The sequence below is a fragment of the Quercus suber genome, unplaced genomic scaffold (assembly GCF_002906115.3).
Source record: "Quercus suber isolate HL8 unplaced genomic scaffold, Cork oak 2.0 scaffold_251, whole genome shotgun sequence".
In the NCBI taxonomy this organism is placed as follows: Eukaryota; Viridiplantae; Streptophyta; class Magnoliopsida; order Fagales; family Fagaceae; genus Quercus; species Quercus suber.
The window spans coordinates 81,740-225,918 of NW_027069707.1; the positions used below are offsets into that span (position 1 = coordinate 81,740).

The window sequence follows — 144,179 nt, forward strand, 5'->3', positions numbered from 1 at the left end:
TATTTGGTGAAGTAATCAATAGCGACCAGCAGAAACATAACTTGTTTCTTCCCTTGAGAGAATGGACCAACGATGTCAATCCCCTAGGTGGAAAATGGCCATAGTGAGAAAATGCTCGTCATTAGTTCTCCAAGAATGTACTATACATTTCTGACCTGTTGACACCTATCGCATTTTTTGACGAGTTCAGCGTCTTTTTGCATAGTTGGCCAAAAGTAGCCTGCCTTTATCGTCTTTCCCACCAAAGATCGAGGTCTTGAATGGTTACCACATACGCCTTTATGGATTTCTTGCAACACATACGTTGCTTCTTCAAGAGTCAGGCATTTTAGGTAAGGTAGCAAAAATCCTCTCTTATAAAGTTCACCATTCACGACAATGAATCTAATTGCTCCGACTATAACATTATTTGCTTTTGACGAGTCAGATAGGAGTTGGCTATCTTTGATGTGAGAAAGGATTAGGTCCATCCTAGTACTTGGTTGCTGGACTGAGAGGGTTTGCAATCTGTCTATACTAGGGATTTTTTAGACTTCCATGAACAACTTTGGCTTCACTAAGGCATTTTTAGTTGATGCCAATTTAGAGACCTCGTCAGCAATTGAGTTGTTTTCCTGTGGGATTTGCTCGAACTTGACCTCATCAAACTCATCAATAAGTTGGGTCATCAGCTTGAGGAGCCTCTTCATTCTTTCTTCCTTTTCTTCGTATTCGTTGGTTATTTGCCCAACAATCAGCTTAAAATCAGTTCTTAATTGCAAATTCTTAATCCCAAGGCTTTTGTAAATTCTCAGGCTAGTAAGGATCGCTTTATACTCTGCTTCGTTGTTCATCACCAGAAATTAGAGTTGAACTCCACATTTAAGGACATCATTCTTGGGCGACGTCATAATTACATCAATGCCTCCAAGCCATATGACAGACTAGCCATCTGCATAGATCGTCCAATACTCTGCTTCCTATTCTGTGTCTAGAAGAGTGAATTTAGTGATAAAATCTGCTAAGGCCTATGCTTTGATTACTATTCTTGGCCTATATTCAATATCAAATAGGCTTAGTTCAACAGCCCATTGGATCACATGCCCTACTACATCTAGTTTGCTCATTGTTTTTTGGATTGGTTGATCCATCATTACTATGATGGTGTGGGCCTAGAAGTATGGAAGAAGCTTCCTTGAAGTGACAATTAACAAGAAGGCCATCTTTTCTATTCATGGGTACTTCGCTTCGGCGCCCTGGAAAGCTTAACTTGTGTAGTACACGGGCTGTTGTACCTTGAATTCTTTACGAATCAATGCCAAGCTGATGGTTGTTTGTGACACAGCTAGATACAAGAATAGATCTTTTCCTACCATTGACGGGCTCAATAGTGAAGGCTTGGCCAAATACTCTTTAAGATTCCAGAAGGCTGCCTCACACTAGTTCATCCATTTAAAAGCCTGCTTAAGAGTTTTAAAGAAGGGAAGACACTTATCATTGGCCTTTAAGATGAACCTGTTTAATGCTGCCACTAGTCTTGTCAAGCTTTACACCTCCTTGACTGTCCTGGGAGAAGTCATGTCAAGTATGGCTCTGACCTTCTCTGCATATGCCTTAATTCCTCACTGAGACACCATGAAACCGAGGAATTTTCCAAACTAGACCCCAAAAACACAATTCACAAGGTTGAGTTTCATTCTATTCCTTCTCAAAGTATCAAACGTCTCTTGGAGGTCTCCAAGGTGGGTTTTAGCTTCCTTGCTTTTCACAAGCATGTCATCCACATAGACCTCCCTATTCCTACCTATTTTCTTGTGAAACATCTGGTTTACTAATCTTTGGTATATGGCACCTTCTTCAGTCCAAACGACATGACTTTGTGGCAATATAGTCCACTAGTGACAAATGCAATTTTATCCTGACATTTCTTCTTAATTAGGATCTAGTTATAACCTGAAAAGCATCCATGAAAGGTAGTAGTTCATGACCAGCTATTGAATCAACATGCTAGTCAATTCTGGGAAGGGGAAAACTATCTTTGGGGCATGCATTGTTTAAGTCTATGAAGTCCACTCCAAAACGCTGTTAGTGAAGGGTGAATCTGTCCTCTTGATCGTGCCATAAAGATTTACTACTGTTTTACCCTTCATGGCATTTCTGACTTCATCTAACTCCTTCCTCATGTTCTTCATCATTTGATCATTGCCACGAGTCAACTATGCGGTGTGTTTTGAAATTTTTCTTCTGTTATTTCCTAGGTTGTGGGCTTCATCATTATTGTCATTGTGGTTACACCATGACAGTGACGTACTCGTGCCCTCTGGACATACTTTCCATTTCAAGTCTTTATTCTGTGCACATTAGTTGTCAGTGCCTCAATTTATTAAGCCATCACCACCAAATTTGGTGGTGTAGTCGTGGTTGAATCCATCGTTCTACAGAACTTAGTTAGTAGAGAGTTCAACGGCTTATGGTCGAGTTCCCCATACACAGTGCCAAACTAATGAAGCATGATTTCACCTCATCAATATGATGGATGACCTGAGATCCTACATAAAAGAAAACACCAAGTAGATAATGACACCAGTTTGGGGCCTGTCGTGGAGCATCCAATGCTTAAATTAGCTAAAACTCTTTTAAGATAAATAATCTATAAAGTAATTTATTTGTGTTCCATATGAATCGTTTACCTATCTCTCCTGGCTTTATATAGCCTCCGTGTGAGTAAATGCTCAGTCTGTTAGCCTCTTTAATGTTATACCATTGTTGGAGGATTTATGGCTCAATAATGACCACTTAATCCCAGCCCTTTAACGTTTGTAACGAACATTTAAATGCATATCACTGGATTGTAGTAATGGCTCCGTGCTTATTTATCATTTAGTTATTGAATACTATCTGGAATTAATGTGCTTACGCTCATCCATAATCTTACTCGTCATTAACATGGACGATTTGCAAGTACAAACGACCATTTATGCGCTACTTATCAGAAACCATGTCAGTTTCTCTATCCACAATCCTGTCCACCAGCCAGTTAGAGTATTCCACTGTCGTCTTGTGAAAATGAACCTTAACAAAGGTTTGATCCACTCGGTTAGCAATCTCCAAACCTAGCAGCACGTTCCTTATAAAAGTAGGAGTTGTATCTATAGGAATAAAAGGTTTTCTTCGTCTACCACGAAGCATTCCTTGCTCATATGGGAATTGTCTCAAGAGTTTGTCAACCTTGTAGGAAGTAGCCTTCCTTAAGCCAACCAAGAAGATATAATCTAATCCAGGATATCGCAATAGAGGAGATGGACACTTCCACCAATAATAGTCCCAATGAATTAAAAGGCTAGATTTCTTTTCTAAAAATTTGACCCAACCTTTTTTAGTCCGACACTTGGTCTTGATAACAGGCCTGCTAAGGAAATTATTTGGACCATAATTAGAAATAGTAAGTGTGGCTATCATGTCCATTCTCTCCATCAACCATATTTAAAAAGTCAGGGGACTCCTAAGAAATTGTTGTGATTCTCCACTAAGGAGTACAGAGTCCAACACTAAAAGAGCTTCTGCCAAGATCAGAGAAGCAGGATTATCACCTTCTTTGATTTGATCTGCGATTCCTATGGCTCGGACATCCACAAAACTAGATCATCTTAAGCAAAGCAAGAATCCCCCCATGAAGCAAAGAGCCAAAGAAAAGTTCTTATGCATGTTATCAAAGATACCATGAGTACGTCGGTGAATAAACCTTGTAACAACTGTATAGAGATTCACCATGTACACACCACACGTGGTTTAGGAAGTACGCCTTGGTTGAATGGACCAGGATGGAGAAAAGGAGTCGCCACCTAGTTGTATGGTCTAGGAACCATGAATATAGCGCCCTTACATTGAAGGACTTGATCTTACTACCTAAGTATGGGTTTGGAGTTTAGGTACGGTCATAGGAAGGTGTTAGGCACCCAAGACCGCACGACATCGAATTCCACTCATTGTGTCTTACGTCTTAATCCTATTAAAGGCACATTCAATATTGCATCTTAAACACATACACACACTAGCATACATCTAACCATACAACATGGCATTTCATCTCAAACCCTAACATACATCTATCATGCAAACATATAAAACCTAGCACATATTTACCATACATATCAACCATCACAAACCATAGCATGTTCCTATCAAAAGCATCTCATCTCGTATGGCATCATATCATGGGCAAGGTAGAACATAGGCATGGCAACAAGCAAGCATACATCATATCCGAGGCAGCAAACAAATCATAGAGTAAGCAAACAAATATATTATTGCATCTCATTATTGAGGAAAAAGACAAACAAACAAACCTAATCTATGTTCATCATCTAGACAAGATCATGCACAAATCAATGCATGTTTATGTGAATGCATGTCTTATCTCACTTACCTTACTGCATCTCAACACCTATGCATCAATGGATGGACATGTGGATGCATGATCATGGCATCAAAGCAAGAAATGAAAGAAACCCTAGTATAGTATGTTAAAGGCCAACAAGTAGTTTAACAAAGGAATAGATACTCAAAAACATGTAAAAAGTTCAAAGCAAAGGCATATTATATAAAAGAAAAGAAGAAATAGAAGCAAAAAACTCGAATTAGGGTTTCTAGACATAAGTATGAGTGCACATACATAGGCCTATGTATGCAGGCCAGTTGTATGCATACAACGCATACTACAAGCCTGCATACGCACACAAAATCATGCGTACATAGACACGCCTAAAGAACCCTAACCTAGAAACTCAAAAACACCTAAAGAAGAGTAGAACTTAAAAACAACAAATTTAGCAATATAACATGCTTTAAAACAGAAAACAACTAAAACATAAACTAGGCAAACATATCCAAACACAAACAAATCAAGGAAACAAAACTAAAATGAGATTAAAAATAGAAATGAAGGAAAAGAGGTTAGAACATATACCTCACAACAAAAAAAACTCTTTGGATTGATTTTGACTGTACCCTTCAGTGAAATCTATTCACAACCAAACAAAAATGATTAGTAAACTTCAAAACTCGAGGATTAAGACCAGAAAAGATCCCAATCAAAATAAAATTGACTAAAGGATGTTATGTGAAAAACACCCTCTTTGATTCACTATTTCTAATGAATCTTAGGTTTTCCCTTAAAATTTTCTGTGCTTTTAAAAACGTGCCATGTATGGCCTTATATAGTGAGAAAATAAGGTTTTGGAATAGCTTCCAGATAATGTGGGATTCGTTTTAAACCTCAACATTAATGTAGGAAATCTTTCCTTTCATAGTTTCTGTAACCCTAGCTACGTGTAGAGGTTCGTGCCTACGTACGCATGTATCAGACCTACGTATGCAAGTCCTTACATGCTTACGCAGGCCAAGGGTTTCCTTATCCTTTTATTTTCAAAAAATAGATTTATTTTCTCATAAAAAGTTATATTTTCTATTTTAACATCTCTTAAGTCAATTTGTAATTTGATTAGCCCTAAACTAACCTTGGTCCTTAGAATTTCAGCATCATTGGGGAATGGGGACCCGAGTCGTAAGGGGTACAAAATGCAGTGTTTATAAGTAGGTGTGGCAATCATGTCCATTCTCTCTATCAACCATATTTGCAAAGTCAGGGGACACCCAAGAAATTGCTGTGATTCTCCACCAAGGAATACAAAGTCTAACCCTAAAAACATTTCTACCAAGATCAGAAAAGCAGGATTATCACCATCTTTGATTATCACCATGCTGTTATTTTCTTACTTTACTTCTTTCTTTCACAATTTTTATCTTGTTCTTGTTTTCTTTTCATAAACATGCTCTTGTTTCTTTTGATTTTTTATGAATGTGTATTTTTTTTCTTTCATTATTCACCTAGTCATGTTCTTAAATTGTTTTTGCATACTCTCCCTCTATCCTTTCTTTCAAATTCACATGCTTAGTTTAGGTTCTAATACATTAATTGATTAGCATGCACAAATCTAGGATTAAACTAATTTTTAAGGTTTTTAGATTTGCAAGAAATTTATTATAAAAGCTTCACTCTTTTTCTTTATAATAAAAATCAGATCTGTATTTTTCATTTAAACAAATACTTGAATTTTTATCCTAAGCAAAACTAGGTTTGTATTTTTCATTAAAATACTGATCTGAATTTTTTAATAAAATCTAGATCTGTATTTTTCATTAAAATACTGATCTGACTTTTTTTTTTTTTAACAAAAACAAAATCTGCATTTTTCATTAAAATATAGATCGGAATTTTTTAACAAAAATCTAATATGTATTTTTCATTGAAATACAAATCTTTTTATTTTTTTTTTAACAAAAGCCAAATCTGTATTTTTCATTAAAATTCATATTTGATTTTTTTTTTCTTTTAACAAAACTAGATCTGAATTTTTCATTAAAATACAGATTTGAATTTTTTCTTTTAACAAAACCAAATTTGTATTTTTCATTAAAATACATATCTGAACTTTTTTAACAAAACGAAATTTGTGCTTTCTCATAAAAATTAAAAATTTAATAAAAAATGTTTTCTTTCCATTTATAAAAATAAAAACTAGATTTGAATCTTTTAATAAAAAAATTCATTCTTTTCATCATAGAAACTCAGATATAGATTTTTCACCAAGTAATCTCATCAAACTTATTCCATTTTTTCATATAAAATAAAATTGCAAATGTAGGAATTTTAAATAGTGGATTAACCTTTTTATAATATTAACATGGCATTTGTTACACTTAACTAAATAAGGGTACTAAAATGATCATTTTAGAGTTTAGAAGACCGGACTTTGTTCGGATAGAATGGGTGCCTAACACCTTCCCATTCTGTAACCTAGCCCATGAACTTTAGGTTTTTGGTTCGTTGACACAATGCTTTATTTTATATTTTGATAGACTGTATCAAGAACCAAAGTTTTGTATTTTTTACATAGATTGTATGTAGGACTAGTGCCTTGTAAAGAACTTCTATCAAAATTGTGTTTGCTAGTGGGTTAAATTAAGTTTTATTCATCCATGATGGTTGTCCATTACCAAGTTACATCCAAATTGTTTTACAAAAAATGAAACCCTACAAAAGCATCATAGATATGAATAGGATCCATCCACAACCATCACGATCATCCAAAGTGAGCTGATTGTCCATGTCACTCAAAGACATGGATGACCAAATAACACTTAACAAATTTTGGAGGATTTTCTCTACAAATACCAAACCATTAGACCACGATCTATAATTCCAAAATGTGGGGACGATTTACCAAAATCCACTCCAATTTCTCCACTTACTACACACATCATCCATGATGGTAATGGATTCGAACAAGTAGACCCACTAAAAACTCTCTATAAAAAGGATCTAACCCCATCGGCCCAAGGTATGTTCTACTATTCACTGATCCTTATATTCTAGAAAGAAAACCAACTTGTTCGTTGAAGGGTCCATGGCTGGTTCACCATGGTCACCTTTGACAGCCTTTCTTTTTTTCAAGTCACCAAACCATCATCATAGCTTGGAGCATTCAACCTACAGATTCTCGTGCAACATCAGTTAACGCTGTCTCTGGGGAAGTAAGCAAAGTTTCTTAGTGTTAACCATCTTACTTTCCAAGACAAAATGGCTACATGGTTCGGATTAGGTTGATGGCCACAAGCCCAAAACACCAGGAGAGTGTAAATGCCTCCAGTCATCCAAATCATGTACTAGCACCGCCACCAACGTTCATCCAACAATAGCTGTAGTCCATGGCTGTTGCAATGGCAGACTTGATGCAACAAAACTAGGAGTTAACTAGAGAAGTCAATAGACAACGTCAATAATGACACACCGAGGAACACGGGCAAAATTCAAAGAATGGAGAGGTGAAGAATGGTGTTGAAGAAGGAGATCAGTCCAAAGGCACCGGCACTTGGAGGGTGCCCACCTGGAGAGAGAAATGGACCAAATGAAGAAAGCCATTGAGGAGATGAAGGACTCCATAAGGAGAGAAAACCATGTGGATGATCTCGTCCACAGAACTGGCTCTCCCTTTACTGCATCCATCACAAGTCATCCTCTACCCTCCAAGTTCAAAATGCCTACCTTGGACTCATATGATGGAATGCGAGATCCTTATGATTAAATTGCCATGCTCAACATGAACATGCATCTCCAAAGCGTTCCAGATGAAATCATGTGTAGAGTCTTCCCTACCACATTGAAAGGCCTAGTTAGGGTGTGCTTTGGTAAGCTACCACCAAACACCATAACTTTGTTCCAAAAGTTAAGTAAGTTGTTTGTCAACAACTTCGTCGGAGGCTAAAGGCATAAGTGTTCCAACTTACTAAACATAGAGCAAGGAGAAAACGTAAGTCTTTGGACCTTCATCAGTCATTTCAATAGAGAAGCCCCATTGGTAGACGAGATGGATGACAAAATTCTCTTAGCAGCTTTCTGCAATGGAGTTACTTCAGATTTGTTCATCCACAAATTGTATGACCAAAAGCCATAAACGATGGCTGAGTTGATACACTTAGCCTAAAGTTTCATGAATGCTGAGGATGTGATTATTACCAAGAAAAAGAAGAAGGTTTAATGAATGGAAGCTAGTTACGTGCACCATCCAGAGTAAGGGCCTCGTCCAAAGAAGGCCAAGACGGAAGAAAAAAGAGATCAAGACAGCAGGAAGGCAGGATTGTCCTCAAGATGATATTCCAACTACACTCCCATGGATGCCCCACATGACCAAGTGATGATGGAACAAAAGCAAGTACTACCATTTCCACTGAGATCATGGGCATGACACGGATAAGTGTTACGACTTGAAAAAACAAATTGAAGTCCTCGTTAAATAAGGAAAGTTGAAGAATTTCCTTAGACGAGACCACAAGGATGAAAGGCAACCATTGAAAGGCAAGGCGAAAGAACCAATGTGTCAACCACTTGGAGAAATAAGGGTTATTGTGGGATGAATGTCAACCAAGAGTTCATCCAAAGCCAAGAAGACTTACTTACAAGTAGTTCAGAATGTCCAACTCACTGGCCGTCCACCAAAAGCATCCAGAGTAGATGAGCTTGCTATTACTTTCATGGATGAAGATGCGAGGAGACTGCATCATCCTCATGATGATGCAATGGTTATCACTTTAACGATTATAAATTACACGACAAGACGAGTGCAAGTAGATAATGGGAGTTCAACGGTATCCTTTACCATCTAGCCTTCCAAAAATTGAGGGTTCGTAAGGAATTACTTCATCCATTTGATTGGGTTTGGAGGAATGAAGGTTCTCTTACCCACGACAAATCAATAAGGAAGTAAACTTCCTTGTTGTGGATTATTCATCCTCATATAATGTCATCATTGGATGACCAACTTTGAGCAGTTGGAGGGCTACAATGTCTACTTATAATTTCTCTGTTAAATTCCCAACGAAATATGACATTGGAGAAGTACAAAGAGACTAGCTGGTGGGTAGAGAATGTTACTTGGTTATGTTAGCAATGGACGAGTAGATGCAGACAATGAATATTGAAGAAAGAAGAACAGTTGTTAAGCAAATTGAAGTATTGGAAGATGTCCTTCTAAACAAGTCCAACCCAAAGAAGTTCACTAGAATCGGATCAAGCATGAAAGAGAAGATAAAGCAAGATCTTGTCCAATTCCTCAAGATGAGCACAGATGTTTTTGCTTAGAGCCACAAAGACATGCCTGGGATTGATTAAATTGTGATTACTCATCATCTAAATGTCTCACTGTCCTATAAGCCCATTCATAAAAAATAAAAAAATAAAAAAAAGGAGAGTGTTTGCCCTAAAATGAGACAGTGCCATAAAAGAAGAAGTCCAGAAGTTGGTAATGGCAGAGTTTTTCTGCGAAGTCTATTACCCTAATTGGCTAGCCAGTATAGTAATGGTCAAAAAGCAAATAATAAATGGAGGATGTTTGTGAATTTTACAGATTTGAACAAGGCATGCCCTAAGGATAGTTATCCCCTTCCACGCATTGACCAGCTGGTAGACTTAACAATTGGGCATTAATTGCTGAGCTTTATGGATGCATTATCAAGGTACAATCAGATCAAGATGGACGAGGAAGACCAGGAGAAAACATCCTTCATCACAAGCCAAGGTTTGTTTTGCTACAAAGTAATTTCTTTTGGTTTGAAAAATGCAAGGGCCACTAATTAGAGGCTAGTCAACCATATGTTTCGTCCACAAATTAGACAAAATGTTGAAATATATGTAGACGATACGCTAGTCAAAAGCGCAAATGAGACATAGCATTTGGACGACCTGCAAGAGACTTTTGACATGCTTAGATGGTACAATATAAAGCTGAACCCAAGCAAATGCACCTTTGGAGTTTCATTAGGAAAGTTCCTTGGTTTCATGGTTTCACAGAAGGGAATTAAAGCAAATTCTAACAAAATCCAAGAAATACTAAGGATGGAGCCACCAAAGAATGTCAAAGAAGTGCAAAGTCTTACTGGATGAGTAGCAACCCTTAACAGATTTGTCTTAAAAGCTACTGACAAGTGTTTACAATTTTTCATAGTGTTAAGGAAAACATTTGAACGGACAGATGAGTGTCAACCGGTATTTGAAGACCTAAAGGCTTATCTCACTTCAACTCTCTTGTTAAGCTTGTCCAAATTAGGTGAAGAGTTGTATCTATACTTGGTGGTATCCCCTTATGTAGTGAGCTCAACCTTAATTAAGGAAGAAGGAAATGTGTAGAAACCTATCTACTATAGTAGCAAGGCCTTAAGGGTAATAGCAGCAAGAAAGCTTAAGCCTTATTTCCAAGCTCATGTCATCAACGTCCTAACAGATCATCCACTTAAGAAGGCTATGAATAAGCTAGAAGCAACTGGATGACTGGTCCAATAGGCAGTGGAACTCAGTGAGTTTGACGTAAGATACCACCCTAGAGAAGCAATAAAAGCCCAAGCACTTGCGGACTTTATCGTAGAATTCACTCCAGCCCATGACAAGCAGAATGGAGGAGAAGCAAAATAGTGGATCATCCATGTATGTCTTCAGGGCGTGCATACATGCCTATATATTCCTTTAAGGCAGGCAGGCGTCGCCGCAATGGGTGGTCGAATGCCACGAGGCATCGACAGACTAGCGACTCCACAGGGGATACTTAGAGATTTTAACCTTTAGAGCTTTTGATAAAATCTTAATTTTTGGACATTGGCTTTCAAAAATGTTGAATTGGCATTAGCCTCTAGGGCTTTCCTTTTTGAAAAATGCTTTTACTATATCCTTAGTAAACTATTTTCAAAACTCAAAAATGGTTTTCAAAAAAAATTTCAAATGGATTTCCAAAAACTAGCTTTGAGGTATTTTTGTATTTGTGAAGCTTTCCTACTTTCCTAAGCATGCTTTATAGCTTTCCTTCACATACACAATCTAAGGTAGTAAGATATAATTTCTACTACACCTTTATCTGTTCATATATTTGTTGTGCTTGGAAAGTCTTTCCCCTTTCATTTCAAAATTCATGACATCACCCCTCATATTGGGTTAAACCCGAACTCAGCGTTGAAAGTGATTGCTGGATGTGTATACTTTAGATAGTTACCGATCGCTGACTTGTAGGCACTTTTGGGTCTATAGGTGGACAAAAGTAGCTAAAAAGGCCCACCTTTGATCTGTTCTATCCCGCAACTTCTATGAAGGGAAGGATTAGATGATCGAGGTACCCCCTAAGAATAGGACCAACTTATCAGTTAAGTCGTGTCTCATATAGTTGGCCTAGAGTAAGTCAAAACCCATGAGAACTAGGAAAAGCCAAGACAAGTGAACATCCAAGCCTAGGGTAGGATACCCTTGTTAGGATTGCTTTCAAAATGAGTTAAGGTGAAAGTGTCTAGTTTTCATTTGCAGGTTTACCCTTTTTGCTTGCGTTGAAGAGTCGTGCTCTAGTCCAGGTTCTATCCATCCTATTTACACAAGATATATGATTAACCCCTAGGGAAAGCAACCTTATTGCTTGCACATTAGATCATACCCAATCCTTAAGGATTTCCAACTCTACAAGGGCTTGCATGCATACACTAATGGCTCCATGATGTAAATGCAACAGATAAAATTTATGGCAAGTAGCCGGATCTTCGCATCAAGGAGGACATTGCCAAGAGTTCAAGATCTTCTCCAAGAAGGCGAGGCTTGACTAGAATGAAGCCTCTACATTCTGCAAATTTGAACTTCTTTGTATTGTAAAAGACCTAGTGTTAGAGCCATTGTATATAGTCCAGTTTTAGGGGCATTGTAAAAAGTCAAGGTTTTGTAAAAGCATTTTTTTCTTTCATTGTAATGAAAAGAGAAGGGTCCATCTCGCAATTTCTAGCATGATATGAAAGTTCTAGTTACTTGCCAAGCCTGTGCATTAATTCTGCATCACTATAGAAACTCACCATGATAAAACCCGCTCAAGGGTCCAAGCCAATATTTAAAAAATGATAGGTGCATTTTGAGTAAGCAAGAACCTAAACTTAGTTTTCATTTGTGTTTCCAATTTGTCAAAATATTCAAATGTATCCCCATCTCTTTCCCATCCCATTCTTTTTTTTTTTTTTCTTTCCAGGATTATAAAAAGAAAAGATTTCTCAAAGGAAACAATCCAAATTACCATCACATCGTGATCCCATTATCACTAGAACTTGTGCTAAAGAGATGTCTACTAGTGGTCTTTCACCCGTAGAGGAAAATGTCACTAAGATTGCTCTCCTAGAGGAGCAAATGGAGGAAATGATGCACATAATCCAACAACTAACTGAAGGAACTGGGAATAATACATCTGGCCTATCTGCTTCCAACCCTGATGGGTAGGCTCCCTTGCCTCCACCCAACAATGAGACAATGTCACCTAACCAAAACACTAATTAGAATGTGCCACCAACTAGCCTGCAAGGGACCGACATTGAAGTCGATCCTTCTAAGGACAAAACCTTAGAATTTGGTTTCAACCAGGATAAGAACCAAGTGGAGATATTGGAAGAGAAGGTCCGTATTTTGGAGAGCTTCGACCCTCGAGAAAGTGTCAATTTGGACAGTCTGACCAATTACCGTCAAGTCATTATGCCTCCCAAGTTCAAGTCGCCTGAATTTTTCAAATATGATGGCACTAGAGATTCTTGCGCCCATTTGCGCATATTTTGTAGGAAGATGACACCCTATGGAGACAATTAGCCTTTGCTCTATCAAATCTCCTCAGATATTTTGACTGGTTCTGCAACCACATGATTTTTGAGATTGGATAACGCCTCAAGCTACAGAGAGGTGGCCAATGGCTTTTTGGAGTATTACCGGTTCAATATCGAGATAGTTCCCGATCATATTGATCTTCAAAGGATAGAAAAGAAGAATGGGTAATCTTTCCGTGAGTATGCCCAAAGGTGGAGAGAAGAAGGCCGCTCAAGTGCAACCCCTCATAACTGAAGAGGAGATGATCAAATGGTTCCTTGATAACCTTAAGCCACCTTACTATGAGAAGATGATCAGTGTTCAAGTACCCCACTTTGCCAATTTAATACCCATAAGGGAGCATGTGGACGAAGGTATCATAAGTAAGAAGATCATTACCCTCTATTCTCTAATGAAACAACAGGTTAGGGAAAATGACGCCAAGGTCGAAGAAAGAGATATCCATATGGTGGCCAGAAATAGGGAGGTGCAAACAGCTAAGTTAGTACCCATTCGAAAGGCCAAAGGAAATTCACATCTCATAGAAAATATTGGGAAGAAGCCAAAAAAGTACCACCACTTCCCCATATCAGTTACCTAGTTATACTCATCTTTGTTAAAAGAGGGCTTAATCTCTCCAGTCATCCTTAAGCCAATCACCAATCTTCTAGAAGATTACGACCCTTCAAAGACTCATGAGTTTCATTATGACGATCCAGGGCATTCAATAGAGGAATTCGTTTATTAAGGCATAAGATCCAAGACCTTATTGAAACCAAAGCCATAATATTCAAAGGTGCTATGCATTTCAAAGTAGCCCCTACTACGACCTTTGATAATCAAGGTGAGGAAGTGAATGCAATAGTAAAAAAGGAAGACGACCGTCCTGATCTAGAAGATCTGCATGGATACATGGGTATTTAGGGCTCTAGTGGATTTAGGATACATATGCCTAAATGAATTGAAAGAGCATGGAAGTACGGGTGAAACTTGTAAATACCAATCCGGAGCACGAGGACACCTCTTAGGAGATTGCGACGAGTTCAACAAAGAGATCCCGAGCCTAATTGACCGAGGAATTATTTCCTGGGGAAAATCAGAAGAAGTTAAGTGATGTATGGCTTCTAACGAGCAACTTACGCTTGACGGGTTGAATCCAAGGATTGAGCATTTGGAAAGTCAGCACGATAGACTTCTTCACTTCATGCATCAATTGTATGACCTTCACATTGACACCTTAGCGAATGACATGACCTGTGGAGTTGATGTCTTGGATGCCTATGCTTCGCATAGAATCCCAGGACATGTCAATGAAAGCTCATCTATTGAAAAGAGAGCTAGGGAATCTCAAAGGTAAGAGAATCACATGTCTCCTACAACTCAAACTCCTCAAGGGATAAGCCAAACAAGGCAAGGCCAATCCAAGCAAAAAGATGTCGCTCCTGCGAGGCAAATGACACCAACCTAACAAGTCCAACATGCACTGGAAGAGTTTTTCCTCATTCCTATGCTGATTTCTCAACTATATCATATATTGTTAAAGGAGAGCCTGGTAGCCCCTATTGTTCTGAAACGTAAAATCAGTCCCCTTCCGGTAGAATTTGGCTCATTCAAGACATGTGAGTACCACTTTGGTAGCCTAGGGCATAGCCAAGAAAAGTGTAAGCTCCTTAGGAGGAAGATCCAAGGCCTAATCGACAATGACATCATTCAATTTGAAAATGTTGTGATCACCGATTCACCTCTAACGTGCTATGAGGGCCAGTTAATGTGTTAATCAGGAACAAGGGCTAAGAGAGCTCATTTACTACAGGCCTCCCTACGACTCCATATCCTCAGGGAGTACCTTATCCTTCACTGTTACTAAACAGAGGCAATCCAAGAAGCGTCATTTCTCAATCGAGTGGCATAAGTGCCTTGGACATTTTGTCAATTCCATTATCCATGCTACAGCCAATACTATTGAAGGCGAAGTTAGTAGAATTGATGGCACCTAAGATCAGGCCAAAATTTTCATCAGAGCTTTACAGACTTTATGATCATTGAGACTGTTATGGCGGATGGTTGGCCACTCCACTAACATGTGCAAGCTACTCAAGCAAAAGGTTCAAGATCTTATCAAAGGTGGCTGGTTAGAGCCCAAAGTGCATATATTGACTACAACTGGAGAACTAAATATTCAAAGCATCCTCACAAAGAAATCAAGATCCAGAATTCTCCTCGAAAGCTTGAGCTTGTGCGCCCAAACAATTGGATAGTCAAGCCACTTATCCTAACAAGATGCCCGACCTAAGGCAGCTCCAAATTTACCATATGCTGTAGAAGAAATCTCCAAAATCAAACATCGTTTTACTATCTTTATGCTTTTTTTTAATTCTCGCATTTCCTTTTTTCCTTTATGTCATTATGTTTAAGCACGAGACAATTTAACTTTGGTTTGTAATTAAGCTTCAGGACTCTCCAGAGCCCTAAGCACACCACCTGAGTGCTAGGCGCGAAAATTAACTATCATTTTAAAAAAATATTTTTGTTTTCTCCTTTGTTTCCTCAAGTAAAAATAGTGTTCATATTATTTGCTTATCTGGAAATTGGAGAACAAGAATGGTAGATTAGACCTAGCAATATTTGACCACAAAATAGCATGTGACAAGCTATACTTGACTATCAAAGAGGGATTTTTGTCGACCAAGAGCCAAGATGTTGAAGGTCCCATATTAAACACTCAAATCCATTCAGTTAGCACTATGGATGCTCTCAATATGATACTGGAGCAAATGTTTAGTGGTCTCATTCCTATAAGACCACTAAAAATCGGTCTCGCAACCCCCAAATTATCCATGAAGGCTAGATACCGCAAGTGTAGGAGCGGAATTCAGCCAAAAGTTGGAGTCGATCTGTATAGCTCATAAGCTCTTCTGTCAAAGCATCCCAAAAGGGTAAAAAGAACCCAACATCTCTCAAGCAAGATCAATCAGCTCGAACTTAGTTTTCTTCAGCTTGCCTCAATAGGTCTTTTACCTTCGGGTCTTCATCAAAAAAAGCTTTCTTTCACCTTCAGGTAGTCCAGGTGCTTCCTTCGAGTATTCCCCAGACAAAATCTTCTTTCCCCTTTTGGGTAGACTAGTTCGTTCCTTCGGGTTTCCCTCAGAAAATCTTCTTTCATCTTCGAGTATTCTAGGTGGTCCCTTCGATTTTCCCTCAGGCAAAATCTTCTTTTCCTTCGGGTTGTCCTTAAATTTCTTTTTTCCTTCAGGCAGTCTAGGTGGTTCCTTTAGGTCTTCCTAAACAAAATCCTCTCCTTCTCCAAGCATCCTGGGATGTCTTTGGGTTTCTTGATATGTGAATCCTCACATCCTTCAGTTAAAAATCTCACCAAATTGTGAAAGTGATTGAGAGACCATGAAAAATGCCACACTAGGACAGCTTTTTTCGCACGGTCTCTCCCTTTTGGAATGGACTTCTGAACAATAGTCTCAACAGCATCTTGAGCTTTAGCAAAAGCCGTAGTCATAATTTCTTTGCAAGACCATCAGAAGATCCTGTAACTTGTTTGAAGCATTCCCTTGAAATTCGGCTTCCAAATTGATAATGGAAAAGGGCAAACCAATTCTACATTCAGGGAGAAATGTGAGCTATCTCCAATTTTATCGGATCTTGCCTAGAGCAAAGTCTCTATCTAACTTTGTCCATTTCCCTTTTGGGAACTTTTCCAATAGTATTGTCCATGGTAATTCACCCGATAATTCTCAAACGCATGAAAAATAAGCTTCAGCTACTTCAGTGATGCAAGGTTAGAACCTGCTTATGATAAGTGCCAACATGTGAACCACAATGGAAGAGTAAAGGGATTAAAATTGGTCGTGAATGAGGACCAAAATACTTCCAACTTTGTTGGGTTTGGCATAGTCTTGATATGTCACTAACTCCACTCAATTTCCTTTTCACAAACATGCTTTAATCAAGCCAATGGGACGTCACTTGCATCGCATGCTTAAATGAATAGTGACAATAAAACATCAGAACATTTGTGATAATACAATCAGAGAGCTACTTACTTCCTTAGCATCTGGGCAATAGTGCCCCATTAAAATTTTAGGGAATTGCTTTAACATCCCTTCTTGTTGTTCTCTTATTGCCTTTCTTAGGTCCCTAATGTGGCATGTTGCCTTGAGAGGTCATCCCAATGATTGACATGAAAATGAAGTTTGTTACTTGTACATCACAAGAATCTTCACCACAAATTAGAGGAAATCTTCATCTGAAAGATGTATGCCAAATATGGAGTTTGCCATCTAAGGCTTCTTTGTGAGGTGAAGACCTTAATCCCTTATGTGGATCTTTGCAAGAGCTTCTAGATATTGGGAATTCCATTCATTAGGGACACTGGAACCCAAATTCAACCTTGTCACCTCATCCTAAACACTATCCCAACAAAACATTCTCTCATCTCAATTGGCATAGGTTTATTGTAGTTTGGTCCATTTTTCTCAAAATGTGTTTTTTCAAAATAAAATCAAGTATAAAGGTTCAAATCAAAAGATCAAATCATGAAATCTATGTTTTGAAATGCCTACTTCTTTGAAGATTGGCAAGTCAATGCCAAAACTCCTTTTGTGGAGAAAGAGTTGTTTGAATGAAGTGGTTATCTCTTGCCAGGGATGAGGGACACGTGATCCCTAAACACTCAAATCATGATATCCAATCACAACAACCTTACATTTATAAAATATTCACCACTTATGCAAAGTGTCATATTCAATTCTCTTGTTGACAATCACCCTTCAGGGAGGTCCTGCCCAAAATTGTTGTGGACCCTGAATTAGTGAATGACCATATGTTCAAGCCTTATTAACCAACTAATTGGATTTGAAATGATGGAGGCATTTATTTCCGCTATCCAAATAATTATATCGCTTGATAGCCCCTTTGAGCTAGAAAGAAAATATTTTTTCAAAAAACTATCCAAATTTATAATTTGGCACTTAAGCTCCTTAGGCTAACAAGTAAGCACTCAGGATGACTAAGAAAGTCATTCATTTCACTACCGTCCTACTTGTAGAGAAATATCCCTTGCTAGCCCAGTTGAGCCTGTTGAATTCTTTTCTTATTTAACCCAATCAAGGATTACCCCCCACACTAGAGTGGGTTAGATGGTTTCAAGAATCTCATGCTAGGTGACCTCCAATATTTGAGTCCATCAAATGAGTCCCTAGTTGAAAAAATGAGAAAGGAGCCTAAATCATACAAATAACAAAGTCACGGCCAATCAAGTCAAAAGAAGTCCCAAGCAAAGAGAGGGAAAAAGAAAAAATTCAGCCCAAAACAGTCAAGAGACATGGGCCAAAGAAAATCAAATGAAATCCCCAAAAAATATGAAAATGGGCAAGTTCAAAAGATGGACTCAAATTTAGGACATAAACAAGCATGAGAGACAACCAAAATGGTTCTTGAAGAAGTGTAATCATTGATTTTAGGAAACACTTCAAAGAATTTCATTGGAAAAAAATCCTCCTATAAGCCAAAGAAAGCCATATCCTTACATTACGGTCCTAAGAAAGTCCTTCCTAATTGGAAGTGATTACTTAGTCTACGGAGCTTGTGCCAAATAATCACCCACATGTGAAAGTTTTGAGCCTGATATCCTTCATTTCAAGCACCTAATTAAGCCTAAGGCCACATTATAACCTAACAAAAGACCTCGCTGATCATTGAGGATCGGTTGGTCGTGGGACATTGAACATTTGGTCAATCATTGATAACGAAAAATTATCCGCACATGCTAAGGCATCATGCCTCAAAAAGAGTAGGGTTCTCTCCCAACCCCTGGTTCAAAACCGAAAAGTTAAAAAAAAGAATTAAAAAAAAAAAGGCCAATCACATCATTCAAGTTCTCCCTTCATGAGATTAGAAAAGAGGGGACATCCATGCATTTGATAAGTATGAACACTTTGCTCAAAAATCCTTTCTTGTGAGCATGTTCCCTATTCAGGGTAAATGGTAGCCATCGAGCACATACACTTATAAACCACATAGGAAACATGGCCTTCTTGAGCCTCTCTTATGGTACATGCATTCAACTAGATTTTTAGGATCACGAACAAATTTTCAAAATTTTTGAACCTGGTTTTCAGAACCAATTGAAATAGAAGGGATAAATGATGACCCTCAAATATTTCAAATGACAATGATTTCAAATCCTCCAAACTTTTCAAGTCCAAAAAATCCTTGAGGGTAATTCATTTCTTCCTGAGGAATTTCCAATAAAATGGGTTCTTAAGATTGCAATAGCTTATGCAAGCCTCTTTCAAGTACTACCAGGCATCTTCAAAAATACCTAAACCCAAAAGATTCAATTACTCAACCCTAGTTTTTAAATTCCATTCAAACATCATTGCCCTAAACACTTTGCGAGTCTCTCGAACTCATCCTAACAGAGGATGCCTGAGTCATACTCCAAACATGGCCCCTAATGCCCTAAAGGTTGGCCCTAGTCTTAATCCTGATAATGAGGCAGTTTTATTTCTGATATTTTCAAACCATGGATGGTATTCCATTTATCTAGTGCAATTAAAGATATCTATAATAAGAAGGAGAAATCTCTCCTCGCGAGAGGCTGAATTGGTGCCAAGCATGCACAATTTAGCAAGACCGCACAAAACTCAACATCAAGGTAGTTTTTTGTGTAGTTGTGACCAAGAGTTTCAGCATTTCTAAGAGGGGATCTTCCCTAAGCATTGAATCCAGAATTCAACAAATAAGAAACCTAAAAAGCCCACAATGGGGCAATCCTTTGGCTCTTTTAAGCCTTGGTTGATGTCTCAATAATCCAGCACAACCAACAAATCCTTACCTTTGACTAGTCTTTAAACTGATATCAATTAATGAAATTCTTCACCTTCAGGTAGTCTTCGGACGCATTTCTCTTGTTGAAACACCTTCATCTTTGGGTAGTCTTCAGACACATTTGTCTTGTTGAAACACCTTTACCTACGAGTAGTCTTCAGACACATTTCTCTCGTTGAAACACCTTCACCTTCAGGTAGTCTTTGGACTCATTTCTCTCATTGAAACATATTTAGCTTTAAGTATCCCCTAAAAGGTCTCTCTCAAACACCTTTACCTACGAGTTGTCTACAAAACAATTTCTCTCATTAAAACACATTCAACTTTAAGTTTCCCTTAGAGAGTCTCTTTCAAACACTTTCACCTTTGGGTAGTCTCCAAACACATTTCTCTTAGTACAACCCTCCTCGCTTCCACAGTGTAGGAACTTCTCCACACTTCCATGGCATAGGGATCTTTTATGGTACTCGATGCACCCCCAACATGCTCAGTACAACCCTCACAATGTAGGAACCCTTTTCTGCACTTCCATGGTGTAGGAACATCTTCACGCTTCCTCGGCGTACATGATCTTTGATGGTACTCGATGTGCCCCAACATGCTCACTACAACCCTCCTCACTTCCATGGTGTAGGAACTTCTCCGTGCTTCCACAATGTAGGAACTTCTCCATGCTTCCATGACGTAGGAATCTTTTATGCTACTCGATGCACAACAACCAGCTTAGTAGAACCTTGCTTCCATGGTGTAGAAACTTCTCCACGCTTCCACGGTATAGGAATCCTTTATGGTACTCAATGCACAACAACTGGCTCAATACAACCCACCTCGCTTTCTCGGTGTAGGAACTTCTCCACGCTTCTGTGGCATAGGAATCTTTTATGGTACACAACAACATGCTCTCTACAACCCTCCTCACTTCCACGGTGTAGGAACCTCTTTCTCAAAATATCAAGGTTTTCAAAATACCTCTCTTAGGATTCAAATTCGGCAGTGGTTGTCTAATCATACCTCTCTTTTATCTCAAAATATCAAAATGCTTCAAAATATCTCTCTCAGGATTCAATTTGATCGTTTAGACTTGATTTTAATCTCAAATGTCAAGTGTTTCAAAATATCTCCCCCAAGATTCAGTTCGACGATGATCGTTTAGTCCTAAATTTCATCTCAAAATGCCAAGCTTTTCACAGTATCTCTCCTGGGATTCAATTTGACAGCGCAGGTTTAGTCCTACGTTTTCAGAACTACTCTCCTTCTTTAAGGTTTCCCTTTTAAGTCGAAGTTGCATCATCACCATGTTTTAAATCTCCCAAAATCTTCTATTTTATCATTCTTATCTCATGTCTACCTAGCTTTTCTCATAATTGTTGCATAGTTTTTAGTGTGTTTTCATAGCATCTAGCATCCGCATCTTCGTCTATGTTACCCAAAAAAAAAAAAAAAAAGACAAAACAAAAAAACAAAACAAAACAAAACAAAAAAAAAAAAAAAAAAAAAAAAAAAAAAAAAAAAAAAAAAAAAAAAAAAAAAAAAAAAAAAAAAAAAAAAAAAAAAAAAAAAAACAAACAAACAAAAAAGCAACAAACAACAAACAACAAAAAACAAAAAACAACAAAAACAAATCAAAATAAAAAGGATTTATAAATTCCAAAAATAATAATAAGATCTAGCATTATTTCTTAGTTGTATTGCAATTAACATACTTGCAAGAAGTTAAAAAAATAATAAATAAATAAAATAAAATAAAATAGGAGGAGAGTTTTCTTAGTGCCAAAGAATGTCAAATTAAGAAGAAAAGACCCAGAGATGATTAGATCCTCTTTAAAGGCTCAATCTTATCAGGGTAAGATTGGTTTCGGCCCATGATCAGCGCACTTCTCAACACAATTTTGGGGCAACAAAATGCAGAATTACGTTCTTTATCAACACCTATCATTCCAATCGAGATTTCAAATAAAGAAGGGACAGTTGTAGATACAATTTTTTGTCCACCCTCAATTTGCATACTAGGCTCCAAAAATTTCAAAAATATTAGCGTTTCTCCATAAGGCCACGGAAACATCAAGATTGACGTGGCGCAACCTGTTTGGGCATCAGAGCACTCGAAGCGCCTTTTCAGGTCAAATTAACTAAAATGCCCCTGGTCGACCATGGGTTGAGCTAAAGTCAAATATGGTCAAAATCATCCCAAAACAAAACTTTTCATATTTCTACATCAAACCAGAGCTATTCAAAGATTTTCATCAATTTTGACTAAGTTTCACCTCGAGTTGACTCCCAAGGGCCCTAAAAACTAAAATTTTTATCTGACTACTGGAAAAGGTTGAAACCAACTTCATTGTGAAAAGCATCAAATTCTCTTTCCAATGACTACTCATGGGTCGAAATCAAAGTTAAAACAGTTGAGATATCTTGAAAACCATGCTAGGCGCGTCAGCTCTCTTCCTGAGACCATAAATTTTGATCCAACAGTTGAATTTCATTTTCTTTAGTTTTCTAGAAACTAGACATTCAGAATTTTCCAGGAACACCAAGATAAGCTCAATCAGAGTCTGGCAAGGACTTCAAATACGCTCAAATTTAGAACCAAAAAGTTGGAAAATGACGAAATTGCTGACATCAACCCAGCTACCCTTAAAGGTGCACCAGGCACTTTTTTGCCTATAAAATGCCCAAAACATCCTCTTCTAGATGAAATTTTGATGGGGATGAATTTTGGGGTCTTGGAGCATCTTTTCTAAGCAGTTTTGTCCTCTTTTCTCTACATTTCTCTCCCAAAAACACCTAAAAACCTTTGATCTTCCATTTTTCTACACATCAAGAGGTAGTGTTTTTGCTCTCATCTTCCTCTCCTTGGTCCTTGTTTGTTAAATTTGGGGATGTAGATGTAGCTTTTTAGCTACAATCTATTGATGGAAAAATGCATGTGCACAGCAAAAAATTAACGAATCTACATCATTCGCAATTGATAACATGCACTATGTAAATTTCAAAATACAAGAATAAGAGAGTGTACCTTGGTGTAATGAATTTCAAAGCAAAGATTGTAAGCACTTGGGAATACTTTTAATCTTCACACCAATTCCACTAACACCCAAGATGTGTGGTCTCTCAATTAGTTTCAAAAGAAAATTCAAGAGTGTCCAACACCCACATACACCATTTCATGTAAGTTGTTAGTATTTTAAAAATTTGTATGTTTCTCTCCTTATAACTGATTATCTAATTGGACTAGCCTTTTGAGCATTTCCAATTGGGCTCTAGTATGTGGCTTGGAGTGGGATCAAAAGGGACCAATAAGACACCAGCTCCAATAGGCCTTGGGCTTTTCTATCAACCCTTGACAAGTCCAAAGTTACCATTAACTATATTTAATACCACTATATAAATATAGTTGCACTCTAGACTTTATTAATAAATTATATCCCAAGACTTTATTGTACATGCAACCCCTTCATTAAATATTCGTAGTAATACAAAGTCATAAATGTAAATTGCCACTTTGTAGTTACTACATCTTAATCCTTGAGTACCCAGTTTAATCATTTTAAGTTATTCATCATATATTTATGAAATCCAATTCTATAAATATATGCTTTAGCGATTTCTTACTAAAGTGGTTAGGCCTAACTCTCTGAATAACAAACCCATTAAACTTATCTCAAGAGAATATTTTGTATCTCCATTAAGAGACTATGAATTTCATCTTGAGAATATGTGTTCCATCAACACTAAATGAGGCTGCCCAATATACTGAGGTTTTGACCATTACTTTAAATCTCACTCCTGATATATCAAAGTAACCTACACTTTATAATTAGGTCCACTATTCTCTCAGGATTAAAAGTTCATGCAAATATAAGTCATGAGATTTATTACTCATTTGACAGTCTTTAGGAGAATAATAAATCTCACAGCGGTCTAGTTTAATATGTTTTAACTCTTACAACATATCAACACATTAACTAGAAGTCTCTACTTCTATGATCAAGACAAATCATCTTAGTTGATATGTTTTAGTCTTCGCAGATGAAATGCCCAATTTCATCACCGACTACGAACTAAAGTTATGAGTTTACAAAGAACTTGTGACTTATATCTTCTATGACTAAATCACATAAATCACATACTATGCATCTCATTGACTATATGATAATGTCCAAATATTCATGTTACCATTATTTCAGATAATAATAAAACAAATTTATTAATCATAATATTAAGTCATACATAATGTCACACTTAATATCATACATAGCATCATACAATAGGATTTAATGGCACTAATCCTTTCATCTACACCCATTTAATTTCCTAGCATGTTTATTGCTTCATCTTGCTTCTAACATGTTTTATAGTTTTCCTAGCATGCTTACTTGCTTTGTAACATGTTTAATTTCTTTGATGTTGTTGGCCTAGTCTTCTTGGGGTAGGATATGTCTAAATACCTTGTTTGTGCTTAGATCTGCATGCTTGATGTTTAATACCTTCTTTGTGCTTAAATCTATATGTTTCCATGCTTTTTGTCACGTTTGTGCTTAGATCTATATGTTTTCATACTTCATACATATCTGTGGTTAGATCTACATGTTTATGTGCTCCTTGCCATGTTTATGCTTAGATCTACATGTTTATGTGCTCATTGCTATGTTTATGCCTAGATCTGTATGTATATGTGCTCCTTGCCATGCCTTTGTTTCTAGATCTACATGTTGGATGCTATGCCTTGTGCTTTTTAGGATTTTTATCTCTTGCTATGCCTTTTTCTTGCGTTTTGGCCCTTAGGTAAGGTGTAGATCTAGATCTTGTGCTCTAGGCCTACATCCGTAAACCTAGGCCTACATCAAAGGATTTGGATCATTTCTTTTATGCTAGTGTTTTCTTGCTTGCTTCTATGCTTTATATCCATGTATGTTTGCCTAGATATAGGTTTTGCCATGCTTTGTGCCCTCCGTGGGCTTGTGCTTGTTGATCTTTGGGGCCACTTTCTTGCATGGTTGCATCCATCCCTTTTGTGGCTTATTGTGATGTAACTGCTTGTGAGATGCATCTCCATGATGTTGGTTTGCTTGATGCACACCTCTCTCTGCTCTATACGATGATATGCTCGCCTAGCTTTCTTTGTGCCCCGTCAGGCTTTCTTCACTTCTTTGCATCTTTGCACGTTCACCTACATGTTCATGCATGCATCCTTGTGTGTACTTGTGTCATCAAGCCTAATTCCTACAAATCTTGTGCGGGTTCACACCCGTCCTCGATACACGAGACCCCGAGTCCCTTTTAGGAATTTCGTTTGATGGCATGTATGTCATCCATACTCCAATTTCATGGAACTATGAACACTAAATCCAAACCTACATTTTTCCTCCTAGAACACCCCCTTTTGTTTGACAACATGCTTGTTTGCCCCCGTTTGGCTCTCTTTGATAGTTTGTCCTTTAGCATGCTTTCTTTCTAGTTATTTCTTTGCTTGTCTGCTGGCTTGTTTTTTTTTATTGTTGCATCTACTCGTTTGGAGCAAGGAAACCTGGAGCGAGGATACGACTTCCTAGGCATGTGCAAAAAGTGCAAGGATGCAAGCAAGAAGACGCAAGGGCAAAAAGGGCAATGTTCAGTAGATTCGGAGATTTGGCCTTCCTATGTGGTTATCTCTCTCTCTCTCTCTCTCTCTCTCTCTCTCTCTCTCAGCCTTTCTTTAAAGGCTTGTATTAGGATTGTTGTCCTTGTATCTAGTTGTAGGCTGCATTCCTAGGGTATGGCATATGTCTGTTTTACATTTCCTGAACCTTGTTAGGCCATACCCTATGGATTTAGGCATGTATCCTTTATATTTCCTGCACTTTACTTGGGCCACGTTCCTTAGGTGTGGCAATGTCTGATTTACATTTCTTGTACCTTGCTAGGCCATAACCTTAGAACGTTGGCAATGTCTACTTTACATTCCCACTATGTGTGATAGCATTATGCATGATGTATGTATATCTATATATGTGCTTTTTTGTGGGTGATCATGCACTTTGTATGATGGACTCTCGAGGCTAAGAGAGCGACCCTTTCTAGTCATGAGTGCTCTTAACCTTGTAGTGTAGGTATGCGCTCAAGGCAATTGTTATAGGTGCATATTCATGCTATATTGTGTGTGTGATCATTGCGGTGTGATTGTCTCGATCTATGTCACTTGAGTGACATTGGTTTCCCTGTGTATGCGACACACGTCAATATGTTTGATGCTTTGAAGGGCTCTAGCTTGTCTCAGCACGAGCATGTTGGCATGCGTTATACAAAGGCATGAAATCCTGCCAATGCGCCATAGCACACCAAACGCAAAACTTTGTCAAATTTTTACTGTGAAAATGGAGCACTTCTGTTGCTGTATTCTTGCAGTGAAAGCATGGTGAGAATAGCGTTTGGTGTGCTATGATGCACCTGAGGCGAAGTGCTACCAGATTTCCACCATGAAAATAAGACAAAATGCTACTGGATTTTCATCATAGAAATTTGGCAACTACTCCAAACACACTAAGGAAGCATTGATCAAGACCACAACGTTTTCGAAACCAAACCTTATAGCCCAATTTGTTTAAAGCCCTGAAAGTTAATGCCAATAGCTTGATTTTTAATTGCCAATGTCCTTTAATTAATATTTTACCAAAACAAAGGGCTGTCTACAGACAGGTGTTGTGGGGTGCCAAACACCTTTTCCACACATAACCTGACTTCCAAACTCAAGAATCAAGATATTTTATCCACCCGTATTAGATTAGGAAAAATGGCCTTTTTAGCCTAGGATTGGTAATAAAATTAAATGACACCTTAGAAAAAACCCAATGATTGGTGGCGACTTCACTTACCTTTGGTAATTTCATTAAAATTAACTCATCTCCAATCACACACCAGAGGTCTACCCTTTTTCATAGCACCCAATCTCTCAGGGCCACACATACATGCCTACGTATGCCTTTAGGGTGCGCAAGCGTCACCGCAATGGGTGGTCAACCACTGCGAGGCATCAACATATCTTTAGCCTTAAATAGTGGAAATCTTATCAAGGTATTGGTGCCTGGTTTCGAAGTTCCTCTTACCTCCCTATCCAGAGTCGGATTACCTTCACCCAGGTTTAATACATGCTGGTTTGAGATTAGGGAGCGTGTCAGGAACTTCGGAGAAAATGGATCCCAACATGTGGATATTCCACCTATCTTCCAAGGTGATTTGACTTTGAAACTCTTTTCCAAAGCCGAACCTTCAGCCATCAAAAGGAAAGGGAAAAAAATCAAGGTTCTCACTATAAAGAAACCAAGAGTATGTACCCTCATTCCCTAGTTGCTCTTTTGTAATAAGTTATTAATCAATGGCATGTGTGACTTTCTTTCCTTCTTTCTCCCTTTTGACCATTAACAACTAAAAGAAACTGCTCCTCAGACTCAAGCAAAAGCGAAAGCCACTGCTTTGGCACATGATACCCTCATACAAGAGGGATTTTTGAGGAGGAAACAAAATCAGATGCTGAAAGGGGGGATTCCAACTAGATGTATATTGATAATCCCAAGGAGAAAGAGGATTTTACTGAAGTCACTTCCAAGGATCAAAAAAGTGAAAGCACCAAGGTGGACCCCAATCCATTGTTCTCATTGCTTTCTCCCCCTTTGAAAGCAGTGTGTTCCAAACTACTAAAGTATCTTGAGATGATGGGGGATAGTGACAAATGGACACTAACCCTTAAAAGCTATATGTTGGAGTGAATTGGGTTTGTCATGTCCCAACTGTAGTCTAAAGGTAAAGAGGATAGTTTGACTCTTTCCTTTGATGAATTCCTTTCCACACTAGGTAATGCTAAGAGCAGAGGTTTCAATGTCAAATGGCTAAAGAGCCGTGTCATTGCATTGAGGGACCTAAAAAGGGCAGGGCCTTCTATTCATGCTTCTTTGTCCTTGCTTCAAGAGTTAAGGGTTAAGAGAACCTCTTGTATCAACAAAGTGAAGAAGACAAAGTCAGCCATAGAGGCACACAGCACTTCGATCACCCAGCTCCAGGAGTGCATAACCAAAGTTCAAGAGGATTTGTCATCCAAGCAGGAAGCTAGTTCCACCCTTCAGACTCAGCTAAAAGGCATTGAAGTAGAACAAGATTCTTTGAACAAGGAGATTAATTAGAAGGTGAGCTGGGTGCTTTGAGCCATACAGATTTTTCTCTTGAAAATATTAACATTTTTACAGACATTATTTAATTTTCAAGTTGTAATATTTTTTATGGTTGTAGGAGACCTAGTTATTGTAAACTTTATTATGTTTCTATTCAATTTGGATATTTAACTTTGCATGCATATCATGAACAGTATAACATTAAGTAACTGAATGGAAAGGCTCTTATTTATAGTAATATAAGTCTTATGGAGCAAAGTATCAAGTTACAAAATTTAATCATAATACTTTTTAAGGTGAGCTCTGCTAATAGGGCTATACACCTTTTTACCTACCTGATCTTTTAGCCAATAATGTGTGGTCTAGTGTGCTTCTTCCACAATCTAGGGTCCTTCCCATTTTGGTGAAAACCGGTGTCTACTGGCTCTAGACACACCTCATACATGATGGGTCATTTTCCAAACAAGTTCTCCCACGTGAAACTTTCTTTCCTTAACTACACCTTCATGTCTCGCCTTCATACTTGCCTAGTAAAGGTAGTTATGAATGGCAACATTGTCTCACTTTTCTTCAAGGATATCCAGTAAGTCTTCTCAAGTTACTCCTACTATCTCTGCTAGCTTCACTGCTGGCCTTACTAAATCTATTCGGATGATAGCCTCCAGGCCATAGACTAGGGAAAAGGGTGAGGCTCTTATAGCTTATGATTTGACTATTCTGTGGGCCCACAAAGTTGTAGGAAGTTCCTCTCTCCATCATTTTCCATTCTCCTTAATCATATTTCCCAATATCTTTAGTAACGTTTTGTTGGAGGCCTCAGCCTGTCCATTTCCTTTAGGATAATAAGGTGTAGATGTCGTATAAGTGATGGAGTACCACTCTGTTAAACGATGCACATCCTTATTTAGGAATGGTATGCCATTATTTAAGAATGGTGTGCCATTCTATTTGGTACCCCAAAATGACATACTATATTCTCCCTCTGAAAATTAGCTACTGAGCTACCCATTACTTTCTTCATGGCCACAGCTTCTACCCACTTGGTAAATAGCTTAGTGGCTACCAAGATCCAAATACATCCTTCAGAAGGGGGACTTATAAGACTAATGAAATCCAGCTTCCAGTTGTGAAAAGGATATGGAGCCATAGTTGGTTGGAGGCTTTGATGGATGATATATACCTCATCTCCCCACCTTTGGCATTCTTGACATCTATTGGCGAAATCCTGGGCATCTCTTTGCATGTTAGGCCAGTAATATCCATGGTGCAAAGCCATTTGCCATAGCTTTCTGCCACTAAGGTGTCCTGCTGGCTCTCCCTCATACAAGTCCAAGAGAATACCCTTTACTTCCTTGCTGGAAATGCACACCAACCATTTCCCTTGGAAGCTCCTCTTAAACAACTTCCCATCCACCACCTTGAATCTTGTTACATATCTCTTCAACTTTTCCTTTTTCAACCAATCAGCAGGTAGTACACCTTCTAAAAGGTATCTCAGGTATGGATCCTGCCAATATTCTTCTTGAATTTCACCATTTAGAACTTCTGCTTAATCTGGGGGTATCATAAAACAAGTCTTGCAATCTCTCTGCTCTTCTTTGGCGTCACTGGCCATCTCTAGCCAAAAGACCCCTAGCCTCTACAGTTGTCTATATATGCTAACATCAAGGTTCACCCCCACAAATATCATGGAATAACATATACAGTTGTGTTAGCCCTTCTTGTCTTGAGACACACTTCATCAATAACCCTTTTACTTCTTTTAAAAACAAGTCTCCATTGATCTTAAGGAAGTCTTTCATATTAGGTGATAAATTTGACCCAACATCCTTACCTTGAGTTATAGCTTTCAAGAAAGGTTCTCGCCAATCTTTTGGGAGGCACAATCTACCCTTGATCAGGCCAGGCTGCTTCTTTACTCGAAGTGCTAGAGGTGATGTGTTTCATGAGTTCCTATGTTTTGGCCCTGTAGGCGGCCAAGCTAGGATTCTTCAACCCATAGGTCCCTCTACCTACTCAATGACTAAGTCGGAATCCCACACCTCCTTGCTCTTAGGCCAAGAGGGCCCCCATTGATTACTCTATGCTGGCTATATACAATTAAAAAGGCTTGCCAGGTGACGAAGCAACCATGGTATGAGGATCAATCAGAATATACTATATCTTCTTAAATGCTCTCTCACATTGATCACACCACACAAAAGTTGTCCCTTTCTTGGTTTGCTCAACCAAAGGCTTTAAGATCATGGCCAACCCTAAGATAAACCTTCTCAAGTACGACACCTTCCCCACAAAGCTCCTTAACTCTTTCAAAGTCGGCATCTAATTCAATCCCTCTCTAATGAACAAAGAACCCTAAGAACTTTCCTTAGGACACCCCAAAGGTGCACTTTAAAGGGTTCATCCTCAGATTATACTCTCTGCATCTTTCAAAAACCTGTCTCAAATGTAATAAATGTTCAACGGGGTTTTTCACTTTTACCACCAATTCATCAACATAATCTTCTGCCTATTTGTGCAACATATCACGAAATATCAAGGTCATGGTCCTCTGGTAAGTAGCACTAGCATTATTCAACCCAAAGGGCATCATCTTATAGTAATAATTCCTAAAAGGTGTCTTGAAGGCGGTTTTTTGAGCATCTACTAGTTCTATGAAAATCTAGTTGTATCCACTATAACCATCCATAAAGGAAAAGTGCTCACAACCATTAACTGTATCCACTAGAATGTCGACATTGGGCAGTGGGAATTTATCTTTAGGACAAGCCTTGTCATGATCTTTAAAGTCCACACATATTCTTATCTACTACTTGCCTTTCGTCTTCACTAGAACAATGTTGTCTAACCATTCTGGCCACTTAATTTCCTCTATGAACCCTGCTTTAAGAAGTTTGTTCACTTCAACCTTGATCTTTTCTTCAATATCCAAGCAGTATTTCCTAGTTGGTTGCTTCACAGGCTTGGCTTTGGGATTGACATTCAACTTATATCTCACTAGCTTAGGATTCAAGCCTAATCTTTCTTTATAATTCTAAGCAAAAACATCTTTATATTCCTTCAACAAAGCTACCAACATTCTCCTTTCTCCCTTTGGTAGGCTTTTGCTTATCTTGACTGACCTTTCTCCCCCATCATTCATGTTAACCTCAATGAGTTCTTCGTGAACATTCTTGACAACATCGTTCATATATGCAGGGGCTTCACTTAAGGGTTCTTTAACTACATGCACCCCTTCTAGCTGTTGAGTAAGGCTAAATGGGTTAGGCTCGCCATTCTCCAGACCCCTTTCCTCTAACTATCAGAACACGTATACCACCTTGCCATTAGGCTTGGTGATCCTCCTTATCTTAAGAGGCCTTTCAGGTTCTGTGACTTCTCCAACATCTTCCTCCTCCTCTCCAATACAGTGACATTGAAAGGAAGGATCCTATTTTCTCCCTCAGGTTCAAACTCTTGGTGCAGGGCTACCTCTACATTGTCAAGTTCTACCCTATCATAAGGTATCCTAGTGGCCTCAATAGTCACAGGTTTGCCTCTCTAAATAGCCTTCACACATTGGTGATACATAGAATCTACAGCTTTGTGCACTTTAAGCCAAGGGTGGCCCACCCAAAATGATATGATATGAAGTATCACCATCCATTACATGCACAAGAGTACGTGCCTTGATAGGCCCTAACCTCAAATCCAAGGACACATGCCCTAAAGTGCATTGTTGTAATGCCCCTATCCCTAACACTTGAAGTGGCTCTCAAATGATTCTTTCTTGTGGAATACCCAAGGCATCCATTGCTGGGAGGGGCAAGATATTGGTTGAAGCACCGGTATCCATCAAGGCCCATTTAATTTGAAAGACTCCTAAGAAGGCGGTGACATATAAAGGTTTTTCTCCATCAATTGCTCAATTGGCTAAGTCCCTTGAGGAGAAAGTCACAGATTCCCTAGTTTCTCGATAAGCTACATGCAATAAACTTCCCTCAGAAGCAGCCACTCCCTGGCTTCTTTCCACCACTCGAGTCAAGGCCTATGCTGCCTCCCTCCTAACCAATGGTCTGAGGCCTATCCCTTCAAGAAATGAATGAACTTTGTCATCTTGTTGGATCCTTAACATCATTTCTTCATCCTACCAAGATGGGGGTGCAAAACTACTATTGGCCGCACTCCCAGCTTCTTCTTTCATAGGATCCTCACAACCTATGAAAAAAGTCATAGCTACCTTAAGTCTATGCATCCCATGATCTATACGCTTTCCATTTTTTATGACTAAATCACCCTTGGCCACTTTCTCATGGAAAATATTTCTTAAAGCGTAACAGTCCATAGTGTAGTGATCATTTCTTCTATGATACCTATAGTAAAGCACACCTCGCTTTTCTTTCTCTGTTGGCTTATGTTTATAGTCAGGTCAGACCACCACACCATCCTTCACCCAGGCATCTAGGAAGCAATATAGTTCATTTGCTGAGACAGAGAAGGGGGGATGAATATCGCTTTTCTCCCTCTTTCTGCCTTTGGTAACCTTATTTGTTTTTTCTACCATAGCTTCTTCTATCTTTTTACTCTCTCACTTCCAAGATTATTTAGGAGCACTTGTGGTCTGTGAAGTTGAGCTCTTGGAAGGCTTTCTCATTGACATGATGGTTCTTTTGGAAGCCTCCACCAGCCTTGTGAAAATTAGGATCTACAAGTTCTCCAAATAAGGGCGGTATTCATACAACATACTAGCAATGTAGATATCCACCAATCTTTCTTCCTCAACGAGATCGTAACATATTAAAGAAAGGTCTCTGAATCTATGAATGTAGTTTAGTAGCCCCTTAGAGATCCTCTACCTCTCCTACTGCAAATCTAGCAGAGTAAGCTTTTCATCCAAAGTAAAGAACTTTTTCATGAACTGAGTAGCCATATCATTCCAGCTTAAGACCGACCCCGGTAAAAGGCTGGTATACCAAGTAAAAGCCCGACCTTCCAAGGATTTAGAACACTCCCCGAGTCTCAACTCATGGTCATGAGAGTGAGCTGTCAAAGCATCTACATACCTCCCGATATGATCTCTGGCATTTCCAATCACACCATCATATTTAGGAAAGATAGGAGGCATGTAGTTAGTGGGATAAGGCTTTCTAACCATCTCTTCAAGATAAGGAGGTCTTGTATCAATGTAAGCAGAACTCTTCACCTTTCTAGCCAAAAGTAAAATGGCTGCAATATCCTCCCTAGTAAGGTATGGAGATGCTTGAGGCTCATTGGGCTGTTGTGGTGCCCTATGCTCTTGGTTTAGAGGTAGAACCACATTTGATCTCTTAGTCCCTCCCTGAGGAGGTTGGCCTCCTTATGGGGTATGAGGAGTGGATGTCATCTGGCACAACGATTGAAACTCTACCCATATAGTGGCTTGAGAACATTGAAGGTCCTTTATAGCTGCCACGAAATCTTAGTTGCTGGGTTGTTTGACCTCTTCAGGGGACTCTATACCCTCATTGTGCATAGAAACATTATCCATGCTTACTTTGACCTATTGCTCTTCACCTGAACCTATTTATGCCACTGCATTCTTCTTTCTCAGAGGCATTGAACATCCAAAGAGAAAGATAACCAGAGATATAACAAAGACAGAATAACCAGAATATAATAAAGGAAAAACAACTAGAGATTCTCCCCAATGGAGTCGCCAAAAATGTACGTGCAAGTTAGACTATCAAGCTTGTAAAGGAAAATAAGCTATGGATCTAACAGTACATTTAAGTGCAAAAGCTTAATGTCAAGGTAAATGTAAAGGCAAAGCAAAGAAAGTAAAGAAGATGTGTAACATACATAGAAAACCCTTGAGAAGGGATGGGCAATGATAGGCCAAGAATGTATTGACCCCTTGTGATATATTGATTGATTAATTAGTTAAGTTTATTAATTAATCAAATTAACATGCAAAGCGCATGGTAGCACAAACAAATCACCAATTATCTAAAGTATGTAGCGGAAAATAAATTGACACAGTGATTTTTTTACGAATGAGAAAAACCTATACTGCTAAAACCCCACCGGGTGATTTTAAGGTCACTACTCCCGAGAATCTACTATTATCAAAACAAGCAGTTACAAGTAAAGGAATCACAGCATCTTATACCAACCTACAGTTAAACCCTTATCCTAATACCCAATTGGATTTGTTCTATAGTGGCAATCTCTCCTTTCTATGCACGGCTCCTAGTACGTGACTAACCAATTGCGCGGATCCCAGCACTTTACTTGATCACCAACTTGAGAAGAATGTTGGCTGCAAAGTTCTTCAGTTCATCACATGATAAAAATAATGAAGTTGCTTGGCCATAAAACCCTATAGTATACAAACATAGCAGCTTCTTCAAGAGAAAGAAGAACTAGGACAAACTAAGTTTCCAGTCACACTTTTCTTCACACTTGTGAAATTATGCTCTTGTGCAACAATGCGTAACATTTTACAGCCTTCAAAATAATCATTATATATGTTTAGGGTTTTGATAAAAGAAAGCCTAAATATACATTCATGGATTTGATGAAAATCAACTCTGAAAAACTAAACTTCATAAATCTCGACAGATACCCTATCTGTCGAGCAGCTATCGAGCCTCGAGCTGAAACAGCTTTCTTAAACCTCAATAGATACTAGCTGTCGAGATTTAATGAACAACACTTTCTCACTTGGTTCTTCGACAAACTTGGTTCTTTGACAGACTTGCATGGCTTTAACACTTAAACTTGAAAACCTTATTTCTTGAAACATTAAACACATCCTAGATCTACCCAATCACAAGTAAAGTGTATTTTGTTAAAGGATTAGCCAATTGCATAAAATAGTGACATATGTTCTTAACATTGAATCACATATATCCTAACAGAAAACCTTTGAGAAGGGATGCAAAACCATGATTGAGTGAAGGACAAAATATCCTTCACTCCTTAAAGCTTTATATTATATGAAAGTTTAGGTTTTTACACAATGGTCGTCTTCTTCCGAAAGAAAGCCTCCCTTTTTACCTCACTTTCCTGCCTAAAATTCCACTTCTTTCTCTTTATCTTTCTAGGTTTTTACCCTCATTGTTCAGCAACATGTTCCTCTTATAGTATGAGTAATGTTGTTAGGTACATTAGGACATGTGTCAAGCCCCCATTTGCCCATTTAAACCCTAATACAGCTGTTGTAGTATACTATGACTAGAGGAGAGAGGAGAAAAGCCAATTTCAGGGTAATGGGATAAAGGGCGGCTTTGCTACAATGTGAGGGGCAAAGGCACAAGCAAGGAGGTTAGGAGTGATGCACGTGTCCTTAGCAATGGTTCAACACAAGTTCAACCAATAAGGGGTGTTTCATAGCTTCTAACCATAGGAGGTCGCTATCTCCCTTTTATGTTGGTACTGGGTGTCCATTCCAAGAGCATATTTCACTCTTCCCCAAGATAGTCACGCCATTGGCACAAGCTAAACGTGGTCTTCCTTCAGCCAATGTTCTTCCCCCCTTCCTCACAGTTGGCCCACGTGTAGGGTCCGATTCCAGCCATGTTAGCACCCAAGTTTGCCTTGGTTGGTGTTATGTACAAAGCTCTATTTTTTTATTCTATTTAAATTTCAATTTGATGTTTTTATTATTTTTTCTCTTCCCCACTCCTTGTCTTCCTTTTCCTCCCTCATCTACTCCTCTTCATGACCCTACTCATCTAACAGTACTAGTGCATATTTCATTCTCCATGGCCATTACTTGATGCTCACTTGGTGTTTTAGCACATCATGTTTGGTTAATCGGATGAGTTATAGCCATACTAGCCGAGCTCCCTAATCAAATCACAACATTGAAATCACCATCTAATTCCAGGTTTGGGTTCAGGTTGGTGTTAATGAGGTATTAAGTCAATTTTATTTTTATATTTTAGATCCTAGTAGTTGATTAGGCTATTAGTATTTTAATATTTGAAAGTAATATTATTTTTGTCATAATGCAATTAGAGTTTCTTACGCCAATTAGAACTAGAGTTTAACAATCCTTTATAAGTAAACTATTATAGTATTTTGAAATTAGTTGATATTTTGATGAATGATAAAAATAACCTTTGGTTTGGTGCTAACTCCAGTCCAGTCCAATTGTTCTGGTTGTCCCTATATCAGCTCTTATTTTGAGAAGGGCAGAACCAGCAACCAAATTGGAGTGAAAACTATTAAAGGGTGATGATAAACGACATGAAGCTTCTCCATCAAGAATATGACAGGGAGAACATCAAGTCGTTCCGTACAAAAAGATGAAACATTCATGAAGATTGAGATATATTTGAATATTCTCTTGTTTGTGTACCCCAGAAGTATATTTAAAGCATATATATTACAGGAACCCAACTGAATGATTTCATTATTACATTCTTTTTCTTTTTCTTTTTTTCTTTTTTTTTTCTTTTTTTGATAAACTATTACATTTTCATTTTTCACAACAAAATTAGACAAAATCTTGACAAACATACGATTCTCGCAAGCCCAAGTCTCCAAGACATCCTGAGAGGACAATTGCAAAAGGGACACTATCGCTGAGAATACAACTACTATGAAATAATAATAATAATAATAATAAATTAAAGAATTCAAGTTTCAAGTTTGAATTTCACTGCCAAATGCCTCAGATGACCGATTGGAAGGAATAGATGCAGCAGGCAGTTTGGTCACTGCAACCAAAATGTCGGCATAACCCAACACCCCAACTAAAACATCATCACTTTCATCCTCAATCACCCAAACATGAGTAGCCCTGTGAGACAGCATCTGAGCCATGACTGCAGCCAATGAACTAGTAACCTTACATGTCAAGGGAGCACTTCTGCCCCTATACATGCTCCTACTGACACCAAAACCGGGGCTAGTATTGTTGCTAAAGAACCCAATACTCCTACTACTGAATTTCCTCAATCTTGCCGACCCACCGCCTCCGTTACCTAACTTGTTATCACCGCCAACTGTTGAATTTACATCAAAATCAGGCAATGACCTTGAGGTCACATTATCTTCAACTCCCATCACAAACTGTCCAGCTGAAAGATTGGCTAAAGCCCATGCTGCTGCTAAGTAATCACATTTCCATAGTTTTGTGGCAGAAATATCCCCAATGATCTTATACTGACCATCTGGAATGCGCTCCACAACAGCAACTGCACTAGGGTCTTTGGGAAGTTTTTGAATTGCTTCAATGGCTGGCAGGGAGGCTTCAATAGAGTAGTAGTTTGGGTTAATGACTCCAAGAGAGGAGATGGAGGAGAGAGGGAGAGGAGCGAGAGCACCAAGGCAACCAATAAGGAAACGAATGACATCTTCTCTTGAGAGACAGCAAAACTTATCACGAACGGGGGTGGAAGATGAGGAGGGCCAATTGGTGTTTGCACTGAGGTTATTACAGCTACCAGTAGCAGTATCAATATTCTTGAGCCACTTACCATTGTAGAGAATAGAGAATCGCTTGCTCATGCCTTTCCATACTACACTTTTTGCAACAAGTAGACGCTTCACACCTTGCTTCATCATCTCCAGTGCATCAATCAATCTTGCATCAGAAATAAAAAGGGGGAAAAATCAAAATACGGGTAGAGAAGTTGCATCATTTGACACGTTAAAAAAAATTGGATCACAAACAGAAACTCAAAAGATGTGTTTTCTTGTTTCTCATTTAGTCAGTATCCAACTAAAAGGTAATGGGTTCCCATAGATGTCAAGATTAAAGAAAAGCATATGCTCCGGGTGTTATTTAAAAATAAAGGCTGGTTAAATACCCATGATGAATATCTCACCAAATTTTTCACATAACAAATTAGAAGCGTAATGACTCAAGGAAGCGCGGCCACATTTGCTTTATACCTCAAAAGGAAAAGTTAAGTTACAATTGACACAGCACATGCCCACACAACACACATTTATTCAATCTAATCCACATAATGTAGACACAATCTCTCCCACTTAAATTCTTGACGTTCTCAGCAAGTTCCACGTGTAGCATACCCCCAACCCACATGGAAGTACAAGGTTTGCTCTAATACTATTTGTAATGACCCAAGGAAGTGTTGGTCACATCTACGCTATACCTAAAAGAACTAGTTAAGTTACAATTGGGACTCCTCATAGTCACTTAAATAGCCTCCATTCAACTTAGTAAACACTCAATGTGGGACTCAGGCACTCAGCACACCCCCGCACAACACACACTTATTTAATCCAATCCACATAATCTAGGTCACAATAAGGGGGAACCTACATTCTTCCTAACTACCAGTAAATAATTACTTTTCCAACGTTCCCTGTTCATGAGGGCATGGGCTTTTGGTAATGTTTCTTTCAATTCTTTTGTAAACTTCATTGATTCTTTCAACAGATTGAAATTCCTCAGAAAAAACTTATGTACCCTGCCTGTGTACTAGGGATGTCTCTTTAATTAATAAATTAAGCAGAACTTGTAAAAACATAATAATAATTTCAGTACATCCTAGATTTCCACAAAATCTCCATTGTTTGGTAGATGCCAAACACGAAAGAACCTTTTTCCCAATGTTCTGTCACATCAAACCATTGGTATGATTACTACACATTCTCCATATAGCATCCAAGGATAGTAATGGTGTACCACTACATTAACAAAAAAATGAAAACAATCTCAAATTTAAACTAGAGGAATTCCTTTGTTCAATTAACCATGACTTGAACCAAATTTGAAAGAAGTAAATAACATCCAGAAACAAAGCAACTACATTGAAATTGGTAGTTCTGTGACAGGCGAACTCACCAATGAACATGTAAACTGGAGGGGAAAAAATCATGACTATTAGGGTGAAGATCAGAGTTACTAGAGCATGATCCTCAAAAGTCCAGGTCTAGGAATCACAGATACATCAGAAATGCTCATATATCTGGGTCTGCTACAGATACCATACAGCGGGGTTATGCATCCATGAATTTAAAAAATATTAAATTAAATTTTTAAGTCAGATATGTTGGGACACAGCTGGTATACGGTTGGGACATGGCTAAGGTAGAAATAAAATTCTCTTAATAAAAACTTAATGCTATTTTAAAACTATCTGGGGTAAAATCTCATAAAAAGGAATCTAAAGTTGTATTACATTTGAAGGAAAAAATAGCAAATTGATTAATGTTACTTTAGGGATTTAGGAATAAAGTACTTTAAGGAACTGTTGCTAAAAGTGCACTTCAAGTACTTAGGCAAAGTACAAGAAGCTCAGCGCTTTTTGCACATAAAGCAAGGTGCATTTGCAGGAACACGCCTTAGGCACACTTCTTTTTTTTTTGGTAGTTTTTTCAACAAGCTTAAAGCGCACTTTTTGGAGCTTTTTAAAGATAGGGTCCGGTTAATGTGTGCCCTTAGGGCACACATTAAGCTTTCTATTTTTGAAAATATTTTCTTGGAAATTGAAAAATCTGTCATTACTTTTTCAATTCTTGAGAAATTTTTTTCCAAAAATAGAAATTAATGTGTGCCCTAAAACATTAGTAAAATCCTTAAAAATAATACTAATAATAAACCAAATGTGATATGTAGCAGTCAGATCTTAATTTTAACGCTGTTGAGGAGCTGATTACTTGATTGTTATATATATCAATTAATAGTTAATTTCAAATTTATCATATTATACTTTAAAAATACATGCTTCTTTCATCAAACATGCCTGTGCTTTGTGCCTAGGCTCCAAGAGGCCTTCGTGCTTAAATACCCCCTACGCTAAACATTGGAGATAGTTACTTTATACTCTTACATATATGCTAATTTCATATCTATAATTGCTTGAATTTTTTTTTTTTTTTTTATAGGTAAAAGTTTATTGATATAAAAAAAGGAGAACACCCTAGTACACAGGGAGTGTACAAGGGGTCAAACAATCAAGAACAAAATTTACAAGCACCTAAGAAATCAAGTAATGATAAAAATGATTGGTTCTACAAAGCAACCAAATAATCCATTAAAGTTCTAAACAAAAATAGCTTCAAGTCTGATATGGATCTCCTTATCTTCAACGCACCGACTATTTCTCTCCCTCCAAAGGCACCACAATAAGCAATGGAGAACCATCAACCATATATACCCATTTCGATGACGGCCAAATCTGCTTGTCAACATGCTAGAAGCCCCACTACAGATTATGGCATAACCCAGCTCACTCCAAACAAACCAAACACCATAGCCCCACATATCCATTGCAACCGAACAATGAAGAAAAGGATGATCACCCGATTCACCATTACACTTGCACATGTAGCACCAATCCAATATCCAAACCTTCCGTTTTCATAAATTGTCAATCGTTAAGCATTTCCCTAAAGCTGCAGTCCAAACAAAGAAAGCTACTTGAGAAGGAATCTTCTGTTTCCAAATGTTTTTCCAAGGACAGCAATAGTCATTAGAGCCCACTAAGAGATTGTAATAATCCTTAACCCTAAAGCCCCTCTTTCCATCAAATTTCCAGCACAGCTTATCCTCACCAAACCCCCTCACCGAAGCACTATATATGGTATCCATGAAATCGGCCAGTGCCTCTAGTTCCTGAGCATGCACACCCCTAAAGAAACTTACATCCCAAAACAAGATTCCATTATCAAACTTCATAATCTCAACCACACTAACCTCCTGCTCTCAGCAAAATCTAAACAATTCAAGATAGCTGGCTGCAAGAGATGTTTCACCACACCAATGGTCTTGCCAAAATTTCACCCTAGACCCATCCCCAATATCATATAAAATGTGGCGAGAAAAAGAAGGCCAGCCCCGACTAATATTTTTCCACAAGCCAACACCATATGGACCATTAATAGGCCTAGTACACCAGCTACCCCATCCACAACCATATTTCACCGCCATCACTTGCCTCCAAAGGGCAACCCTCTCCATCCCAAATCTCCATAGCCACTTTCCAAACAAAGCTTCATTAAAAAGTCTTACCTTATCCCCAAACCACCCAAAGCAATGAGAGTTCAGACAGTAGCCTATTTAACCAAATGGAATTTTGGTTCATCACCAATGCCACCCCATAAGAAATTTGTCTAAAGTTTCTCAATTCAGTTAGTCACAAAAGCAGGAATAGGAAATAAAGACAGAAAATAAGTGGGTAAATTAGATAGAGTGCTTTTAATTAAAGTGACTCTACCTCCCTTGGATAAGTACAAACATTTCCATCTTGCTAATCTCCATTCTATCTTCTCTAGAATTGGATTCCATATTGTCTTATCCTTGAATTTAGCTCCCAAAAGAAGGCCTAAACATTTCATTGGAAGAATACCTTGTTTACAGCCAAGGACATTCAGCAATAAGTCAAAATTATGCACCATACCAACAGGAACCAACTTTGACTTGCTCAAGTTTATCTTTAGACCAGAAACTGCCTCAAACCAAATGAGAATCATACGGAGAAACAAAACCTGATCCACATCAGCATCACAAAAAATTGAAGTGTTTTCCACAAAAAGAAGATGAGACACCACCAGAGATCTTCCCTCTAAACGACCCACACCAAAGCCTAACATGTGACCATCATGGACAGCTTTATCCAGCATTCTCCCAAGGGCTTTCATAACCAAGACAAATAGCAAAGGGGACAATGGGTCATTTTGTCTCAACCCCCTGGAGCTCTCAAAAAACCCACAAGGAGAGCCATTTATCAAAATAAAGAAGTGAACTGTAGATATATAAAAGAAAATCCACTGCCTCCATTTAGCAAAAAACCCACTCCGTTCTAGTAATTACATAAGAAATCCCCAGTTGACGTGATCAAAAGCCTTCTCAACATCTAATTTGCAAAGTATCCCTAGCAAACCAATTTTCACTCAACTGTCAAGGCATTCATTAGCACTAAGCACAGAGTCAAGAATCTGACTATTCCTCACAAAAGCATTATGTGCAGGTGAACTTATATCTTCCATGACTGTGCAAAGTCTGGTGGCTAAGACCTTGGCAATGATTTTATTTATTTATTTTTTTTTTATAGGTAATAAGAGTATTATTAAACAATAGCTCCAACAATACACCAAGCTTTCCACAGAGCCTAGCATGACCCATTGGATCCCAAAGATCTTAAACATATATACCCACAGTGAGTGACCTACCGGACAATGGAGGAGGAGATATCCATAGTTTCCTCATTACAATGGCACATATAACACCAATTCACCAAAATACACCCCTTAAGCATAAGATTATCCAATGTAAGAATCTGCCCATGAACCTTTAAAAAAAAAAAAAAAAAAAAAAGCACAGTAAGACTCCAAAACCAAACGAAAAAGCCAAACACGAAGGAAAAAAAAAGGAAAAAGAAAAGAAAAGAAAGGGAGAGACGAGACAGAGAAAGTGAGAGACCCATCTTGCTACGATGCTACCCACGCTGTGACGCCGTGATGCCGCCGCCCACACCCACGCGAGAGAGACCCATCTTGCTACCCAGTACCAAGGCCGCCATCAGCTGTCGCATACCCAAACCGGAGACCCATCTTGCCGCCACTGCCGATTGCTCAGCTTCATTGCTCCACTACTCCAGCCTTCACAGTTCATAGGTATTTAATCTATCCTTTCCTTCAAAACCTAATATAATGTTTGTGAATCTCAGAATCTAAAAATCTATGCTTGTGGACTTGTGGTGTTTGTGTTTTACTAATGATTGATGAACTGATGTTGGTGATTCCGTGATTATGAATTGAATTTTTGCCTGATAGCCCTGATTGCCTGTAGTGTTTTCTTTTTTGGCTTTGTGACTCTGTGTTTGTGACTCTCTCTCTTGTATCATGTAGATAAGGAGATAGAGAGAGAGTAGAGTTTGTCTGTTTGTTCTTTGTCCTTTGTTAATTGGTAATTGGGCAACAATAAAGACAAGTGACAGAGAAGAAAAAAAAAAAAAAGGTTAAGAAAAGTTTTTGTTAGTAGTGCAGAATAAATTTATAGTGTATTGGGTCAGTAAATATGGAGACACAAAGATAAAGACAAAGAGAAGACAAAGACAAAGATAAATAAAGGTAAATACCAAAGACAGGAAAAAAAAAACAAATCATATAACTATAATATAGAAAATTGTCACACAAATTTAAGAAAATAACAGTGATTCACTTATACCTATTGTTAACTTATAATGCTAAATTAGATAAATTTATAAATTAAAAAGAAGTGAGCAATACTAAATTTATAATTAAATGCATCATGCATATTACCTAGATTTTAGTATTTGTCTTTAGTTAGTAACAACAACCGTTTGTGAGATAATATATATATGATTTTTATTTTATTTATAGATCAAGAAAAAATCAATTACAATGTTTGATTTTTTCAAAAGAAGTCAACGCGAGATTGCAACAACTAATATTACTATTCCAATTCCAAAAAATGTGAATGTTCCAATACTAGAAAATATTCATTCCCCAACTCCGGAAAATATCGATGTTCCAATCCCAAGAAATATTCATTCCCTAATTCCAGAAAATGCCGATATCCCAATTCTGGAAAATAACCATATCTCTCAAACACAATTTCAAAAAGTTGATCTTGATTTTGGGTATTTGTCTTGGCTGATAGTTTATTAATACTATATGAATGCGTATTTGAAATTTTTTTTTTCTTATTTCCGGCCCACCTTAGCTTGAAATCCTAGGTCTATCTCTGGCCACATGTTTGGAGAAACTCTCCCATCCATCATGAATACCACGCCACAAACCACATCCGTGGGCCCCTCTACAAGCTTTAGTAGTCCAAACCCCCTTGACCCTCTCCATATTTAGTTGCAATAACCCTCCTCCAAAGATGAGTGCCTTCTCGTCCAAACCTCCATAACCATTTCCCTAACAGGGCTTTATTAAAATGCACTAACTTCCGGATCCCCAAACCACCCATTTCTAACAATAAACACACCTTCTCCCAAGCCACCAAAGGATATTTGAAACACTCTTCTGAAGATTCCCATAAAAAATTTCTTTGAATACACTCCAACTTATCAGCCACAGCTACAGGGATGACAAATAAGGATAGATAGTATGTAGGAAGGCTAGAAAGAGTACTCTTCAACAGTGTTAGTCTACCCCCTTTGATAAATAAAGAAGCTTCCACCCTAAGAGTTTCTTCTCCATCCTCTCCAAGATAGGACTCCAAACAGATGTTGTTTTGTAAGGAATACCCAACGGCATTCCCAAGTATTTTAGAGGCAAACTACCCACCCTACATCGAAGTATGGTAGCCAAAGCATCTATATTTCCAACCTCCCCAACAAGACTAATGGGGCGAAAATCCTTGACTTCAATTGCTAAATTTTTTTTAGGGATAAGAGTGATGAACATTGCATTCAAACTTTTCTCAAACTAACCTTTAGCAAAACAATGATAAAATACAGCCATAAGATCAGTTTTGAGAATACCTCAACATGCTTGGAAGAAGACCATTGGAAACCCATCTGGTCCAAGCGATTTATCCCCATTAAAATTTGGCATGACATCAAAAATTTCTAACTCCTCAAAGAATCTATCTAGCCAATCTGCATTATCATTGGATATCCGTGGAAATACCATTAAAAATTTCTAACTCCCCAAAGGATCTATCTAGCCAATCTGCATTATCACTGGATATTCGTGGAAATACCAAGACTTCTGGAGATAGTTGAACAACTTGCTGCTCAAAGTATAAATTCATAAAGAATTGAGTAATACAATCAGCAATCCTACCTTGATTGGAAGACAAGACTCCATCAACCACAAGGCTCTCAATACCATTATTTCTTCCATTGGAATTAGCAATTCTATGAAAAAAATTGGTATTTGCATCCCCCTCCCTCAAGTGTAGCACCCTAGACTTTTACTTCGAACTAATCTCTTCTAAAAGAGTGAGCTTTTCAATCTCAGCACAGAGATTTACTTGTTCTAACTTTTCCTTTGCTATTAGAGGCTAAGTCTCCTCTCTAACATCCAAATCATTCAATTTGTTCTAGAGTTGCTGTTTCTTAAAAGTGACATTGCCAAACTCCGCTTCGTTCCTTTTTTTAGATCCAACTTCAACGCTATCAACTTCTTAGCTAGTATAAATTTAGGATTTCCTTAGAACAAATAAGATGCCCACCAAGCTTTCACTTTATCAACATAATTCTCCACCCTCAGCCACATATTTTCAAAACGAAAAGAGTTCTACCTTTCCGATGACTCCCCCCCTCCAATAGAATTGGGTAATGGTCTTAAAGTACCCTCGACAGCGATCTCTATGCAAATAGAGTGAAGGGATCCGCCAAGAGCAGAGAGAAAAGAAACCGATTTAATCTAGAAGCGGAGGAAGTATTGGACCAAGTATAAAGGCCTCCTTCCATAGGTATATCCACAACTAAAGGCAACAAACCCCATTCAGTAGGTAGCTCAACAGACTCTGAACAGGTGTCCGAGACCCAATCCTCCAATAGTACTTCATTCCCATCAAATTGGGCTAATGACACCTCCAAAGCATCTGAAGACTCCAAGGCCAATTGGGTTTGTTCTTCCAAAACCTTCGTGACTTCCCTTGGAGGCAGAGAAATCTAAATCGGAACAGCCACTCTTCTTCCATCTCAGAGTTCAAGCACTCACTGCTCTGAATTCCCCCACTTCTTGCTAACATTGCTGGAGTGCTCCTAAAGGATCAAACGAATGTCTTGCTGTAAGTTCTCTTTACCATCGGAGGTGTTTGCTGACTCATCGGGCTCATCGAAGCAGAGAAACTTTGTATCGGTCTCATCGAAGCCAAGGATCTCATTATCGGGCTCATCGGCGCTAATAAAGTCAATATCAGCATCATCGGGGACTTTCATCGATTGGGCTAGCCTCAACGAGCTTCGGGAATCAGCTTGAGGTTATGCAACCACATCACACCTCTAGAATCACGCATTGAGCTCATCAAAGCCGAAGGCAAGTTTCCTGGGTTCTGGGTCTCGCCATTTGGAAGTGGTTGTTTTGGTTTGGGTCGCTAGACTGTGATGGGCTTGGGATTAATTATGGGCTTTGCGTTGAAGGGAGCTTTGGGTTTAAAAATATGGTTTTTATCTTCGAGCATATTGTTATTATCTTTGGGTATTTCTATGTGGCCCACTTCTTGGACTTTGGACCACTTTACCTCCCACCCACCATCCGGCCCACGCTCCAATCTCAGGCCAACATCCAACGTTAAAAGCGAACCATTGACACCACTAATGCTCTTTGTAATCTCAACTGACAATTTAGCCTTAGCATTGCTTGTTTCTTCCCAACATTCAAGTCGCGCGTATTGTGGCTTTGATTGCTCAAATTTGATTTGGTTGAAATTTGAAAATTCGGCATTAATTGTTTTCCTTTCCTGCTACCACTACCCTCTCTCTGATCACCCTCCGCCGCTACCAGCAGAAAACATTTGGAATTCTCCACTATCAGTTTCAGGACACAATTAAATGGCTGTTTGATGGCAAGCGACCCAGGAGCAATTGCTTTTTGTAGATGTAATCCAAAACCTCACCACCCACTACCCGATTTCCCTTCTGGCACCACGAGAAAGCCTTTCCGACGGCCATGGATAAGTTCCGAGATCATTAAAAAACTGCCGTGTGCATTGGAACCCAATTGCAAAATAAAAACTTTCTCACCATCCCTAAAGGTTCGTGCAAAGTTACCAGGAGTTGTATTAGACATTAGATCCTCCACAATAGCTAGCAAACGCTTTGCCCATGAAAACTAATAGGATAGAGTCCCGATTTCACTAAAAAATGCATAACATGAAATAAGTACCTCCCTCCTCAACTGAGAATTCGTAAGTCTTGGACTCAATGAAAAAGAAAATTGAACCTCCCATAACAACAGAGAAAAACCACAAGTTTTGTGAATAATTTGAGGTAGCCAAGCCTCAAGACATATCTGCTAAGCTAGATACATTGCCAATATGTAGTCCAAATAAAAATCTTGTAGGATGAATGCTTTTTAACAAGTGCAAAATAAATCCTTCACCATCTACAGATATTTTTATTTTCATTCATTGCTCTATAATTGCTTGAATATTAGTTTTAATTTTTTTTATAAATATTTTGGTACTTGTTATTGTCTTTCCAATCAAAAGTTAATATATTATGATTATCATTGGAAATTTTTGCATTTTGATGTTATTTAATTGTACTTAAATGCATGTTATATTAGGGTCAAATTTCCTATTATGTATACAAATGCATACTTACATAGTATTCTTTGAAGTAAGCATGAAGAAAGACAATACACAAACTTCAAACTTAACTACTTATCCCTCTACATTTTCAAAGCAACGCCCAAATCCACAGGATTCACAAGAATTTTATATATAACTTCTTTTACCAACTAATAATTACTTCACATCTTCTAATATGTAAAACAAGTACGAAATACAGAAAACAACATAAAACCATAAAATTATGCATACTTTTCAGCCAAAGGAATTCCCCTAATCCTTTCTAATATACTGGGGAGAGTTTCTTTTGGAAAGGGGAGCGGGTGGGTGGGGGGAGCACAAATTAATATCCATGTAATTGCCTCTAACGTTATAAGGCTGGGTTCATCTCTGTTTCAAACAAAAATTGCAAGAATTGCAGCTTTGTTTTCTGCTACATGGACAAATAAAATATTTCAGGCTGGATCAAGTATCATCTAATCAACTTAAATCTCCAACTTCTCCAAAAAATAAATAAAAGGGCAGAAAATTATATTTTATTATCAGTTATCACATTATTGTTCTCTTGTTTTTTTAGTACTGCAATGTTATTCTGTCTACCATTTTTTCAAAGGGCCATTTGAAGCACACAATGCCTAATATGCATCAAAGCTAATCCAACATAGATTGCTCACTGTAATTCCAGTTATATGAAGTTAAATAAATTGTATCTCCGTATAGCAACAAATAAGGTCTCTATCATTGCTGCAATCCACATAATTACACTTACATTCAAGGACAAGCTTAAACTAGAAAAATCTCATCATGAGAGCATAGTTTAATGAGTAATTCTTTAGTTCCTATAAAATGGTAACTTGATCTTTCAAACCCTCAAAACAAATCAGATCTGAAATTTAATTCACTTGTATATTATTCAAATAGTAACTGTCAAGATTCTAAAGAGAGAGACTGTAGATCACATGGGCAGATCACATGGTGAACATTTGTTCACAATTTACAAGCTGATAGAGACAAAAGATGGAGGAAACATGTTAAGGCATGCAGAAAAATGAATATATCAAAAGCATGCAACACAAGATTCTTGTAAATTAGCCAAATACAATACAAGTAAAAGGATTTAAAAATAAAAAATAAAAAACCAAGAAATTCATTAACAGGTTGATTGAAATAAATTGATTGCTGGTTCTTGCCAAGAACTCAACAGATCATATTAAGAGCTTTCCAGATGCAGCTCTAGCACCCACAAACCAAAAATAGAAATTTGCATACTCTTCTTTTCCATATTATATGTAGCAAAGAAATACAGCAGGCCCTCAGATTATAAAATAGAAGGTAATATTAATTATAGATATTTATAACTTATAGATACAGGCCTTTGTTCTAATACTAGCCTTCAACATACAGATTTCCTTCCACAATAATTTCCTCTAACATAGATAAAAAACAACATGAAGCACGCCGTTTTATAGAAACTATCTCAAGCCAGTTGAACTCCTACAATTCCACAGTTTAACAGTTCCATCCACTCTAATAAAGTAAAGAATACATATAAAAATAATAATAATAAAAACTAAGACATTTTTAGGTTATGTACACATGTAGAAGACCTTGTAGACTATGTACATATGTAATTATAGAAGATACAACTAAACTTCAAGTGCCAAATCATACGAGCTTCATATGATCTGTTTTATTGTGCTTTCAATAACAAATGTGCTCTATAACAGATTTTTTTTTTTTTTTCTTCTTTTTTGTTTTTGAATAAGAGTATAAGACTAGAAAAACAATAGCATAACATGATCACATTTTTTAAACAAAATAAGCCAATGATATGAACTCATCCAAACACCAGCAGCTTTTTTTTTTAGCTTTTAGCTTATTTTGTTTAATGCACAGAGCTTTTAAAACCTCACTTTTTTAAGTACAAGTATATTTTAGCCTACTTTCAGCAGAAAACCTAATAAGTTGATGCCAAATAGACACTAAAGAGAATAAGTGCCTAAGCCAAAAGCCTTCTATCATACAAAAGCCTTATTTAAATTTGAAAATTAGAAATGACATATTCTGAGTTAAAAAATAATAATAATAATAATAATAATAATAAAATTAAAAATTAAAAAAAAATGAAAAAATGAAAAAAAAAATCATATAAAATTAGGGATACATAATTCTTTTTTACTCTACTTTTGCTTAAAGTTTTAACAACAAATGAGGTAAAACTATTAATATGACCATAGAACATAAGTTGGACAAGGCCTAGGCTATGGCAAATGGTGGGTAGGGGAAGGGCGTAGTAAAAAAAAAAAAAAAAATCTGCTAAAGGGGATTTCTTGTAACTGCCCATTATCCAAAACAGAGTGATTTCAGGTAAAATAACTTTTTGTTTTTTGAAAAAAAAATTATTTGATTTCACTCTCTATCTTATTCAACATTTTCTTTGCTTTTTTTCTTGGCAGCCAAACAAGGACTTATTGAGAATGGCATCGGTGTTTCTGTACCATGTGGTGGGGGATCTGACGGTGGGGAAGCCAGAGATGGTGGAGTTTCTGGAGACCGAGACGGTGGAATCTGCCATATGTGCTATTGGAGAGTCTACTGAAGGTGGAATACCTGTGTGGAAGAGGAGATCATCACAGCATGTTGGTGTGTTTGAGAATGGGGAGATGAGGCAGCAGAGGTTTGTGGGTATTCTTAATTCTCTTGACATTGTTGCATTCTTGGCAAGGAGTGAGTGTTTGGAGGATCAGGACAAAGCCATGAAGACCCCTGTTTCTGAGGTTGTTGTGCCTAATAATACCTTGTTGAGGCAGGTTGATCCTGGGACAAGGTTAGTTATTCATTATCTTTTTTGACATTTTAGTATCATGGTTTTATTGTGAGTAAGATATGTTATCTTCCTTTCAAATAAGGAAGTAACAGAGAGCATGACTTCAGATCTAATAGAATGGTGGAAAAGAATACGTGGCCGAACCTGACTAGTTTATTGAGGATTAATAGCTCACTCCAAAATTTTTGAACTAAGACTTGGTTGTTGTTTGTTATTTTTGTGTATTGGTAACTATTTGAACAGAATCATGTAAAAGAATTATGATTAGTGCTGTTTTATTACTGTGTGTGGTGTACTTTACTTCCAATTCGGCTAATTGGATCTGAAGATTTTTGGATTACTTGTTTGATGGTTGTGTTGAATTTGGTAATATTTTTTGCGTCTTGTAAATTGTGATGTGTAGTTTTATGTGAACGGTTCCCAATTGTTTCTAGAACCTATCTATGAAACATAGTTTTGTTACATTTGCTTACTTCATCTGTCCGTTCTTCATTGTTTTCTTATTGGTGGTCTTTATGATATTTATCGTAAGTATTATAATATTTTTCCCCAAACAGTTCTCTTGTATGTGGTTTCCTTCGTTATTTACATCGTTGTGCAAGTGTGTGCACATCTTCTTCGTGTGTGATCATACATGCTTAACATCTTGGAAGTGTAACATGTTCATTTGGCTGGAAATTTATTCTTGCTGTGCATCCTTATCTCCAATTGTTAAGAGTTTTGACCAGTGACCTACGCCCTTCCCCTACCCACCATTTGCCATAGCCTAGGCCTTGTCCAACTTATGTTCTATGGTCATATTAATAGTTTTACCTCATTTGTTGTTAAAACTTTAAGCAAAAGTAGAGTAAAAAAGAATTATGTATCCCTAATTTTATATGATTTTTTTTTTCATTTTTTCATTTTTTTTTAATTTTTAATTTTATTATTATTATTATTATTATTATTATTTTTTAACTCAGAATATGTCATTTCTAATTTTCAAATTTAAATAAGGCTTTTGTATGATAGAAGGCTTTTGGCTTAGGCACTTATTCTCTTTAGTGTCTATTTGGCATCAACTTATTAGGTTTTCTGCTGAAAGTAGGCTAAAATATACTTGTACTTAAAAAAGTGAGGTTTTAAAAGCTCTGTGCATTAAACAAAATAAGCTAAAAGCTAAAAAAAAAAGCTGCTGGTGTTTGGATGAGTTCATATCATTGGCTTATTTTGTTTAAAAAATGTGATCATGTTATGCTATTGTTTTTCTAGTCTTATACTCTTATTCAAAAACAAAAAAGAAGAAAAAAAAAAAAAAATCTGTTATAGAGCACATTTGTTATTGAAAGCACAATAAAACAGATCATATGAAGCTCGTATGATTTGGCACTTGAAGTTTAGTTGTATCTTCTATAATTACATATGTACATAGTCTACAAGGTCTTCTACATGTGTACATAACCTAAAAATGTCTTAGTTTTTATTATTATTATTTTTATATGTATTCTTTACTTTATTAGAGTGGATGGAACTGTTAAACTGTGGAATTGTAGGAGTTCAACTGGCTTGAGATAGTTTCTATAAAACGGCGTGCTTCATGTTGTTTTTTATCTATGTTAGAGGAAATTATTGTGGAAGGAAATCTGTATGTTGAAGGCTAGTATTAGAACAAAGGCCTGTATCTATAAGTTATAAATATCTATAATTAATATTACCTTCTATTTTATAATCTGAGGGCCTGCTGTATTTCTTTGCTACATATAATATGGAAAAGAAGAGTATGCAAATTTCTATTTTTGGTTTGTGGGTGCTAGAGCTGCATCTGGAAAGCTCTTAATATGATCTGTTGAGTTCTTGGCAAGAACCAGCAATCAATTTATTTCAATCAACCTGTTAATGAATTTCTTGGTTTTTTATTTTTTATTTTTAAATCCTTTTACTTGTATTGTATTTGGCTAATTTACAAGAATCTTGTGTTGCATGCTTTTGATATATTCATTTTTCTGCATGCCTTAACATGTTTCCTCCATCTTTTNGTCTCCAGTGGCCACCAAACTCAATCTGCCCAAAAGTGGGTGGATTGGAGGCAGAGTTCCTCCCCAAAAAAAATGTCTGAAATATCAATTTTGTCTAGACTTTAATCCATTTAAATTGGGGATAATGGTAAATTGTACCTTTATCCTTTCCTTACTTCTTCCTCCTTCCCTACTACCAAAAATAGGGGAAATGGACTCCCCTTACTTCTCCCTCCTTCCCTACCCGTGTGTCACTGTGTATGTGTGCATGCATGTGCTTTATAATATTGTGCCTTTCATGAAAAAAAATTTGGGGGCATCATATTCAGTTTCCTGATCAGTCAAAGAAAATTAGAATCATCTCATAAGTGTATTTATTATGTGACCCACCATCACATAATAATGGCGCTAAAATGTCATATCCTCTTACAAAAACCTCATATCCTTCTCCACTATTGTATACTGAGTAGCTGCTTGCTTTAACACATTTGTCAGCCTCTTCATTGGGATTTTTGGGGAGGTTTGAAAGGAGTTTATTTTCTGCCTAATGTACCATTGAATGAAGGCAAGTTTTCTAACCCTGGCTTGAGTCCATATAAATTTCTCTAATTCTGCGAGAAAACTTCTTTCTAATGAAGATATCCTCATCTAAGATGAATTAAGACACGCATGGGTAGTGAATTAAAGCAAGCAAGAGAGAGAACCGTCTATACATCAGCATGGATCACATTGTGGCACTTCCACAGCTGTGAATTAAAAATTAAAACATACAGAAACAAAACATTTAAATCCCCCACCCCTCCCCCCCCCCCCACCCACCCCCCCCCAAAAAAAAAAACACTCAAAAAATAAGAGAGAAAGCATTCACCTTTTGTACGGCGCAGCATTATAGCCCTCAAAACTGCTTGAAGCTTCTTGTAGCCATGTAATGAATTTCTGGATATCGGCACCTTTATTGTATTATAAAATGATTTGTATACAGCATATGGATCATACTTTAGGAACCTGAAGTAACTGTATAAGTCATCAATTGCATTTTGAATAGGTGTTCCAGATAAGCACCATCTTCTTTTGGCTCGAAGGCTGCAGCATGCTCTGGCCACTTGAGTTCGGTGATTTTTTATTGTTTGAGCTTCATCTAGTATCACCCTAAACCAACCTACTCTTGCTAGTGCACCACTACCATAATCAATTGAAGAACTATCAATTCCTTTTCTACCCTTTTTTCCCCTCTTACTAACATTAGATGTCTTTTTCCTCTTTTTATTGTTAGAAAATTCAGAGGATAACCCATACATTTCCCCATTTTTTTCATCGGCATCTTCATCATCAACTAAAGGCTGCTTTGGAACTTCATTAGTTACAATAGCATATGTAGTGAGAACCACATCATATTTTGCCAGTTCAACAGGATCCTTCGTCCTATTACCTCCATGATAAATTAGGACAGAAAGCTTAGCTTCATCTGCAACTTTTTCATCCAGCTCCCTGGCCCACTGTCGAAGAACACTCGCTGGGCACACAACTAATGTACCAGCTGCTGGCCTCTGCCTCCTAAATTCCCGTGTAGAACTACTCACTTTTAGATCATCAGATTCTTCAGACTTCTTGACTTTATCCACGCCATTATCATCATCATCATCATCCAGATTCACTGCTTCCTTGGCTTTGTCCACACCACCACTGCCATTATCATCATCTTCATCCAGATTCAGTGCCTCAGTTTTGTGACATAGATCATCTGATTTTGATTTTGACTGCAAAGACCTTTGCATTTGTATAAGGGCAATCATTGAAACAGTTTTACCAAGGCCCTGTAAAATACAAGTACAATGAGTCCAAGTAGAAAATTCAAAAAGAATCTCCCAGTGTAGTGTCATGCAGAAGCCAGGCCAACTAGACTTTTATCTAACCTGATCATCAGCTAATATTCCACCTAAACAATGCAAACTTCTAGTTTCCTTTTGAACCATCCATGCCAATGCAATTTTCTGTAAAACACAATGATTTAAGCTTAAAACAATACATATTACACCTAAAATAGAACCAATGATAAAATATTTTTTTTTGATAGGTCAACCAATGATAAAATATAGAAAGAAAAACCTGATGTCTTAGAAGAGAAACAGACAAAAGACCATCAGGTAAAGTAGCTTCAACTTTAGGCTGATTCAGATCCTGCAAGAACCAAGGTCCATGAAATTTAAACATTTAAACACATATTGATTCATTTTCCACAAACAGAAACATAAGACCAATCCTATGGACCTATTCAGTTCTTTTATGCTTCAACCCCATACATGCTGCACTAGCAATCAGTATAAACAACACTTTCCTTAAGGTGCACGATAGAAACTCAAATGTGTCTTAAGCACAAGGTGTGTAATCTCTGATCTCTCTGTTCCCTTAGCCACTAGGATATGGAGTTGCAGTAAATTTTTTAGTGTTCCAATTTATTTTGAAATACAAAAAGGCCCTTGGGAAAAATTGTGTAGAACCATCATTAGTATCAAAGCATTGATTTAGCTGGTAAAATTATTTAAGAATCTCAAATTGCAGCTTAAAAGTAGAAAATCAGTACTGTTTCTTTACCAACAGTCATTGAGCACGTGATCAATTTGAGCTACTACTTTCTAGAAGCACTATTGGTATAATTTAAGTTCAAGTCTGCTACACAAAGTATACTATCCAGCACATCCAGTCTGTTATAAATCATTCCAAACACACTGAACTTTTCTTTCTTAAGTTACTCCAAGGGGTATAGTATGTCATTAATGTTTCTTGGTCCTTAATAAAAGTTAAGCTTGTCACTCTTGTCTACAAATGAACTAAGCTCATCACCCTTACAGTTTGTTAATTAAAAACATAAATATGGACCATTCTTACCCATGAACTCTAGTTCAAATGGTATCTCCTCACCTTGTAAGAACAAGTTGGAGAGTGAGGTCATGAGTTAATGACATACTGGATAAGTGTGTAATTACCCAAGAAAATATTTAAAAAATAAATAAAAAGGAACCATTATTGTTATCAAATTAAAGAATACTCCTCCTTGTATTAACATCTCAGGTTGGAAACTGTTTGCAATAGTTTCTACCAGAGCCATATAGCAGTCCATTTTTTTAGACCCAGTCCATTTTGTCTGTTTCTGATAAATTGTAAATTCATTGAGACAAGACAAAAAACATTTAAATATTTAAGAAGATCACCAAACATTACAAAAATTTTGGGAGATCAATAAAACAGAAAAACAAAGAGCACTGGCTTCTGCCTGAAGAATTGCCCCAGACATAAAACAATCTTAAGAACGGGCATGTGTATATATAAGTATATGATCAATCATAAGAACATTAACTTAAGGGAGGGAGCTCAAGACTCTTCAATGTCCTTTTTAACAAGCCAAGTTAGACTCATACAATTTCAAACTCCTAAAATACAATTAAATTAAAATCAGGAAAAGTATTAATAAAACTTAAAACTGAATAATACGGTAGTAAATAGTTGCAGATACCTCCAATGCTGCTTGATAAATCAGTCTCTCATCATTTCCAGCATTCCTGTCTTCACCTACCATGGAACGGTATAAGGGATCACTTGTACTAGCAAACTGGTTGGAGGATATAGCTTTTCCATGCATGAGAGATGGAGGTAGAATCCTACTCCCACTGTTTTCATACAACATAACCTCATCATTCTTGCCCCTGCTAAACTGGTCTCGAAGATGGCCCTTGCTGTTGGATACACTAAGCCCTGCTGAATGGTAAGAGTTTCCATAAGCATCACGAACTTGACTGCTGCCCACGTTCTCTACTAAATTGTTTAATCTAGTACTTGGTGCAGATGGCTGGAGAGATGGTGGAAGGGTCCTCTTCAGAGCCTGTTGAGATGAAATTTTCTCATAATCAGCACCAGAAAGGTTAGCAATTCGGGAATTAATGGCCCAAGGATCACTCGCATTCCCATTAACTGTAGAATACTCAGAACCATCCACTTCAGCAATATGCTGATTTGGGGCCCTAATATTGTCACTAGAACCAGGTACTAAATAAGTATCAACATTTGAAGAGCTTCCATTTGAAGCATATGCTCTTTTAGGAGAAGCAACCTTTTGAGACTGTACACTGTAACCTGCAAATTTAAAAAAATGACCGATTGATATATAGAATTAAGTAAGAAACCCAAAAATTTTCAGAATTTACAGGATTGGTCTGACTTGTACTGCTTGAATTTGGACCATGTGTAGAAGCCCATTGAGGAAGAATCCTTGGATCAGCAGATCCCCTACCGTCTGTTTCCCAACTCTCCAAATCATCATCAGATGAACTGATATCTATATAATCCATCACGGGCATGGACTTTTAATGGTGACTTTCCTTTTCCTCAACCAATTTTGAAAGAAAATTATTAAAAGATTTGCCAACCTGCAATTCAGAAGCATACTCACATCTCATGATACTGCAAAATAAATAACTAGTCTAACTAGAGCAATATCTTTTACCAATTTATTAGAAAGTATCTTTTAACTCACCAGTTCAGCAGTGTCTTGAAATTCAACTGGAAACCCAACCACCTAAAAGAAAGAAGCGTCTCCACACTGAACAAATGAAATCATGAAGATGATCCACATGATCGGGCATCAGTATGAATTGCACGATTCGCACCCCCACTTCCATAAAAAATAATAATAATAATAATAAATAAATAAATAAAAAAGGATTAATGAGCAAGCCAGTTCTAGAACAAATAAATATACCCAGAAACAAACAAGAAGAATCTAATAAAAAATAAACTACAAATATTAATGCATGGTTCAGATTTCATTCTGAAAGTCCATTACACTCTATCCAAATGGTAAGGTTTCATAGCACAAGAGAAAGGGTGCAACGTGAACCTTGTTAAATAATGCCTAATCACAAAAAGTGGTTATAAACTCCATGTATTCATATAACAATCAATACTGCGTATGCAAAAAGAACCGCTGTTCGTAAAAGTGCACTTAAACTATGAAGCTCAAAGCTCCACAGCTTAAGCATTTTAAACAGATAATACAAAGTGCATTTTCAAAAGTGCACTTCTGCCCTTTTTATTTTGTGTTTAAAAAGATATATAACTTACTAAAATAAATAGCTAGATCTTAATATAATTGATATGTACCCCTGATTTGTTACATAAAAACCAATGCTATGGTGTGATACAGTACACATAAGCCAATTTCTCATTACTTATCAATGATTCAACATAATAAGTTCTAAGAGAAGAGCCCCAAAATAAAATTAAAAAAATCTACAGGACCACACAGCATCATTTCCAACTCATCTACTATGTTTAAATTTTATATGATTAGTTAATCACTTGATTGTCATATTATTCATTAATACTTTTCTTTCAAATTAACTACAGAGAATTTTTTAAGAAATTGAAGTAGCCATTTGAGTTAATATGCCAAATATATTAATCTTTTTATTTCTTAAACTTTCTTATATTTCATATTATAGATCCTTTTATTAGAAATTATTGTACAGTATTTTTCAAAAATACGTCTTTTGCTTCAATCAAGCACACGCTTGGAATTTGGTAAATTGGTGTTCTTTGTGCCAAAGTAATGGGGGAACAATGGAACATCTTTTAATCCATTGTGATGTTGCTTATGCTTCATGGGTAGATTTTTTTTTTAGATGTTTGGGATTCAGAGGGTCTTGCGAGGGAATGTTGCTTTTTTGCTATTTAGCTGGAGAAATTGGTTTGGCAAATAGAGTATGGATATTTGGAACATGGTGCCAGCTTGTTTGATGTGGTTTGTTTGGAAGGAGCAGAGTCATACTTTTGAAGATAGGGACAGCACCTTGTATCAATCGAAAGATTTGTTTGCTCGTACCCGGTTTGATTGATCTCTGATTTGGGGTTTCAAACATTGTTCATCTATTTTAGAGTTTCAAGTTTCTCTTAGATTTTTATTTTGAGTTATCTGTACTTTTTGTCACTTTATGTTCATTATCGGGAACATAAAGTTTTTTTCGATCACTAATAATACTACGTTACTCATCAAACACATGCTTGCAATTTACACCTAGGCTCTATGAGGCCTTTGCAAAGTGCACCTCACACTTTCACCAACACTCGTCAATACATTACTGAGCATGCAACCTAAATTATGATCCAAACCACAAGTTAGACAATACACTACTATGCATAGATTAACAAAGGATTCAGCTGGTTATTGCCATTTAACGGACTTAACTGCTAACAATTGGAGACCCATTCTCGTGAACCCAACCATATTCTACTTGAAAAACTCGAATCCCCCAAGTTTCATAGACATCATATTCCGCATCATGATGGGTAGTTAATATTTGTTGGTAATAAAATTGAGTAATCAAGCACACACATCCAAACACAATAATCACCACAAAGTTGCAAGCGAGCTCTTATACATTCAAGAAAGTGGCACCATCTTAGTCAACGAAAAATTGGAAAATACAAATCAAATTTAACCTCCCCTAAAAAGGGCAGCAAATTTCGTAGACAAAGCAACCAAGGGCTTAAGAAAGAGTGCTAAGGATCATCATTCTAGCTCTACACAAGATTACAGCGAAACCCAGAAGAAAAAAACAAAAACCCACAAGAAAAAATTCAAAAATTTTAAAACTTTGAGACGGACATTTAGCTATTACCAAGTGATAAAGAGTGTAATTGTATAAAAAGGCAGAGATAAAAAGAGAAACTTGAAGTGATTAAGTAGTAATTGAAAATTGAAGGAAGTGAAAGAGGAGAGTGAAAACCCTACCTGTAAATTGAAATAGCCGATCCTCATTTGGCCTTGTCAACTGCTCATAGGGTTTGCAGAGTCAGCGAATCAGAGTCACTCAACGGTAGCGTTTGAAACAAGGAAAGGAAGAAGAACTAAGGAAGGAGGAGGATAGATCTCCTATAATTCAATTCTGAGGTTACCAAAAAATAATTAAATCAAAGTTTAAAGGGTTTATTCATAAATAAATACCATAATATATTCGAAAAGCCGAATATTTATTTATTTATTTATTTAAACGATGACTTTTTTTCTCCCTCTTTTTCTTTTTTCTTTTTTTTTTTTTTGCCAATCGACAACAAGTTACAACTTACTTTATTTCAAGACTTTTAAGGTTAGCAGTTTGGTTTGGTTGGTCTGGAGTCAAATGGTGCCATTCTGCCACTGCATGATTCCCATATTCTCTCATGGATAGTCACAATTGAAATTGGGCCTAAAAAAACGACGCAATTTAATTTTAGACCCAGATAATCATAATTGAGTCCAACCCAAGTAATTCTTGTTTTGCTTGAGTTTCCTTGTTCGAGCTACAACTCATTGGACGTAATGTACAATGCCTAGCATATTTTATAGAGTTTTGCCCAACGGCTACAATTAACTCTGATACAAAAACTAGCTGTAACATCGAGTCTATACTTGAAATACATTTACAAATAAGCATATAGTTAAATGAGTAGTAAAATTTTATTTAATGTTTGTATATTTTAAAATATAAAATAACTACTATTAAAATAAATATAGGTTTATTTGAAACAAATGAAAGAAAAAAAAAATTATTGAAATTGTTATCCATGAAATTCTCAATTTTAGTTTGTCCAACTGCTATTTGTATAATATTAATTGTGGGGGGTAAAAGCCCAGACATACCTATTGGGCTGGAGGCCCTGTCTTGAGGAGTACTGTACGTCTGAAGAGTAATAGCGGGTCGGGGTAGAATTAATCTGAACGCAACCAACCCAGAAGTGTAGGAAGAGTAGCATCCGAAGAAGTCTCCTTTTGTCCGAAAAGGTTATACTCCTCAGACGCAAATAGTCTTGACCCAACCAACGAATGGAAGGTCCGAATGGACTCTCTGGCAATCCCAACGACAAAGATAAGCTCTGGGCATGTCTGGGGATGATTAGAACGAGAAAATATCTCAAGGAAAAGCTGCCACTACCGCATTAAATGCACTGCAGCTACTTTTCTGACCGCATTAATATGGAGAAGACCCCTGTACAGTGTAATCTCAGCTACTACCACTCACGGAGGGGTAAAAAGAATACCTGATGGGACATGCACTTAAGTGGATGCTTAGATGAAGAACAAATGGACGATAAAGATGATGGGAGAGGGTGCTATATAAGCAGAAGAGGTCTCTGATAATAGGGATCGGAAAAATAGTGGAGAGAAGGAGGAGATAATTTTACTGTAGCTCCCAGAGTTGTAATCATCTTTCATTCAATAACATATCTCTTCGGACACACATTTGTCAGGAAAGATGAGCATGATCTTGTGTCAATGAATCCTTAAACATTATAACCAATCACTGTTTAATTCGCAACTAGCCCAACTCTTTTGCCAACTCTCTACAAATTCATTGTCTTGGGTTCATTGGGCTCGTAACCCACCCTTCTTGGGCCTGGGCCACCAAATCAGACCCTACAATTGGCGCCGTCTGTGGAAAGAGCTTGTGCAGGGGTGAAAACAACAGTTGAGGATGACTAAACGAAACCAACAACGGGCAGAGTCTAGGGCATCCCAGCATGCGGACCCTTTCCTTAATTTGGAGCAGAGACAGGATCGTGAGGGCAGTGCGCACACCGTGCACACTAGGCAAAGCCAGTCACATGATGGGAGTTATGTATCCCATGCACAGAAGAACCGGGATTTGCAGCTGGAGGTTGAAAAGTTAAAAAGAGAGTTGCATCATGCAAAACGGAAACGGGTTCCTTCATATTATGATGAGGAGTCCGACGACCAACAGGATCCCACTTACCAACAAAGATCGCGAACGCCAGTCAGTGAGTCCTTTTCCTACCAAGAGGAGCGTCGTCATGAGAAGCAACCTCTGAGCCCACCACGTGGAGGTGTAGGGAACGATGCCATGAGCAAGGCCTTGAACCAAATCTCTAGATCGCCCTTCACACGCAGGATTGAAGAAACGAGACTCCCCCGGTGTTTTAACCAGCCTGCGTTCACCATCTATAATGGTAAAACGGACCCAGTAGAACATGTCAGTCATTTTAATCAACGAATGGCAGTCTACTCCAGAAACGAAGCTTTGATGTGCAAGGTCTTCCCCTCCAGTCTCGAACCAGTTGCAATGAGGTGGTTTGACAGCATGAAGGAAGACTCCATCAGCTCCTTCAAGGAGCTCACTCAAGCCTTTGGTTCGCGTTTTGTCACCTGCTGAAGAGTGTCCAGGCCCTTGTCCTCTCTGCTATCCTTGAGCATGCAAGAGGGTGAGACTCTGAAGGCGTATTCGGACAGGTACTGGGAGATGTTTAACGATATGGAGGGCAACTTTGATGCGATGGCCCTCGACACGTTCAAGCTCGGCCTCCCCACTGACCACGACTTAAGGACATCTTTGTCTGGCAAGCCAGTCACTAGTATGCGTTAGTTGATGGACCGTATCGAAAAGTATAAAAGAGTTGAGGAAGATCAGCAATAGGGGAAGGGCAAGGAAAAGGTTATCCCCCAAGAAAGAAGGGATTTCAGGTCGGATCGACTCAGCGGCAGTAAACCGCAGAGGGATTTTTCTGCGACGGGATCAACAAACCCTCAAACAGTCAACACTGTATTCAAAGAGCCAGTACACCAAATTCTAGAAAAAATTAAGGGTGAACCATTATTCCGATGGCCGAATAAGATGGTGGGGAACCCGAAAGGCGCAATCATAATCTCTTCTGCCAGTATCATCAGGACCATGGACATACCACGGAGGATTGCAGGAGCTTGTGGGACCACTTGGACCAACTGGTCCGGGATGGTAAATTAAAACACCTTCTGCACCACTTTAGTGGCCGAGAAAGTCAGACAAGCTCAGAATCCCGAAGAAACGACCTATCCAAGCCGCCGTTAAGAACTATTAATGTCATCTTTGCCGCACCAGGAAGAACAGGATCCTTGCCATCGAAGGTGATGTCAGTTGCCCGTTCATCCACAACAGATCCTTGCCAAGATCCGAAGAGAGCTAAAGTGGCAGCTTAACTGGTTATAGGGTTCTCGGATGAGGATAAGATGGGGACCATCCAACCCCATGACGATGCCTTAGTAATTACCCTCAGAATTGGGGGATACGACGTGAAGAGGGTGATGGTGGACCAGGGCAGTGCCGTGGAGATAATGTACCCCGATCTCTACAAGGGGCTAGGCCTAAAACCTCAGGACTTAACGCCATACAACTCTCCCCTCGTGAGTTTCGAAAGAAAAGTTGTCACCCCGAAAGGCCAGATATGCCTACCTGTGCAAACCGGTTCTGAAGTGGTGGAGGTGGATTTTGTAGTTGTGAATGTGTATTCGCCTTATACGGCAATCGTAGCCAGACCTTGGCTTCATGCACTAGGGGCTGTTTCCTCTACTTTGCATCAGAAAGTCAAATACCCATCCGAAGGACAAGTTTATGAGATCCGAGGGGATCAGTCCACAGCCCGCTAGTGCTTAGTGGCTGCCATTCAACATGAACCAGAAGCCGAGTCCTCGTCCAGGGCCGAAAAGGGTTTATAGCAATTGAAGTCTCGGGAATTGCCTGCCGAGAATCCAGACGAATGAGCTAGGTGCGAGGATTTGACAAAAGTCACCATCGAAGACAATCCGAAAAAATTCTTTCAAGTCGGATCCGAGCTGCCCCTTCCGGAAAGGGAAGAGTTAGTAGAGTTCCTCAAGAAAAACCTTGACGTATTTGCCTGGGACACCTATGAAGCCCCAGGGGTGGACCCGAAATTCATTTGTCACCATCTAAGAGTCAACTCACTAGTAACCCCTAAGAAGCAGCCTCCTCGACGCCCATCCAAGGAACACGCTGAGGCAGTAAGGGAAGAAGTAGCGAAGCTCAAACAAGCGGGAGCCATTAAGGAAGTTTTCTACCCTGAGTGGCTAGCGAATACTGTGGTAGTGAAGAAAAAGAATGGGAAATGGCGAGTGTGCGTGGACTTCACCGATTTAAACAAGGCTTGCCCTAAAAATCCATTCCCTATGCCAAAGATCGATCAGCTAGTGGATGCCACTGTCGGCCATCCTCGGATGAGCTTCTTGGATGCCTTCCAAGGCTACCACCAGATACCCTTGGCCCTGGACGACCAGGAAAAGACCGCTTTCGTCACTCCTATTGGTAACTACCACTATAAGGTAATGCCATTTGGCCTAAAGAACGCAGGATCTACCTATCAGAGGATGATGACGAGGATGTTTGAGCCGCAACTCGGTAGAAACATCGAGATTTACATTGACGACATGGTGGTGAAAAGCAAGATTGTTGCTGAGCATGTAAAGGACCTTGAAAGTACCTTTGAAGTCCTCAGGGAGTACAAGATGCGCCTAAATGCTTCCAAGTGCTCATTTGGCGTGGGGTCTGGCAAGTTTTTAGGATACATGGTGACCCATAGGGGTATTGAGGTTAACCCCGACCAGATAAAGATAATCAACAATTTACGAGCTCCTCGGAATCCCAAAGAAGTCCAGAAACTGACTAGAATGACTGCTGCCTTGAACCGATTTATCTTTCGGTCGGCAGACAGTTGTCGGCCCTTCTTCTCTTTGCTCAACAAGTGGAAGGGATTCGAGTGGACTGAAGAATGTGGTGTGGCCTTTCAGCAACTCAAGGACTATCTAGCTCGGCCACCAATTATGTCCAGCCCTGAGCCGGACGAAGTTTTGTTTGCTTACATTACGGTGGCTCCCTATACTGTGAGCTTCGTACTGATCCGACCAGACTACGGTGTACAAAGACCAGTCTATTACGTAAGTAAATCACTGCATGAAGTTGAGATCCGTTACCTGCCACTGGAGAAGGCCATCCTAGCAGTAGTGCTTGGTACACGAAAGCTACCTCACTATTTCCAGGCCCATACGGTCATCGTCCTCACTCAACTCCCACTTAAGGCTATACTCCGAAGCGCTAACTACACCAGACAGATTGCTAAATGGGTACAATCTTAGGGGCTTTCGATATTAAGTACATACCCCGCACGTTGGTCAAAGGCCAAATCCTTGCGGATTTAGTGGCCGAGTTCACAGAACCCCATTTAGAAGAAACGATACCAACGTCGGACATGGATGAAAAATCAGTTAGCATGATCTCTCAACAAAGTCCCTCTCATTGGGAAATGTACGTAGATGGCGCAGCAAACCAAAAGGATTCTGGTGTAGGGCTAGTATTAATATCTCCAGAGAAGATAGTTATCGAAAAATCGCTAAGACTGAACTTCACAGCTACGAATAACGAAGCTGAATACGAAGCCCTGCTGACAGGAATGGCCATGGTTCAGAGAATGGGAGGAAAATCATTGGAAGCGTTCTCGGACTCGAGACTGGATGTAGGTCAAGTGCAAGGTGAATTCAAAGCGAAAGATGAGAGAATGCAGCGATACCTGAGCCGAGTTAAGCGCTTGCAGTCGGGGTTTGGCTTCTTTAATTTGCTGCACATCCCCAGAAATGGTAATGCACATGCCAATTCCCTAGCCACACTTGCCACCTCCTCGGCGCAAAGTCTATCGAGAGTCATCCTCGTCGAGGACCTGCAGGAGCCTACGGAAGCAGGGACAGAGGCAGTGCAGGTTCACCAGATCAGGGCCGAGCCTAGTTGGATGGATCCTATCATTAACTTCTTGCAGTGTGATATTTTGCCCAAAGAAAAAAGGGAGGCTGATAAAGTCCGAAGGAAAGCAACCAGGTTCTGGCTATCTGAGGACTAGAGACTGTACAAACGATCCTATACAGGACCATACCTACTATACATCCATCCTGAAGCCGTTGAATTGCTACTGGAAGAGCTGCATAAAGGGATTTGTGGGAGTCACACTGGGAGTAGATCTTTGGCTCATCGAGCCCTTACACAAGGTTATTGGTGGCCAAACATGCAAAGAGAAGCCCAAGAATATGTGAAGAAGTGCGATCAATGTCAATGATTTGCGCTGAATATACACTAACTAGGTGGAACCCTCAACCCACTATCCAGCCCGTGGCCGTTCACTCAATGGGGTTTGGATATCGTGGGGCCATTTCCCAAGGCCGCGGGAAACAAGAAATACCTGCTGGTCGGCACTGACTACTTTACCAAATGGGTCGAAGCGGAAGCTCTTGCCAACATCCGAGACGTAGACGTACAAAAGTTCATGTGGAAGAACATCGTCACTCGTTTCGGGATTCCTCATACTCTCATCTCGGACAATGGTCTGCAGTTCGATAGTAAAGCTTTCAGGAGTTATTATAGCGAATTGGGAATCACGAACAAATGTTCCACCCCAGCTTATCCCCAGGGTAATGGCCAAGCAGAAGCCGTCAACAAGGTCATTGTAAATGGCCTAAAGAAGAGATTGGACGACGCAAAGGGTAAATGGGTGGAAGAATTGCCGCATGTACTTTGGGCCTACAGAACTACACCTCATAGATCTACCGGAGAAACCCCTTTTTCAATGACCTATGGGGCTGAAACTGTTATACCTTTGGAGAATGGGTTCCCGACTTTGAGAACCACTTCGTTCAATCTGATCGACAACAATGAGCAGTTAGAGAAGAGTTTGGACCTAGTTGAGGAAAAAAGGGAAAATGCAATGGTTAGTCTGGCACATTATCAACAAAAGCTCAGGCAGGGCTACGACGCCAACGTAAGGCCAAGGCCTTTGGAACCTGGTGATTTAGTACTGAGGAAAGTTGTTGGCACTGCAAAGAACCCAGCTTGGGGAAAATTAGAGCCTAATTGGGAAGGGTCATATCGTATTACTTTAGGGGCTAGCATAATAGTGTATTTCCTTGAAGATCTAGATAGTCATGTGATACTCCACCCTTGGAATGTAAACAACCTCAAAATGTACTATTATTAATCGGGCTTTTCCTTTAATCAGCATGCTGACTCGTTATTTGAAGCGCATTTTTCTTTTAAGTGTTTAAACTTAAACTCATTCATGCCTGTAGTCCTCGGATCAGATGATTTGGGTTAGTTAACACTCCGTTACAATTTCTAAATGTTTAAACTTAAACTCATTCATGCGTGTAGTTCTCGGACCAGATGATTTGGGTTAGTTAACACTCCCTTACAATTTCTCTAAGTGTTTAAACTTAAACTTATTCATACCTGTAGTCCTCGGACTAAATGATTTGGGTTAGTTAACACTCCGTTACAATTTCTAAGTGTTTAAACTTAAACTCATTCATGCTTGTAGTCCTCAAACCAGATGATTTGGGTTGGTTAACACTCCGTTACAATTTCTTTAAGTGTTTAAACTTAAACTCATTCATACCTGTAGTCCTCGGACCAGATGATTTGGGTTAGTTAACACTCCGTTACAATTTCTCTGAGTGGTTAAACTTAAACTCATTCATACCTGCAGTCCTCGGACCAGATGATTTAGGTTAGTTAACACCCCGTTACAATTTCTAAGTGTTTAAACTTAAACTCATTCATGCCTGTAGTCCTCGGACCAGATGATTTGGATTAGTTAACACTCCGTTACAATTTCTCTAAGTGTTTAAACTTAAACTCATTCATGCCTGTAGTCCTCGGACCAGATGATTTGGGTTGGTCAACACTCCGTTACAATTTCTTTAAGTGTTTAAACTTAAACTCATTCATACCTGTAGTCCTCGGACCAGATGATTTGGGTTAGTTAACACTCCGTTACAATTTCTAAGTGTTTAAACTTAAACTCAGTCATGCCTGTAGTCCTCGGACCAGATGATTTGGGTTAGTTAACACTCCGTTACAATTTTTCTAAGTGTTTAAACTTAAACTCATTCATGCCTGTAGTCCTCGGACCAGATGATTTGGGTTAGTTAACACTCCTTACAATTTCTAAGTGTTTAAAATTAAATTCATTCATGCCTGTAGTCTTCGGACCAGATGATTTGGGTTAGTTAACACTCCGTTACAATTTTTCTAAGTATTTAAACTTAAACTCATTCATGCCTGTAGTCCTCGGACCAGATGATTTGGGTTAGTCAACACTCCGTTACAATTTCTTTAAGTGTTTAAACTTAAACTCATTCATACCTGTAGTCCTCGGACTAGATGATTTGGGTTAGTTAACACTCTGTTACAATTTCTAAGTGTTTAAACTTAAACTCAGTCATGCCTGTAGTCCTCGGACCAGATGATTTGGGTTAGTTAACACTCCGTTACAATTTTTCTAAGTGTTTAAACTTAAACTCATTCATGCCTGTAGTCCTCGGACCAGATGATTTGGGTTAGTTAACACTCCTTACAATTTCTAAGTGTTTAAAATTAAATTCATTCATGCCTGTAGTCCTCGGACCAGATGATTTGGGTTAGTTAACACTCCGTTACAATTTTTCTAAGTGTTTAAACTTAAACTCATTCATGCCTGTAGTCCTCGGACCAGATGATTTGGGTTAGTCAACACTCCGTTACAATTTCTTTAAGTGTTTAAACTTAAACTCATTCATACCTGTAGTCCTCGGACCAAATGATTTGGGTTAGTTAACACTCCGTTACAATTTTTATAAGTGTTTAAACTTAAACTCATTCATGCCTGTAGTCCTCGGACCAGATGATTTGGGTTAGTTAACACTCCGTTACAATTTCTAAGTGTTTAAAATTAAATTCATTCATGCCTGTAGTCCTCGGACCAGATGATTTGAGTTAGTTAACACTCCGTTACAATTTTTCTAAGTGTTTAAACTTAAATTCATTCATGCCTGTAGTCCTCGGACCAGATGATTTGGGTTAGTTAACACTCCGTTACAATTTCTCTAAGTGTTTAAACTTAAACTCATTCATGCCTGTAGTTCTCGGACCAGAGGATTTGGGTTAGTTAACACTCCGTTACAATTTCTAAGTGTTTAAACTTAAATTCATTCATGTCTGTAGTCCTCGGATCAGATGATTTGGGTTAGTTAACACTCCGTTATAATTTTTTTAAGTATTTAAACTTAAACTCATTCATGCCTGTAGTCCTCGGACCAGATGATTTGGGTTAGTTAACACTCCGTTACAATTTTTTTAAGTATTTAAACTTAAACTCATTCATGCCTGTAGTCTTCGGACCAGATGATTTGGGTTAGTTAACACTCCGTTTTTTTTAAGTGTTTAAACTTAAACTCATTCGTGTCTGTAGTCCTCGGACCAGATGATTTAGGTTAGTTAACACTCTGTTACAATTTTTCTAAGTGTTTAAACTTAAACTCATTCATGCCTATAGTCCTCGGACCAGATGATTTGAGTTAGTTAACACTCCGTTACAATTTCTCTAAGTGTTAATACTTAAACTCATTCGTGGCTTGTTGGTAAGCCTTATACTAACTGTTCTTCTTAGTACCAATTTTAACTACTTACGTCATCTACATGATATGATGGATGAGTTTAGCTATATTGTTACCTCAATTAAAAGGGACAGTCATTTGCAACAATAACAAGTCATAAGAAATATAACGGAGACACAAGAAATAAAAGCAAAAAAGTTTCATTAATTAAAGAGAAAAAAAAAGTTTACAAAATCTTTGCATAATAGAAGAAAACATCATAAGTACAAAATAGAAATCCCTAAATTTCTAGGCCTTCTTCTGAGAGACCGAGGGATCAGCAGCTTGGTTCTTGGATTCTGGGAGGGTCTTATTCTTCTCTGCCAAAACTTTGCCCTTGTCCTAGGGAGCCTCAATATGCTTGTTCGGATCATCGGCCCGACCAGATTCCTTGGAAACCTCGTGGCTGGCTGGTGGGAGTTGGCCGATTAGGGACTGCTCCGAAGCCTCAAGGAGCTGTGTAGAAGGAGGGGGATTAGACCCTGAGAGCTCTCGGATTTCAGGATCATAGTATACACTCCTAGGTCAGATTCAGGGTGGATTCCAACAGCATCCAACGCCTTTTGCCAAGTTATGTCGTAGTAGTCTCGACCAACTGAGGCAAATTGCTCTGTAAGCTGGGTCCCGGTCTCATCCACCCCCAGCTGGTAAGCTGCCTTCCTCTCAGCCTCCACTGCCTCCTGGGCCAGTCGAGCATTCTGCTCGGCTACTCGGGCGCTGTCCTTAGCCTTTTGAAATTCGGCCTTGAGACCCTTCACCAGCTCCCTCTTAGTTGCCAAGTTGATCTCTACCATGTGCAACCTTTTACGCTAATCTTCGGCCTGAGCCTCAGCATTTTTGAGTCCAGCGTCGAGGTTGTTCCTCTGGTTGGTCATCAGAGAGCAGAGAATAATTTTCCTTAAGGCTGCCCAGAGATCTTTCTGCCTCCGATTGAGATTGAGCTGCAACCTGGGCTTCGAGGTAGGCTTTCTTGTTCCACTCCTCGGCCACATATATCTGCTGGGTAACCTGCATGACAAGAATTTTCAACATAGAGTAAAGACAGGAGGTAAAATAAAAAAACAGTACCTGAACTAAGAGGATCAGTTCACTCACCATGGCAATATCCCTCTTGAGGGACAAGAAGAGCTCGTACTGGTTGAAGCGCTGATACGAATCCATATCCTTTGGGAGAAGAAAAGGCTGCTCTAGAGCCTCAGCAACAACACCTGCCCTCCCCCCATCGTAGTTTCTGAGGGAGGTGTCCCAAGGGATAGGGGCGCCATCTAACTCCAACCTGGGGGACCAGGTGCGGGGCCCTCGGCGCACCTTGGCCACATGGACATCTTCTCAACTCTCAGTAGAAGAGGCCCTCTTGTCCCGGTGACCTTTCGTCACCTTTTCCTACTTGGTTCCTCTTGGAGGGGCCACCTCCCTCTCCTTAGTGTCAACGATAAGTCTCTTCTTTTTCGGATCTAGCACTTGCTTGGTGCCAAGATCTAGAGGAATCTGAGGGGGTAGCTGTGGAAGGTTCGCAGCTGGTTAGGACGTTCCAATCCCTTTAGTCTCTGCCTTTTTGCCCCTATTTTTCATCAGACTTTTTAAATGCACCATATCGTCGTCCGAAGAGTCTTCGAGAAGGGCAGTTATCAAGACAGGATGAATACTGCACTGCCTGTCACCTTCTTCCTCGGCGTCCGAGAGCTCTATTACTCGTTCCCTCCTAAAGCTTCTCCCCCGAACGCAAATTTATCTATCTGCTCCTCTAGCGACGAGGTAGAGGAACCAACCCTTACACCTACTGCCGCTGGTTCAAGGGGAATTTGCTGGATCGGCTAGGCGAGTGGGAGTACACCTTGGGGGTTTGGATAGGGAACAGGGGCGAGGTCGTATGGTGCCAAGAAACCTTTCCGGGCAACATCTATGTGGTTCAGACGATAATCCCCCTACGTTATCACGTTGCCGATCGGCTGATAGTCCTTTGGTTTCGCTGTATACCCAAGGATAAGCGGAATCGATCTGAGCTGCCCATCCTCGCTTACGAAAATCTCCGATCTTAATAGGTAGTTGAGGGCAGCAGTGTTCGTAAGAGTCAGCCGAGGAGTAACTTGGTCTCTATTTGTTAAAAATTAGAGCAGAATTTAGTCAGAGATTTGAAAATAGTAGTACAAAGAAAATTAAAAATTGCTACAAGTCGAAGACCCTAATCCTACTGTTAGTGAACCTAAGTCTAGCATGTCCTACCTGGCTCTCCTAACGTGGTCGAACAGTGATGACCGTCATGCCATATGCCCGAGACGATCACATAGTCGTCCTTCATCGCCTTGTTGGATTTAGGAAGACAGGAGACAAGCCTAATAATATCGGATCGGGATTTTAAATAATATCCCACCCCTTGTTAGCTGTGACACTTGTACATGTATACCACATCCAGCCAGGTGAGCCCCAATCCTAGATGTCGGTCAAGATCCTCAACTGCCCCTAAGATCCTAAACATGTTGGGCGCACACTGGTCGGGACTAAGCCTATGGTTTCGAAGGTAATTAGTGGTGATAGGGGCCCATGGGGATGGTTATCCCTCCTTCTAAGAAAGCAATAACGGGGATTACGACATCACCCATTCTCCGATCCGTTAGTATTTTATCTGGAAGGCAATACCTCACACCCACATTTGGGGGTATGCGATAGGTGGCCTTAAATTCCTCCAACCGGGCAAGACTATCCACCAGATATTGGAGGTTGCCCATCACGCTTAAACGGAAAGGTGGAAGCACTGAGCGTAGCGACCAGGGGATGATTGTTCAAAAGTCGAGGCAACTGGACGAAGAGAAAATTGAAGGATCGAAAAGATGAAAACTTACAGGAACTGAACTGGAGAGTGATCTTCGAACTCGTACAAGGATCCTCAAAGGCTCTGGAAAAGATTGGGATTAATGACTGAAAGAGTGTGGTGAAGTCGTGTGCTTGTTCTTCCTGGGAAGTCTAATAGTTTGCAAAGTGAAGAAGAAGTGCCTTCTCCTGAGATTTTATACGGGGTCAAATGAAGAGGCAGGAGTTATTTCGCTCAAATCCCGGGGAAGAACCACGCCCGTTGGATTAACAGCCCACCGTTGGATACAAAGGACAAGGCGCCGCCTGGAGTAATTAATGCAGCGCCTTGGAAATACGAAAACAAACACTGGTAATAATGAAGTGCTTCTATCTAGGCCTACACGCGTGCCAGTTCAAATATTTGTCTCTCCACAAATTTCTCACCTCGTGACAAGTCAAAATCCCACATTTTCTCTTCAGATGTGAGGGAAAAATTAGGATTTTGAGGGGCTATTGTGGGGGGTAAAAGCCCAGACATACCTATTGGGCTGGGAGCCCTGTCTTGAAGAGTATTGTACGTCCGAAGAGTAATAGCGGGTCGAGGTAGAATTCATCTGAACGCAACCAACCCAAAAGTGTAGGAAGAGTAGCATCCGAAGAAGTCTCCTTTTGTCCGAAGAGGTTATACTCCTCGGACGCAAATAGTCTTGACCTAGCCAACGAATGGAAGGTCTGAATGGACTCTCTGGCAATCCCAACAACAAAGATAAGCTCTGGGCATGTCTGGGGATGATTAGAACGAGAAAATATCTCAAGGAAAAGCTGCCACCACCGCATTAAATGCACTGCAGCTGCTTTTCTGGCCGCCTTAATGTGGAGAAAACCCCTAAACAGTGTAATCTCAGCTACTACCACTCACGGAGGGGTAAAGAAAATACCTGATGGGACATGCACTGAAGTGGATGCTTAGATGAAGAACAAGTGGACGATGAAGATGATGGGAGAGGGTGCTATATAAGCAGAAGATGTCTCTGATAATAGGGATCAGAAAAATAGTGGAGAGAAGGAGGAGATAATTTTACTATAGCTCCAAGAGTTGTAATCATCTTTCATTCAATAACATATCTCTTCGGACACACATTTGTCAGGAAAGATGAGCATGATCTTGTGTCAATGAATCCTTAAACATTATAACCAATCACTGTTTAATTCGCAACTAGCCCAGCTCTTTCACCCACTCTCTACAAATTCATTGTCTTGGGTTCATTGGGCTCGTAACCCACCCTTCTTGGGCCTGGGCCACCAAATCAGACCCTACATTAATATTAATATTAATAATAATATAAAAAAATTAATCAATGATGGTATTTTTTTTTTAGATTTATTAATTTAGAATCTATAATTTTATCACTTAATAACTCATTTAACACACAAAATTTAATAAAATAAAATTTGTTTTTGTAGAGTAATAAATAGTTGCACCATCCTTCTCTTATCTTGGATTATGTAGTTTGATAGTCCGCTTATGGACTTATGTTTGCTTTTGTTTTATGATTTTGTGGGTCTGTATTGTGAGAGGCATAGTCCTCTAAATTTTGATATTGATTTTGTTCATTAATGCTATCTAGAATCACCAAAAATAAATAAATAAATAATAGTTGCATCAAAATTAATAAAATTAGATATTTAATTGGATTTCTTCTAAATTTCAACGAGAGAGAGAGAGAGAGAGAGAGAGAGAGAGAGAGAGAGAGAGAGAGAGAGAGAGAGAGAGAGAGAGAGAGAGAGGATTTAAAATTAAAAATAGTATTGGCCTAGTAGCAAAGGGGTCGGCCCAGTGTGTGGAGGAAATGAAAGATCACAAGCCCAATGAGCTGAAGTCATTATCTTGGGTGATAATTTGGCACTCACTGATCGAGACCCATGAAGCACTTCTCCTCAGATAAAAATAATAAGAGATCTCATTATTCTTGGCACATCCGTGGAAGATCCGTGATTCTCGAACTTCCAAGGATCTAAAAGTAAGCTTTTTGATAAGGTAACAGTCACTTTCGCATTAATTAGGTTCCACCTGCTTGGCACAATCGTATTAATTGTTGAATGATTGGCCTAAACAGTGCTTTAAGCCCCAAAAGTTCATCTTCACCATGAAAAGATGGGTATAAATGTTTGATGGAACAAATATCTCACCGGTTAGAAGGGACAACACATTCTAGAAAAGAGAGAAAATGTAGAGTATAAAGGGAGACATCATACATGATTAGGGGGTAGAAAATTTTGGGTGAAAAGAAAGAGCATAGGACTAGAGAGTGTTCATATGCTTGTTCTTGGGCACCTTTTTCCTAAGCAAGTTCTTTGTTTTGTGTTCTGAATCAGTATTCTATTGATATTTCAATTTCAATATTCTTGTTCAAATCTCCTAGTGTGGAATTATCATAACCCATCCTATATAAATTATTTGCTACATAAGAAATTGGAATTTGAGTCTCGTATATATATATATATATATATAGAGAGAGAGAGAGAGAGAGAGAGAGAGAGAGAGATAGATAGGGGTATAAGTTTTACTCATTATATGGGATACATTTAACAATGTTTGTAATGGTTTTTTACTGTCAAATAACAAATTTGGTTTGGTCTCTACAGAAAGGAAACTTACTAATGTCTTTGGTTTGGTGATAAACAACTATCATCATAAAACATATCTCACTAATTTCGAATCCAATAATATCTATAAAAAAAAAAAATTACATATTTATAATTAGCTCACCCTATATACCTCTATAATTATGGATTCTAAAAAAAAAATTCAATGTATATAATTATGTTCTGTAATACATATGCAATTAGTTAACAATATTCAGTACTCAGATTCTCTAAAAACAAAAAAGATAGATGACTCAAACGACAACGTTTATATGTTAGCAAAGCAGCACCAAATCAATCAAAACGATGTCGTGCTATTAAGTGACAAGGGAAACGATGCTGTATCGAAAACAACACAATAAGCATTGGATTCCTTCCTTTATGGTGCTGTTTCCATAAGTGAAGATATATAAAATTAATGGACCATGTGCTCAATGGTTATTGGTCATCGTATTAAGTGGAGTTAGTTATTACTGTAGCAAAATTTTCCAACAATTATAGTTATAGTACTGAGTCAGTTGAGGCTTAATTCTTCAGTATATGTGTATTTGTGATAGAGAAATCATAAATCAATGAAATTCAGTCTACCTTTCCTATTTTAGAATTATTCTAAAATCTCCCCTATATTTTCTCACATTTTCCCTCTCGTTCTTGCCCTAATTTCCGATTGTGTTTCTTCAAATTGTACCTAATTTCACTTTCACACTATGTGGAAAATTTATTATTAAAGTTTTCATTGTCATTATTTTTTGTTTGCAACAATTAATACTAACATAGACACTCGGTATCACATTAATGTAACACAATCCATTTCAATTCTAACCCATGAAATTTATAGGGACATACTATATACACAAGATTCTCTTTAATTAGATCCAAATTTACTTCATTTAATATATATATATATATATATATTCATATTTACTTTGGCATAAGACTATAAAATATCATGCTGTGGTAGTTTGACCCTCAGAATTGAGTAATGCTAGAAATAATACAACTTTAAATACATAGGGTATACAAATATGTGTCACTAATCATAAGAAATAATTTAAATAAGAAAATGTTAGAAATACTATAAATTTTACTTCAAAATCTTTACAAATTTATGTAATAATTAATATGATTTGTGGACGTCAACAACCTATTAAATGCATTTTTAAATTACTTTTTGTGATTGGTGATACATTTTTATATGCCTCATGTTGTAAAATTTATAATATCTCTAACATCATTCATTCAAATACTTGTTTATTACCTTCTTGAAGTGTCACTAATCAGATTCATTGCCATATCGTTTGTAAGGTTTTTGTAGTAATTTTTTTTTTTTTTATAACTTTAGCATTTCTTCAACAACAAAAAAAAAAAAAAAAAAAAAGACAAGCTTTCCTAAGTCATCTCTGCCCACTATTGCAACATAAATTTCCTCTTCCCTTATTGTTGCATCAAAGTTTAACTTTATTCAATTTTTTGAAGGAGGCGGCCAAATATCAATTTTTGGTGGTCTTCTTGGTAATTCACTCCAAGCTTGTTTATGCTCCTCAAAGACACACCTTATTTGTCTAACAAGCTCAATTGGATTGCTTTTAGATCCCTCCACTTAGCTTTGTTCCTGGGAAATCATATTTGATCACAAATAAGTAAGGCACATGGTTGAGTCTTTGGCAGATTCATCATCCAGCCCCAAATTAGTTTGTGGGTTGAGAATAATCTTAACCCACTCTAGAAGAAATATATTTGACAAATTAGTCAAGTTTACAGGCCATGGGGACATCATCCAGACTTGTGCAACCCAGTCACACTGAAGAACAAATGCTCTAAAGATTCTGGAGCATAGTCTTGGCCCTCATTGACTTGCTAATCGGAATATTGACCGGAATTATTCACATGCACCTTAATCTTGTTTTCACACTGGCCAAATATACTTTGGCAGTACATGTGGAATTGACATGTTACAAGTGTGATTAAAAAGGCACTTAACGCGTGCACATGTTTTGTTTGATAATTAAAATAAATAAATAAATAAATAAATAAAAGGAGAAAGCAGATAATAAAGGGTAGTTAATATACCAATTCCAAATTTTGAAACAAGTGTTACATAGCTCTGTGATACAATCATGCAATTGAAAAAAAGAAAAGAAAAGTTATACAGTCAAACAAAGTTCGTACACAAATCACAATGTACAGTGTACAGGTGAACACAAGACATGAGCTAATCACAAAGTAGACTAGTGTGAAACATATGTCCCTCAATCTTGAGTAACGGGTAATGACTAGCAGTAGCACTGAGTTGCGCATCATTATCAGTGGTATTTTTTGCTAGCTTCATAGTTGAACCATATCTGTTTCAATATCTGTTTCATTATGCATGGCCATGTCCTCTTCTACTAGGAGTTAAAATGTACTTCTTTCGAACAAAGCTGCCATTAAAAGCAAACAAATGTGGCTGATCCGTAAGTTTGTTTTTGCTTCTAACAACCAAAGAACACTTAATGAGTTGCAGATAGTACAAGAATTCACTAAAGAAAAAGGTGAGACTGTAAAGAAATTATCTCTTAGATGACAATACTTAATGCCAAATTGTGATTAATGTCGTATAGAGTAGAATATAAAAATATGATAAAATTTAACAATGTACAAAATACCACATTATTTAAAATTTTATATAACATTACATTGGATACTCATTAGATTTAATTTAAATTTGCATAGTGAAATATATCTATTTTAAATGAGAAATGCCTTAAAAGTTAAAACTGTAAAACATTTTGATATAACATAAAAAAAAAAATGCTAGAAACTCAGCCATGTTTGGTAAAAGATTTTTAGTAACGTTATTTGTATTTTTGAAAATATGTGGATGAAAAAGTGTGTAAAAATATGCGTAATGTTGTTTAAATACTGAAAACTGTTGTTTAAATCACGATAAAAATTTCACCTTTTTTTTTATTATTCACAACAACTTACATTAAAAATTATAATTAGAACACCATTAGTTTTGTCCATATAAATATTATGGGTAATTACCAATTTGTTTTTAACACCAAACATAATATGTATGTAATTGTAAAAAAGAACATGAAGATCAGAAAATGACTATATCTCTAATGTATAAGGCCCATTTGATAATGGTGTTTAAACAACAAAAACTATTGTTTAAACATTATAACACGTATTTTCACACACTCTTTACCTACACGTATTTCCATAAAATTTAAGGGTTTGTTTGTTACATGTGTTTAAATATATATTCTCAGTTTTTAAATAACATTATACATATTTCCACACACTTTTTCAACCAACATATATCTCCCAAAAAATACAAACAACGTCATTAGAACAATATTATCAAATGAGAAATAACAAAAAAATACAAATACCATTACTAAAACAACATTACCAAACCGGCCTATATAATGTTACTGGAACATTTTAAATAACTAATTTCCTAAGTTTTTCTCATTTGAAAAATAAATTATAAAAAATGGAGGTAGGAAAAAAACAAAGAAGCCAAAAGAAGAGAAGTAGTGCAGGCAACACATCTATCATCTCACCTGTCCGTCAAACTCAAAAGCTAATCCATCTATCCAATCAATGCATGTTTGATGGTATCTAATAGAGCTTTCAAAGTTCTCCTAATAATCTTCTTGTTTTTTTGACTTGTTTAAAACTAACTTCTTCAACAAGGAGAATAAGAAAGAAAAGAGAAAAAGTCCTTGGCAATATCTTTGTCCAGTTATTAGTAGGAGCAGTAACGTGGTACTATTCTTCTCAATTTATCTCTCTCTCTCTCTGCGTTACCCATGTGACAGAGTTGTGAGTTGTGACCCCCCTTCCCTTCCCTCGTATACCCTTTGAGACAGACAGCGCCGTAGACTTCTCAAGAGCGACAACACAATGCATGGAGAGAGGAAATACATAAAAAAAAAAAGTCTGTCTCAATTGCTGCCACACGCTCACACAAACACACGCTCTCAGCTTTCAGTTTCAGCTTCACCAACCCCCATAAAAAAAAAAGGCACACTTTTTAACTTTTAAACCCTTGCCCTCCAAGCTATTACCATACTCACTGCATAATAAGACCACCCTCACTGTACTCATCCAAGCGCTTTGGTTGCTTTTCTTGCATTGTGCATTTGGGTCAAAGGGAGTAGTGTGAAAGGAAAAAAAAATGTGCGTGATCGAGTTTGCTTTGATCCACATGTGGTGGTTCTGCGCGGGAAGAGGAAATTGAGAAGCTTGTTTTGGAGGGTTAGAGCTGAAGTCAGGAGACAAGTGAAGAGCCGGCGGGCCAAGGAGCAGAAGAGGTTCAGCTTCAACTATGACCCCTTTAGTTATGCTCTCAACTTTGACAATGGCAATTTTGGGTTTCTCTGTTAATCATTAATGTCTACTAGAAATTAGTACTACTAGATTAATGAACTAGCAGTAGCAAAATGATGTTTAAGAAGAAGAAAAAAGGATTTTGCTCTTTTCTTCTTCTTCTTTTGTTTTTGTTTTTGTTCCCCTTCTGTGGAGATCTTAGTCCGTACCATTTCATGTCATAGACTCACAGCTAGACAATGTATGCAACTAGAGCTCAAATTTCAAGTGGGAAGAATTTCATATGTTTTTCTTTCTTTTTCAAACTAACATATGGAAATCTGTTATTCTCTTCTTTGTACAACGGTGAACTTCTAATAATCCTTAAAACTTTAGAGTTAATACTCTCAAGTCTCAATCTTTTCAAGTCTAAAGCAGCAAATTAACCATATGAAGAGGAAAGCTTGTAACTTGTTGGTTGAATTTGCACTTATAAAAATAAGAAGCAACATTTGTGATCGTTTTGCTCTTGTATGATGCTCCATGATTTGAAATTTCTCCCCCATGTATTGATCTTTCCAACATTGTTCAATACGCTTTTCATGGAAGATGTTATTCTTTCTGCTAATTATAGTCAAGGAAGACAAGGTTCAGAACTCGGTCCATACTTGTGGTGCTACTATTACATAATTGCTGGAATTTTATTGTTTCTCCATTTTTCTGTTTGATTTGTTGTCTTTCACTCTTTCTGCTGCTTCTTTCTGTTCAAGTATGGCAGTGTGATGGTGGTCTAGTCCAAACTGAGTCACTGACCTTTATGCTCGTGGGAATAATTTCAAGCAATCTCATAAAACAATAACGCAGAAAAATATGAACTTGGCAGAAAAGTAAAAACCTTTTTAAGATTTTTTTTTTTTTTTTTGAGAAAGAAGAAACCCGGCATTTTTTCATAAATAACTATAAAAGGTAAACTATTTTGTTAATTAGCAAACTTTTGAAACAATTTTGCTATCTAACAATTTGAGCATGTTAGTGTCGTTTTTGGGCTATTATGTACGGTTTCCCGTTGCGCCAGCAACTGAGGTGGATGTTCACGTAGGAGGCATTGAAATCGAGTCTAGTGGACTCGAGTTCTGGAAATCGAGTCTACTAGACTCGATTTTCGTTCATGGAAATCGAGCCCTATGGACTTGATTTAGTAACGCAGAGACAAAGAGATACCAGAGATCAAAACGCAGAGATGAACAATGAAGAAGAAAAAAACAACGATGCAAACCCAGCAACCTAGGCACTGATTTTGCCAAACCCAGGTGATGAAAGCTTCAGATGATGGAAATCGGATCAGACGTGGTTTCTTGCCGCCGCTCCAGTGGAAGAAAGAAGCAACGATGCAAAAACCCAGCAACCCAGGCAGCGAAAGTGGAAATCGAATCGGATATGTGGTTTCTCACCGCCGCTCCAGTGGATGAGAAGAACACGTTGGAGAGTGGGTTTGATTTGTTTTGGATTTGATTTGCTCATGGGTTTTTGGGGCTTGGAAGTGGAGAGTGGGACGGCATTTGGAGAAAAAAGGAAAGGAAGAACAAGAAAAAAATCCGTGTAAGTTTGAGTGGTCTGGGCTAAACTGAAATCGAGTTCAGAGGGCTTGATTTCTATTAAACTAAACTGAGTCACAAAAGCTGCAAGAGCAAAGGAAATCAACGGCTTCTCAATTTGCAAGAGAGGTCTCAAACTAACCCACTTATTTTTTGCAGTTGATAGCTTACTTTTTTGCAAGGTGAACCCCCAAGAATGTGGAAATGTACTCAAAATTTTGGCGGAGTATGAAGAATAAAGAGAAGACATCTCTTTTCTTTAGCAAATCCACAAAAGCCGATACTAAGGAGGAGATTAAAAATGTGTTGGGTGTGAATGAAATAAAGTCTTATGAGAGATATTTGGGGCTGCCCTCATTTGTGGGAAGGGGTAAAAAAGCTAGCTTTACTTATATTAAAGAGAGGGTTTGGATAAAATTACAAGGGTGGGAGAGGAAGCTACTTTCTCAAGCCGGTAGAGAAGTTCTTATAAAAGCAATTGTTCAAGCTATCCTAACTTATGCCATGGGATGTTTTAAAATACCCTTAGGTCTTTGTCAAGAAATCGACGCAATGGTTAGAAAATTCTTTTAGGGGCAGCAGGGTGATAAAAGAAAAATATATTGGATTAAATGATCGGAGTTGACAAAACCAAAATTAGGAGGAGGTTTGGGCTTTCAAGACCTTGCTCTTTTCAATGACTCCCTTCTTGCCAAGCAAGCGTGGCGGCTTCTACACAATGAAGATACTATTTTTTATAGAATTTTCAAGGCAAGATTTTTCCCTCATTGCTCGTTCATGGAAGCAAAAGAATCGGCAACCGGTTCTTATGCTTGGAAAAGCATCTTGAAAGGGAGAGAGGTAATACAAATGGGTTCAAGATTCAGGGTGGGCAATGGAAAAATTATTAAAATATGCTAGCACCACTAGCTCCCCATAAAGCATCCTCCATTAGTCACCTCACCAATCATAGAGTCTATGGAGAATGCTACTGTGGACTCCCTCATTGACAAAAACACAGGTAAATGGGATGCTGAAATGCTTAAAGGAGTTCTTATTCTAGCTGAAGCGAAAATTGCAAAAAAAAAAAAAAAAAAAAAAAAAAAAAACCTCTGCCACGACGCTAAATAGAGGATGTCTTGTATTGGCCTTTCACTACAAGTGGGACAGTACGATTGCAAGTCCGGATATAAATTCCTCAAGGATTTTGAGAGGGATGCTGAGGTGAGTACTCAATCAGAGGCGGACAAGAAGTTTTGGAAGAGTATTTGGTCCCTAGAAGTGCCTAACAAGTTCAAGAATCTGGTGTGGCGTGCATGTAGGAGCTCCCTTCCAACAAAACAAAATCTGACCTGAAGAACTGTAATAGACAACCCCATTGTGACCGATGCTATTTACACAGAGGATTCATTGCATGCACTTTGGAGTTGTTCGGGTTTGGATGAGGTTGGGGTAGGTGACAGATGGAACTTTAGGCAAAGGGAAGTATTTGCTAATTTTAAAGAATTATGGAGATGGATGTTTGAGAATAGGAAGTCAATGGAGCTGTTTGCTATCCTGGTTTGGAGTAAATGGCATTAGAGAAACCAAACTAGGAAGAATCAAGCATTTTGTCTCACCAAGGATCTGCATTAGAGTGCAGAAGAACGTTGGAATGAGATCAAAAGATGTAATATCACATCGGAACAATTCAGATCAAAACCTCAAGCAAGATGGAAAGTACCGCCACCCAAAAAATACAAGATTAACTATGATGGAGCAATCTCAAATGCGGACAACTAAGTTGGGATTGGTGTGGTTGTTTGGGACTGCCATAGGGAAGTAATTGCATCTCTAATTTAGCAGCTGGATCAGGCATACCAACTCGTGGAAGTGGAGGCAATGATTACGGGTAGAGCTGTGGAGCTGGGCAGTAAGTTAGGACTTGAGTGCACTATCGTAGAGGGTGATTCGGAAGTGGTTGTGAAGGCTTTGAGGCATAAGGACAATGGGTTAGCTCCTTTTGCCCATTTGATCAATGATGTTTCCTCATTTTCTGATTTGATTTCAGAATTGTCATACTCTCATATATGGAGAGATGACAATAAAGTTGCTCACAGCTTACCTAAGCTAGCTTTGACAGTTGTATTGTGTGGATGGAGGATGTCCCATCTTGCATTTTACCTTTTGTTTAGGCTAATTTAGCTGCTCTGTAAGTTCATTTAATAGAAGTCTTCTTTCTCAAAAAATAAAAAAATAAAAAAATTATTAGAGGCCTAAACCACAAAATACAAAGAGGGGACCCCTAAACTTAAGCAGCCGAACTTTTTTTTTTGAGAGAGAGAAGCAGCTGGACTTCATTATATATATATATATATATAACGCATCATTGTCTTCTAGTGACATGTTTATTAGGCCTCCTCGTGCTTGAGTTGTACCATGACCATCGTCCAACACAACAACCGCCTTTGCCTTGTTTGGTTGGGTGGGTTAGGAGTTAGGAGGCAAGTTTTTTAAGGATGGGGTATCCCATGGGCTTAGGTTATGAACTTACGATAGAAGTTAGAAGATGCAAAGACGGTTGCTATATTGCGCTTAATGGATTTTGCCTTTGATGTGGGAGTCCCACTTTGTTTGTCTTATTTGAAAAGTCAAACTTTTTAAGAGAACATCATTTATTGTCTTGTTTATCTTTTAAAAATGTATAAATTTCGAAAACTACTCTTAAATAAATTTATCAAAAAATTGAATTACTTAATTAATAGATGTATAATAGGAACATTAGTAAATTAATGGCTTTTATTTTTAGAAACAAGACAATATTTTGGGACATTTTAAAATAGAATAGAGGACAAACAAAGTGGAACAGAGAGAGTATATTAGTTGCTTTATCAACCTCGCCTAGAAATTGTTCCATCTGATTAAAGAGGCAAAGGTGAAATGTACACGGGTTTAGGAACATTGCATCGCTTCTTCTTGTAAAAAAAATGTCTCATTTTGATAATATTAGTGGGCGTGTTGTAAATAGAGCTCATTTTTTTTTTTTAAATAATAATAATAATAATAAATAGAGCCCATTTTGATTTTATGATCAGACTATAACATTCATAAAATTACGACTCTCATATGCGTTTTCGACTTGGGTCAAAAGTCCAAGTGTTGCTAGTCACTGAATTTGTGGTCTACAACGTATAGGGCTAACATTTTATGGGCTTTGTCTTTGAATTATTTTGGATTATAGATAGTTGCTCCCAAACGTTGCTTTAATAAAGATGAAAGGCCCCTTAATACGCAAATCAACTCACAAAGAACGAAATTATTTATTAGAATGGGGGATAGGGGATAGCTCTTCAAGTCTCGACCAACACAATTAAGTTCACCATTTACTAATAACTTAAACTTATTTGGTAATTTATTATAGTATCGAAATAAGAGATTTTAAGTTCAATTCCATATCTCCACCTTTTCTCTAATTCAAAAAATTTTCACATAGGTTGAAACTCTCTAAAAAAAAAAAAAAATCATATATTATACCCCCACTTAATAAGAGCAGCTTTGGGCTTTTAGCAGCCCATGTGTGAAATAACTTTAATTTTTGCGATAATTAGTAATTTGGTTAGATGCCCATATGATTGTCTTCCCGTTGGCTTAAAATATTTTTGATTGCAAAGGTTTTTTTTTTTTTTTTCTTAATATTTTGGAATCTATTATTTTATTTTATCATTTTTATTTATTTTTAATAGTTTCCTAGTCAAATTGTAGTAATTTAGTGACATCGTATTTGTAAGTGCAAGGAATTTGGTAAAAACAAATGCGAGGATTGGAAGCTATAAGTTAGATACTTCATACTTGAACTTGAGTTATCTAGTTCCTTGCACAAAATACAAAGCATGATACTACGCTAAGTGATAGTGCTCACTCCAAAGCTCAAGTTAGTGAGAGTAGGATGGAGACTTAGTAAAAATTTGAGTTATGGGGTGTGTAAGCATACCTCAAAGTGAATGGCCTAGGCGCTCTTCCAATTGGTTAAGAACTACGTTGGGGATAGGTTACATGCGTTTAATGCAGAGGGAACATTTGATGGTGGTAGATGGAGAAATGAATGCAAAAAATAATTAGAAATGGCCTCTAGTATAGTTTTTGCCTTTTGGGACAAAAATATATATATATATATATAAAAGGCCTTTAAATTGGGCCTGAAGCTTGTAAATGAAACGACAATCTGATGGAAACAAAGTGCGCCTGGATCAAACTTAAAATGAAAAAAAAAAAAAAAACAAAGAAGTTTGGGCCCATACTATAGTATATTGATGAAAGTGTTATAACTGTTTGCGGAGGCAGCCCAGGTTTAAAGGAATCTTCGTATTGAAATCTAAAAAGCCGAGACGGACGGTGGAGATTGAAATCTGTGTGAAAATAATAAAATAGAGGAGGCGCGCGCGGGGCATGTGAAAGTGAAAAACAAAACTCAAAACTCAAAACTGAAAAACAAAAATGAATAAAATTGAAAATGGCGGGGCGGGGGGCACTAAAAAATGTTCCCTCCCCTTCCCTCTTTTTAATTCTATAATATATAGTTTCGATCTAATTTAGAGTAACACATACATACATACATACCACTTACTTTGCTCTCTCTTTGTGTTTGTGTTTGTGTGAAAGAAGGAAATGGCGGGTGGAGGAGTGAAAGGGAGGAAGAGAGTGGAGTTAACATCGGAGGATGCCGCTTCTACTACTTCTCTCCTTCGAGCCAGAGACGGCAGCGCTTTTGCTCGTTGGTACACTATTTTACTTCTTTACTCTTTACTCTTACTCTTTTAGGGTTTGTAATTGTAATGCTAATTTTTACTATTTACTTATCCATCTCCATCTTTAATTTGCTAATTAAATCGTTTCTGTTAATAGACACTACAGACGTTTTTTATTGTTTATTTTACAGTTAATTTAAATTTTAATTATGGTGCTTGTAAATCTGATTGATGAAAAATGAAATGAAATATTAATATTAATGGAATTGCAGTGAAGAGTGCAAGAAGGATGTTCCAGTGGCACTGATTAGCATGCACAGTTGCAGCCTTGATGCTAGAATCAAATTGAATCTCGGTCCGTTTCTTTCTCTTTTCTTTATATCTATATATGCATATTCCATTTTACAATTCTTCTGACTGAAGAAGATAGATAGTTTTTCTTAATTCTTATTTTTGGATTCAGAGGCTCAGATTGTGGAGAAGCCCAGTGACCCCCCCAAGAAGAAGCCTACTACTACTACTACAGACAGGTACTCTTCTTCTCTTCCCTTTCTCTGTGTTGTTGTGTATGAAATCATTTCTGGGTATAACTTTGCTTTTGCTTTTTTTGTTTGGCAGGAAGAAATCAAGTTCAACAGAGCCAAAGGCAAAGAAAGCAAAAACTGACAAGAAGTCTAAGGATCCAAATGCCCCCAAGCGCCCACAAACTGCCTTCTTTCTCTTCATGTATACTATCTCTCACTCTCTCTCTTGCACGTTTGGATTATCTTTGTGTGTGTGCTGAAATGTTTTCAATTTGTGTGTCAGGGATGACTTTAGGAAGACTTATAAAGAAGAAAATCCTGATTCTAAGGGTGGTAAAGAGGTACAAGTATTTATTAATTACTGCCCTTGCTCTTTATTTTTATTTTTTGTTAGGTGATTAAACTTTGGACAGCTTATTCTAATCTTGTTGTTTGACTTACAATGAATTTTAGGTAGCAAAGGAGGGTGGTGAGAAGTGGAAATCCATGACTGATGAAGTAAGTTTCTTAAATTGCTCTTGTTTTGAATGTTGCTGGGTTATTTTAGATGTGGTTTCATGATTTTGTTCTTACTGGGCCCTTTTGGTTTTTAGGAGAAGAAGCCTTATATGGATAAGGCTGCTGAGTTGAAGGCAGAGTATGGCAAGGCCAAATTGGAGGCTAACAATGTTGAAGAAGATGAAGATGTAAGTTATTTTCTTCTTTAGCTGTGTGTGTGTGTATATATATATATTCTGAAGTTATTGTTTCATTCAGGTTTTTACTTGTGTCTATATTGTTCTTAACTTAATTTTGGGTTCTTTGGCTATTTATTTTGGTTTTCTTTTGATATATTGTGGTTTCTTTGTAATTTTTTAGGGTAATGGAGGTTCAGAGAAGGAGGTTGAAGAAATATCTGATGGAGAGTAGTGCAGATTGCTTCAAATTTTCATGTCTTATGTTTGAGGAAAAAGTTTTCTGCTAAATGCGTCTTGTAAAGTTTGGATGTAGTTACGACTTGGTTGTTTTGGATTTAGATGTTAGGTGTTGAGTTTCTTATGAGCAATATACTTCTTCTTTGTAGAATTTTGAAATGTTGGTTACTAGCTTATGATTAGGCTTAATTCTCACTATTATGACTAATAATAGTTGTTTTGATGCCTCCCTAGTCCCCACCCCTTCTTTCATTTGTCTATTGATCTGTTTCATTGAGCAAAACGTTTATGGTTGGGGTGTGCTTGGACTTTTATTGAATGCGCATGACATAAATTTGATATGCATTGATGTGTTTGTAGTAAATACCCTAGAATGGGTGAGAGTTATGATTATTGGTAGAGCTAATTTTAACAAAGGTTTATTTTGAAATAGGAAAGAACAACCTAGTGTTTGTAATACATGGAAATGTTTCCTGATACATGGAAACAATGTTTGCTTCATTAATACTAATAAGTAATAGTAAATTATTATTTCAATTAAGTGATTGTTACAATCAAATCTAAGAAGACTGACTGTTGCAGAAAGTAGAACCTATTCTGTTTTCTCTTGAATGATGATGCTCATATGGTATGAGCATGTCACTGGGCAGCAGAGTCAGCATCTCTCTGGCCCATCTAACCTTATTTCTTTCCCCTACAAGGAGGCAGGGGCTTGCCACATAAGCACAGATTGTGGGCATAAGCAACTGCAGGGAAGATGTTAAATGGCCTCCGTTGTGGTATCTCACCACACAATCTGTTTGCTCTGAAGTTTGCATGCTTTAGACTCTCAATCCCCAACAAGCTATTTGGGATTTTTCCTGTAAGCCCATTAATGGACAGATCGAGCCATTGAAGCTTTACCAATAAGCCTAAACCTGTAGGGATGGTGCCTGTAATATGGTTCCTTGAAACATCTAACTTTTCAAGTTCAACAAGGTTTGAAATTGAACTGGGGATTTGGCCTGCAATCTTGTTGCTTGCTACAATGAGTGCTTTCAACTTCAATCCCTCACTAAATTCAGGAATGCTGCCTGTAATCTGATTGCCTGATACATCTATGACCTCCAAAAAGCTGCCCGTTTGGCTATTTAGAATCCTTGAGAGAGACCCAGTTAGCTGATTTGAGTGTAGGTCAATAGAAGAGAGTCCGTCTGGCAATCTGATTTCTGAAAGATCTGACCTCAAGTGGTTGTTTGAGAGATTGACATTCTGCAAAGTAGACATGTTTGCAAAGAAACTTTGAAGCCCATCTGTGAAATCATTGTCAGATAGGTCGATGGAGTTAAGGGCATCAGGTTTTGTAAATCTTGGAAGGGTTCCGCTGAGTTTACAACCTGCTAGATGGACATCTGAAAGTTGTTTGCTTCTGATCCAATCAGGAACTGTCCCTAAACTGAGATTGTTGTAAGACAGATCTATTGACAACAAAGAAGGAATGCCCCTGCTAAGAGTATATGGCAAAGGATCTGAGAATCCATTCTGAGATATATTTAGGTACCAAAGGTTCTGTAGTCTTGAAATGGATATTGGAATATGACCTGTAAACCGATTAGCACTCAAATGAAGACGTCTAAGAGGTTTTAGCTCCCCTATCTGGTCTGGGATTTTTCCAGTGAGTTGGTTATGGTTCAAGGACAAATCCTCCATATTGGCCAAGTTGAAAAAGGAAATGGGTATCTGCCCTGATAATTGGTTATTGGATAGGTCGATGAAAGTAAAGTTTGGGTATTGGCCTTCATAATCTGGGATTAGCCCAGAAAGCAAATTGAAGCTAAGGTCCAAAGACTGCAGAGTATGTAAGTTTTTGAAAGTGGTGGGGATTGGACCTGTAAGAAAATTTCTAGCTAAATTTAATTGTTGAAGATTCCTGAGATTCCCTAAGTTTGGGGGAATCTGCCCCTTCAAGCGGTTCCCACCAAGTGAGAGGGTCTGGAGTAAAGACAAATGACCTAAACTTGAAGGAACGTTCCCTTCAAGGTAATTGTCATCCAGGACCAGCTGTGTGAGGTGGGCTAGATTTGAGAAGGTCTCAGGAATTGAACCTCTAATTTGTTTCATCCCACTTATAACCATTACCTCCAAGAATTGTAAACTGCCCAGAGAAGATGAGAGAGTGCCCTTCATGTAAACGCTACTGTCCCTATCTGGACTCTGCAACACCAATCCAGTAACCCTCCCTGTAGCTGGATTGCATTGTACGCCCTCCCAGCCACCGTCACAGCAGTCGCTTCCTGTCCATGAAGAGAGACTATCAGTGGTGTCCTTCAAGATTCTGGCTTTGAAGCTGAGAAGAGCTGCTCTATCTGCTTCTGAGCAAACTGGGGTTTGTGATTGTGAGGTCTCTGAGAACATATCAAAGAATGAAAGTACCAGCAAGATACTGAAAACCCATCTCAGGCTTTGCATTTTGGAAGGTGGGTCTTTGATTAGATCAGGAAATTGCTGAAAAATATACACTTAAACTTGGGATCTGACTGGGAGACACTGAAGGGGAAAAAAATTGTATTCTATAATGAAAAAAGTGATAAAAGTTGTAAAGCAGATATGAGTTTATTCTATTCCTTCACGTAGAAAGGAAGGTATAATGATGAAAAAGATAGTAGAAAACCTGAAAGTGTGACTGACAATTATAATTTGGTTGGAGCTCTGCAAAGACTGAACAATGTCCCTCTTATTTATAGGAAACAAAAAGAAAAATGCTTTTTTTACGAAAGGAAATACATTTTTTTTGTGTGGGGTGTGGGTGGTAAAATCAATTTAAAGACAGTCACATGGAATTTTGTGACCGTTGGATGGCTCACGAGGGTCCTAAAAACATTTGAACGTTGGAGCGCACTAGATTCAAATTCTACTTTTTTTTTAAAGAAATCAACCTCATTTTGCTACTCAACAAGTTTCACGCCTTAGCATATCCTCAATTCTAATAGCTTGGCTGGGAGCATGAAGGAGAGAGCAATGCTGCACCTTAAATGATGCTAGCTAGTTCTTCTTCATCTTCTTTGAATAGGCCTTGAACTTGAAAAGTGCAAACATGTAAAGCTAATGGCTAACTTGTTGGAAGATAAACTAACGTCACCTTGTCAACAATTGTAACCGTTTATTCTGCTTTTTAAATTATGCAATTAAACCTGTGTGATGACCAAAGGAATGGTTTAGATTGATTGGCAGTACAACTGTGCTAAATGGTGAAACCACCACCTTATGTTTTCCTCCACCTCCAGGAGTGGATATATATGATTAAGGACTTTTTCCTAATTTGGAAGCTAGCTTGCTTTTCTGATTTTTCTGGTTAAAAGTGGATTCATTTGTCTAAAATTGCAGAACGTTACTTGACTTTATAGTAATTTTCAGCTTTCACTTTTTCTTCCTTGGTTGCTATGGTCTAATGTAAACGTATCAAAACATAATTCAGAAAGTGCTGTTGTGTGGTCCTTTGCTAATACTGCCTCTGGTGCTGGACAAACATTAAATTATGCAAAAACAAAATATAGTGAACTACTTAGTAAAAAAAAACAAGAAGGAAATACATTCTCCAATTAAAAAAAAAAAAAAAAAAAACGAAATACATCCATTTAATTATATATTTTTATGTTAACATATTTAGATGCCATATGATTTAAATCTGTGATATCATTCCTTATTGGACAAAATACTTTACTATTTAGTTTGATTAAATCGAATTAAATTTCAACTAATTAACGAATTTCACAGTGATATGATGAAGGTAAAAGCTACAAAATTTAAAGCAAAACTAAGGCTATATATTAAACAAAAAGATTTCAACGTACCTTTATAGGATATGTATCAATTTAAATTGGTTTGAAATTTCTGTGTGATTGGTTAGTCCTTAGAAGCTTAGATATTTGTTCAAGTAGTAGGGTTAAAATGTTGTCTCTCTCTCTCTCTCTCTCTCTCTCTCTTATATATATATATATTTTTTTTTTTTTGATAGGAAATTTCATTAACTAAAAACAGAAGACAAGTTGATTACATCTTGTGCACACATTTGCTCAATAAGGTTAGGAGTTTCCTCCAGCCAAGTCACAAAATCTTCAACATGTTTATTTTGGAGCTTAGTAGGAAAAGACATGATTTAAGGAAATATTAATGTCAGTATGTCACATAGGGAAATAGAATGAATGAATGGCCCGAAGTAGTCAATCAGTTTAATAGTCCTGATAGTTAGGCATTTTCATTTCATTTGTAGGCTGTAGCTAGCAATAGCAATATAGCATAGCAACAGCATATAGATAAATAAAGTTGGCAATCTCCAATCTTATTCACTAATGACTGCTTAATAACAAGAAAAGATTGTCTTATTCTCTGTTTAATCACATTCTAAACTCCTCTTTCTTCCATCAATTACAATTACAATTACAATGAACAACTTGGTGTGGGTCCAATCCTGCCTGCCGACTTGTGTGGGCCTCAGAGAGGTGGTGGAACTGTGGGACCATCTAATCCAATATATGGCCGTTTGAGTTTTTTTTTTGTGCTTTTGAGTTTTTATTTTTAATGAGCTGGAGGGAAATACCCAAATGTGGGCTTCAAAATTCAATCGGCTAGTAAAGCAGCTCCATCTCCACTCTCACGCAAAGCCCGTGGAGACACTCTCTCGCTCACGTGCCCACTATTTAACACGATTTCCTCCGAATTTTGTGCTCTAATGCATCATGGCTATATTAATAGTACAGTGACCATTATGCCATCAGTAAAAATTTTAAGAGCATGAAAACTTGCCAGAACCTATATTAAAGCTTATTCCTTCTCTAAATATAAGCTATATTTATATTATATATACTAGCATTTGAACACGCGCGTGAAACTTTTCTATTTTTTGGGTAAAAATTAATAATTTACATTTATTATAATTTGGGATTTTTACTTTTTCCAATCACCAAAAAGAAAGAAAAAAAATTCTAAAGGTGTGATGAATATATATATTTTTTTTAAATTGAAAAAAAAGGAGGACTGAAGAAACAAATACATTGTGATGAAGTAAAAAAAAAAAAAAGAATATGTGGAGTGAGTTTTGTAGAATATAGGAGTTTTAAAACTAACAAAAAAAAAATCCTATTTTGTAGGGAGTTAGTGAGTAAAAGTAGGAATTTAAATCAATGTAAAAGTAGGAGTTTATTAGAAGCAGGAAGACATTTCAATGTAGAGTAGAAATTCATTATTTTTGTCAATTTACTATTTTAACCTCATTTTTAAGTTTTAGGTAAGGATATTTTTGACAGTAAAAAAGAAATAACTAACTTTCTTTTTCCAATTTACTATTTTAATCCCATTCTTAAGTTATTGGTTAATTAATTTAGGAGTATTTTTGACAGAAAAAAAGTAATAACTAACTTTCTGAATCCTCTTAATATATACAGATAAAAAGATTTTCATTTTTCAACTGAGTTTTTTTGTGGTTCAAAAATACTCTCATTAATGAAATGCAATTTCATTTAGAAATAGAGTTATAAATGTCAAATAACAAATTTTATTTTGAATTCAAAAAGGGAATTCCTAAAATTTAGGATTTTTTTTTCATTCATGTTCAAAAAAGAAAGAATAATGCTAGATATATAAACTATTTTCCAAAAAAATTTATAAACTGTTGATGTAGTAAGTGATTATTGGTAAATGAAAAGTGATATTAATTGTAGGACTAAATGATAACTAGTAAGAAGTTGGTCACATTAACATTTTGTAAAAATGTTGTAAAATAGTTTGTGGCTGTAGCATTACTCAAAAAGAAATTACAGTTATTGTTTATCTCTAAATTTTATCATTTTTATTTGTTTGAAAAATAAAAATATATATATTTCTAAATTATAATAGATGTAAATTATTAATATTTACCAAAAAAAGAAGAAGAAGAAGAACCTCTAAGCACAAGCATGAGCGCATGTTCAGAGGCTAGTACTATCTATAAGAGGATTCCATTCTTTGGACTGAATTTTTGTGTGATTCAGAAATACTCATAAACCCTACATTTAATAAGGGCAAAACTTGAGAACATTTTGGTAAAAATATATTTCCAACTCCATGTAAAATCCCTACAAAATAGGAAACTCTCCTACTATTCCATTTCTTCAAAACAAATTTATCCAAAAATTAAAAAAGAAAAAGAGAAAAACATCTTAATCTACTTTGATATTTACCTCAAGGCCACGTATACTAGACCATAAAAAAAAAAAAGGAGTCTCATCGCACGTGTGTATGTGATGAGGCTAGTTGGAATATAAGTCTTTAGTGTCATTTTTTGTTTTCAAAACTAAATTATTGTTTAGTTCAAATTAATTTTCCCAAAAACAAAAATTAAGGACAGAAAGGTGTTTTGGCAAGTAGTTAATACAAATTGAAATTGAAAATTAAAGATAAGGAATAAAATTATCAAAATGAAAAAATATCTAATTTTATACACCACATTTTATCTATAGTTATAATTCCAAAACTTTTAAAAGTATTTAGTATTATACAATGAGATTAAAAAAAAAAAAAAAAACTTTAACATATGCATGATTCTAGTCTTAATTATTGAAAATAAAATGTAAAATGGCACGAAAAATGTGTTTGCACTTTCAAGGGCTATTTTCATGTATTATTTTCGATATGTAGTTTTCTAAGTTTCAATGACATAAAAGTCGGAATATAATGCAATCCCATTTAACATTGAAAATGATAAATTCTGAAAAATGGTATCTGAATTCATTTACAGTATTTGAGAAAAACCAGAACCCAAAAATATATCGAAAGGGTGAAAGCCACTTTATAATTTGAAAGAAAGCGAAAGCCATTGTATGGACGAAGAGTTAATTGTAAAGTAGTAATCATGCCAAACTTATTCATTATGATTGGAACTTTTTTTTTTTTTAAATTTTATTTTATTTAAAACTTTGGTGTAGGAGACAGTTTTGAACATTAAAAATATATAAATGTTTCTACACTTTTGATTGAAAAATGAAAACCGAAAAGAAAAAAGAATTCCAGAACGCGCTTTTGATGAGTTGCGTGGAGGCATCAGTGGGCTCATCCCGTTGGTGAATATGATCCATGTTTTGTATTTTAGGTTATATTGAAGATTGAGTGATTCTGGATTAGGTTGCGTTGATTGCGCAAGAAAGATTATTGGCCCAAGTCAGGTGGATCCACAATTAATGTCCACTAGAGGATCATTTTTATTTATTATTGCCAAGCTGGAAATTTGGATTTTGGTGTAGTCTTTTTCTTTATAGTTGAAGACACAAGGGCAGGGTCCCAAAAATTCCAAATTGTCCAAAATGGCAGTTGAGGACCCCCCCACTCTTGAGGGTCCTACACTTGTTAATAACCCTAAACCTAAGAACAATGATTATCATTCATTCATGTTCAAAAATCTTGACCATATCATGTGAAATGTTGTATAAATTTGTCCATGATGAGAGTTACATGTCTGTTTAGAATCCATTCACTGTCGGGAGTGTCAAAAAAGCAACTACCAATTTCAAATGAATGTATGCAATGTTGTGCCCAATAGTTAACTCAAAAGTGATTCTAAACCTTTTTTTTTTGGGGTACTTTTGGAACTCAATAAGCATGTGATTGCATAATGAAAGATATTTCTTATTTAAGTTTTGATGGGCGGATGACATTTGATTCCAGAAATTGTTCATGAAGTTGACAGATTTTATAGTTGACACTCCATGAATTTTTTTTAAAAGAATAATAAAAAAAAGGACAAAACACTTAAAAAATAGTTTTACCCTCTCAAATTTGCTAGTTATCTATTTCAACGTGGAATTGAACTTTCAAGGAGAAATTTAGGAGTAATGACATTGGAAATTTTTTATTAAAAAATCTATTTTATCGAGTTGATGAGGAAGACTTAGAAATTATGATAAATTATTAATTGTTTCAAAAGGCAAAATTAATCATTTAACCAATATTATCACACTCTTTTTTACATGCGGTTCCACACTTCACCTTAATAATTTAACAAATATTTTAAGTAACACTCTCCCTCATGAGTTGGCCCAAACTCATCCTCAACAACGTGGGGGTGAATTTAGTTATTTAACAAATATTCTAACACTCAATCTCATTTTTTGTTCCAAACTCCTCAACTTGATAAGTGGAGTTTAATATGTGATATTTTAAAAATTTTAAAGTGAGAGATAGAGCATATTCAAACTTAGAACCACATATTTTAATAGCAAGATATATTAATATCTAGGCAAAAAACCACTTTTAGTCCCTACATTTTCAGGAGATTCCCATTTTAGTCCATACATTTTTTTACCGCTTTTAGTCCTTATCCTGAAAAATGCTTCTCATTTTGGTCCCTGCCATTATATCAGAAATGGAGAAAGCTGACATGACAAACGGCAGGAATAAATAATAGTAAATTAATATCCACATGGCCTAAATTAATAATAAAAAATGTTTTTTGGCATTAAAAAATGCCACGTCAGCATCTAAATTAAAAAAAATTAATTTATTAATTTTAACTAAATAAAAAAAAATTAAAAACTAAAAATTACATGATTTGAGATCTTAGTATGTCTTGAAAAAGAACACAAACCCAGATCTAAGAATACAAACCAAAAAATTAAAATCCAAAAATTAAAAATCTCAAAATCATCATTTTCTCAAACCCAACAATATCATTAAATCCTAAAGCCTCATAGTATAAAATCAATCCAAAAATACAACACAACCAATCCAAACAAAAAAAATCTCAAACTCAGAACAACCCATCTCATTTAAAAAGAAACCCAGCAAACCCACCTCAAGCAAACCTAGATCCGGTGGCCATGTACCCGTCCATCCATAAGTACTTCCTAGATTCGTGCGGCACATTCCCTAACAAACCCCCGATGTACAGAACTCAGTTCGTGAGTGGCTTCTCTGCCACAGTTACGCCCACGTTTACGGCGGTAGTTAGCAAAGGTGAGCTAGTTAAGGTCGTTGGCGTTACCCTTCATTTGCTACCAGCTTAGGATCGACTACGCGCGATTGTTAATATCACTTCGTTGGATTTCTTCTTCTTCGTGGTGGGGTGGATACGACGTCGTTCGGCTCATCACACAGTAGTGCTTCACGCATTTTTTGTTCTAGCTCATAAAACCATAAACCCACTTCCAGATTAACTTTATTTATTTTGTTAAAAATAAATAAATAAATACTAATCTCCACTGCATTGATTCACTCGCCGGAGTTCGGAGCTTTGGCTGAACATTTTCCGGCAACTCTAGACTTTTCTATTTTTATTTCTCTCTCTCTCTCTCTCTCTCCAAAACTTTCTTTTTAGTACCACTTGCTTTATGTTTGGGAAAAATGGGTGGTTCCGATTTGGGTTTGGTGCGTGGCTTGCTTAGTGGGTTGGTTCTTCATTTGTGGGTTGGTTTATGATTTATTGGTGGGTTTGGTCCCTGTGATTGTCCCTGGGTTCATGGCTTGCTTCAAATGTGGTGGTTGATGAGTTGTTCTGAATTTGAGATTTTTTTTGTTTGGATTGGTTGTGATGTATTTTTGGATTGATTTGATACTATAAGGCTTAAGGATTTGATGATATTCTGGGTTTGAGAAAATGGTGATTTTGAGATTTTTAATTTTTGAATTTTAATTTTTGAGTTTGTGTTCTTAGATCTAGGTTTGTGTTCTTGTTCAAAACATACTTAGATCTCAATTCATGTAATTTTTAGTTTTTAATTATGTTTTTAATTTTTTTTAGTTAAAATTAATAAATTAATTTTTTAATTTAGATGCTGATGTGGCATTTTTTAATGCCAAAAAAAAAAATTTATTATTAATTTGGGCCCTGTGGACATTAATTTACTATTATTTATTCCTGCCATTTGTCACATCAGCTTTCTCTGTTTCTGATGTAACGACAGGAACCAAAACGAGAAGTGTTTTTTAAGATAGGGACTAAAAGCGGTAAAAATAAAATGTAGGGACTAAAATAAAAATCATCTAAAAATGTAAGGACTAAAAGTGGCTTTTCGCCTAATATCTATCCCAAAAGTTTAAGCAATTACGAAAATAATGAATTTAATTATTATTCTAACAATCCATTTATTTATTTATATAAAGTATTCAAGGGAAAAAGAAGATATTCATTTTTGATTTAAATTGTTTGAATAAGTGTGAAGATTTTTATTTTTATTTTTTATGGATGAAAATCATGAATGGTTTTTAAACCATACTTATATGTGAATTTGAAATGATGAAATTTATTAATTATGAAATAGTATTTCAAATTCATAATACAAGTGCTTTTGTTAGAACAAATTCTTAAAATTTAATCTATCATATGTCTATTGTCTAATGTCTTTAAAATTTATGTCAAGAATTTATATTCTGAAATTATTTATCAAATTCCTTTAGTTTTAAATCTTTAATCCAAATATAGCCCTAGTTGAATCATTGTATGAGGCGAAGAAGTCACCTATGTTAGGTATACCCTCACCAACCGTGTCCTTTCATTGCCATTAAACCTCACTCACAACAATTGCAATTTTGCTACTGTTCGGCTTATTGTCTTGGCTACAATTGGCCACCCTAGCCTTTATAAAACCAGTAATATATAATTATAAACATGTAAATAACATCAATCGTTGTTTGTTGTTTTAACTACCACCACTATCCCCTTATTATTGGAATCACTTTCATCATAATAATAGGCAAAACTAGGAACTCGGTTGTCAGTGGACCCAGATCAACACGTTACTAAACACAATGTAAAAAAGAGCAAATACATCAATTTGTAAAGATTATATAAAAAAAATTGGTGATATCCCTAGCATCATTTTTTTAAAAGATAAAAACTAAGATGAGATTTAGATTTGATAATTTAAACGTACCGCTAGAAAATATAATTTTCTAGATTATATAAACTCAGTAGAACATCAATTCTATGAGTTAGAAAGAAGCCAATTTAGGCCGTATAAATGATGGTATAAAAGGGCGAGGAAGGGCTACGCCTGTATGTTGGTTTTGTCGCCCAGTCATTGGATAAAAAAAAGTTCAAGAACTTGAAGAATAAACTTTATTCTAATTTATTCCTAAGCATATGCATGATTGTTAACTAAAGGTTTTCAGCTTCACATAACAACTATCCCCTGCATATTACTCTGAAAAGATTCAATTGAAAAAACATAGAGACTCACCAGTCTTACATTACATATTTGACACTCTTACATTATTAGTTAACCACTTATTACAAGAGCATTCTCATCTGATAATTTCGTCTTATTTTATTTTACCATTTCAAAAAATTACTTTATTAATTATACAATATAATTTTACAATACATTTAATATCTCAACTTTTATCCATACTATATAATAAAATAATATATTTATATAATAAAATAATATATTCTGGAGAGAGAGAGAATGAGACAATGGAAAGAAGGTAGATTTTTGTAAGTAGAATAAAATAATAATTTTTGGATTTAGAATGTGACTACAGTATCATTGCAAATTTGCGATGATACTTTAACGGTATTGCAAGTTTTTTTTAACTTTAACTAATCAGTTGTTGACATTTATTTGTACTGAAATAATAAATCTTGATAAGATATGACATATACCATGCCCAGCTACAAATGCTCTAAGTCGCCATAGCATGATGAGGCTCTTTTTTCTAAGCCAATTGACAACATACAAACCAGTGAACCACAACTCCTTGACCCCAAATATTTGCCAATTTTATTCAACAGAAAGACTTACAAGGGTGAGACAACATTAATTTATCATTTGCTATTTAATTATATATATATATATATATTACTCCGCTTCCGACCCGCACAAAATTGTTTACTTTGGTTGATGGCTAGGAACTTGCTTACTCGAGTCAAGGCTGTGCCGTACATTTAATTTGACTGGCAAGTCAAATATAAAATAGCAATTTATTTCGCAAGACCCAAGTTGAGGATGCCCCAAGAAGTCTGTGGCCATGACTTCTCTTTTGCCTTCATCAACAAAACTCTAGCCCAAGAAACCCACCCTTCCCAAGTCATCCTCTTATCCCATGGACTCCCCCACTCTAACATAAGGGTGAGCCCTCTCTCAGCCTCTCTCTCAGCCTCTTCAAACCTCCCTTTGTTCAAATAAACCTGAGCCAACACCAGATGTGGCTCCCCAACAAAAGGGTTCTTCTCAATACTACTCAAAAGTAACTCCTCAGCCCTCTCCAACCCTCTCTTAGACATATCACAAACAGCTTCCCAATGTAAGTCCCTTGCAATTACTTGTTCCCCTGCATCTAAAACCCTTGTACAGTTTTCAAAAACAGGTGGTACCACAAGCTCAATATCTTCTTCATCCCTATCTGTTTCAACCACAACACCACAAGCCCTTTCTTGAGCTTCCTTCAAAATCTCTTCCTCTCTCATTATCAAGCTGTGTATGGCTCCCATCTTTGAAATAGAGTTCATCCATAGTCCAGGCTTGCCATCACCAGGCCACAACATTGCATAGTTGTTCCCAGAAAACATGAGGCGACCATCATAGTTATCGAATAAAGCATCCTGATAACCGAAATATTGATCACTGAAATCTGCCATTGACATCAAAAGGAAAACTGCAATCACGTTTCTAGGAACTACAACATCTTCTCCGGTCTTTATATTCTTCGTAGTAAGCCCGTTAGCAGGAAGTAGAGCCCGCAGTTTCTTCCTCCAATCTTCTTCTTCATTGAAAATCCCCATCTCCTTGGCATTTCTCAACGATACCTCTGACTGCTTGAGGTGCTCAACAAGTTCTAAATAAGAGTGTTGGAATAAAAGATCATCATGAATGAGAGTTTGTCGTGGCACTACACAAAACAAGTGGATTAGTCTCTCTGCAGCGTCACCAACATGGCTGCGAACCACGTCGCGGCCTGTTGAAGGATCAAATATGGCGAGGTTGACGTAAGAATTGGAGTAAGCAGAGTGGAAGAGGCCGCAGAGGCACACGGAATCTGGTGCTTTCCAAATCTTGAGAATGCGATATACTTCCACAAGGTGTTGAAGAAAGCTCCCGTGCTTGTGGAAACACTCGCCTGCTCCAACGGAGCGCAGGACAGCAATAAGCGAAGGCAAGTTCTTGTCTATAGCTTCAAGCTCGCCACGGAGGAAGGGACCGGCAGATTCTAGAAGTGTTTGGAGGTAAGGGGTTGTTTGAGTTTCTGGAGAAGATAGCGAAGATGGCATGGTTGGTTTGGTTTAATTTGTTTCCTTGAAAAGGTTCTGAAATGGGTTGAAGAAGAAGCAGCTATAAATTATGAGTAAGAAGTCTGAAGAAGAAGCAGCTAGAAAGATATGTTTTTTTTTTTTACTTTTTGGATAGATGTGCTTTAAGATGTGTTGTTTTGCTAAAATGTCGGCAATCAAGCCATATATGGAAGTATATCTTCCAAACAAAAAAAAAAAAAAAAATGGAAGTATCTTCCAAATGAGTGGAGGAAATGCCATGGACCAAACGCCTAATTGGCCCATAATACTGTTTGCTTGTCATTGTCATTAGTCAATCTCCTTATGGCTCTTACGTCCCTACAGGTCAGACGAGTGTGATGATTTGATGCGAAGGTGCAAACACAAGTTTGTATTGAGGAATAAAGCGTGAATAATGCTATCTTTTCTATAAATAATTAAATTTAATATAGCTATGTATTTAAATTTAATTAAAAATTTAATCTTCTACATTTAATAATTTCTACTTAATAATCTTCCAAAATTCACCTATATTTAAACATTTTCTTAGCTATTAGTTTTTCCTTGTCGCATCCAGCTCAACAATGCCTACTACACTGTCATCTCCCCAATCGATCAAGCTATCATGTTCTCTTTGTGGTACACTCAACTGCTGGAGGACTTATAATATTGTCAGGAGGGTATAAAAATTAAGAATATATAATTAAATAATAAATTTGTCAAAATTTGCTTATGAGGAGAAATTTTAAGTAGCGTAAGCCCGGGGCCATGACCCCCCTGCCTCCGCCATGGTTGACATGATTTGAAGTGCTTTGCTTACGGAAAACTAATGGGCCCATTATTTGAAGTGCCTCGCAAGTGGCAACTATTAGCTAGACTATCTCACATATATGTGCAGCACATATACTGTTCTTTTAAGGCCCATTTGAAGTCCACTATCTATTATCTAGACAATGATTACTAGTCACAATTATCAGCCCACTTTTCTGTGGGTTAGAAAGTGTATTAGTATTATTATTATTATTTATTTATTTAGAAACAGAAAGTGTACTAGTTTAACACTAATAATGAGTACTTTTTTTATAAGTAAAATAATATAATAGGAAATAATAATATTTATAAATTATAAAACTTTTGATTTCGTGTTTACAAAGCTGCACACGCATAAAATACATATAAAATAAAACCAATGATAATCCTAAAATGGTATTCTGATATTTCTTGATATATTTTTTTTCCTTAAACCAAAATGGCTTCCAATATGATTTTTATCTCTTGCAAAATTTAGGTGGTAGTGTGGTACTACCTGTACCTGAGGAAGAGTTGAAGTATGCTTGATACTAATAATTATCTCATAATCAAATATATGCACAATTTTCCTGACAGTATCCAAGTCTTACAATCACATGTTGAACATATTAGAAAAGGGAAGATTGATATATTTGAGGCATGAGATCAATTGAAACATGAAGCTGTTTTTGAGCAACATGTTGATGTGGTGACAACAAGATTGTTTGAAAACATAACTTTTATGAAAACTTAACTTTTAGAGAATTAAATAGTTGTGGTGTGGAGGCAATTAGCAAATCATTATTAATGGCAAATTATTATTCATCTGATCCATAAAGAAAATTTTGATTTAAATAATAGTTAGGTAGTCATGATGATCCATAAAGAAAATTTTGATTTAAATAATAGTTAGGTAGTCATGATGCCAAAATTGTCAGTTGGACCACTCATTCAATTTGGAGCTTTAGACAATCTTGTAGGACCTGCAAGATAGAGAGAGTTAATCGAAGAGACCATCAGATTGTACCCAGTGGGGGAGCCTCCGATGCTTCAATTAGTATCAGCCTATATGTATCATATATAAATAGTGTTTTGTAGTGGTTTTTGACGTACCTTAGCTAGTGAGATAGATTGTCCATTTTATAAGTGACTTAGGTAGCTATTGTACATAAATTAGGGTGATTATTACCTTGATTGTAATGTTCTTTGTCTTGATGTGAGTTTAAGACCTTTGATGATCATTATTGAATGTGTTGATCTTTGATGGCCTACTAATGATGCAAGGTAATCCATATTAATGGACGACCTTAATGGTTTTTCTGGACTCATCAGTTGTCCCCCATTCCTAAGTATGATTTTGCTTTATGCTGGTCAGGCTTAGGGAATATTCTTGACTTATTTAGATACAAGCTTTTTTATCTTCAAGAATGTTAGTATTTCTATGACGACCTCTTAGTATCTGCCTTTTGAAGGTCTTTTTGGATGTTTGAGGGATCATAGCTTGGAAATGAGCAGATTTCATTGGACGACATGTGTGAGGTTTTAGTGTCCTCTTTGGATCACTTCATCATTCTTTTGTAAATTAAAGAATTTTGATATTTGGATGATGTTATTCTTGTGTGAAGAATTTTTATCATCTCTTGATTGCACAATTTTATTCTATCAATTAAATTTTAATGCTGAAGTGTTTATATTACCTTGGCTGCACTATTTGTTATTTTGACGATGAGGCTTTAGGGAAGACTTGATGTTTTCTGCTGTTGTTCATCAAGTGATTGCATTTTGTGGAAGGAGAAAGTTAAAACTTTGACCAAGAAATTTTGACGATGTAGAAGGACGAGCAGCTCTAGTCAGCCAATCAGAAGATCAAGACCGTGGCTGCCAAGACCGTCTAAGCGTTCCAGCTCACTGAAGAATACAATACTGTTTTGTTCAGCTAATACTATAAAGGCTTTGAACTACTGAGGAGGTACTTGGTGAAGCATAGTCTAGGGGTTGATTTGGAGAACCTGGACTTTGAGTCCATGAAGAAAAGGAGGCTACTGAAGTTGCTCAGGCTATGATGATCGTCTTCCATTAATTTCTATGTGAACTTTTTGTTTTATGTTTGACCTTTGCCATATGGTCTACCTTCCTTAGCCTCGTCGAAGTGATCCATATCCTTTTAGTGGTCGTACCACTTAGCTTTTCTTTCAGGTGATTTACATCAATTTAAGGAATTTTATAACTTAGCCATTTTTAAGTGATGTACATCCATTTAAGGAATTTTATCACTCGGTTTCGTTAGTGATTTATATCCATTTAAGAAATTTTATTAGGGATTGCAATGGGGTGGGGTGGGGCGGGGCGGGGCGGGGCCGTAGGATGGGGTTTTCGTCCTTGCCCCGCATGGTTTTGTCTTGTTTCATCCCGCCCCGCCCCGCCTCGCATGATGGGGGAAACTTTCTAACCCATCCCCGCCCTTTGGGGCTCAGCAAAACTAGGCCCTACTCCGTAAAACTCTACTTTTTGTTAATTTGCCCTACAACTAGTACAATTTTTTTAATGAAACCTATTTCATTAATAAAAGTTTACTTGAAATTACAACTAAATTTATCGCATCAAATCAAATCAAATCAATTTTTTTTTCTAAAAATTGAATAATATATCCAAGCGTTTAACAAGATAATCACAAAAAAAAAAAAAAAAAAAAAAATCTCATAGTATAACACATAATAAATAAAGGCAGAGAACTACATTGAGTAGAATAAAATAATCTAATATTGATATGTTTGTTTAAATAGTATGGTTTTAGCGTATGAAAAATTTGCAATTATAACCCTTAACAACGCAGGGTGAGTCTAAAAATTATAAACCCATCCCCGCCCCGCCTCGTGGTGCAGGGCTAAAATTTTGCCCCATCCTTGCCTCACTACCTTTGCGGGGCAGGGAAAACTAGCGTGAGGCAAAGTTGGGATGGGCAGGTTAAGCGGGGCGGGACAAAATTGTCATCCCTAAATTTTATCACTTAACCATTTTTAGGTGATTTACATCCATTTAAGGAATTTTATTACTTAATCGTTTTTAGGTGATTTACATCTATTTAAGGAATTTTATCACTTAGCCATTTTTGGGTGATTTACATCCCTTAGATTAGGGAATTTTATCACTTGACCTCGTCATGTGATTTACATCCCTTAAATTAGGGAATTTTATCACTGGCCTCGTCATGTGATTTACACCCCTTAGATTAAGGAATCTTATCACTCGCCTTGGTCATGTGATTTACATCCCTTAGATTAGAGAATTTTATCATTGGCCTTAGTAATAATTGTTGCATTTTGTTAGAAATAATAATATCCAAATAGGAAAATTGCATGTTGTACTATAATAGATATCTTTTGATGAAGTGCATTCTATATGAATCATAGAGAAGTATTCTATGATATATTAAAATTGAAGCTATTTGATTATATACTTCTTTAAACTGATCTTTGTTAGGTGCTTGCACCGTATATAATTTTTAAAGCAATTTAAAAAGATTTCGGTGAGTTAGTGGAGATAGCGGAAATTTATTGAGACTTAAACTGTGAACACGATCATCTAGCATTTTAAGTCTAGATGACTTAATAGAACTTCTTAGATTCATGACAATGAAACATATGCTACTAATAATATAGTCATATTGGTTGTGATAATTGTAACAATTTTATTTCAATATTTTCAACATGTTCCATATATGCATACTTGAAATAATCATGCAAGCTTGATATGCACTTAATTCTAATAAGATAATATTTGGCGTGGCTAATTAAAAAGAAAGAAATAAATGAATTACCTCGACAAGAGACCTAAATCACGATACTTTTGCGTACATGGCTCGATCTTTTCATTGTTGTAGTCTTCTTGACAAGTTTTAAGATCTCTTTTGTTAAGCTTAACATGCTATTTCATGTTTGAGGCTTAGATCTTTTTTGCTTCATTCTTTTATAGGTTAACGTGTTATTTCATGTTTGAGGCTTAGGTTTTTTTTGCTTCATTCTTTTGAAGGTGACTAGACCACATTATTGCCCCTTTCAAACATGAAAGGGCAATTCTTGTTGTTGGATGATGACCAAAAGAATGGACTGTTATGGTTTGTACCTATATTTTTGTTCCTTTGGGCTTAATCTTAGTCCCAAATGAAACCTTCATAAAATTTCATGTCTAATTCATTAGAATAAAATTTAGAAATTTATAGACCAATGCCTATGAATAAGTATGTATAGAGACGAGGCAATATGTTCATGATAGAACATTACTCTATAAACTTAAAGAGCAGGCAAATTTTTAGCTTTTTGGCACTATAAAAAGTCACTTTTTAGCTTCTGCATTTGCAAAGGGATGAACGAGAGAGAGAGAGAGAGAGAGAGAGAGAGAGAAAAGCAAAAAGTGGGAGAAGAAAGAGAAAGAAAAAAATAGGAGAGAGAAATAATAATAGTAAATTATTATTTTTTTTTACCTTTGAGCGCATAGCCATGGTAGTTAAAAAACCATCATTTTTGGCTTTGACTCTACCAATAGAGCATTAATTTTGTAGTTGGTGGCGTTAAAAATAGCATTACAGCTTTTAATTAACACCGCCAATAATAATGCTATGATTTTGACAAGGTTGGAACAAATTAGTACAGTTTTTGTCTGATATGTTGTTACTAAGGGTCCGTTTGGTTCGCATAAAATAATTTTTGGAAAATAGCTTATTTTTCGGAAATGCTATTTTCAGGAAAGGAAAATATTTTCCTGTATTTGGTTGCATTATGAAAATTGTGTGTAGAAAATATTTTCATGTGTTTGGTTGTATTCTTGAAAATACTAGAAAACACGTTTTCTCACATTTTCTCACCTCCCAAACAAATATAAACATCATTTCTCAGTCCACAGTCACAAAAATACAAAACCCAAAGAAAATAAATCATCAAATCCGGTCAAAAGGCGAAGGCGTGTGGGTCGGGTGTGGGTTCGAAGGCGTGTGGGTCGGGTGTGGGTTCGAAGGCGTGTGGGTCGGGTGTGGGTTCGGAGCGATCTGGAGCTCGGAGTCGATCGTTGCTTGGAGTCGGAGCAATCTGGAGCTCGATCAATGAGCGATCTGGAGCTCGATCGTTGCTTGGAGTCGATCTGGAGCTCGGAGCGATATGGAGCTTGATCGGAGTTCGCCGGCGATTTGGAGCATCCGAGTTCTCTCTGCGTTCTCTCTTTCTCTCACTCCCTCTCTTTGTTGCGTTTTTCGGAAATCGTTTGAAGGGAAAATAAAAACGTAAAACGATTGCCGGGTCAAAGCAACGTTTTACACGGTCAACGGAAAATAATTTTAAAAAAATGCTATTTTCAAAGCCAACCAAATAGCCTATTTTACGGAAAAACCCAAAACAAACGCAGCCTAAAATACCCTTTTGCATTCTAAACTAGAAAAATTGAAGATTTTTATTTGTGTGGGCACTGATAAAATAATGGGCCACACATCCTTAATTTAGGTCATGTGAAATTCTTTGCAACAAATTGACTAGACTAGAGCCACAGGTTGAACACAAATTTTTTTTAATGGTCCATATGAATTCCTTTATGCGTTATTGCTACAATTATCAGCCTGCTTTTGTATGGGTCAGAAGGTGAAATATTTTGATATCAAAGTCAGTGTGGCCTAGTGTAAAATAGGGAACACTTTCCAATAAAAAAGAAAAAAAAGAAGAAAAGGGAACACTTTGGTCCAAAGTTCAAACTTCAAACAACATAATTATGTTTATACCTTGGTTCAATATCCTCCTTGGGGGTCTCGTCTTGCAACTATATAACACCTAAAATGATGCTGCTAGTGTTTGAATCAGTGATATGCACATTGAACCAAAGTAACAACAGCTAAACATAATTATAAAAAATTTGGTTATATATATATATATGCTACATTAACCAATAAATTTCTTTGAAGTTATCAAAAATAAAAAATAAAAAATCTTTGACCTAACCAAACCAAAATAATTTTGAATACAATTTTTACAACTTTGATGTCTCTTAATTTTAGTTGATGGTCTCCACATGAAGTTTTTATGTTTACTTTTTGAGCACGTGGTGACAACTGACAACAAGATTGTTCGAAAAGCATCAACTTAAAAAATTGTGGCTTGTGCATAGAAGATGTGTGAATCAAATATCAATATCGGTCTTAAATACTGCTTAAAGTTTCCACTGTGCTGTGAGCTGAGCTGTTTTTAATTATTTTTGTTGGGTCGGCCGGGGGTGGTGTCGTAGAGATAAAAGGCCCTCAACTCCCAAGTAAAATTTCAGATCAATTCAAGAAGATAAGCCTTAAAATTAAACAAGGAAAATAACTAAAATGAAGTAGCAAAATCTTAACATAATAACAGTATAGTACTATTTTATTTCGTCAAACAGGCACAAACGAGCAAGGCTATGCTCCAGTTTATTTATTTATTTTTTTGATGAGCTCCAGTTGGCAAATCCATGCTTGAGAAGAGATTACAATGACGAAGTAAAAACAACATTTTTATTTTTACCTCACAAGACCCAAGTTGAGGATGCCCCAAGTAGTCTGTGGCCATGACTTTTCCTTAGCCTTCATCAACAAAACTCTAACCCAAGCAATCCATCCTTCCCAGGACATCCTCTTATCCCATGGACTCCCCCACTCCAACATAAGAGTCAACCCTCTTTCAGCCTCTCTCTCAGCCTCTTCAAACCTCCCTTTGTTCAAGTAAACCTGAGCCAACACCACATGTGGCTCTCCCACAAAAGGATTCTTCTCAATACTCCTTAAAAGCAACTCCTCAGCCCTCTCCAACCCTCTCTTAGACATATCAGAAACAGCTTCCCAATACAAGTCCCTTGCAGCTATTTGCTCCCCTGCATCTAAAACCCATTTACAGTTTTCAAAAACAGGTGGCACCACAAGCTCAAGATCATCGTCTCTATCAGTTTGTACCCCTCCAGCACCGAGCCTTTTCCTCTCTTCCTTAAAAATCTCTTCCTCTCTCACTATCAGATTATATAGAGCCCCCATCCTCGATATAGAATTCAACCACAGACCTGGCTTGCCATCACCAGGCCACAAAGCTGTATAATTGTTCCCTGAGAACTCAAAGCGACCGTTAGAGTTTTCAAAGAGAGCATCTTGAAAGCCAAAAAGTTGGTCACTGAAATCCCCCATGGTCATCAAAAGGAAAATCGCGACCAACCTTCTAGAAACTGGAACATCTTGGCCGGTCTTGATGTGCTTCACAGTAATCCCATCAGCGGGAAGAAGAGCCTGAAGCTTTTTCCTCCAAGGCTCTTCTTCATCGAACAAACCCTTGTGCATTGCATTACTCAACGATATCTCTGAAAGCTTAAGGTGTTCGGCGAGTTCAGAATCAGAGTATTGGAATAAAAGATCATCATGAATAAGAGGCTGTCTTGGGACAATACAGAACATGTGGATTAACCTCTCGGCCTCATCACCAACATGGCCACGAACCACATCACGACCTGTTGAAGGATCAAATATGGCGAGGTTGACATAGGAATTGGAGTAAGCAGAGTGGAAGAGGCCGCAGAGGCAGACGGCGTTTGGTGCTTTCCAAATCTTGAGAATCTTGTAGAGGTCAAAGAGATGATCAAGGAAGCTGCCATGCTTGTGCCAGCACTCACCAGCTCCAACAGAGCGCAAGACGGCGACTAGTGAAGGTAATTTCTGGTCGATGGATTCGAGCTCGCCACGGAGGAAAGGGCGGGCTGAGTCTAGGAGGTTTTGGAGGTAGTGTATTGGGGGTGGGGAAGATATTGAAGAGGAAGATGGCATGGTTGGCTGCTTATTGCTTGTTTGTGTGACAAGACAAAGAAATGATGGGTTGGAGCTGAAGAAGATGATATTTCAGTATTTAGTATTTACAACAGGAAAAAGCTAAAAAAGTGGGTGATAGATAAAAGAGGCGTGATAGACCTTTTCTCTCGGAGATGCGATAAGATTTTGAGAAATACGGATGTAATAATGACTCAGTTTGGTAGATGAGTTTAGAAACTGTTATTTAAAAATATTAAAAAAAATATGTATGTGAAAAAATATATGAAAATATGTGAAATGTTGTTTAAAAATTGAAAAATATTGTTTTTTATATTTTTATAATATTTTTAAAATAAATTTTATTTGGCAGTATATTACGGGATGTTATTAATAAGGTAAAAAAGTAATTTTAAAGGTAAATTTAAATTAAAATTAATAATAATTAACTATTTATGGTTTGTTATAAAAATATTGTTAAAATATTTAAGGGGTTGTTGTGAGATCCTAAAAATAAGAGTATTAAAACAAAAATCTGACTTGGCAGGTTGATTTTTTCCCCATTTTTTGATTTATACGGTTTGTCCATTTGTTCTTATTCTTAAAAAAAAAATTAGATAAACACAATTTTTTTTATAGATTTAATTTGGATAAAGTTTGGTAGACAAAAAATCTTATTAATTTAATATCAACTTAACTTCTTATCATCCATAAATATATATATATATATATATATATTCTTCTTTTGTCCCCCAATTTTTGATTTCTACGGGATGTCAATTTGTTCTTCTTCTTTTTTAAAAATATTTAGATAAACACAATTAAAAAAGAAAAAAATAATTAAATAATTGATACAACTTAATTACCTATAATACATATTCTAAAGTTACATTATCTCTTTCTTCTAATCAAATATTATCTTCCTAATGAAATTTTATATAATAGAGTTTAACTGGAACTATATTTCTCTTACAAGTACATATGAATATAGCACTATTTAAAGTAGATCAGTTATTGGATTTTGAAATCATGATACGTAAACCAATTCCATTGCTACAAGGGAATGTAGTCATTTTTTTTAGAGAAGGAAATATAGTCATTTAAATCTAACTTATAAATTATATTGCGAGAAGGAAGTATCAATTTTACACTTTTCATTCTATATACACGGCATGCTGCAGTCCCTCTCTTCAATTTTTTCCTTATTTACAAGGTAAATTTCTATCTTCCTCAATCCAAATGCTACGATAATGTTTGTTTATAATTTAATAGAATGAAGTTTATGTGAAAGTCTAGGCTCTACAAAGCTCACAAATTTGGATTGTGGGTTTTTTTTTTAATTCCAAAGGCATTGAATCCGTTGATTATTGATGTGCTCAAATATGGTTCTTGGGATTTTCTTAACTTTTGTTATAGTACATATTTGATGGTTTCTTTTTTTGAGACTTCTAAGATTTAGATTTTAACTTCACTCCTTCACAAATTAAATTAACATTAGACTTTTGTTTATATCAACTTCTTCTATGTGGAGTGGATATATATATATATATATATCAAATAATTCATAGTACCATACATTTTTTTTCTCTATTCATCTCTTCTTCTACTATGTATTTGTTTACTCTAATTTATTCATCTTTATTCATAGTAGCTATCTTCTTTTTATTTTTTTATTCATTGCTTTTCTATTTTTCTATTGACGTAGTTCAATTATTGCTTATTCTATGATTTTTTAAAGTATTTTAGATAATGCAATTCATATTAATTATTGATATATATATATATATATATATATTTAATTTGGTGTTCTTAATTGATTGTGCAAATTATTTCCTCACTAATGGCAATATCAAAATGGCTAGACATGAATGTCAATATCAAAATGGCTTGACATGGGTAATTCATATGTAAACTTTTACATTTAAATTGTAATACAAAATTTGTTTTCTCTTTATGTACCTTTATTTATCTATTTTTGAAATTATTTTGAGTGTGGTACGCTAGAAGGTCTAGAAAAAATTTTTTTTTTTTGGGTACTTTATGGAATATTTAGTTCGGTCATATATACAAGAAATTTTATCACCAAATCTATTTAAGATGGAACTTGTAGGGATGACGGGCCCAGAAGTGTATGTTGGGCCGTGGGCCCTGTCCAAGAACAAGGAAACCTTGATATAGAAGTGCGGAATAGTAAATGGAGGGAGGTGTTTGGTCATAAGGGTTCAGAAAGGTAGCCCGAGGATAAATGCCTTCTCGGTTTTACAGAGCAAAGGTCAAAAAAGATGACATGCCGTCAACATCAACATTATGGACAATCATATGGTAAGGATAAGCTGCTACCACTGCATTAAATATTTTATAGCTAATTCTCTAGCTGCGTTAATGTGAAAATGATACTTGAACAGTGATTTTCAGCCTTACACTTACAGCTACCACTAAAAGTTTCAGGAAGGTGCTGATGGGACTAGTATCTAAGCCAGCAATTTGATCTACACGTGGATGGTGGAGATGAAGTAAGGAGGAGAATATAAAGAAGGAAATCCCATTGTAGAAACGATAGGGGATAATTTGTAGAAAAATCACAGTACATCCAAGAACTATAATTGTGGTGAAACCTAAAAGAATACATAAGAACAACCTTCCTTGGACTTTGCCGAGGAGGATTTTCCTTACCCCAAAATTGTTTGTTTATGCTTTCAAGCAACAATTAGTCCATCGCAATTGTTGTCCAACTCATTGAAGTTCAATTTCTAGCACATTCTCTACAAATTCATTGTTTTGGGCTCTTTGGGCCTTTGTCCATCTCGTTTGGGCTTAAGGACAAAATGCCGCCCTTACAGAACTCATCTACAATATGAAATTAGGAGATTTATGTGAGAAGAGCTATCTTTTTTATTTTATTTTATTGTGTTTCTATTTTCCTATTAACTTAGTTCAATTATTACTTAAATTCTATGATTTTTTTTATTACAAAAATTTAGATAATGCAATTTATCTTAATTTTTGATATTATTTTTTGATTTAGTGTTCTTAATTAATTATGTTGATTATTTCCTCACTTATGGCAACATTAAAATGGCTATGACTGGTAATTTATAGGTAAACTTTTACATTTACACAGTAGTCTAGATACTTTATTTTTATAATTTATGAATTTTTTTTTGGTTATATATGCAAGAAATTTATATATGGTTAGCACTTCTACTGCCCTACATGTTAGCAAGTATAATGGAAATATTTTTAAGTGCCCTATATATATATATATAAACAAATTACAATTTTACTACTAAGAGCTTCTAGAAATTTAAAACTTGCCAAAATTTTTAAAATTTACTATTTTATTTGTTATTAAATTAAATTAAATTATAATTTTTTTAATTTATATATAATTTTTTTTATTAAGCTGTGCATCGCACGGGCATAATACTAGTATATATATATATATATATACTTAGAAAAAGTCTGATTAGAATCTGAAATTGGACTCCAATTTAGCAACACCTGTCACTGTCTATCCAAAAAAATAATTGTGGGACCAAACTATAATTATCCTTTCAAGTGTCCATTCTAATTAAATCACTTATACATGTAAGACCCACCAAGACCTAGATCACTCCCCCTAATCAGGCAACTTTTACACATATCATAAAACCAAAATTCAGGTATTCATTCGTGTTAAATATTAACTATGATATATGTCATGTTGAATTACTTGAATAGATGCGGAAAAGAGAAGTATAAAATAGGAATACAAGAAAATGAGGGTTATGTAATTCAGCTTAATAGCCTATGTCCACGGAGAAAATCCTAAAGGATTACATTAATAATATATAGGAGAGTAGTACAAATCTTGTATAACAATGAATCATAACATGAGTATATATAGTAGACTAAATTCTAGACTAATAAACTTCGAATACAAGTAGGAGATTTGACTTGCACACAAAATAGAATTAGGCTTAAGCCTAAGCTAATGGGCTAATATATCTCTAACATCCTTCTCAAACTCAAGGTGGAAGCTCGATGAAACCTTGAGATTTGATAAGGTTGAAAAGATCTCTTGAATGAAGTTTGGCTCTATGACGATGGTTTGAGGAAAACAATGGTCTTGCAGTGTTGATGCAACTTCTAATGGTGGCATGACTATACTGAAGAGTTTTGGCGGCAGCAGTAGGAAGCCAAAGAAGATGAACCCAACGAAGAAACACCAAAGAAGACAAAAATTGCTTTTAAACACACCGTAAGGACAGAAAATCATGACCACAGGAAGGTGGCTCTAATGTTGTGTTCGAAGGTGACAGAGATTGTCCATAACACACCGTAAGGTTGTGTTCAAAGGTGATGCTATTGTGGTGATTCAAGCAATCAAGTGTTGGATTTTTCTTGTTATGGCCATATTGTAGACGATATAATCCATCATTTGTCTGCTCTGAACTTTAGTGATTTCTATCATGTTAATCGTTCTTGTAATAAAGTTGCCAATGTTTTGGCAAAGAAAGCTAGAACTGGTTTAGAACTACAGGTCTAGCTCGAAGACATGCCTAGGGAAATAGACCCACTGGTTTTTGTTGAAGTCCCTTTAGTTTTTCCAAGTTTTTCAATAAAGCTCCTTCTTGGTCTTTCAAGTTGGTTTCTCTAAAAAAAAAAAAAAAAAAAAAGCGGAAATCACATTTTCAGTTGATTCTCACTTTGGTCCTTAGATTTTATTTTTACCGCTTTTAGTCTTTATCGTGAAAAATACTTCCCGTTTTGGTTCCTGCCGTTACATCAGAGACAGAAAATGCACACGTGACAAACGGCAGAATTAAAAAATATTAAAATATTAAAAAAAAAAAAAAAAAGAGTAACACAACGTCTACCAGTTCTCAACGTCTACCAAAATAGAAAAGTTCTCTCCTTTTGGATTGCCAAGCTGAACACAAATGCTCCAAAAATGGAGTGAATTCCAATCAAGTCAGTGATAAACCCAGAAACCAACACTCCAGCCAATGTTAGACAGATATATGCTTCATCAACCGCATCTTGTTGCGGCACGCATCGACAAGCAACCCATTTCATTGCAGGTCTCATGATGACGAACATGAAAGTAACAAAAGTTGCGCCAGAGAGAAGAACCCAGACTGATATCAAGGGGTTCTTATGGCCTCCAGTGTTGCTGTCGGCAAGTGCCACAGCAAGAGCTAATAGGATCCATGCTGCGACATCGTTCAACGCAGCTGCAGCCGTGGCAATCTCGCCCAATTGTGTTGTTAAGAGTTTGAGTTCAGCTAAAATGCGTGCCAGGACTGGGAAGGCGGTGATGGAGAGAGCAACTCCCATGAACACGAGGAATTGGCCGTAGCCGACTTTGTCAGCTCCATCTATGGTTTTTCTGAGGACAAAAGCGATGCCTATGCCATAGATGAATGGGAGGGAAATTCCGGCAAGTGCTATGCCTACAGCTCTTTTGTGTTACTCTTTTGGTAGACGTTGCGAATCGGTAGACATTGTGTTACTCCTTTTTTTTTTTTTTTTTTTTTTTTTTTAATATTTTAATAATTTTTAATTCTGCCATTTGCCACATGTGCAATTTCCGTCTCTGATGTAACGGTAGAGACCAAAACGGAAAGCCGTTTTTAGGATAGGGACTAAAAGCGGTAAAAATAAATTCTACGGACCAAAGTGAGAATTGGCTGAAAATGTAAGGACAAAAATGTGATTTCCGCAAAAAAAAAAAAAAAAAAACACTCCAAAAAAGTTTCCCTTCTCATTTCTATCCAAAGTTTTCCATCCACCTTATTTTACGTCCAAACAAACACACCCTTAATTCTTTTAATAATGATGATTTATTTGTTTGGTTTGATTGAATAGGGATGGCCACAGAAACTTTTGTAGATTCTTTTCCAAAAATGGTTGAAACATAGTCAAGTGGGTAATTTTGGAATAATTACAAGTGAAATTGTTTTATCTATGTTATTGAACTGTTTCGTTAATACAAAATTCTTTTCTTTTATTTCTTATAAAATGTTAATGAATATTCTTTCAATGGATTTTATAAAGGCCAATAGAGTTAAGTGACTTCATAAGTCATCTATTCAAGATGTCAACTGAGCTAAATATTTATTCAATGTCTCATTTTTTTTTTTTGTCTTTTAATTTTGACATATTATTATTTGGTAAGTTTTTTCAATTGGTGGTGTAGATGTCAAACTTATGATGAGTAGGTGGTAAATACAAACAATCAAGCCTAAATCTTGACATCTTGGATAATTTTCTTTTAGTCTTTTTTGCTTTATACAAATTAGATTGTTTAGATTTTTGCTGCTATTTTTTCTCAAAATTAAGGAGCATATTATTTTACGGTGTTTTTATTCAGATATTTTGTATGCAAAAATTTTGGACATAACAAATTGTAATTGAGCTGAATGATCACATGCACCTCTATTCAATTTAGGAGATATTATTGAATTAATTTATTCTTTTATTTTGTATTGTATTTAGTAGAATTTCATAGACAAAGATTGTGAATTGATATTGTATATGTAGTATTCAGTAATGATTTTCAAAATTATATACGTAATAGCAGTATAATGAGAAACTTGACATAGCCAATACCATGAAAATGGCAAGGAAAAACCATTTTAGTATCTCCAAATATCCTAGTCGAACTAATGTCCTATATGTTTAATAACCCAAGCTAAAATCAATAGCACCACTACAATTCATCATTCTTATGCGTAAGCATGAGTTACATACTAGTTAGATTAATAATGGGGCTGATTGATAGGAAAAGGTATTTTGTATAAAATGATACTATGTTATCTGTATCAAAATCTAATAAATGAGACACACGTGTACAAAAATAACAACCCACTAACAGGTATTTCATTTGTTAGTAAGGTAGTTATTTTTTGTTGACATTTTTTTACTTATTAGATTTTGATACCATTGACATTGTATCATTTGATACCAAATTCCTTCTCGATGGATGGAGAAAGGAATATTTATAAACTTGCTAAGATAAAGGAGATGTAAATAAGAGATTTGAATAGTGTCTAGTGCATTAAAGATTAAGATTAAAAACCGTAGTTCAAGAAGAACATATTAAGGAAAGATGAAAAAGTTTATTTAGCTTTTTTGTTTAATGGAAGCGATGCAGGATTATATCTCCTTAAGGAGAATTTTATATGGCCCACATTTAAGTGATAAATAAAAACACATGTCTTAAGGATTTTATTTGTGAAAAATGTTATGGTTAATAACAATTTCAAAGTAACTCTCAATTGGTATAACCCTTTTGATTAATAAACACCTTGAAGTTACAAGTTTTAAACTCCTTGATGGAAGGAGAGTTATGGAACAAATCTTAATTTAAAAGGGTCCATAGTCTAGCCTATATATATAGCTTGTCTTCATGAAAAGGAAATGTGTGAGGTAAATGCCATAGACTATAAGACCCTTTTATATACACTATCATATAGTGAGTTTCTTTTTCTCCAATCACTTAAATAACTATGGCTAGAGGTATGTTTATTTTATTCCGCAACTCTAAATTTATCTTACAAGTGATGCAAAAGATTGGAACAAATTGTGTAATCCAAATTAGAATAGAAACCATAGGATTGTTCAAAGAATTAGGATAATCAAACTAAATGACACATTAAAGAGGATTGTTTGAAGAATTTGAAAGTGCTTGGTTAATGTGAGTGTATCCTAATTGATAAATATTTTCAATAATATTTCAAATGTAAACAAAATTCCTAGTGAGTTAGGGAGATATTCAAACTATACAAATTACCGTGAAATTAAAGGTATGAGTCACATGATGGCATTTAGGGAAAATGTGATCAAACATAGATTAAGTCATATGAAACAACAATATAAGGGATTTAATTTGGTTTTATGTTAGGAGAATATGTTATAGAAGCTATATCCTTACTTAGATGCCTAATGAAAAAAATATAAAAAAGCATGTAAAGAACTTGATATGATTTTTTTTTTGATACGACTTGATATGATTTTTGTTGGCATTAAGAAAGCATATGATAGGGTCTCTAAAAGTTATATTGTAAGCTTTGAAAAAAGAATTTTTTTTTTTAAAATAAAAATTATATTAAGCTGCAACTAGTATGAGCACAAGTCGAGACATCCCATATAAGTTTCATATTACTATCGGTTTGAAATAAGGATAGTCATTTTTTTTTTTTTTTTGGCTAGGTAAATAAGGATAGTCATTAAGTACACATCTCTTTGCACTAGTGATATATGATAAGCTCATTAAATAAATTTAAGAGGAAATCACTTGATGTATACCTTTTTTCTTTTTAGATGATATTGTTCTATTGAATGAAACTAGACGTGGAGCTAGGGTATGTTTGTATAAGCTGTTGGAAAATTGTGTTTTGAGTTTAAAATTAGTGTTAAAAAAAAAAGTTATGAGGAGTTGTGTTTGCAAAACAAAGTTTTGAGTTTTAAAAATGCTCTTTTAATCTCCTAAAACGCCTAACCAAGCGGGTCCTATATGTCAAATTATAAGCCGCAATCTAAAGACTTTGATTAAGTAGGATTAAAGCATAGAATATGGAATATAAGTAGTAAAAGTAGAACCAAAGGTGAAGAAATCGTAACACTTGATGGTTAAGAGATACTAAAGAGAACTTTTGAAATCTTGGATCAATAATTCATAAATATGGAGAGATTGAAGAGGATGTGAATCATAGGGTAAGAGCGAGATGAATAGAGTTGAGAAGCATATATAGAGTATTGTGCAATTATAGAATACCTATTAAGTTAAAGGGAAATTTTTATAAGGTTGTTATAAGACCAATTTTGCTCTATGTTATTGAATGTTAGGTTGTTAAGAAGTAACATATTTGTAAGGACTCAATTTGAATTGAGTGTTGGGTTTTCAGCCCAACAAGCCCAAACAATACATTTATAGAGAGTGGGCTGACAGGCTTAGGTGCTGGCCGTTGATCACCATGCCCAAACTTATTTTTGAAAATGGCTAAGTGTTTTCTTACAAATGAGGGAATGCTCCTCGGCCTGTGGCCGAGGAAGCCCTTCTTTTTCTCCCCTCCCTTTTGGCTTTACTGGCTCTTCTTTTATAGTTTTAATCTTCCTATCTTTTGCTTCCATCTGTTGATTGCCTATTCGCCTTTTTTTCTGGTCGTCCATCCCATCAGAGGCTTTATCGATACTCAAGTGGCTCACTCTGACCAACGTTATCCTGCCAAGGGGTTACCTCTCCATTAATGCGGCCAGGGGGGGTTAGTTGAGTGCATTAAATGCGAGAGTGACAGCTTGCTTTGGGGTTAGCCACTCTCTGAAATCACTCTTGTCAGGCCGAGGACAAGGTGTCCTCGGCGTGGATTCAAGAGAATAGGCTTCCCCCTTCTTCTCAGAAATAGCCTGCGCTCCTCGGCATGGGCCTTGGGCCTGCTATATGATGGACTGAGGCTATCAGGCCCACGACCCCACAATAGCCCCTCAAAACTCTGCTGCACGTTCCCTCGAACGGGGAGGAGGGTTTTGATACACGCGGATCCACTGGACGAATGGCCTCACTTTAGTTTATACTGATGCTGGCGGCTTCTTGACTGCCCGATGCGCGTTTTTAGCGTTTCGAGAATTAATGGGTGCCCACATTAAATTTTTGACGGCACCACGTTCCCCACTTTAACGGCATGATCTCCTGCTTTTATGAGAAAGCGGTTTCATTTGGGAAAATTAAGGGAGAGTATAAATACTTGTTTGACTTGCCCGGTTTCATCATTTTCGCGATTATCATTATTGACGCACATAGTTTGAACTTGGTTCGACTGGCACATTAGCTGAAGAGTATCGTCATACCTCTGTAAGTTTTCTTTTTCTAGTGACCCAAATTTCCTTGATTTCACTCTTCTTTTTCTTTTTTAGAGCTTTTAGTTATCTTTGGGGAATGGGTAAGTTTAAGGAGTTGGTTGAGTCCGAGGAAATGATGAACAAATTCATTGTTGACTATGGAATACCCGGTAATGTGAACTTGAAATACTGCGAAGAAGGAGAGTGGTACCTTAAGAGGAGAGAGGGTGAGGTCGTAATTCCAATAGTTGCTTTTGTAGAAGGAGGGATGAGAATCCCTATGAGGCCGGTGACCCTCAATTACCTCAGGCATTTCCGCCTGTCCCCCACTCAGTGTGCTGTGAATGTGTTTAGGATACTAGGGTGTGTAGATACCCTGAATGAGAAAATGGGGCTGAGACTGACTCACCATGATGTGAATTGGTGTTATAATCTTCATCACCTGAGGGGTAAGACGTATTACATGAAGACAAGGGACGATAGGGTTCGTCTTATCCAGTGTCTTCCTGACTCCAATAAGGGGTTGAACCAAGATTTCCTCATAGTGTCGGGAGAATGGCACGACGGCTTTCATTGCCCAACCGTAGAGGGGAAGCCAGGTAGGGCGTCCGAAGTACAAGATAATTTAGGTTTCAGTGCCTTTGCGTTTTATACCTACATACTCAACTTAGTTGACTAATCATAATAATTTCACTTTTCTTTTCACAGATCCACACGCCTTTGCACGTCACTTCCACCTGGTCAACAAAGCGGATTTGGAGACCATTCTCAGGTCGGAACTCTTCTTGAACGAATCTGACAACCAAGTCAGAGCTGCTCATAAAATCCTCGGGTGTGACCCAGCTCAAACGTCATTCCCTGTTCCGCAGCACGTAATTAGAGCTCGTGATCCTCGGCTTACACAGATTACCGTGGTGGAGAGCGGTTTCTCTTTTACTGGGGGGTCTTACATACCTGAAGGTATTCCGCTATCAGGTCCCTCTTCATCCCAGCAAGTAACGGTGGCCGAGAAAGGACCGCCTAAGAAAGCAAGGGAGGTGGTTGAGTTGAGCTCCTCCGAGGACGAGTATAGTGTATTCGACTTAGCTGATCAGCCTGAGGATCCTCCCGGTGACCTAGGGGATCCTCACTTATCCGAAGCCGATCTTCAGTCTTTAAGTGTTGGTACCCAAGCCGAGATGGGTTTAAAGAGGCAGCCCCGGACAATCTTCTTGACCTACTCGAAGGTGGTTCCAAGAAAGATGTGCCAGGGGAGTTACAATCCCAGCCCCCAGCACCTCAGTCCCAGGTTCCAATCGTGCAAACCAGGTCATCGTCCACCCCTATAATAGCTGCCCCTTCTACTGAGTCTCCTGATCCGAAAAGGAAAAGACTTTCTAAGGGTAAGGATCCAATGGATGGGAGCAAATCTCATTCTTCGCCCGAGGANGGGGGAGTCTTTCTTACCATCGGTTGAAAGTCAAGACAAGACCGCCGAGGATGCTCCGTTAATTGGTCAACCATCCGAGGAAGTCGAACCCCGGATAGCGTTGGGGGAAGTCGTAACCGAGGGTCAGGAAAGACCTCAAGACGTGGCCAGTCCTCCGACGGACTTTTAGAGACCTAGCTGTTGAGCTTTGGCCCTAGCTTTTTTATTTTCCTACCGAGTTGAAGGAACTAGTATACGGCCTAGGATAGCTTTGTTTATTTTTTCCTTTGATACTATCTCGTTTCCTGCCTCAGTGGCATTGTAAGGGAGTCGTGTACTTTCTTTTTGAATCGAATACTTGAGATTTTGCTTTCATTTAATGATACTTTACCTTGCTCGTTTTGCTATTGTATTCTACTCAATATTTGTATTTCATTCTGGAGTTGGCATTACGGGACCATCTGTTATCATCCAAATATAAACCGAAGGGTTGTATTATCGCCTGACATTGAGTAACGCTTTGGCTTTTCTCAGAGCAGTTATTTTCTTTGTGGGTTCGAGTCCGAAGACCATATACTACCCTGGTAATGCATACTACTTATTTAGTTTTCTATAGGTTTGGGTCCGAGGACCATGCAACACTTTGGCTATGCCCAGTAATTTTGTTTTTCCTGTAAGTATGTAGTTTTCCCATAGGTTCGGGTCCGAGGACCATGCAATACCTTGGCTCTGTCTACCACTTCAATTCTTTTCTATAAATATTGAATATAATCGGTGTGTGTAGTTTTACCATAGGTTTGGGTCCGAGGACCATGCAATACCTTGGCTCTGTCTACCACTTCAATTCTTTTCTATAAATATTGAATATAATCGGTGTGTGTAGTTTTACCATAGGTTTGGGTCCGAGGACCATGCAATACCTTGGCTCTGTCTACCACTTCAATTCTTTTCTATAAATATTGAATATAATCGGTGTGTGTAGTTTTACCATAGGTTTGGGTCCGAGGACCATGCAATACCTTAGCTCTGTCTACCACTTCAATTCTTTTCTATAAATATTGAATATAATCGGTGTGTGTAGTTTTACCATAGGTTTGGGTCCGAGGACCATGCAATACCTTGGCTCTGTCTACCACTTCAATTCTTTTCTATAAATATTGAATATAATCGGTGTGTGTAGTTTTACCATAGGTTTGGGTCCGAGGACCATGCAATACCTTGGCTCTGTCTACCACTTCAATTTTTCCTGTAAGTATCTAGTTTTACCATAGGTTTGGGTCCGAGGACCATGCAATACCTTGGTTCTGTCTAGTACCCAGATATAATGGTGTGTGTAGTTTCACCATAAGTTTGGGTCCGAGGACCATGCAATACCTTGGTTCTGTCTACCACTTCAATTCTTTGTAATTAGGGATTTGCCCTCAGATCGCTTTATTGGAGATGATTACTCTTTGCGTCAGATTAGGATCTTTACACGTGGCATTGATCTCACCTCTAACTCGAGGCCCCATCTTTTTCATTTATGAAGCGCCCTTTGCCTGTTCGTATTCCGCGCTTGACGCTCCGGTGCACGAAACGCGCCTTCATTAATGCCCTCGTAAATTGACACGAGTCCAACCGTCCGTGGCCTCCTTGGAAATTGGGGACTTCATTACTGATCCAGCTGATAATACCCTTCTCGAATTCTGTATGAATTAATTCTCACCAAACTTCCATCCCCTATATAAAGTAAGTAGATGGTTACCCCACAACCCATGAACCTCTCAACGCAACCAGAGCAAAACATCTCCTTCCAACTTCACATGCCCTTTTAACAACCCCGCCGGAATTGTCGCCGGGACTGAAAAGAACCGGTATGGCCGCAGCCCCCACTGGGCTTTCGGTGCGGCAGAGTCTAGGCGTAATCCTGATGGTGCCCTTCGAGGTATCCCAGAGGGGTGTTGTTAAAGAATCTCACGTCTTTCCTCGGAGCACACCCCCGACGAGGAAGGCGCATGAATTCACCTCATGGGCGGTGCTCGAGTGTTGCCGTCTCCAATGGCCAACACTCGAGCGGAATGGAGAGAATCGAGGGAACATCACGGGGGAGGGTCCCCCGAGCCCCTGCGTCTGCTCCTCTCTTTGTTCCAGCTCTGCCCAGCCGAGGAGGGAGTGGTTGGGGGCCTGAGGGCATGATTGTCCTTCACCTCCTCCACCATATGTCAAGCTCTCCCATTCTCCTGGTGCCAAATAAAAGCACGAGTTGACACTTCCCTCCGGCTAGTTCTCCCTTGGGGCGGCTTCACCTGGGCCTCTGATTGTAGGAGTAGCTAGGAATAGCAGGTGGTTATTAGCTTGTAAATTTACTTGTAACACAGGCCTACCTGAGCCTCTGATTGTAATATGTAATTTTTCTACGTTTGAATTAATAATATCAAGATCTTTTGTTTTTCTCTTTCGTTTTTTTTTTTTTTTTTACAATAAATACTTAAAATTTAGAACTCTTATCTTATTCAAGCTGCTGTAAAACAAATACTTATAACTTGGAACGTTATCTTTTTCAATCTACCGTAAAACAACACTTAGAACTTAGAACCTTATCTTACTCAACCTACTGTAAAACAAATACTTATAACTTGGAACGTTTACCTGGTGCACCGGCCAGCACCCTAATCCTCCCCACAGACGGCGCCAATTGTAAGGACTCAATTTGAATTGAGTGTTGGGTTTTCAGCCTAACAAGCCCAAACAATACGTTTATAGAGAGTGGGCTGACAGGCTTAGGTGCTGGCCGTTGATTACCATGCCCAAACTTATTTTTGAAAATGGCTAAGTGTTTTCTTACAAATGAGGGAATGCTCCTCGGCCTGTGGCCGAGGAGGCCCTTCTTTTTCTCCCCTCCCTTTTGGCTTTACTGGCTCTTCTTTTATAGTTTTAATCTTCCTATCTTTTGCTTCCATCTGTTGATTGCCTATTCGCCTTTTTTTCTGGTCGTCCATCCCATCAGAGGCTTTATCGATACTCAAGTGGCTCACTCTGACCAACGTTATCCTGCCAAGGGGTTACCTCTCCATTAATGCGGCCAGGGGGGGTTAGTTGAGTGCATTAAATGCGAGAGTGATAGCTTGCTTTGGGGTTAGCCACTCTCTGAAATCACTCTTGTCAGGCCGAGGACAAGGTGTCCTCGGCGTGGATTCAAGAGAATAGGCTTCCCCCCTTCTTCTCAGAAATAGCCTGCGCTCCTCGGCATGGGCCTTGGGCCTGCTATATGATGGACTGAGGCTATCAGGCCCACGGACCCCACAATATTAATTACATAAGTGGTGGGTTCCAGTTAGCTCAACTGGTAAAATCTCTGATGGTTGAATAAGAGATTTGAGGTACAATTCCCGCCTACACCAAAAACCGATTGATGTTTTGGTTTGATAACAAAAAGCTATTATCAGAAGTGGACACCATAGATTGAAACTCTCTTAAAAAAAAAAATTAATTAATTACATAAGTGTAGTTGAAAATAACAATATTAAGGTGAATAAGTGAAAATACACGGAAAGATAGGAATTAAAATGAGAAAATCCACTTAAAGATAAGGGTAATCGTTTTAGATGGTTTGTGCATGTTCAAAGGAGAGCGATTAATGAACCAATGAGAAAGAGTGAGTTGATTCAAGAATGAAAATATCATTAGTAGAAGTATAAAAAAAAAAAATAACATGTGAAATTAAGAATTAACAAATAGTATAATTATATATAAAAATAGGATATTGGAAAAGAATACATAAGAACCAAACCTTAGCCCAAATTTGTTGGGGTTGGTTATAAATCATTAACAGATTAGTTAGGGTCAACCACATAATGAAATTCATTTTAGATTGAGTTTTCCATTTTGCCAAAATTAAAAAATATGATAGATAATTAAAAAAATTTAAAATGAAACATGAATTTTTTTTTTTTGTCAAACTTTAATAGAATTTAAAAAAAAAAAGTAATTTAAACTTATTCAAATTTTGATAATAAACAAAGTTTCACCTAGAGTACAACTAGTTTAATGATTTTAATCTACTTATTATAAGGACCGTTTCTCTAATTGAATCTCTGCAATTAGGAGAAATATTACTGTGACTAGGTTAATCACATGATTACTGAAAATTTTAATTCAATAAACAAGAAGATATGATTGGCAAGCTGGTGATATAACAAATTTTGTTTGCAATAGAATGAGGGAACTCATTCCTGAAAAAACAAAATAAATTTCATTGAATTTCTATTTGATCATATTAGTAATATCTGACCTTCGAGGTACAATGCCAGCCGACTTGTTTATATAAAAAGAGGCCCTAATTGGTGAAAGAGACTCACAAACTGCTCTGTCCTGATTTTGATAAAAATGGTGCAAAATGAATCCATTCTTCTTAGGAAGATATTATAATAAACTCCAATACCCAAGTAATAACATCCAACCGAGGTTAGCTCTAAGTTCTTAAAAAAATAAAAAGTACCCAATTGATTGTTCACTGCCTATGAATAGCAAGAAGCCAAGTCATTAATATATATATATATATATTTGGATGGGAAGCGATTACCAATTAATAACAACTTCTACTAAATATTGGTCATATATATTAATAGAAGAATATTGTTCTAGTGGGCAAATTGATGCTTGCTTATGTAGCTATGTATTGATTATAAAATGACCAAAAAGAAGCTCCTTCTAAAAGTCATAATGATTTTCTTATCTTGCTTGACGTATATAGTAAAGAAATGGACAAAATTAGGATAGGTCTTAGCTCAAATATTGCAACATGACTGAGATAAGTTAAATTAAAATGTAACATATGTTCTAGAATATAATCCTGATGAATTACAGACTAAAGTGATTAGTTAAGCACAAAATACAGTATTTTAGCAGTTTCAGTTTTGTTGGCCTTTCTTTTCAGTGGTAATTTGTCTACATGGTTTACTTATTTTATTTTTATTTTTTTACAGTAAAACTCACTATTTAAATTCTCACCAAGAAGTTTCTTAAAAAATAAATTAATAAAAAATCACCAAGAATGACTTGTCATGGGCTCACGTAAAACCAAAAGGTCCAAAACAAGGAAAACTTTGCTAAATAGCACTTGACCAAACTTATTTAGTTAACACATTTTTGAAACTTAATTTTGTCAAACTTAAGTTCCAAGTAAAACTTATGTTTGATCAGATTGTCATAATACTTAGAACTTCAGTTTGACAAACTCGAGTTTCACTTGGAACTTGAGTTTGACAAACTCGAGTTCCAAAAAATATACTACATAACTAAATAAGTTTGATCCGATACTTTTTTTTTCTTAAATATTTTCAAAAAACATGCTGTTTGGCAAAAAAGGCAGCCAAAACAATATGCCGCAGGAAAAGTGAACTGAAATGGATGAGCTAATCTTTTGTCAGTTGTCACAGTTTAGTTTATGGATGTATGATTTATGAAAGAGATTTATAGTCTAATACCTACCTGTGCCTGCCTGGGCGTTGAGAGTTGAGATGACATTATAGTGATGGGGAAATGTTTTATTCATCATGTGACAAAATTGTGTTTCTCAACGCATTTAGTTAATCAATAAGTCAAGACAATATTTTTTAACATTGCTTTGTGTATAATAAAAATGACATTGAAGATAAATCCAAATGAAAGTGATGTTATTCTAATTATAATTTATTAATTTAATAAATCAAAAATGTTGTGAAAAAGTTATCCCTAACATTACTATTTGTTAAAATCAAATAAGATCGAAAGTCAACTGATATTGCTGTGTGCTATTATTAATTAATTAATCAATCAACGGCTCGCGTGACCAACTGCATCATCTAAATGATGCTGTAGATGTGTTTAAAAATCACCATATAAGAGCAGCTTGTACTCACTCATAAAATACAATGAGAAAATTTTACGAAAGTTATCCTTGTAAAGTATATCTGTTTTATATATATATATGTGTGTGTGTGTGTGTGTGTGTGTATATATAAAACTTTCTATCTTCATGATTAGACAATCCATTACTGCTAGTGTCTATATGCTACACTGTCCCAACATAAATTGCTTAAGTGATATGAAATCATATATAGTTTACACGAGACCATTGCTCAAATTGGAAAATTTTCTAATAAAAATAAATAATACTAGAAAGAAAGGAGAAAGAACAATGCAAACGTTGTTTAAATAAGGAAAAGAATGTTGGTTCTTTTTGCCATCACTTTCCTGATAATAAAACGGGGCAATGAAGAATCATTTCAATCTGGAAATTGGTTAGTTTATAACGCATGATATCATACATGTGACATGTGAGCTGTGTCTGTCTGTGTCTATGTACCATGTACTTGTGTTGAAGTTGCTTTTTTTGGGCTCCTAGCTCTACCTTTTTAGTTACGTTATAGAATTAAAAATAGCCGTTTTCTGTGTTGTGACGTATGAGCTGTTTGTGTCTTTAGAGATGGTTCGATTTATGGAAAAATGAAAAGTCACATAACATGTAATTCCCATGTCACCAAAGTTTGCCACAAAGCAAAGAAATCATGCTTTTGGCCTAAACAAACTGAATCTAATATTCATACATATAGGCCAACCTCATGTAACAGCTTTTGTTTTTGATCTGTTTCACTACACCTTTTCCGCTTTCTCTTGTTTGTAATGTGAAGTATTTATGCATAGATTCGGACAGAGTTTGTGGTATACTAATATTCACCAACTTTCTGATTAGGAGTCAAGGTAAGCTATCAATGACTTACTGTTTTGTTTAATTGATATTATAAAGTGAAAATTGTGTGCATAGAGAAAAACAAAAGTTGTGGTTTTAAGTTTTCAATGATGGTGGAAACTGTAAATTATGCGTTTGTAAGAAGCTCCATTAGTTATTTTGGTTGATATGCATTTGAATTCCATATTTCTGAATGTTCTTGGAAGCTCCTGAATCAGATTCTTATGAATTGCCCACTATTCTAGGGGTTTGCATTTGATCTACTCTTTGTTTATGGCCCATTTTCTTGAATATTAATTTTCAATTTTACATGTATTGGTCTGTCGTGCTTAGAATTTTATGGTTGAGAATATCAAGTATCAATCATCTGCGACCAACTTGACCATTGGGTTCTCTAGGATGGGAGTCTCATAATTCTTTATATGTTCAGAAATTTCTCTCACACTTATGCATCTCTCAGTGGATAAGAAAAAAATTTCTGTGTTGATTGATAAGGTTTTTAGGATGTTTTTCTTATCAAGCTAACCTTAAAATCCAGATAGCAACTCATTTGATCTTGTTCAGGACTTGGAAGAAGCAAAAATTGAGTATATATGGGGTGCCTTGTATCAACACCAAATGACTCAGGTGGAAAAAACCCAAAAAATGTTGGGGAGATTATGGTGTTTGTTCCTGGACTAAGGATTCCTAAACCAGTTGACTTTGTGCTGCCACTTAATGATGGGTTATCCAAGAATCTGGTTGAACGTTTATCTGCCCTGAGAACACGTATTGTTGTCATGGCAGGGCAAGAAGCACCTAGATCTGCAAAATCAAGAAGAACAGCCACACAACATGGTCTGCTGAGTTATAAACATTTCTCCGGTTTTACCAGTTTTGGTTTAGACTGACTAATTACTCTCATAGATTGGCTTGCTATGCAGGAGGTTCAACATTAGCTGATCTTCAGCAGGCTCTTGAAGATTACCTACCAGTGCTGTTGGGACTAGTTTACAATGGTATGTTAATAACAAAGAATTTGCATTAAGGGCAGGAAATGGTATGAATATTGGATAATACACTGCTCCAAAAAATTCCAATAATGCTTTGCTTGCACTGAAATACATCAGAAGTTTAGTGCCTCAACCCAACAGCAACAACCAAGCCTTAGTACCAAGATTTTGGAGTTAGGATCAGCCACATATATTCTTTTTCACTATTTTATTCTATCCGAAGCCATACTCTTTGGTAATTCCTTAATTAACATGTCATTTTTTACTACTATTAATGTTGGGTTATCCAGCTAAGCCAACTAGATGAATAGATTCTTCAGTTCAGTGAAATTAAGTAAGATTTCAAGGACCAAGAATGTTGTCCCACCTCCTTCAGTGACTAAATAAAGCCTTAGTACATGGTTTGGATACAGCCTCCTTTCTTTAAGTTTATTCTGGTTTAATATAATTTCTTATGGACTTTTATATCATAATGCAGGTAACAAGCTACAGCATAAGTTGCAATTCTGTTGGGTAAATCAGGAGGATGATGCAGAGGTGAAACACTTAAACTGTATTTATATCCTTTCTTAGGCTCTTCAAAAAATTTCTGATCCAGATCATTGCCTTTGCAGGAAACAACCATGTCTAATTCTTCGTATGAGGTACTTTCAGTTTTGCACTTGATGGCCATGCTAACATTATCACAGGCCAACTTCTTGCTCCTTTCTAAAGCATCTACTGATGGTTATCAGTCTAAAGTATCTGAAGGTGTGATTAAATGCTGACTGCTGCACTGTTCTTGGTTTCTCTTGAATTATTCCTTATTCTTGATAGAGAGAACTCAGAAAGTATATGATATACAATTTAAACTGAAGGACAAATTTTAACATGCTTTCTATACTGTAGTTTCTACTTTTCCTCCATATTCTGTAACCAGTTTCCTTACTGCCAGATTTCTATATATTTGTGGTTTTTCTTATAAAAAAACAATTATATATTCATGGTTTGTTGATCATTAGCTATTTGGTAAAGATTGGACACTTATAGGCATTATCCCTGTATTATCTCTAGATCATGAAAGAAAAAGGACCTTTACAAGTTAGAAAGGGAAAACTTGCATCTGCATCAATGTGCCCAACTGTTTCTCTCTATTTGAAATGCATGAATATGCAAGGTTTCAGGGAAATATCTGTCAGTGAGTGACAGTGAGAAGCTTGCATAGCCTGAACATTGATTAAATTCAATACTTGTAAAATTAGAAGTCACATTTTTTTGGACACATTAACATCACTATAGATGTTCTACATATATGCCCTTAATTTAAGTAGTATGATACTACTAGTATCCAACACTAATATGTACCAATCCGCTGATAAAACTATTAAGTACATCCTGCCAGGACATGTATAGTAATCTCTTTTCATTATGTTGAATAAATCACATAGTATTATTCTTGCCATGACTGTTAGTGTCCATGATTGTGGAAATGGAGTTTATAAGCTGTTATTTCATTTTTCTTTTTAGCCTTCGTTTACTTTGCACTTCCATATGAAACCTTCTTCATTAATGTCACTAATAGATATCATATTTGAGTTCTCTATCAGAGTGCAGACGAACATCTATTGATTTGCTTTTGAAGGCAGCTGGATATTTAGATTTTGCTGTCAAACATGCTCTCCCTCAGTTCCCACCTGAAGACAGGTTTGCTGAAATTCTTCTTTAAAAACTTTTCAGATGAATTTGAGTTTTCAGGTTATTCTTACAACAAACTTCATGCTTTGGAAGGTCAAATTGACTCCTAAAAATATTAATTACTTTAGGAAAGATCTACCATTAGACCTGGCAGAAGAAGTGCTAGAAGCCCTTTGCTTGCAAGCTCTAGGCCAGGTAAAGCTATATGGTTTGCACTCCACCTTTGCCTCTATAAAATAGAGAAACTACGCATTCTATTATATATGCTTCCATATTTATTATTTAGGCCATGGAATATCAGACTATTGGCATTTGTTGCAACCTGTAAACTTTTGAAGTTATGCCATCATTTGTTGAATCCATATTACTGAATCCTTTTTATATTTTCCTTGCTTGTGTCTCCAATACATGGATTAAGTATTCTGTAGTTAACGATTGAATACATGTTCAAGTATTCTGTTTTGAGTGAGGATTTTATCGGGCTCCAGAGTCTTGCTTTTGTTATTTCGAGTTTAGCTTCAGACCAGTGAAATGGTAATATGAAATATTTTTCACTTTTATATTGTATATGGTAGATTCGTAATTATTGTATCATAAGACAAAAATAGATTGCACATGCAAGAAACATGAGCTTCTTCATAGTTGTAATTTGCAACCGTTCCCTGGCCTTTCTTTCCTCTGCCTGGAAGAAATACTGTCAGTGTCATTACACCAAGAGCACCATTAATTCTTCCATATTTTCTGCAATATTGCAATATTTTCCTTGATTTTAAGGACACAAGNTGCTCCCTCAGTTCCCACCTGAAGACAGGTTTGCTGAAATTCTTCTTTAAAAACTTTTCAGATGAATTTGAGTTTTCAGGTTATTCTTACAACAAACTTCATGCTTTGGAAGGTCAAATTGACTCCTAAAAATATTAATTACTTTAGGAAAGATCTACCATTAGACCTGGCAGAAGAAGTGCTAGAAGCCCTTTGCTTGCAAGCTCTAGGCCAGGTAAAGCTATATGGTTTGCACTCCACCTTTGCCTCTATAAAATAGAGAAACTACGCATTCTATTATATATGCTTCCATATTTATTATTTAGGCCATGGAATATCAGACTATTGGCATTTGTTGCAACCTGTAAACTTTTGAAGTTATGCCATCATTTGTTGAATCCATATTACTGAATCCTTTTTATATTTTCCTTGCTTGTGTCTCCAATACATGGATTAAGTATTCTGTAGTTAACGATTGAATACATGTTCAAGTATTCTGTTTTGAGTGAGGATTTTATCGGGCTCCAGAGTCTTGCTTTTGTTATTTCGAGTTTAGCTTCAGACCAGTGAAATGGTAATATGAAATATTTTTCACTTTTATATTGTATATGGTAGATTCGTAATTATTGTATCATAAGACAAAAATAGATTGCACATGCAAGAAACATGAGCTTCTTCATAGTTGTAATTTGCAACCGTTCCCTGGCCTTTCTTTCCTCTGCCTGGAAGAAATACTGTCAGTGTCATTACACCAAGAGCACCATTAATTCTTCCATATTTTCTGCAATATTGCAATATTTTCCTTGATTTTAAGGACACAAGTGACAGGGTGCAATACAGAATAGCACTAGCCCAGCTGTTAAAGCAGGCATGAAGCTGAACTAAGCAATAAATTTCTATAGATAAAACTACCAACCAGTTAATGATTCTAAAAGTTAGGCTGATTATTGGCAGTGCAATGATTAAAATGAAATTGAGTAGGACCAATTGAAGTATCTAGGGAGTGAAGGATAGATCAACCTGGAAGCATATGGCTATTGAAAAGCAGACAGCAAAGAGAATGAGAATTGCATATGGACCCAAAACAAAATCTTCATCTCAAATTGGTTTTCCCTTTTGCCTAATTTCTTTTCTAATGATATAGGTGGTTGACATTCAACTTGGAATGGCTATTGATAGTATACAAGCCACAATGGCAGTGAAACGGAGACTTGCATGTGAGATGGTAAAATACTGGCATCAGGTAGAAATCTGAATCCTACACTATAAATGAAGCATTATTGTACACATTCAAAATAACATCTTATTGGTTCATTATGTTCTTCATTGTCCTTCATGAATGATCCATTCAATAAGTTAGAGGTAGACCAGTTTTGCAGAAAAAGAAAATTGAGGTATCATATTTGGGAGTTGGGACCTAGGAAAACAAAATTTTCCCTTTAACTGTGCCTAATACTACTTCTAATCAAAATATAATATTGCTTTCTTTTCCTTTTCCTAATCTCTCCAACACATTGAGGGTGGTAAATTCTTTGCTGGCCTTTTGGGTTTTTGAGTTGATATCATCATGTACTAGTGCTAGTTCTGGCTTAAAGGGAGAGGAAGGAATCATTGAGGGCATCCCTGGGTCTTACTAAGTGCATTCATGCAGCAATATTAAGATAGAATGGACATAGCGGGAATGGGGTCTAGTTCAGTTCTCAGGGTGAAAGCCTCTTGAAAAAGGCCTAGCCATTTCTGAGCAACACAAGGCAGGCAGATGTCTCATCAGTAGTTCATATTTATGTTTATAAGTTTATTTGTGATTGGGAAACTGAGTCGTATATTTACTTGTATATGTTTCTGTTTTACTATGCTACTCTCTGTAGGCACAAGAAAACATAGTAAACCTTCCACTGGCAAATCGATGGGGGGAAAAGCATAAGCTTTTTGTTAAGTGGAAACATAATGAGGCCAAGGTATATTTTATTTATTTATTTATTTATTTATTTTTTATAATTAAGGCCAAGGTATATTTCTTTTTCTTTTTATATTACATCTCTGCATTTGAAACTATTACTTCATGGCATCTTAGGCTTTTTTGGTTTTCACTCATCAATGGTAAGAAGTTGTGTTTTCCTTACTACTCTGCACGGAAACTCCTAAAATCACTAATTAAGCTGCATAAATGAACATTGGAACTATGACTGTTAGAGAAGAAATTGATAAACAATGACAATGAAGGCTGCATAATACACATCTACCATGTTGTGTAGTCTAATGACCAACGCTGTATATTCTATTAAAGAAGGAAGGAGTTGATAATATGACCCATTACTAGTGTTTACTGCTGCAAATTTAATGTAATGTAAGGCTAAGCTACTCACTCATGTCTTGTCTAATTTGTTCCTCTCCAAAAGTAAAATGAAAATAGCATGGGCATTCTAATGAGATCAATGCTTTGATGATATAACTAATAGTCTTTTTTTTTTTTTTTTTTTTTTTGACATATCCAAAACCTAGTTGTTTGACATGTTTTCAGTGATATAGATCCTCGAGAAACCAGAGTTTTTATTGTAAAAGAAGAGAAGAGAGAAGATTACAGCTTTCTGTTTCATAATTGCTATATCAGGAAGCCTTACTTCGTATTACTAGAGTACAGAATTCCAGTGTGCATACTTGGCTATTACATGAAAAAACATGATGCACTTAAGTCTTTATTTATTTATCTTTCAGGCTGCTGCATATTATTATCATGGTTTGATCCTTGACGAGGGGAAAACAGAAAGATTTCATATTATGGCAGTAGCAGCTCTGCAAGCAGCAGATCAGTTTCTCAAGGAGAGTAAGAAGGCCTGTGAATCCTTCAATATCATACCTCCTTTATCACGGTAGTTGACTGATCTCTCTCTCTCTCTCTCTCTCACTAACACATACCATGTAAGTGTAAATGCATGCATCTCACATAGTCAAAAGGTGTACATGTTCAGTATATAAAGCAGTTATTTCATCTAACAAAATGAGGCACATTACCTTGCAAGGAAATGGCAGCATTAGCTTAGCTTTTCCTTTCTGATAAAGGAAAATACTAAAGATCAACTTAAAGAAATCAGATGAATTTGCACATACAAAACATACTATTACATAACAGGCTTCAATGGGTTTCTGAAGAAGACAAGAACTAGTTTTATTGACTCAACAACAAAAAATCAGCTACTCATGATCTCTAAACGCCTTAAAAATTGATAGATAACCACTCCATGAATCTATCATGTCTAGAAAGCAAATCTAGTAATCAAATATGGAATATCATGCTCATGAACTTAAAAGAATTTCTAGCAGAAAACTCTCAAAGCAATCCTAGTTCCAGAATCAACTTTGAAGATCTTGCACAGAGATCATGGAAAGATCAGAAAATCACCATAAGTATTCTCTTCAACTAATATGGTTGAGTTTGACCTTTTGCCTTCATCCGTAAATCATTCTGTCATCACATAGATTTTGGTTGGTCTATGACAAGCTCTTTGCTCTGAGGTTCTCAAATTATACCAGTGGAGGTGCTTCAATTTTTTTTTTTTTTTTTTTTTTTTAAGGGCACTTCAGTGTTCTCTAAGGGAAAATTATGACCTGATCTTTATGAAGCACATGTTTGAACCTCAAAAGCTGAAGCACCATAAGCATGTATCATTTCCAGGCTGGTTTTTTCATTCTCAAAGGTGCAAGCATTATTTCCCAGGAGCTTATTTAGAATCACAAGATCACAACAGCATTTCTTGGGCATCAATCACTGACAAACAAAGCCTTTTGGAACACCTTCCTATTGGTAAAATTTTGCAAACTTCAGGAAAAAAAGAAGTGCAGATGAAACATAAGGAGCTCAAATATTTCATATGGACACCCAACTCAGCAAACACTTAACCTCAAAATCCATCATAATAGGTGCAGGAATCATTGAAGAATCTTGCTAATTCTTTTGTATGTGGTTATTAGAATTGCCATATTGTTAACTCAAGTAATCAGTAATATATCAGATCTAAAGAACTCTAAAGAACCAATGAAGGAATTGCAAGATATGGCAAAGAGCTTGACTAGAATCATATTGTCGCCACTGGAGGTTGGAATGAACAAAACTTGATCCCTAATACAGAGTTTGGAAGGAAAACAGAATCCAAAAGCTCAAGCGTAGTAGCCAAAGAAACATATCCAATACATTAGAGATGCAGGCCTGAATTATGAAGCACAATAATAAGAGTAGAAGTAAAATGTAAACAAAGGGTTTTCATTCATTGAATCTCCTAGTTCTCACAACATTTCTATACGCAGTCAGATTCATTTAGCTTCCATAAGATTCACCTTCTCATTAGATTTCCTCTCATTTTCTTAAGCCACTAAAATTCAATTGTACTTTAATGCTAAGATAATGAGTAATTCAGAAACCCCGCATCATTATACACAACACATATTTATCCAAAAACAACATTAACAAATCAAATTAACATTTGAATGAAGCAAAGAATTAAATCAATTAAGACATCCTAGTTCTCATTATAATCCTTGTCATTCTCAATCCAACCAAACTAACATTGGCCACGCTAACAAGACTGGAATTCTGAAACAAACCCACAATCTGTCTCACATCGTCATCCCCACACTCCTCCACAACGACAACACAGACCCCATTACCCCTCGCCGTTCTCTCCATCTCAGACACAAATCTGGCCGGAAACAAAGCCTCCTCCAAATGCCCAGTAAACACCAAATCAAAGATATTGTCAAAGAAGGGCAAGTTATGCGGATCAGCGCGGCTCACTAAAGGCGGCGAGTCGACCAATTCAACCCCAGTAACGTCCAAAGTTCCAAGCTTTGAAAGTGCCATGACCTCGTGGCCAGCCCCAGCGGAGACACAGAGGACTTTGGAGTGGTTGTGAAGAAAACCCAGATGGCGGATTGAGGTGAAGAAGTGGGAAAAGGAGGAGACTTTGGATTGCCAGGAGTTGGAGGACCAGAGGCGCCGGTTTTTCTTGTCAATGGGTAGAAGCTCGCGTGGGGAGGAATCACAGGAGGACTTTGGGAATTTGAGGTGGGGTTTGGGAGGTGAGTTTGGAGGGACACAGGTTTGTGGGGTTTGGAGGAAGAGGAGGAGGAGGGTCAAGGTGGCTATGGTGATTGAGACAAAGGAGAGCCTGTTTAGGAAGATTTGAATGTGCCTCTCCATTACCATTATGTTTCTGGAAGTTGTGTTGTGTTGTGTTGTGTTGTGTTTCTTATTGTTTTGTTTTGTATCTTTTAAAAGTCCGCTAATTTTATCTTATTTATTATTATTATTATTATTATATTATTGCTGAGTCCACTGTATCACTTACGTACACCTGTTTTGTTTTTTGTTTTTTTGGGTCCAGAAATCCTCCTGTTTGGAGGACTAGCAGCAAGTACCTTTCCGAGAAGATTGCAACAGACATTGCAAGTAAGGTGCAAATGGAACGGGACACACTCAATCATGAATTGTAAGTTAGTCTATAGACTCTATACTAATACTAATACTATACTGGTTTATTATGTTTAATGTATACTAATACTAATACTATACTGGTTTATTATGTTTAATGTATAGCCCCAGATGGCTGTTATGTCAAAGGAATAACTAACTAGCTGCAGTTCATTTTGTCCAAAGTATCAGTATGTTGGAAACTCTGTAACATGGGCTGGCAACCGGTATCTGAAAATGGCTTTGGATTTTATGGCCAATTTTTTGTGTGTCTAGCACCTTGTATCAATGTTTTTTTATATTTATAGGAACCTTGTATCAATGTTGAGCTAAAATAATTGGGTTTGTTTGTTCTTTAGTATGATAGAAAACAAGAATATGTTTAATTGGGTATCCTTGATTGCAGGATTGAGCAGACAGCTCCAGCATTGCCAGATTTTGCTTTGTCCCTAAAACCTGATGAATATAATCTTCCTTCAGTGGACCCTTCGTGGAATGACATTTTACAGAGTGAAAGTTTGTTTCCATCTAGGCAAGACGCAATTTAAATGTAGCTAGAGAACGTACCAATCATTCATTGAAGGGAGACGGACACCATCCGTAACTGATATATTAGTCCAAGTTTAATCAGTATATATTTTCAATGTTTAGTAATCTTTTCCCCCCTCTATAATCCAGATTCCTCTTAAGATATGGCAAGATTTGCTTCTTAACATTTATCATCATTTTTTACCGCGACTCTACTTCATGTCATATGAGCATAATAAGCGAACTTGCATAGAGTTTGAAATGAACTCAGGATTAACCAAATATTATATATTCGACTATATTTCTATCTTATCTTTCAATGAACAGAGGTTCTGATAAATCTAAGCCTTGATAGGTCACATCTTTGAATTGAGATCTTCTATCAATATTAGCACTTGAAATGCTCCCACAATTACTTCTTGTCAAGTGCAACTGTTGAGTTTTACGAACGAGAACATGTGCAATATTTGGATGTACCAGTGTTATAACATTCTACTTGGTAATGAAATCAATTATTGAGACATTCCACATAATTTGGTCTTGTAAATGACATTTATGGGCAACACCAAATAATAGTCCCTAATATAGATAAAAACCACCAGAATTTGTAACTGGTATCAAATAATGATACATTTGTTTTTCCATACCAAGTGTAAAATTGTGAATTGCAGCAATCAACACTAACAAGTCAACATTTTAGATCACGTTTAGAAATAACACACATAAACAAGTAAAGATGTTGCCAACACCATTTTGCAAGTGATCAATTTTGCTCAGATCCATGGCCAGGAATCATATTTAGAGACTTCATTATAAAGGCATACGTGAATGCATCTTCTTGGAGCTTCTCAAATCTGCATCCATCAAAATAATAATACAATAAATTAAGTTATTAGAGAGAAGACATGCAACTGCTTTCGATCAAAGACGGTCGTTTTGAGTTTTAACTGTCTTGAGCCCCACTTATTGAGTTTGTAAGAATAACAGTTAAGTGATTAAATTCACTATGTCCAATTAGCTCAAACTTTTGGAATAAGTAGTGTTTTATCAAATAGAATTGAACCACTGGCCCATTAGCATAACACCCTCAAACAACAGCTAAACCTGTATGCACCAAATTCTCTTATATAATAGCTACTAACATGCTTATCACTTATTCAAACACCATCAGCATCATTATAATTGTTATGTAGTTGCAAGAAAGATAGTGAATGGTTATAGATACAATAACCAGAAAAATTGTTACCTTCCCGACTTCGAAAAATGCCCAGCACCAAGTTCACATTTAAACAACAGTAGATTATTATCAGTCTTCAGATCCCTCAGTTTCGCCACAAACTTAGCAGGTTCAGAATACAAAACACGTGGATCTGTCACAATGCACCAGGGTTCAGATTGAATGAGAAGGAATATATGCATCATATGTAAAATTATAACATGTTTCTCTGCTGTCAGATAACCATGCATGAGGGTCAATTTGGCAGACTAACAACCATCCAATGTATCACATACAATGATCATCCAAACAAACATTAATTTGACAAGATTGTACCAAGAAAGCATGTCATAAAGCTTAGTGGGCTCCCTTGTATGGGTATTTAACCAGCTCGCGTGACCCAACATCTTGAACATCTGACTAGTTTTTGACACTTTGTAGCATGAATTAGAACTTCATCTATTTGAAGTTAGTGCATGCTATGATGGTGATTTGCCAAAAATAAGAAGATAAGAACCTAGATATAGTTTTCATGCCAAAACTACTAACTTACTGGGTGAGGCCTAGGGTTAAAGACTCACTAAAGTGTGTAACTTACCAATCAAAAGAATAATGGTTATTTGTTTTGGATATAAATGTACATTTTTTTTTTTACTTACAATAGTAGGGCTTCTAACACTCATAAAAAGTGTGAAGCATTTATGCTTACCATTTAAACCAGCTGTTACAAGAATGTCAGGATAATTTTGTGCCTTAACCTGCGTAAATATTGTTAAAGGTCAGATCAGAATGAAGAATGATGATAATCTACAATAGTACACAACTCTGAAATCATGTTTAAATGGTGAAAATGATGACTAATCTAGCTTCACAGTTCAGAGAAAACCGGTCAACTAAATGTAAAGGAAACACAGAGTTGTATAATTCTCACATTATCAACAGGGGAATATGACTTCATGTAGAAGTAGAACTCCTCCTTCCGAGGGTCACCCCATTCCTGCATTAAGAGAAAGTAATCAGCTACAGGCAGATTGTCTGCACCAGCACTATCAATAAAATATAACCAGATCTACTTGCAGCACCTACTAAGAGTCAATTAAAATCTTAAAATGTCAGAGACAGGAGGAGAATGTGAGATAAGTATATCAGTAGAACCATGAACAACGTAAAGAACCACTCGCAAATACAAAAATTCTAATCAAAGCATTCCAGTATCTCTATAGCACATATGAAAATGAAAGACCTCAAATTTGGGTGAATCCTCTCTTAGAGATATAGCCTGGTATAACGATAAAACATGGTCCACAAAACAAGAGATTCATCACATATAAGGCATAGCTGCTAGTACAGAGTCTTATCAAATGGTAAATGCATGGATGTACTTATGCTTGTATGCACATCATCTCCATGTTCATATTCGCCTGCACCCTGCATTACAAAAGTTTACTAGAAGAACAAAGTCACTAGTCACTTTCTGAGTTCGACAACCCAAAATTTAAACATATTCAAAGGTTGAGATAGCAATAACATCAGAATCTCATGAGAAAAAGAAACACACCTCCCACTCTGAAGTGGTAAGAGGGATAGTTGGATCCAACATTGTAGTCAAAACATCTACAAAAGGTACTCCAGCCACAGCAGCCTTGAACAAATCAGGCCTCATATTAAGAACAGCACCAATAAGCAATCCTCCCGCACTTCTTCCATTAATGCACAATTTTTCCTTTGAACAGTACTTGTTTTCTATTAAGTACTCAGCACAAGCAATAAAATCAGTGAAAGTATTTTTTTTCTTCAACAACTTCCCATTCTCATACCACTGCCTTCCCATTTCACCACCTCCACGGATGTGAGCTATTACATAAATAAAACCCCGATCTAACAAAGACAGCCTTGATGACTTGAAACTGGGATCTACACATACCTGTTTAGAACAAGAAATTTTGAATTATAGAGTGAGTCTGAATGAATTAATTGAGTACAAGTGAAAAACAAAAAGAAACAGAATAGATAAATGGGTGAACGTAGCATGCAGACCAGTTTGCATGAACATAACCAAAATGAACAGCCAATTGATGAATAATATATTCATATAACAGAAGGAAAAAAAAAAGTGTTAGATTACATAAAATAGACTTTTAGCAATGCATTGATTGACTGCTGTACTATTCCCCGTGATTGGAGAACAGTGACCTATTAGACCAGAAATGTAGAACAGAATCCAGGAATGTAGCCTCTAATTAGGACGTTGAAGGGCCAGAGAACTAGGAATAGTACACCAGATCACAAAGTTTTTCCTGTAGAATGGATATTCCAAGTGGATAATACATAAACATAATGCATCAAAACAGCATTCGATGACAACTTTGATCTTTGAAAATCATATTTTGTTAAAATATTACTTAAAAAAAACAGTTGCCACTATTTCCATTATCACTATGGTATTAAAAACATATAAATCCCTGTTTGTTCCAGTATCCTCAGTTTAATCCATGAAATAATTCATTACCTCATAAGAGCCATAGCCATAAAGTAGTAATGGATCTGACCCATCGAGTTTCACAAGATCCTTGCGATAAACAATTGATATTGGAATCTGAGTACCATCTGGAGCATTCGCCCATTTTCTTTCAATAAAATAATTCAAGGCATCAAAACCCCCCAACACCTGGGCAAGAGAGAGGAGAAAATTACTGAATTATGATGTACAATAGTAGCTGCAGTATATGGGACAATCTAAGATATTACACAAGAAATTAACCTATTTTTATGTTATTGCAACAGAAAAAACTAAAAAGCATTCAATCAATACATGTATGTCAGTCTAGCATGTAAATATATCTACCACTGAGATATTGAAGGCAACAGTCTTCATTCATATTCAGTTCTTTAATATCAAAAAAGAATTACAAAAATTGACATACAAAAGCCTGAACTATTTGGTTAAATACATTTTTGATAACATGAACCATGCAAGTGCATACTTGTGATACAAGCACTTTTCAACAAATGTAAGATGAAGTCAACCCTCTCAAATTTCAGTCTAGATCAATCTAAACTTCAAAGGTATGAATAAAAGCAATAAAGAACTCAGGGAGGATGGGGAAGAGTGATGCAAAATTGCAAATCCTAAGCAAAAGGAGGTCTCTATGACTTTCAAATAAACCACAAGTCCCAGGAGATGATATCGATAAGATTGAGTATATACTTCATTAATAAAATCAATTAGAATTATGTTTCTCTTGGTCATCAAGAATTTTCACAACCTTACAGTCAAAAAAATTATACAATAGTTTTAGCAAGTTTTGAAAATGAAGTATTCTTAACATTTTTGGAAATAATAGAGCAGGAGAGGTTATTGTAAGAGAAGGGGGGTGGGGGGGAGAACGTTTTTGAAACTTTTTTTTTTATTCATATTGCAACAATAATTTGACAGAGATACATCTAATCATCTCAAATATGTGAAATTTAATTTGATCAAATCATCACAAAATTTTTGAAATATGTGCTTGTATGATCTTTTTTTTTTTTTTTTTTTCTCACAAATCTATAAAAAGCAATCGACAAAGTTTATGTATCCTCTTTTTGGTAATTTTTTTTCCAAGAATAACCTCACTGATTCAATGTATGGTTTTCTGCCACCCCCCACATCTGAGGATTCTTGGCTTTAGTTAATGTTCAAGCAAACATTAAGGAAAAATTTAAGCGCTGATAAAATGAAGCAGGCATGTAAATTATGAGGTCAAATCACGTACACACCTAAGGGACTAATTCAAATTTATGTCAAGATCTTGATAAGTTCCAGCTTAATAGAAGCAGCAAGCACACTAATTTTAAATCACAGGAAAATGAGTGCCTCTCTGCGACCATGCACACAATTCCATTAACAGAAATCATGCTCATAGAAAAGATCGGAAAAGAAAACAATATCATTATTTTATATTAGGAACAAAATTTTTATAAAGAACAAAGCCCTAGTAGCCCCACCCAAAAATTAACTATATCTATTGTTATAAGCATGTAAATCAGATGATGATTCAGAACACAATAATTTGAAAAGGATCTGTTCATATAGCTTACTGTTTCAATCTTCTTCAAGACAGAAACGCCTGTCTTCATATCATAATCATATACAGAGGGAGGAGTCTTCATTGAGCTATAATAAAATCGTAAAATGCTGGAATTAAACTGTGACTCTGATGGATCCACTGAGTATATAGGATCAATAAACTCAACAAGATGACCACCTTGAAGGCTCTTAAGAGGTTCTCCAACATCTGGAAGGCCATAAATAGTTACTTTTGGTAGACCATTTTCACGCTCATATACAACGAGATGATCGTTAAAGAGTTGTATATCCTGAATTTTTACACTGGACAAAATTCAAATGTCATAAGTTTTTTGACCATGGAACCTCATGCCCTCCAAGAATATTGAGGGAACAGTAGCTACAAAAGATAATAGCACACTACATGCAAAATTTTCTAGAATGGATATGCAACAAATAAGTTCACAATATGGCAAAATTACACACGCATCCTTGTAAGTTGTTATTCCTTTGCTATACATATAAATTGAACCTTTTAAGGTAGGACATGGACATAGACATACAAGGATAAGTGGTTAGAGAAAGTGCAAATTGCTAACAGTTGGACAAATATGTTTGCTTAGAGACCATTTACCTAATTACCGGGACAAGGCTATGTTCTGATCCCTCTAGAATACACATTATGTATGCGTTTTTTTTTATCCCCCTTTTTTTAGGGAGAGTGACAGAGAGTGAGATCCCTTAATATGGATAACCTGACTGACAAAGACATCCATTATGTGACAAATTATATATGAAGTAAACATGTTCCCAGCATAAGCTGGAGATATTGAACCAAGGTACAGAACCTCATGTGCCTAGCATAAGGAAAAAAATAAAAATAAAAACCACCACACTCTTATCCGAACCCCCCCCCCCCTCTTCCCCCCTTCCCTTTCTCTCCTTCCCCATACTTGGAAAGCATTTCTGAAAAAAAAATAAAAATAAAAACCACCACACTCTTATCCGAACCCCCCCCCCCCTCTTCCCCCCTTCCCTTTCTCTCCTTCCCCATACTTGGAAAGCATTTCTGAGCTTTGGACCACTTTCCTTTCCCAAATGTGTTGCCTTCTCTTTCTTAGTCTTTGTCACAACCTTCATATTTTTCTTTTTCCATATAAGTACATTCCTTCCCATATAGTAGAGGTATCTGCTTATAAGTATCTGCTGAGTTTTGGACCTCTTTCCTTCTAGTACATCTAATCAGCATAATTGAGCAGTAGAATGATAAATTCAATGTTCTAGTAGACTTATCCCCAAAAAAAAAAAAGTTCCCAGGTTTCCCTCTAGCATATCTAATCGGCATAATGGAGCAACAGAGCGATAAGTTCAAAGTTCTAGTAGTCCTTCAATTATGTCCTTCACATTTCCGGATATACATCCAAGTGACTTTGTGTATGTCCCTCACATCTACGGAAATACTTATATCCTTCAAGTATAACTAATTTACTATTAATTTTTCTGCAGAGACTTCAAGGGTTCAACCTATAGGAGAAGAGGGTTTCCACTTTTCAGTGGAGGGATGCCTTATTCTGTAGCCAACTATTGTCATTTGATTAGTGTCCATGTGTATATGTTTTATAAAGAACTAGTTATTACTGGCTATGTTAGGTATGTTATTTGGGCACGCACAGATTTGATGTAGAATTTTGTTTTCATCGAATCTATGACAATCCTTTTCCTTGCATTTATAAGTCAAAACAAGGAAATTGACCTTTAGAACATTGAACACCACGAAGCATGAACATATTATCTAGATTCTTAAATTTGTTACTCAGTAAAAAAAGATAAGCTTATAGGATCAAGCATGCCTAGATTTTCTATGATTAACATGCGCACATCATGTAAAGTGGGGAGAGAGGAAAGTTCTATAGCTCCAAGGACAGGAGAACAAATTTAACATGTAGCATCAGCAAAAGTGTACTATTGCAAAAGATATTACAAACTCTCACGTTAGCAGAAAATTTGAGACAATTTAAAGGAAAGAAGTAACATTTCAGGTATTTTGAATTCTTGCCACTTTTGAATATAAGAATTCACAGTAACTTTCCAGCATGAATTGTATTGAATTCTGAAAAGAACTAATTTTGATCAGATGGTCCATGACAGGATGATCCAAATGTCAAGAAGTAAACAATTGAAATTAAAGCAGAAGGGGGTCTGATTCTATACAATGTTTTTTGACCACATTCAAATCTACACTCTGTAGGTATATAATACAGTTACTTTATTTGTTTCATATAATACATAGAATGTGCTAGCAATGTAAAACTTGTAGGAATTGATAATTACCTTTGTCTGTGCGGAAGAAGAAGTGTAGTTGCATTCGTATTATCCAGAGGACAAGCTATGAGTTCAGAATTGAAAAATTCATCACTCCTCCTCTGGATAAAAAAATGACTCCCACGATGGCTGACTGAGGTGTCAATGCCATCTACACGAGGTGTGAGAACTTTAAGTCCATCTTCAGGGTTTGAAACATCAAGATAAAAGTTAAACCTAGTATTTTTACTTTCAGAAGCAACAAACAAAAACTTCTTGCTTTCAGAAGCTTGAAGATCAAGAGAAAAGGTATCATCTTTTTCGTAGTAAAGACAGGTATCGCTCGATTGCTGTGTTCCCAATTTATGTAACCATGCCTGTGGGCAATAACAACAGAGCATTAAATGTGTGGGAAGTGGGAACTAATTTGGGTATGGATGAGGATAAATTTAGCGATAGAAGAAGAAGAAGAACCTTGTGAGGGCGGAGAATGTCATCCATGGTGATGTAAACTAAAGAGGCATCACTAGCCCATTCAAGATAGGCAGTGACACTCACAAGAGGGTTATCCACAGTAGCCCCAGTTTCAGCATCAATGACATAAACAGTGTAGATCTCATCTCCTTTAGTGTCCTCGGCATACGCCACCAATTTGTTATTGGGACTAACCTGTAGTGTAGTGTAGTGTAAAAAGCTTTGTAATTTGAGAAGCAAATTAATTGGGATACTAGTCCGATAGAGAGAGAGAGAGAGAGAGAGAGGGAGTGGACCTTGAAAGCAGCAATGCTATAATAATCATAAGATTGAGCCTTAACATTCTCGTCCAAGATAATATGCTCTTCTTCTTCCGTGGGCATGGTGTCGTGCACAGAAGGTGAGGCGTTGGGATTGGGAACAGGGCGCCTACAGTGTTGAACATACTCCTTGCCCTCAAGAGTCCTCTGGTAGTAATAGTAAGCTCCTCTGCGGAGAGGGGCAGACACATCGTCCTCTTTGATCCTCCCTCTGATCTCCGCATACAGCTTATCTTCAAACTTTTTGGAATCGGACATGAGGGAATCAGTAAAGGCGTTCTCTTGTTGGAGGTAAGAGAGCATCTCAGGATTGGAGCGAGAATCGTCGCGGAGCCAATAGTAGTTGTCGACCCTCACGTCACCGAACAATTCCATCTTGTGAGGCACCTTCTTTGCCACGGGAGGCTGAGGCTGAGGCTGTGTGGTCATGGTGGCCGTTGATAGGACGACGGCGGCGTTGTTAGAATTATTGGAAGAAAGGGAAAAAGAGAGAAGCAGTGCGTAAACAACACTTTTTACACAGCGCTGATGATGATGATTTACAACAAAATGCATCATTATCACTCACTATTTATACTCCCTTCCCTACTATTACGCTAAACCTTTTTCTTTTTTTTAAAAAATATTATATTTTTATTCCTTCCTTGTTGTTTGCGCGGGAAGGTTTCAGATTGGATTGGTTGGAATTGGGATGGATTCGATTCTAAAACAGTAAAAAAATTACTACTAGTAGTATTCTATTTTAGTACTAAAATATATAAATGGACAAACACAAAGACAAAGAAACACTGCAA

At 36.8% G+C, this 144,179-nt stretch overlaps 10 protein-coding genes and 1 non-coding gene across 11 annotated transcripts in view; 4 read left to right on the top strand and 7 right to left on the bottom strand.

Moving 5' to 3' along the window:
• Positions 1–36,439: 36,439 nt before the first annotated feature.
• On the bottom strand, positions 36,440–45,968 carry LOC112012559 (CBS domain-containing protein CBSX6). The gene is made up of 4 exons (XM_065780922.1): positions 45,833–45,968; positions 44,581–44,675; positions 42,274–42,392; positions 36,440–37,714 (listed from the first exon to the last, which is right to left on the bottom strand). Exons 1-4 carry the CDS (start codon positions 45,966–45,968, stop codon positions 36,772–36,774), a joined length of 1,293 nt encoding a protein of 430 aa, XP_065636994.1. The 3' UTR covers positions 36,440–36,771.
• Positions 45,969–49,607: 3,639 nt separating this feature from the next.
• LOC112012558 (uncharacterized) lies at positions 49,608–50,494 on the top strand. The gene is made up of 2 exons (XR_010631912.1): positions 49,608–49,687; positions 49,777–50,494. It is a non-coding gene; the product is annotated as an uncharacterized LOC112012558 (transcript).
• Positions 50,495–52,848: 2,354 nt separating this feature from the next.
• On the bottom strand, positions 52,849–59,191 carry LOC111990640 (helicase-like transcription factor CHR28). Its single transcript, XM_065780924.1, has 8 exons — positions 58,926–59,191; positions 56,670–56,735; positions 56,355–56,562; positions 55,653–56,269; positions 54,248–54,319; positions 54,055–54,132; positions 52,981–53,955; positions 52,849–52,887 (listed from the first exon to the last, which is right to left on the bottom strand). Exons 3-8 carry the CDS (start codon positions 56,491–56,493, stop codon positions 52,849–52,851), a joined length of 1,920 nt encoding a protein of 639 aa, XP_065636996.1. The 5' UTR covers positions 56,494–56,562; positions 56,670–56,735; positions 58,926–59,191.
• Positions 59,192–61,380: 2,189 nt separating this feature from the next.
• Positions 61,381–62,588, top strand: LOC112005155 (uncharacterized). Its single transcript, XM_024037409.2, has 2 exons — positions 61,381–61,546; positions 62,152–62,588. Exons 1-2 carry the CDS (start codon positions 61,381–61,383, stop codon positions 62,586–62,588), a joined length of 603 nt encoding a protein of 200 aa, XP_023893177.2.
• Positions 62,589–84,177: 21,589 nt separating this feature from the next.
• LOC111990636 (high mobility group B protein 7) lies at positions 84,178–86,106 on the top strand. The gene is made up of 8 exons (XM_024022419.2): positions 84,178–84,471; positions 84,714–84,796; positions 84,905–84,971; positions 85,060–85,167; positions 85,249–85,306; positions 85,419–85,463; positions 85,559–85,651; positions 85,824–86,106. The coding sequence occupies exons 1-8, from the start codon at positions 84,362–84,364 to the stop codon at positions 85,872–85,874; spliced, it is 615 nt and encodes a 204-aa protein (XP_023878187.1). The 5' UTR covers positions 84,178–84,361; the 3' UTR covers positions 85,875–86,106.
• Positions 86,107–86,282: 176 nt separating this feature from the next.
• LOC111990635 (probable leucine-rich repeat receptor-like protein kinase At1g35710) lies at positions 86,283–88,619 on the bottom strand. The gene has a single exon (XM_024022418.2). It carries the CDS (start codon positions 88,325–88,327, stop codon positions 86,561–86,563), a length of 1,767 nt encoding a protein of 588 aa, XP_023878186.1. The 5' UTR covers positions 88,328–88,619; the 3' UTR covers positions 86,283–86,560.
• Positions 88,620–97,582: 8,963 nt separating this feature from the next.
• LOC111990647 (uncharacterized) lies at positions 97,583–99,290 on the bottom strand. The gene has a single exon (XM_024022434.2). It carries the CDS (start codon positions 99,090–99,092, stop codon positions 97,806–97,808), a length of 1,287 nt encoding a protein of 428 aa, XP_023878202.1. The 5' UTR covers positions 99,093–99,290; the 3' UTR covers positions 97,583–97,805.
• A 6,953-nt stretch (positions 99,291–106,243) lies between these two features.
• LOC111990626 (uncharacterized) lies at positions 106,244–107,784 on the bottom strand. The gene has a single exon (XM_024022412.2). It carries the CDS (start codon positions 107,686–107,688, stop codon positions 106,405–106,407), a length of 1,284 nt encoding a protein of 427 aa, XP_023878180.1. The 5' UTR covers positions 107,689–107,784; the 3' UTR covers positions 106,244–106,404.
• Positions 107,785–125,270: 17,486 nt separating this feature from the next.
• On the top strand, positions 125,271–135,217 carry LOC111990638 (uncharacterized). The gene is made up of 12 exons (XM_065780933.1): positions 125,271–125,617; positions 126,171–126,443; positions 126,530–126,604; positions 127,077–127,135; positions 127,213–127,348; positions 128,185–128,281; positions 128,401–128,467; positions 130,179–130,277; positions 130,903–130,992; positions 131,750–131,904; positions 134,413–134,517; positions 134,905–135,217. The coding sequence occupies exons 2-12, from the start codon at positions 126,200–126,202 to the stop codon at positions 135,044–135,046; spliced, it is 1,269 nt and encodes a 422-aa protein (XP_065637005.1). The 5' UTR covers positions 125,271–125,617; positions 126,171–126,199; the 3' UTR covers positions 135,047–135,217.
• On the bottom strand, positions 133,493–134,280 carry LOC111990639 (uncharacterized). Its single transcript, XM_024022423.2, has one exon. The coding sequence runs from the start codon at positions 134,232–134,234 to the stop codon at positions 133,539–133,541; it is 696 nt and encodes a 231-aa protein (XP_023878191.1). The 5' UTR covers positions 134,235–134,280; the 3' UTR covers positions 133,493–133,538.
• Positions 135,218–135,587: 370 nt separating the features above from the next.
• LOC111990637 (uncharacterized) overlaps positions 135,588–144,179 on the bottom strand; it is an 8,717-nt gene continuing 125 nt past the window's right edge. The window contains exons 1-10 of the mRNA XM_024022420.2: positions 143,362–144,179; positions 143,066–143,260; positions 142,622–142,968; positions 140,323–140,614; positions 138,752–138,910; positions 137,801–138,166; positions 137,174–137,239; positions 136,952–137,000; positions 136,273–136,396; positions 135,588–135,880 (exon numbers count right to left, since the gene is read on the bottom strand). The exon at positions 143,362–144,179 is cut by the window's right edge and continues 125 nt beyond it. Coding sequence (XP_023878188.1) covers positions 135,790–135,880; positions 136,273–136,396; positions 136,952–137,000; positions 137,174–137,239; positions 137,801–138,166; positions 138,752–138,910; positions 140,323–140,614; positions 142,622–142,968; positions 143,066–143,260; positions 143,362–143,943 — 2,271 coding nt within the window. The 5' untranslated portion in view covers positions 143,944–144,179 and the 3' untranslated portion in view covers positions 135,588–135,789. The remainder of the gene's footprint in view (positions 135,881–136,272; positions 136,397–136,951; positions 137,001–137,173; positions 137,240–137,800; positions 138,167–138,751; positions 138,911–140,322; positions 140,615–142,621; positions 142,969–143,065; positions 143,261–143,361) is intronic.

Excerpts from the sequence above, each read along its gene's own strand:
- LOC111990647 (XM_024022434.2), bottom strand. The coding sequence starts at position 99,092 with ATGCCATCTTCGCTATCTTCTCCAGAAACTCAAACAACCCCTTACCTC.
- LOC112012559 (XM_065780922.1), bottom strand. The coding sequence starts at position 45,968 with ATGAAAGTCCCCGATGATGCTGATATTGACTTTATTAGCGCCGATGAG. Across the intron at positions 44,676-45,832 it reads GTCAGCAAACACCTCCGATG|ATTGGCTAGATAGATTCTTT; the intron begins GTAAAGAGAACT and ends ATGATAATGCAG. Across the intron at positions 42,393-44,580 it reads GACCAGATGGGTTTCCAATG|GTTCATGGGCAGATTCTTAC; the intron begins GTCTTCTTCCAA and ends TTTTTTTTAAAG.
- LOC111990626 (XM_024022412.2), bottom strand. The coding sequence starts at position 107,688 with ATGCCATCTTCCTCTTCAATATCTTCCCCACCCCCAATACACTACCTC.
- LOC111990640 (XM_065780924.1), bottom strand. The coding sequence starts at position 56,493 with ATGCCCGTGATGGATTATATAGATATCAGTTCATCTGATGATGATTTG. Across the intron at positions 54,320-55,652 it reads TTTATCAAGCAGCATTGGAG|GATCTGAATCAGCCTAAAGT; the intron begins GTATCTGCAACT and ends TGGTTCTTGCAG. Across the intron at positions 52,888-52,980 it reads TTCTCTCTTATTTTTTGAGT|CTGTGGAAGTGCCACAATGT; the intron begins GTTTTTTTTTTT and ends TTTAATTCACAG.
- LOC111990639 (XM_024022423.2), bottom strand. The coding sequence starts at position 134,234 with ATGGTAATGGAGAGGCACATTCAAATCTTCCTAAACAGGCTCTCCTTT.
- LOC111990636 (XM_024022419.2), top strand. The coding sequence starts at position 84,362 with ATGGCGGGTGGAGGAGTGAAAGGGAGGAAGAGAGTGGAGTTAACATCG. Across the intron at positions 84,972-85,059 it reads ACTACTACTACTACAGACAG|GAAGAAATCAAGTTCAACAG; the intron begins GTACTCTTCTTC and ends TTTGTTTGGCAG. Across the intron at positions 85,307-85,418 it reads ATTCTAAGGGTGGTAAAGAG|GTAGCAAAGGAGGGTGGTGA; the intron begins GTACAAGTATTT and ends AATGAATTTTAG.
- LOC112005155 (XM_024037409.2), top strand. The coding sequence starts at position 61,381 with ATGCAAGAGGGTGAGACTCTGAAGGCGTATTCGGACAGGTACTGGGAG. Across the intron at positions 61,547-62,151 it reads CAAGCCAGTCACTAGTATGC|GGTTCTCGGATGAGGATAAG; the intron begins GTTAGTTGATGG and ends AACTGGTTATAG.
- LOC111990638 (XM_065780933.1), top strand. The coding sequence starts at position 126,200 with ATGGGGTGCCTTGTATCAACACCAAATGACTCAGGTGGAAAAAACCCA. Across the intron at positions 128,282-128,400 it reads CAGTTCCCACCTGAAGACAG|GAAAGATCTACCATTAGACC; the intron begins GTTTGCTGAAAT and ends TAATTACTTTAG. Across the intron at positions 130,278-130,902 it reads TGGTAAAATACTGGCATCAG|GCACAAGAAAACATAGTAAA; the intron begins GTAGAAATCTGA and ends TACTCTCTGTAG.
- LOC111990635 (XM_024022418.2), bottom strand. The coding sequence starts at position 88,327 with ATGCAAAGCCTGAGATGGGTTTTCAGTATCTTGCTGGTACTTTCATTC.